Below are 138,792 nucleotides of genomic sequence, written 5' to 3'. Positions count from 1 at the left end.
TGGGTGCAGAAGGGGTGAGAGGTTGGGCTCTGGAGGGAGTTTGGGGGCTGGGGGGTGTGGAGAGGGGATACAGGGTCTGGGAAGGGATCGGGGGGGTGCAGTGCTTACCTGGGGCTCCAAGGTGGGGTGGGCCAGGGGGCCTCCATGCACTGCTTCCCCCAGGCACCACCCCTGCAGCTTCCCATTGGCCACAGGGGTGTTTGGGGCACTGGAGCCCCACGGGCCACATTGGGGCAGTTCTCAGACCGCAGATGAACTGCGGGCTGGGACTTTGAGACCCCTGATCTATGCTAATACACACATGAATTGGTCCAGAGCTTTGGTGTGAGCCGGCACCAGGTCTGCCAGCATCACAATGATCATCATTTCACACACGGGGAAACAGGTCCAGAGAAGTTGTGACTCTTCCAAGGCCCTAGAGCAGATGACTGGAAGAGAACAGAGACCACATCTTGCCTCCCAGGCTAGTTCCCTGGCACTAGGGCCATGCAAGCTCAGAAGCTAATGATTCTGTGCCATCTGTGATGCGTTTTGAGCTCTAAGGCATTAAGGTTACAAGTGTGTGCAATCATGCCTTTGTGGGCCACAACTGAGGATGCCAAATTCAGGACAAACTGCAGAGAAATAGGGCTGATACACTGCAAGACAGGTGGCTAGTCCCCCCCATAGGCTAAACTAAGCCAGCAGGGATAGCTCAATGGTTTGAGCGTTGGCCTGCTTAAACCCAGGGTTGTGAGCTCAATCCTTGAGGGGGCCACCTAGGGATCTGGGGCAAAAATTAGTACTTGGTCCTGCTAGTGGAGGCAGGGGGCTGGACTCAATGACCTTGCAAGGTCCCTTCCAGCTCCAGAAGATAGGATCTCTCAATGAATGTAAAAGTAAATTTCTGTTTCACCACACTGGCTAACAAGAAGTCATAAAAGCAGTTTCCTGAGGCATTTCAGTTCTTATCACCACCAAAACCTCTAGATTTAAGGTGAGTGGTTTTTTACAACCAGTATCATTAAATAGAAGCTTCTCCTGATCCCAAAGGACCAGCCACATATCCAGGTCAATATATAACTCAAATCTTACCCAAAAATCATGATGATGCCAGTCCTTTAGTATTGAAAATCTAAATGTTTAAGGAAGAAAGAGAAAGAAAAAAAGATGAGAGCTTAAATTGGTTAAAGGAATCAGTTACATCCAGTAATAACAAAGTTCTTGGTTCAGGCTTGTAGAAGTGATGGAATAAACGACTGGCTTACGTCAAGTCTCTGGTTGCTTCCAAATCATTGGAAGGTCCTCAGTCCATTGGTTATAATGCTCCCATTAGTACAGTCCAGAGTTTTGGGCAGGAAAGAGGCAAAATGGAGGTGTTTCCAGTGCCTTTTATAGCTCCTGCCATGTGGAGAGAATCCCATTGTTCTTACTGTGGAAAATTACAGGGGCCATCAGGGGCTCGTTCATCTGCACATCTACCAATGTGATATATGCCATCATGTGCCAGCAATGCCCCTCTGCCATGTACATTAGCCAAACCGGACAGTCTCTACACAAAAGAATAAACGGACACAAATCTGACATCAGAAATCATAACATTCAAAAACCAGTGGTAGAACACTTCAACCTCTCTAACTACTCAGTGACAGACTTGAAGGTGGCAATTTTGCAACAAAAAACTTCAAAAACAGACTCCAAAGACAGACTGCTGAACTTGAATTAATATGCAAATTAGATACAATTAAATCAGGCCTAAACAGAGACTGGGAATGGTTGGGTCATTACACTAATTGAATCTAATTCCCTATGTTAAGTTCTCCTCACACCTTCTATGGGTCATCTTAATTATCACTTCAAAAGGTTTTTTTTCTCCTGCTGATGATAGCTCATCTCAATTGATTAGACTCTTCCTGTTGGTAGGCATACTTCCACCTTTTCACGTTCTCTATGTATAAATATCTCCTGTCTGTGTGTTCCATTCTATGCATCCGAAGAAGTGAGCTGTAGCTCACGAAAGCTCATGCTGAAATAAAATGTGTTAGTCTCTAAGGTTCCACAAGTACTCCTGTTCTAGTAACAAGATGGTGGTTGGAGTCACATGTCCATGCATTTTGACTAGTCACAGCAGGAAATTCCATAAAGTGTAATAGGCGTCTCTCATGGTTCATTGTCAGTTAAATGGTCTTTTGATGGGCCACTCAGTCTGAATAGTCCCCAAGGGCAGCTCTAGGTATTTTGCCACCCCAAGCACGGACCCTCCACAGGCATGCAGCCAAAGGCAACCTGCCTGCCACCCTCACAGCGACCGGCAGAGCGCCCCCTGTGGCTTGCCGCCCCAGGCATGCGCTTGGCATGCTGGTGCCTGGAGCCGCCCCTAATAGTCCCTCCAAGGTGTGCTGGCCAACCACCTTGTGGGCGCTACCCCAGGAGCAAACATTTAAGATCGAGGTATAGAGCCAATATTCATAACTTCAAATACAGAAATGATACATGCATACAGATAGCATAATCATAACCAGCAAATCATAACCTTTTCATAGACATCTTACATCCCACATTTTATACAAGATTTGTTCCAAATATATAACAGTGGCTGCAACAGTGATCTATATGAACATGTTTTAATCAGATAACATCAGTGGAGTTCAGCAAACACCCGCACGCTGGCTTTCACCTTTACAACGGTTATACATCCTGAAACACTAAGGAGTCTGGGAAGGATTCTGGGCCAAATGCCAATGACGCCTTCATCACTCACCATTGTCCTCCTAGCTCACTGCTCTCCCACCTTAATTCTGACCCTCACAATTTGCAAAAATACACATGGATGTCAAAATACATTCCTAGGAAATGATGAGCTCTGCTTCCTCCTAGAGAGCAGATAACACATGCATCCTATGGTTGGAAAAACATATCTGGGCCAGATACTTGTGGGGCCTTGTGGGGATACCTCAAATAAACATTACCCAGCAACTTTCCTTCTCACTGATAGATCAGATCACCAAATAAAGTCCTGGCCACAGATGTGGCAAGATCCCAAATAAATAGAGCACTCAGGCAGGAAGCTCTGATGGGGACCAGACCAGATATTCAGAAGCAACAGCCTGTTCTCTGAAAGTGCACAGGAAAAAAATATTACAGGGCTCAGCAATCTGGCATCCTTCCTACTGCAGCTGTCACTGCACAAGCACACAGAATGGGACCTAGGACAGGCCTGCTGCTCTGAGCACAGCTCCAAGGAGGCTGTGGGGACGAGTCCCACATAAGGGGCGACACAGACGGAGCTCTGAGTTGGCTGGAGAAAGTCTTAGTGGAGATTCTGGTCCAGCTCTGGATAGGGATTTCGGTGCCCAAATCCTGGGTGGTGGCTGAAAGCCACACAGTCCCTGCTTGGTTGCTCAGAGCACACCTGCCAGATTGGACCCTGCTCCAAATCCAGCCAGATGAGAAGGCAAATAAATAAATAACCCTTGGAGCAGGGGACTGGACGCTGGGTCCGCCGTCTCCTAGGCGAGTGCCCCAACCACTAGCCCCAGCAGTGTTCTTACACTGTTAGCGGTATCTCCCATTGGCTGGCTTAGGCAGCTCCCTACCGAGCGTACTGGCTGTGTGAATCCCATTCACAGGTGTCCATCTCTCTCCATGCATTCTACAGGGAACCTGGGTGGCTTTAGCAGGGTCCTGGCCCTTTAAGGGAGGGTGAGAGCCCAGTTCCAGGGGTTGGGAAGAACCGACGCAGGCATTGGGTAAGAGGAAGATGGTCCAGGGGAGTAGTCAGTGTCTGGGAGAAGAATGGCATAGGGCCATCCTGGGCCGCTGTTTCTTTAAGGGCCAGGACTAGGTGTTTTGTAGGGGTGGGAGTGGGGGGTACAAGGTTCTGCTCTTTCAGCCAGTGCACACAGGGGGCTGGTGGTGCTTAATAAACCAGATCCCAAGAGAGAGGGAATATTACTTTAAATACATTTTGCTGTAAGTCATTTCTGGGGCCTGAGAGAGAAACTGAGGCAGAGTGTGTAGGGCATGAAGGGGTGCCCTGGGATGGCACAAGTGTACAGTGCCTAACTCAGGCTTTCTGATCCCACTGATTTTCAAAGTGCCTAATGTTGGCATTGTGATGCTCAGTGCTGCCTGGTATGGCTCACAACCAAGACTGCCAACCTCAGATGGTGTGTTCTAGCACTAGATTTCACCAAGCCAGCAACAAATGTGAACTCCGTAAGTCTCCCCATGGAGTCACAGACAGTCCCCTTAGCCTGTCCAGCCTATCTTGCCGCACAGGGAAACTGGACTTTGTAATAAAACATCACTTACACCAAAAATCACACCACAGTCAGGTTGCTTCCAATCCCAAGAGACCAGTCACTTATCCCAGATCAATTGGTATCCTATCCTACACCAAAGAGAACACCTGTAGCAAACTATATAAAGGGTTAATCATCTGGAAAAAGAAATGCGAGTTATTTACAGGTAAAGCAAAGATAGCCACACCAATGAGTTACCATCTAAATCCTATGAGTGACAGAGCTGTAGTGACCCATCGATTCAAAGTGTCTTTCAGGGCTGCCCCAGGAGGCTCTGTGGCTTCGGCTTAACATCTCTGGCCCTTCAGAGTTCAAACAGCCCAAAAGATGCAGTTTTTTCTTGGCAGGAATTTTTATTCCCTTCCCCCAGAGTTCAGGATAATGGGGCGAGTTCACATGCACGTCTCCTCTTCATGGAGTGGGGGGGATGCTCACAGTAGAGCTTGTATGGAGCAGCTCCCCCAAGTTTGCCATCTCTGGGCTGCGAGCAAGAAGTCCAGTCCCAACTCAGTACCTGATGGGATTTTCAAAAAGGATAGTAGACAACATCTCTAGCCCGCATTGCAGGTCTGAGTTAATGATGACTCAAGATTGTGGAGTACCAGGTTCAGTTGGAATTATTCAATCAATGATTATCAGTTGGAGATTAGTACAACATTATACAGAAAGAATAGATACATGACCACCCTTTGATGCGATGATAAAGGGCTGGCTACATATCTCCTTCACTATATGTGGAGGCATGCGGTAGATTTCATTCCCCAACCAAGTCCCCATACCAGTGTCATTATATAGGGGTTCCAAATGAAGAAAATCTCTTTGCCAAAAGAAACCATGTTTTGATATCATTTCTATATGATTTCACACCCAAATCGGGTAAACTGTGAATGTAATTATTTACACCTGTGACAAAGTTCCTCCTCTACCTTGGTGGGTCCTGCGCTTATTGGCAGGTTTGCTCACCTCAGTGATCTTCCCCACAGTCTGGATCAACTCCTCCTGTGTCTGATCAGGAGTTGGGAGGTTTGGGGGGAACCCGGGCCCGCTCTCTACTCTGGGTTCCAGCCTAGGGCCCTGTGGACTGCAGCTGTCTACAGTGCCTCTTGTAACAGCTGCATGACAGCTACACCTCCTTGGGCTACTTCCCCATGGCCTCCTCCAAACACCTTCTTTATCCTCACCACAGGACCTTCCTCCTGGTGTCTGATAAGGCTTGTACTCCTTAGTCCTCCAGCAGCACACCCTCTCACTCTCAGCTCCTTGTGCCTCTTGCTCCCAGCTCCTCACACGCACTTCCTTTCTTCTAGCTCCTCCCTACCTGACTGGAGAGACCTCCTTTTTAAACCCAGGTGCCCTGATTAGCCTGCCTTGATTGGCTGCAGGTGTTCTAATCAGCCTGTCTGCCTTAATTGATTCTAGCAAGTTCCTGATTACTCTAGTGCAGCCCCTGCTCTGGTCACTCAGGGAACAGAAAACTACTCACCCAGTGACCAGTATATTTGCCCTCTACCAGACTCCTGCACACCCCAGGCACCGTGGACATTTTTATCGGGCCCCTGCCCCGTGGACCCAATCGGCCCCCTCACCCTTTCTCTGCCAGCCGGCTGCATGATCTGCAGCCGGTTTTGTTCCAGACCGCGCCACGGAAACATCTGTACTCGCTCGTGCTCCATACCCTTCACTACCTCACCCTCGCATCCCGCCCCGATACCAAATGGCGGGACCTCCTGCCGCCTCTCGAGGGTGAGGAGCCCCGGTGGGCCAGCTTGTACTCTGCCCTGGTCCCGAGGCCCGCCGGGGATATCAGTTGGAGGCTCCTTCACGGAGCTGTGAGCACGGGCGTGTACTTGGCGCGGTTCACATCTGTCCCTAGCACCTGCCCTTTCTGTGGGGAGAAGGAGACCTTGGCGCACGTTTATTTGGAGTGCGCCAGGCTGCAGCCCCTGTTCCGGCTCCTCCTGAATATTTTCCTGCGTTTTTGGTTGCACTTTTCCCCTCACCTTTTTATCTACACGCTCCCCATCCGTGGCCCCACGAAGTCGCGGGATCTCCTTCTCAACCTCCTCTTGGCCCTGGCCAAACTGGCCATCTACAACACCAGGGAGAGGAGGTTGGCCGACGGGATTTCCTGCGACTGTAAGGCCTATTTCCGTTCCTCCGTCTGCTCACGCATCCGGGCTGAGTTCCTCTGGGCGGCGTCCACTGGCTCCCTTGACGCCTTCGAGGAGCAGTGGGCGTTGTCCGGGGTTCTCTGCTCGGTGTCCCCATCGGGTTCCCTTCGTTTAGCCCTATGACCTCACTCCCGAACCTGTTTTTTTTTTCATTAGTTGTCCCCCGTAATTATTTGGTGTCCCAGACCTGTGGGTCCTCCCCTTAGGCTGGGGGAGGCCCTTTAGAAGTGGGCGGGCTTCGCCCACCCACCCCCGCTGGATGCCAATAGGACCAGTATATTTGCCCTCTACCAGACTCCTGCACACCCCAGGCACCGTGGACATTTTTATCGGGCCCCTGCCCCGTGGACCCAATCGGCCCCCTCACCCTTTCACTGCCAGCCGGCTGCATGATCTGCAGCCGGTTTTGTTCCAGACCGCGCCACGGAAACATCTGTACTCGCTCGTGCTCCATACCCTTCACTACCTCACCCTCGCATCCCGCCCCGATACCAAATGGCGGGACCTCCTGCCGCCTCTCGAGGGTGAGGAGCCCCGGTGGGCCAGCTTGTACTCTGCCCTGGTCCCGAGGCCCGCCGGGGATATCAGTTGGAGGCTCCTTCACGGAGCTGTGAGCACGGGCGTGTACTTGGCGCGGTTCACATCTGTCCCTAGCACCTGCCCTTTCTGTGGGGAGAAGGAGACCTTGGCGCACATTTATTTGGAGTGCGCCAGGTTGCAGCCCCTGTTCCGGCTCCTCCTGAATATTTTCCTGCGTTTTTGGTTGCACTTTTCCCCTCACCTTTTTATCTACACGCTCCCCATCCGTGGCCCCACGAAGTCGCGGGATCTCCTTCTCAACCTCCTCTTGGCCCTGGCCAAACTGGCCATCTACAACACCAGGGAGAGGAGGTTGGCCGACGGGATTTCCTGCGACTGTAAGGCCTATTTCCGTTCCTCCGTCTGCTCATGCATCCGGGCAGAGTTCCTCTGGGCGGCGTCCACTGGCTCCCTTGACGCCTTCGAGGAGCAGTGGGCGTTGTCCGGGGTTCTCTGCTCGGTGTCCCCATCAGGTTCCCTTCGTTTAGCCCTATGACCTCACTCCCGATCCTGTTTTTTCATTAGTTGTCCCCCGTAATTACTTGGTGTCCCAGACCTGTGGGTCCTCCCCTTAGGTTGGGGGGAGGCCCTTTAGCAGTGGGCGGGCTTTGCCCGCCCACCCCCGCTGGATGCCAATAGGACCAGACTCCTGCACACCCCAGGCACCGTGGACATTTTTATCGGGCCCCTGCCCCGTGGACCTAATCGGCCCCCTCACCCTTTCACTGCCAGCCGGCTGCATGATCTGCAGCCGGTTTTGTTCCAGACCGCGCCATGGAAACATCTGTACTCGCTCGTGCTCCATACCCTTCACTACCTCACCCTCGCGTCCCGCCCCGATACCAAATGGCGGGACCTCCTGCCGCCTCTCGAGGGTGAGGAGCCCCGGTGGGCCAGCTTGTACTCTGCCCTGGTCCCGAGGCCCGCCGGGGATATCAGTTGGCGGCTCTCCCTTGAAGCTGGGGTCACCAGTTTTTCCTCAGACTGTGGACTCGGGCTTGGTCCCTCTGGAAGCGATGTAGGTGATGGGATTGTTTCCGTTGCTGGTGAACCGTTCCCCGCTGGTGCACCTGAGGTTCTTTCAGGCTCTGGCTGAGCCTTTTGGGTATGGCTGTCTGTTGCTTCTGCCAGTTCTGGCTCGTTGGTGCCCTCTGGCGTTGAGTTTGAAGATGTGGTTGCAATTGCTGGTGCTGGTTGCTGTTCCAGTTCCGGGCCTGGGACTGGAGGTGCTGTGGCTGTTTCAGTGGTTGGCATGGTATCCGGGTCCACTACCTCTGTCTGGGTCTCTGGTAACACAGACGGGGCCTCTGTGGACGGCTCAGGAACAGGAATGGGTCTGGAACCTTGCCTGGTTTGGCTACGTGTAACCATTCCCACTCTCTTGGCCCGCTTCACCTGGTTGGCCAAGTCTTCCCCCAGTAGCATGAGGATAGGATAATTGTCATAGACTGCAAAAGTCCACATTCCTGACCAGCCTTTGTACTGGACAGGCAGTTCAGCTGTAGACAAGTCTACAGCTTGTGACATGAAGGTGTAAATTGTCACTTTGGCCTTTGGGTTGATGAATTTGGGGTCTACGAAGGATTGGTGGATAGCTGACACTTGTGCCCCCGTGTCTCTCCACGCAGTAACCTTCTTTCCGCCCACTCTCAAATTTTCCCTTCGCTCCAAGGGTATCTGAGAGGCATCTGGGCCTGGGGATCTTTGGTGTGATGGTGGTGTAATGAACTGCACTCGGATGGCGTTCTTTGGACAGTTGGCCTTGATATGTCCCAGTTCATTACACTTAAAGCATCTTCCATCTGATGGGTCACTGGGCCGAGGTGAGTTACTGGAGACTGGTGAGGTGGAAGAATAGGGCGTCTGTGGCTTTACTTGGGTTGTATGTGGGGTCTTTGGCTGTCCTCGGTTGTAGGGTTTATGGTCGGTGTGCCCCCTGGGGTATTCGTTCCCCTTGACCGTAGCTTTCTTGCTTTCTGCCACTTCCATCCATCTGGCTCCAATCTCCCCCGCCTCAGCGAGATTTTTGGGTTTTCCATCTTGTATGTACCGTGTGATGTCCTCAGGAACACCATCCAAGAACTGCTCCATTTGTATGAGGAGGTGCAGTTCTTCCAAGGTTTTAACATTGTGTCCTGATATCCAGGCCTCATAATTTTTCCCAATGTAGTAGGCGTGTTTGGGAAATGACACATCTGGTTTCCACTTTTGGGTTCTGAAATGCCAACGGGCATGATCTGGGGTTATTCCCATTCTGTATCTGGCCTTGGTTTGAAAAAGTTTATAGTCGTTCATGTTCTCCTTAGGCATTTCAGCTGCCACCTCTGCTAAAGGTCCACTGAGCTGTGGCCTCAATTCTACCATGTACTGGTCTTCAGGGATGCTGTACCCAAGACAGGCTCTTTCAAAATTTTCCAAGAAGGCCTCGGTGTCATCACCTGCCTTGTAGGTGGGAAATTTCCTGTGATGTGGAACCATAATGGGCGAAGGGTTGTTAGGATTGGCTGGCGCATGCAGCCCAACTTGCGCTAAGTCCAGTTCATGTTTTCTCTGTTTTTCCATCTCTTCACTTTCTTTTTGTTGTTTTTCCATTTCTCGGCGGTGGGCCATGTCTTCTTCTTCTTGTTTCCTTCTGTGGGCCAGCTCTTCTTCTTCTAGTTTTCTTTTGTGGGCTGCCTCTTTGGCTGCTTGTTCTCTTTTGTAGGCTGCCAGTTTGATGCTTTCTTCCTTTTCTTTCAGCTCCACCTCTTTTTGCCTTTTTTCCAGTTGTCGCCTGTGTTCAGCTTCTTTGATTTGTTCTTCGGCCTCCATTTTTGTATTGGAAGGCATGGTTCCTGTTTTCTTGTGTTGGGGTGCCCTCCGGTGTTTGTTGTCTGAACTGCAGGTTCTCTGTTGCCTCCTGGGGTCTGCCTAGCAACAGTGCCTTTTTCCCTTTCTTCCTAGCTAATTTTTTTTCAATGTAAAGTAAACCAGAAAAAAACACTTTATTTGCATGTATATAGTGCTGGTAATGACTCTCAATGGGAGTGCTATTGTCACAAAAGACCTGTTTGTCACAGCTTAATGGTTCCTTGCTTAATATGCAAGCCAAGAACTGCCAGAGAGAGCAGAAAAAAAAAATCTCTCTGGTTCCCTTTTAAAACCAAACTCTCTCTGCTAAAAAGCCCCTAGCAGAGAAAAGAAAAATATAATATTCCTACTGGCTTCTGGATTCTGTCTATCCCAACGCTGCACACCATGTCATATAACCTAGTCCCAGATTTGGACCTTAGCGTCCAAAATATGGGGGTTAGCATGAAAACCTCCAAGCTTAGTTACCAGCTTGGACCTGGTACTGCTGCTACCACCCAAAAAATTTGGGTGTTTTGGGGCACTCTGGTCCCCCCGAAACCCTTCCCTGGAAACCCCAAGACCCAACCCTTGAGTCTCAAAACCAAGGGAAATTAATCTTTTCCCTTCCCCCCTCCAGGTGCTCCTGGAGAGATACACAGAAGCAACCTCCGTGAATCTAAGCGGAGGGAGTCCACCCTCTGTAATTCCAGTCCTGGAAACAAAAGCACTTTCCTCTTCACCCAGAGGGAATGCAAAGTCAGACTAGTAAATCTAACACACACAGACCTCTCCCTGATTTCTTCCTCCCACCAATTCCCTGGTGAGCTGCAGACCCAATTTCCTGAAGTTCCCCACTAAAGAAAAACTCCAACAGGTCTTAAAAAGAAAGCTTTATATAAAAAGAAAGAAAAATACATACAAATGGTCTCTCTGTATTAAGGTGACAAATACAGGGTCAATTGCTTAAAAGAATATTGAATAAACAGCCTTATTCAAAAAGAATACAATTCAAAGCACTCCAGCAACTATAAACATGTAAATACAAAAGAACATATAAATCCTTATCTGATCTTTGGTACTCACAACTGGGAAACCGAAGATTAGAAAGCAGGAAATAGAAAAACTTCTCATCCGAGAGAGATTACAGGCAGAAGACAAAGAACTCAGACACACAATTCCCTCCACCCAGAGTTGAAAAAAATCCTGTTTCCTGATTGGTCCTCTGGTCAGGTGGTTCAGATTACTTCTTTCCAGGTGAAAGAGACGTTAACCCTTAGCTATCTGTTTATGACAGGCTCCTTCATGGAGCCGTGAGCACGGGTGTGTACTTGGCGTGGTTCACGTCTGTCCCTAGCACCTGCCCTTTCTGTGGGGAGAAGGAGACCATGGCGCACGTTTATTTGGAGTGCGCCAGGTTGCAGCCTCTGTTCCGGCTCCTCCTGAATATTTTCCTGCGTTTTTGGTTGCACTTTTCCCTCACCTTTTTATCTACACGCTCCCAATCCGTGGCCCCACGAAGTCGCGGGATCTCCTTCTCAACCTCCTCTTGGCCCTGGCCACACTGGCCATCTACAACACCAGGGAGAGGAGGTTGGCCGACGGGATTTCCTGCAACTGTAGGGCCTATTTCCGTTCTTCTGTCTGCTCACGCATCCGGGCAGAGTTCCTCTGGGCGGCGTCCACTGGCTCCCTTGACGCCTTCGAGGAGCAGTGGGCATTGTCCGGGGTTCTCTGCTCGGTGTCCCCATCAGGTTCCCTTCGTTTAGCCCTATGACCTCACTCCAGATCCTGTTTTTTCATTAGTTGTCCCCCGTAATTACTTGGTGTCCCAGACCTATGTGTCCTCCCCTTAGGCTGGGGGGAGGCCCTTTAGAAGTGGGCGGGCTTTGCCTGCCCAGCCCCGCTGGATGCCAATAGGACCAGACTCCTGCACACCCCGGGCACCGTGGATATTTTTATCGGGCCCCTGCCCCGTGGACCCAATCGGCCCCTTCACCCTTTCACTGCCAGCCAGCTGCATGTTCTGCAGCCGGTTTTGTTCCAGACCGCGCCACGGAAACATCTGTACTCGCTTGTGCTCCATACCCTTCACTACCTCACCCTCACGTCCCGCCCCGATACCAAATGGCGGGACCTCCTGCCGCCTCTCAACGGTGAGGAGCCCCGGTGGGCCAGTTTGTATTCTGCCTTGGTCCCGAGGCCCGCTGGGGATATCAGTTGGCGGCTCCTTCACGGAGCCGTGAGCACGGGCGTGTACTTGGCGCAGTTCACGTCTGTCCCTAGCACCTGCCCTTTCTGCGGTGAGAAGGAGACCTTGGCGCACGTTTATTTGCAGTGCGCCAGGTTGCAGCCCCTGTTCCGGCTTCTCCTGAATATTTTCCTGCGTTTTTGGTTGCACTTTTCCCCTCACCTTTTTATCTACACGCTCCCCATCCGTGGCCCCACGAAGTCACGGGATCTCCTTCTCAACCTCCTCTTGGCCCTGGCCAAACTGGCCATCTACAACACCAGGGAGAGGAGGTTGGCCGACGGGATTTCCTGCGACAGTAGGGCCTATTTCCGTTCCTCCGTCTGTTCACGCATCCGGGCAGAGTTCGTCTGGGCGGCATCCACTGGCTCCCTTACGCCTTCGAGGAGCAGTGGGCCTTGTCCGGGGTTCTCTGCTCGGTGTCCCCATCTGGTTCCCTTTGTTTAGCCCTTTGACCTCACTCCCGATTCCGTTTTTTCATTAGTTGTCCCCCGTAATTACTTGGTGTCCCAGTCCTGTGGGTCCTCCCCTTAGGCTGGGGTTAGGCCCTTTAGAAGTGGGCGGGCTTTGCCTGCCCAGCCCAGCTGGATGCCAATAGGACCAGACTCCTGCACCCCACTGGTTTGGGTCTGTCGCATGATGTAACGTGCTTAGACTTCTGTAAAGCATTTGATTTGAATGGTAAGACATTTTAATTAAAAAACTAAGTAATACAGAATCAACATGGCATGCATAAATGGATTAAAGACTGTCTAACTGCTTAGTCTCAAAATGTAACTATAAACGGGGAATCATCAAGTGGGTGTGTTTCTTGTGAGGTCTCACAGGGCTTCGTTCTTGGCCCTATCATATGTGACCTTTTTTGTCAATAGCCTGGAAGAAAATAAGCTCATCACTGATAGAATTTGCAAATGATACGAAAATTGGGGGAGTGAAATGTTAAGGACAGGTCAATCATACAGAGCAACCTGGATGTCTTAGTGAGCTGGGTGCAATCAATATGCATTTTAATATGGCTAACTGTCATTGTATATATCTAGGAAGAAAGAATGTCAGTGACGCTTACAGGATGGGGGACTCTCTTCTGGGAAGCAGCGACTCCAAAAAAGATTTGAGGGTTATGGTAAATAATCAGCCAAACTTGAACTCCCAGTGCAACTCTGTGGCTAAACCTTGGATGCACTCCCTCCCACACCCCGCACTCCCTCCCGCACCCCAGCCTCCTGCCCCGGCCCTGCATACAATTTCCCCACCCCGATGTGGCCCTCAGCCCAAAAAGTTTGTCCACCTCTGCCCTAATGTCTCAAAAAAAAAGTGGCTTTGCATTTTAATTTAATCGCATGATATGCTCTTTTAGTTTTGAAGTATGGATTGTTGTATTATGCAATAAGCAGCAAATTGCATAATATAGATATTGTAGAAATGTATAGGGGTGGGCTTGGCTGGAAAGTTTTTATTACAGAGCTGGGGATTTTCTTTTTTGAAAAGCACCATTACCACTAGGCTCCATAGAACAGATAATTATATATTTATGAACAGCAGTAATTAGAAAAGAGAATTTAATCTTTTTGGCTACTTAGAGAATTACAAAAGATGATAGCATCATTTTATGGTTCATGTGTTCTGACCTGTAGCTGTTTCAGACTCTCCTAGTGCGAGGAGAGAAATAACAGAACTGATTTCAATTGCATAGATTACAGGACAGTTGTGAAGGAGATTGAGAAATGCTGTTCAGCTCTGCAGGAAAAAGCACTGAAAACATGGAAGTACAGGATTGGAGCCTTTGGAATGGACCCTGAGAACAGAGTGCAGGAGTGTGGACCAAAAGCTTAGAGCCTTAGATCCTTGAAGGTATTTAGGGGCCGAACCCCCACTGAAATCAATGGGAATTAGGCCCCTACATACCTTTTGAGGATCTGGACCTAGATTAGCAAAGTCAAACACTGTTTTCCTATACAAAGGCCATGTTAATGGGCCATGTGCAAGGGACCTCCCTGACACCGGGGACCAGAATCCTCTCCCCAAGCCTGGCAATGACAGGGAAGGACATCCATGCTACATCTACTGTGGTGAGGTCTGGCCAATGGAACCATGCAGTATGTAGTCCCCAACCCTGCTGCGGAGAGGGGCACTGAGGAGCAGGGTGGTATTAGTGAAGCTCACGTTGCAAATGTTGTGCTAGTCCAGGGTGGGAAAACTACGGTCCACGGGCTGACCATCCTGCCCAGGCTCCTGGACCAGGAGGCTAGCCCCTGGCCCCTCCCCCGCAGCAACTCACTTGCTCCACCGCCGGCACAATGCTCTCGGTGGCGGGGCTATGAGCTCCTGGGGCAGCACAGCTGCAAAGCCCGGTCTGACCCGGTCTCTGTGCTGCGTGGTGGTGGCAATGGCATGGCCTGGCTCCAGCTGGGTGGTGCGGCTGTAGCACCCCCAGCCACCAGTGCTCCAGGCAGCATGGTGAGGGGGCATGGAGCATGGGGGATTGGATAAAGAGCAGGGGAGTTCGGGGTGGTAGTCAGGAGGCGGGGGTGTGGATAGGATTCAGGGTGGTCGGGGGGAACAGGGGGTTGAATGGGGGCAGGGGTCCCTGGGGTGCAGTCAGGGAGGAGCGGGGATTAGATGGGGCGGTAAGGGGCAGTCAGGGGACAGGGGTGTGTGGATGGGGCAGAGGTCCCGGGGCAGCTATCAGGAATGAAAGAAGGGGTTGGATGGTTGGGGGGGGGGTGGCGGTGATCAGGGGACAGGGAGCAGGAGTGTGTGGATGGGGCAGGAGTCCCTGGGGGACCATCAAGGAATGGGTGGGTTGGATGGGGCAGGAGTCCTGGCAGGGGAGTAGCTAGGAGGTCGGGGCTGGGCCACGACCCCCTCCCCTAACCAGCCCTCCATACAATTACGAAACTCAATGGACCCTCAGGCCAAAAGTTTTGCCACACGTGCTAGTCTGTAATCCCATTCAGCACCCTGTGCTGTGTGTCCCAAAGAGAGGGTACCCATGTGGCGCTGGGGCTGACATCGCACTTGGAAGAACACACAAAAATTATATTACGTCAGCCCCTCACTCCATTGGGCGGCATCCCTGGCAGGAGGTAGAACACAACTGCTGCCTTGAGCTCTGCGTTAGAGGAGAGAAAGAGCCTCAGCTTTCTTCCAGCCAGCCAATTAGACGAAAGTAAGCTGGTACACCCCAGTACAGAGTACTGGCAAGAGCCAGTACATAGGATCTGCCCAGCAATTTAAAAAGTCTGGGGCTTCCAGCAGCGGCTGGAGCCCTGGGCCCTTTAAATTGCCACCAGAGGCCCACTACCGGAGCCAGCGGAGATTTAAAGGGCTCAGGGCACTAGCGGCAGCTGGGAGCCCGGGCCCTTTAAATCATCACTGGAGCCCCCACCACCGCTGCTACCCCAGGGCTCCGGAAGCAGGGACTCAAGCAGCGATTAAAGGGCCCTGAGCTCCGCCATGGTAGCAGCGGCCGGAGCCCCAGGCTCCCAGCTGCCTCTGCAGCTGTAGCTTTGGCAGTGATTTGAAGAGTCCAGGGCTCCCAGCCACTACTACCGCAGCCGGAGCCTGGCTCTAAAGACCCCACCTCTTCCAGCTGAGGCTCCACCCCCTGCTCAGGACTCTGGAGTCCGGTAAGTCCTTTGGTAAGTCCTACCAGTAAGTTACTTTCACCCCCGGTTGCTACACTACTTGTTTAAACCGATTTTAGCAGCGTTTAAACCGATTAACGCTGCACCGTCCACACTACGAGGCCCTTTATATGATATAAAGGGCTCTTTAAACCGGTTTCTGTACTCCTCCCCGATAAGGAGTAGCGCTAAAATCGGTATTGCCATATCGGATTAGGGTTAGTGTGGCTGCAAATCGACGGTATTGGCCTCTGGGCAGTATCCTACAGTGCACCATTGTGACCACTCTGGAAAGCAATCTGAACTCGGATGCAGTGGCCAGGTAAACAGGAAAAGCCCTGTGAACTTTTGAATTTCATTTCCTGTTTGCCCAGCGTGGAGCTCTGATCAGCACAGGTGGCCATGCAGTCCCAAATCCAAAAAGAGCTCCAGCATGGACCGTACGGGAGATACTGGATCTGATCGCTGTATGGGGAAACAAATCTGTTCTATCAGAGCTCTGTTACAGAAGACGAAATGCCAAAGCGTTTGAAAAAAATCTACAGGCTACACAGTGCTGCGTGACAAGCATAACGGAAAGCCAAAGAATCAAATGGACGCTCATGGAGGGAGGGAGGGGGTACTGAGGACTCCAGCTATCCCACAGTCCACAGCAGTCTCCAAAAAGTATTAGCATTCTTGGCTGAGCTCCCAATGCCTGTAGGTTCAAACACATTGTCCAGCGTGGTTCAGGGTATAGCTTTTCAATGTACCTCCTCCTCCCCCACATGAAAGAAAAGGGAAAAAAATCGTTTCTTGACTTTTTTTAATGTCACCCTATGTGTACTGAATGCTGCTGGTAGACGCGATGCTGCGGCAGTAAAGAGCAGTATCCGCTCCTCTTCCCTCTCCGGTGGCAGACGGTACCAATATGCTTGATAGCTGCTGAATACCCCTGGCTGGCCTCAGGTGAGGCCAGCCGAGGGGGGGGGGCGCCTAGGTAAAAATAGGAATGATTCCTGGTCATTCCCAGTAGATGGTACAAAACGGCTGGTAACCGTCTTCATCATAGCAATTGGGGGCTGAGCTTCAATCAGCCTCCTCCCTTTCACATGTAAGGAGAAGATTCTGTACTGCCTGGACTATCATAGCAGTAGGATGCTGAGCTCCTCTCCCCCACATGGCTTAATGTCCTGCCTGGACTGTCATAGCAGCGGGATGCTGGGCTCCTCTCCCCGACACCGCTTAATGTTCTGCCTGGACTATCCTAGCAGCTGGAGGCTGCCTCCCCCTCATTTTATCTCACTAACAAGTCACTGTTTCTTATTCCTGCATTCTTTATTACTTCATCACACAAATGGGGGGGAAACTGCCACGGTAGTCCAGGAAGGTTGGGGAGGAGTGAAGCAACAGGTGGGGTTGTTGCAGGGGCACCCCCCGTGAATGGCATGCAGCTCATCATTTCTGCGGGATCTGACACAGAGCAGCTGTGCTCTCTCGTTCTCTGATACACTGGTTCTCTAGTACACTTGCCCCATATTCTAGGCAGGACTGACTATTTTTAGATACCATAAAGGAGGGATTGACTGGGGGAGTCATTCCCATTTTTGCCTTTGCGCCCCCGGCCGACCTCAGCCAGGGGCACTCATGATAGCAGCAGACGGTACAGAATGACAGATAGCCGTCATCTCATTGCCAATTTACAATGGCAGCAGACGGTACAGAACGACTGATAACCATCTCTGCTATCATGCAAAAGCAAATAAATGCTGCTGTGTAGCGCTGCAGTATCGCCTCTGTCAGCAGCATACAGTGACAGTAAAAAAAAGCTGAATGAGTTCCATGGTTGCTGTGCTATGGCATCTGCCAGGGCAATCCAGGGAAAAAGGGCGCGAAATGATTGTCTGCCGTTGCTTTCCCGAAGGAAGGAATGAGTGACGACATTTACCCAGACCCACCCGCAACAATGACTTTTGCCCCATCAGGCACTGGGATCTCAACCCAGAATTCCAAGGGGCGGGGGAGACTGCGGGAACTATGGGATAGCTACAGAATAGCTACCCACAGTGCAACGCTCCGGAAATCGACGCTAGCCTCGGACCATGGACGCACACCGCTGAATTAATGTGCTTAGTGTGGCCGCAAGCACTCGACTTTATACAGTCTGTTTTACAAAACCGGTTTATGTAAAATCAGAATAATCCCATAGCATAGACATACTGATTCTCTGCTCCAACCCTGAGAAATAATCAAAGCAGCTCAGATGTAATAGGTGCATGTGATATTTGCAACAACAGAGTTAGCTATTTACATGGCCAAGTTGGTAGGGCACAGCTGAGGCTGCCTGGATCCTCTCCCCTTCACAGATCCAGAATGAGGTTAGTATGTGTACTGCTTAACAGACTCACTTTGATCACCCCTATTCCAAATACCCTAAATAGCACCAGACATGATTTGACAGACTACATCTAATAGGGACAGCATTTTATTTAGCATTTAATGGTTCTGTACACTTTTAAGAAGTTCAGCCTTGTCAGTAAAGAACAATTCAACCCTCCTGTCTAGGCAGATCTCCTAGCAAACAGTCCCAGCTTGTTTTTGTCTCAATTGCTACCATGGTCAGAAAGCAGAGAAATTTCAGCACACAGGAGAGAGTCATTTACCACCTGGAATCTTGAATTTAGGCTCAGTTGCAACAAGATAATTTTTGGAGTTTACCCCTTTGACTGGACAAGAAGCTGCTGACTAGGAAAGGGTAGGAGTTGAAAATAAACTAACAGTTTGACACTGAGCTTCCAAAACTACACCAAAAATTTAAGAGAGTGATTCTTTTTAGGACGTCCGTTCAGAAGTCTGTTTCTGTGAAACCTCATCTTTATTGGCAGAAGTTGCTTTCAGTCTCCTCCCACTCTTGAAGGCATGGCATAAGCCCTCGCTGTGATACTACACTACCAGAGGCAGAGAAAAGGAACTACAGGGCTTTGCCCAAGCATTACTCTGATAAAGCCACTCTTGGAACAAGCCTAATAGCAATGGCATTTGTAGCTGCTGGGCAGGTCTCTCCTCCGCTCCCTTTCATCAGCACAAGCACAGCTATCTTTCCCCTCCCTTCTTCACCGGTTGCTTTACCCCAGATCACCTTTTTCTGACTCCCTTGTGAGTCCTAGGGCAGCACCGAGTTATGGCTGAATCCATGCAGTCTGTGAGTTATGAGCATAATAGAACCTGTTATGCGGGATGAAAGCATGCTGCAAGATTGGCTCAGAAGCTCCCAGCACAGGCATGGCATGCACAGCCAAGGGGGATGTCATGTGTTACAAGAGTTGGTTTCTTCCTACGGTTAGTACCATCCCCTCCCAGTCCACCCCAGGTAAAGTGCAGCAGGCTCTAGACAGGATTTTACTGTAGCCTGAAGTGCGTGTGGGCAGAACTGGTGCTGCCGGTCTGGTTCCGGTTCTGTGGCCCCAGAAAGTGGCTGCTTTAGAGAATTCTGCAATGGGCACTATCGCTCTTCCTGAAGCTCCTTCTTCTGTAAGGCTTGGAGTCTCTTCCCCACTGTTTGGTGGATGATTTCCAGGCCCTCTGTGTCCAGCTCTTTCATGAGCAGCAGGATAGCACTGAGGATGTTGTTCTGTCAAGACAGGACGGACATTGTTTCTACTGCAGAGGTACAGACTCTGACCCAGAAAGCTGATGGGTCATTTAGGGGCTGATTTTCAACAGTTACTAGATTGTTTTTTGCACCCTTCTAAATTCTCTGCTCCTCTGTCTGTAGGAAGACAGTGCCCTTCTACTGAGAAGGCCACTGCCTTTGGGTGCCAAATCCAAGGCCTGCGGAATAGACATCTGCAGCTCTGTGGACAAGTACCACTGCAGAGATAGAAACAAAATAGACCAAGACCGGTCTAGAACACATTCTGACCTTCCTTTATTCCCTGAGGTGACGGCAATGAGCCCAAGCCACACTCTTGAGTCCCATCCAGGCCAGATACGTGCTCTGTGAAACTTACTCCCATAGAGTAGCATTGCCACCCACTGGCGAGGAAAATCAAGGCCATTATTTTCTATACGAAAGATGGTTATTAAATTGACAGTAGAGATTAACCTATGGTTATCCAACAGGATCAGTCCTGACCCCTTTTCTTATTAATGGCATAACAGTATCATAGATTCACAGGCTAATCTCCAGTGTATGCTCCCCCCAACACCTAAGGATGGATCTCAGGGACTAGCTAGCCACAGCTCAACAGCACTTCTGCCACAAATCAACAGCCTGCAAGACACTTATCCCAAAGATATGTGACCAGCACCCACTTCCCACCCGGGAAGTTCTATGCAGCTTTGGGTGCACCCAAATCTGGTAGTACAAAGTTGTGCATTTTCTGGATCCAGAGATTTATTCTTTAAATTTGCCTGACACATTAGAAAGCAGCAACTTTAGTCTTTAAATACACTCACCCTCTTCTTCCTGCTGCCATCAGTCTCCCTGGGCGAAAGGAGGAAAATTTATCTCTGGGAACAGGCTTCATGCCAAGTTGCTCCCGAATCTTGCTGTGGGGGGAAAAAAAGGCAGTACACAAAATATGAGAGCACCCAGGGCCAGAAAGAGCCTGCCCCCCAGCACTGTCTGGAATGACAGAAACCAATTCCTAATGCTGGAACTAGAGGAGTGATGCTAACTGGGACCACAGACCTGAGTCTACACTGCACATTTGGATAACAGGTGGCACATTTAAAAAGGGTAAGTGAGATAGACCATAATTCACAATTCAATATGAAGATCCCTCCCCTTTCATACATACACATAGCTGATGTACTGCAAAATAGGAAGCAGCCTCTGGAAGGACCTACTCCATATGCACAAGGCCAGGTTCTCAGCTAGTGTACAATCAGCACAGCTCGATTGTCTTCAGCAGTGCTATGTGGATTTGACCAGCTGTGGCCCATGGTATGTTGGGGTTGGTTGTCAGGAGTATTTTTTATAGGATCTCCCATGTGACATACAAGTTTAGCAAAGGAATCCCAACAATTAATAACCGAACCCTCACTTTGTCTCCTCCAGGGTGAAATTCAGATGTTCACTCTTTGGCTCCGTTGTGCACGCAGTGGTACTTGATTCATTGGCCTCTGGGCAGCCATTCTCCAGAACTCGCTTAGCTGGGGGTGCAATGATCTCCTCTCCATCTACCAGGGCCTGTGACAATTCTTCTTCTGTCACAGCTTCCAAAAACATACAAGCACATGTTAGAAGCCCAGTTTGATGCTCTAGGGAATTCTATGACCATGGAAAACAGACCATCGTTCTAATTTGGAATGTATTACTGCAACAAGTAGTATAACAAACTACACACGTGACAGCCTGTACAGTCAGCTTGTATGAGAGCAGGGATATAAGGGATAACCCCCTATCTATCAGCCTGTCTTCATTTCCTCTTTTCTTCTGCAGCAAAGCCTAAGGGGGAAGTCTCTGGCAGTCCTACCTCCTCCATATAAAAAGAGATACTGAAGGAGAGGTTTCACAGGCGTCTCTTGGAGCCCTCCCCTTTTTCCCAGCAGTAAGATCTGCAGATAGAGACTGTGGGATGGATAAGGTCTTGTTTTGACAGCAGAAAATCCCTTTACCAAACAGAACAACATGTCCTACTTTCTTTGACAGTGGGAGCAGAGCCAGTTACAGCATCTGTGTTTTGGAAGAGCAAACGAGAGTCCTGTAACAAACTAGCTGGTGGCACAGTATCTGAGATGATGACTGTGAAGACATTGATCACAAATTCCCTGTGTGGTATTGTTAACTATGCTCTGCAGAGAGCGTAAAGGATAGGACAGTTTGAAAACACTGGCTGAAAACATAGGTAGAGCTACCTGCGCCATTCTGCACAGAGCACTGCTGAGGGAATTACTGTTGTGCTGTCCTTTCCCACACAAGAGCCAACAGAGAGAGTTTCATTACGTAAAGTACTCAGCTGTTCCAGGGTGTGTACACTGAATTTCCAGCAAACGCAACCAAGATTCTCCCTAAGGGTCAGGGCAGTTCAGAACCCTGGTATTTCTGAAGCTTTCCACCACTGACTCTATTCTGAGATTCCCACCTTGGTTGTCAAGCTTCTGAAGGTTGGGGAGGTTTCGCAGCACAGTCATTCTGTAGTGGTGGGGGTCTGGACCACAGCAGGGATTCTCAGACAACCACAGGACCCTCAGCCGGGGCAGGCTTTTCAGATGGAAGAGCTCATTCAGACTCAGGATGCTGTTCTTCCTCAGATAGAGCTCACTCAGGTTCTGGCACTGACTCATTGGTTCCAGGCTGGAGATACTGTTCACACTGGAGAGAAATTACACAGACCTCAGAAATGAGTCTCTGGTTTCCAGCCTTAAAAATTACCAGCTCCACCCTCAATATAATTTTCAGGCAGAAGCAGGACCTCTGCAACACTGCAGCTCTTCAGTCCCCGTTTCTGCATCATCCCTACTTGGAGGAGGCTTTCAGGCTCCCACTGATGGTGCAGTGCATTCTGGGTGCCTAGTTGCCAAACACAAATAGGTTGAGATAACATTTGTTAACAAAAAATAGTTTGCCAACCAGAGAGAGGCCAATTGTGCTACTTTTAGGGCCTTAAAAATACTATCCAGTAGTCAGCTAGCAGAAGCCACATAAACATAGCCAGATTGCTTTCCCCTTCTGAATGCTCCACTTCATCACACTGCTTCTGGAACTCCTCCCCTCCTCTCCCTCCAGTATTTTCCTTTTAATGTTAGCACCATCGCTCATCTCTTGGTCTTGAAAAGACACTTTTGCTGAGCCAGCACTCCTGAGCATGGAGGCTGAGATGGGCTCCACAGGCTCCAGCTTCCAAGGGATAGGTCAGTGGGAAAGAGAAAAGCAGTTTTCAAGAAGGAACTATGTTCATCCTGCTCTTATTTCTCTTTACAGCTTCTCCCCGAGCCATGGCAGCAGGCATCTTCAATGCATGGAATGCTTCAGGACCCAAGCACTGAGTGGGGTGGCTGTGGAGCTATGTAGACATTCCAAGGCAGTGGTGAGCAACTTGTGATCCATCAGGGTAATCCATTGGCAGGCTGCGAGACAGTTTGTTTACACTGAACGTCTGCTGGCATGGCCGCACACAGCTCCCAGTGGCCACGGTTCACCATTCCTGGCCAATGGCAGCTGCAGGACGTGCTGGCCGCTGCCACTTCCCACAGCTCCCATTGCCTGGGAATGGCGCACTATGGCCACTGGGAGCTGTGGGCAACCGTGCCTGCGGATGGTCAATGTAAACAAACTGTCTCGCAGCCCACCAGTGGATTACCCTGATAGGCCACATGTGGTCCGCAGGCCGCAGATTGCCCACCACTGTTCCAAGGTATGGCTGAGACCCAAAGGCAGGGGCTAATTTGGCAGGAGCCAGAGACCTGTTTTGAAGAAGGTAGCAGGTATGTCAGTGGGAGAGCAGGAAAGCAGCAATAAGCAGCTAATGTTAACGAGGCACTTTGAATTAAAATGCCAAGAGGTTTTTCTTTTTGAAAAAGGGAAAGGGGCATAGGGTTACAGAGATGAGCAGACTCCTGGCTCCTCGCTTAATTCTGTAAACACTCTTGCTCACTACAACCATTTATTGGTTGTTATACCCTCTTTCTGCAGAAGTTCCTCATACACACCCAAGAGCAGTTCATGCATGCTCCACACACCAAACGGCTTTAAGGTTAAGATTTTAAAAGCTTCACAGATTTTTCAGTATAGTTTTGCAAGATCTATATTCCAAGGTGCCACAAGAAGCTGAGAGAGAATCCAGAAGAATTTCAACACAAACCTTCTCCAGCCTGGTACAAGTTTCATGACACCGTGTGGGGCCAGCAGACCTACAGAACCCAGTCAGGAACATGGAATAGGATTTAGGTATAAGGGAAAATGTGATGTTGCACTCCATGTTTATGGAAATATGCTTATGAGTGTGACTATAATGTAACTGGAATATGCTTTATACAAAAGGTCTCTTGTAAGATATCATTACAGTGCTTATAATCTACTGAGTGTGTTCAACCTATTTGTATGAATGTATCATTCCTCTGTCTGAAGCTAGAAATATGAAGTATTACTCTGAAGTCCTATTGTAATCATGCAAAGTGTGGGCCATTAATGGTGGCTTTGAATCTTGAGGGCTCCCATTGACTAGGAGATTTGGTTGTGAATGGCTTTGTTTACTTGCAAACCTTCCAAGGGCTGTGCAGGCCAGCCCTGGAAGAATGAAGGCTAGGGTCTCACAAGACATGTGACCACGTCACATAATCCTAGAATCCATCTTAAACCTGGTGCTTTTCCATTTAGAACAGGCCTGCACAACTCGTAAAGCAGTGAGGGCCATATTACTTCAAACGGGCTGAACCCCCCCCGGCCCTGCCAACCCCACCCCCACCGCCACCCAGCCCCCCTGAAACAACACCCCCCAGTGTCACCTGCCCCATGGAAACAAACCCTCCTTCCTCAGTGCTGCCCCACCGAAACAGTGGTATTGAACCTTGGTAATATGTTATAGCGGGCCCCTAAGGTAGTATAATTAAGGTAAAAGAAAACTGTCTTTTTGCTAGAAGTAGAATAAGATCTTCCCCCAACTTTGTAATCAATTGCCCTGTTGAATGAATGAGGTGTGAATGTGGAAGGCGTGGAAGGCAGCACCTCCAGACAGCTGCAACCCTTGGAGAGGTGCTGGGAGCCAGATCAGATCAGAAGAACAGGTCAGCCACTGACTCCTTGCTCACCTCCTCAGCCTCCCTCCCCCGCCACCGGCTCACCTGCCCCCCCACCACTGCCCACCCTCTCGCCTCCTCACCTCCTCAGCCGCCTCCTCCCCCGCCACTATCTCACCTACCTCCCCGCCACTGCCTGCCCACTCACCTCCTCAGCCGCTGGCTCACCTGCCCCCCGCCACTACCTGCCCGCTCACCTCCTCATCCACTGGCTCACCTGCCCCCCGCCACTGCCTGCCCGTTCACCTCCTCAGCTGCTGGCTCACCTGCCCCCATGCCACTGCCTGCCCACTGGGGAAAGGATTGGGCCCAGACTAGGAAGGAGTCTAGTCTGGGAAAGAAGCTTATTGGAACATCTCCGAGGGTGAGATTTACCTGTATTCAGTTTTTTAAATGTATTAGGCTTAGACTTGCATGTTTTTTCTTTATTTTACTTGATGACTTATTTTGTTCTGTCTGTTATTACTTGAAACCACTTAAATCCTACTTTTTATACTTAATAAATTAATTAACCCAGGGTAAGTGATTAATACCTGGGGGAGCAAACAGCTGGGCATCTCTCACTATCAGTGTTATAGAGGGTGGACAATGCAGGAGTTTACCCTGTATAAGCTTTATACAGAGTAAAACAGATTTATTTGGGGTTTGGATCCCAGTGGGAGCTGGCTGTCTGGGTGCTGGAGATAGGTGACTTGCTAAGCAGTTTTTGATTAAAGTCTGCAGCTTTGGAGGCATGGACCAGACCTGGGTCTGTGTTGCAGCCAGCTAGTGTGTCTGGTTCAACAAGGCAGGGGTCTGGAGTCCAAAGCTGGCAGGAAAAACAGGCTCAGAGATAATCTCAGCACATCAGGTGACAGCCCCAAGATGATCTCTGCGACTGAACCCATCCCAGAGACTATGAAGCTTTACACTGCACCTCAAGAGTTATTTCCCCCCAAAATGAATCCTCGCTTCCCACTCCCTCAATACAGAATGCAGGTTTACAGGAAAGACTCAGATAGCCTTGGAAATAAATGCACTCTGCACCTCTGTCCCCGAGGGAACACAGCCTGACTCAGTACTGGAGATCAGGCAGGCAGAGGCATGGTCACAAGGTCAATAAGGAGTACCAAAGTACCAAAGGCAGAATGCTAGATTGTTGTCATCTGCATGACACCGGATTTCCTCTGTTCTATCAGCTGCTGCTCTCAGGCTGGTAGTTTGACACCCACCTGAATGTGATCACTTCAATGTTTGGTAGTTCACGGCATATTGAAATCTAGACAGAGAAAGACACAATAAAGAACTGTACTTTTTCTGAAGATGTCAGTCTATAATCAGGTGCTTATTCATATAGTTCCACTAATGTGCTAGTTGATTTGATACTCTAATGGGTTTAAGTCAATATCAGTCTAACTTGATTGTACACAGGGAGTTTTTTCTGGACCCAACCACTCCGCTTTTTCAGTCCCCAAGCACAATGTAGCCAGTATCTATTCCATCTTCTCCCACCATGCCCAGAAACACAGATAATCAGACGCTCGTATTGTGCATGGAAAATAAGACATGGTTCTGTTCCTCTCCTCCAAATGCTCAGAACATGTGACAAGTATTCACTGTACTGATATGCTTTTGGTGCTGTCAGATCCCCCACCAATACACACACAAAGGGCTCAGCTGTTCTCGCACATGACCTTCCCAACTAAGAGGATCTGTACCCTCAGGGTATGTCAGGTGGGAGGGTGCTTCTGAGTGTGGGTAGACAGACACGCACTAGCTCTAGCATGCTAAAAATAGCAATGTGGCTGTGGTGGCCTGGGCTAGCCACCCAATGGTGACCCAGCATGTTGGAAGGGTTTGTACTTGGGCCAGCAGCTTGAGTCACCATGGCCACACTGCTATTTTTAGTGAGATAGCTCGAGCAGAGCTAGCACGTGGGTCTACCCATTCTAGGAAGCATGCTCCCATTGCAGTGTAGATGTACCCTAAATTAGTCCTCAAGCTCTCACAGCTGTAGAGAGGTGTAAGACTAGCAAGCTCTCTTACTCCCAAGCACATCAAAGGGATACTTGGCTCCCTCCATTCCCAAGTGAGGCAGCAGAGCCCACCCCAACACTTGGCAGCAATTTGCTATGCACTGTATCAATGGCCAGTGCTCTACCAACAAAAAAGAGCCTAGATCTCAAGGAATGTGTCTTAATCACACCTGACTTTACGGAAGTGTTAGAGATTTGTTTGGGGAAGGGGTGATTTTAAGAACTGCAAGAATAGTACTTACATCTGTGAGGCAGCTGCCCCTGCAAGAGAAAAATAAACCATTTTGAATAGTGACAAGAAAGCAGAGAATTAATTTAGAAATATTTTAAACAGAGGCCTTACCGAGTGAAAAGATGCAATGTATGGAAAAAGCCATGGCTGAGTCCAAGAGTGTGTTTTTAAAATGTACGTTATCTTAAAGAACTGGATTCTCAGAGGTGTCTTTTCATTTTTTTGAGCAACAGGGGATACCAGGTATCACAACATTTCCTGTCCCTCCTCCCAATTCTGACCCTTAAGGAACCTCTGCCACCCCAACCATCCTTCAACCACATGGGATGCAAGCTCAAATGGTGCTTTATTCCATAAGGCACTAAATAAAGATTCTGCAAAAGCCCAAATGGGGCACGACAGTTTTATTGCTTCCACTCTCCCCTGTAGTCTCAACTGCATAAAACTATGCTTCCACACACTCAGTAGCTACTCCTTATGAGCATAACATGTGGCTGGAAGGTAAATACATTCCTTCCAGACTGCCAAGACAATTCAGAACCATCTGTCATGTCAGCAAGTGTGAATCCTGCCAGCTCTGACCATACAGCCATGTTTAAACTGTTTTCTGTAGATCATTTTATAATACAGTTTGATCAGCTGATGTGGATAGGACCAAGCTGCGTTCATCATGATTTGGTCCTATCCTCAGCAGCTGGCCAAAGAGTTCAGCGGGGGTTGTGTTTAATTACTCTTAGGAAATCCATGTAGGAGGCACTTTTCCCCTCCTTCCCCACATACAATATTTGGGCAGTATGCATTGAACTGAGTATGAGTTTCATTTCATGTGTGGGATAATTGCACCAGCTAAGGCAACACTAAACACAGATATAGAAACCCAAGAATTCTAAATGCTAAAGGCCATGTTCAACTCTTAATCTTTAAATTGTATTAAATACCCAAAGTCAGGAACATTTAAAGTTAAGGTTCAATTCTCTCAGCAACATCGATTCAGCCACATTGTCAGCCAAAGGAAGCATTTCTTGATTACTCATTGTGCTGTTATGCTGGGAATTTAATACATTTAAAAACCTCAAAGGCAATTTGTCCAAGGAAAATCTGAATCTCAGATTAGAGAGTCTGACAAACTATGACTATCCAAAATAAGACCTGCCCTCATATGTAATTCTGCACTTTCAGGAGAGCACATGCACTCTCTCCACAGTACAAAATAGGATGCAATTGATCTAGTGTAGCCAGAGGAGAATTTTCACTGTCCAGCTCACATTTTGCTAAAGCTTCATTTTTCTGTCATTGATTGAATTTAAACAAAAACAAGCAAGACACACCTCAGCCTCTGTTTTAATCTACCAGGCTGTCAATGCACCTAGGATTATTTAATTACAGAGCAGCAGTTAGTTTCACTGACAGTAAATCCTTTCATTTCACATATCTGATTTGGGCTTTTGCTTATCCTGCACTGGTAAGCAACAGTTTCCCTCAACTGACTTTGTGTGTCTCTTTAGATAGCATGGAAACATGGCCAACATTGCTATGGAATTTTTTTTTAAATTCATATCTTCCTAATTCCAAGGCCAGAAGTGATCATTGTGATCAGCTACTCTGACCTCCTGTATAACACAGGCCACTGAACTTCACCCCAAAAATTTCTAGACCACAATTATTTTACTTGTAAGCAATTATATACTCAAGCTTAACACTGAACATATATAATTTATGATGCATTTATTGAACTATTCTATTGAAGATAGATAAGAATGTCAGTGTGAGTGAAGGAAATGTGTATATCCTCCTGGGTTTGCATTCTGTGAGGAAATAATTGCCAAATTAGGATCAGTAACTACTGATAGCCAGCCAAACAAGTGCGATCATTCCCATAATGCCAATTGTATTACACATGTTTATCCTCAATATGTTTTACAAACATTGCTGGGTAAACTTTATCCTCTTGGGTGCAAAGTAGCCCTGGGGAGAGGGGCTGGCTGATGGGAAGGGTTTGACAGCACTGGCAAGCGTGGGTTCAGAATGAGACCCCATTTGGTCAGGACACTGAATCATCCCCACTCTGGCAGAGAGCATGAACGGTTGGGATTGCTGCTGGGCCTCTCCAGCAATGCCCCAGAATAACCAGCCAGCCACCCTGCTAGTGGAGTCTGCTGGCTTCAGGGTCAGCCAACACACCAGGAGGGGCAATGAATGACCCTTCAGCCCATGGGCCTGTGCCTTCCCCCACCCTGTGTGCCCCTCCCCAGCCCACGGGCCCCCTCTCCCGAATTATCCCACCCACCGCTCAGCCCACCGTCCCCAGCCCATGGGCCTGTGCCTTCCCCCACGCTGTGTGCCCCTCCCCAGCCCACAGGCCCCCTCTCCCGAGTTTCCTCACCCACCGCTCAGCCCACCGTCCCCAGCCCATACTCCGAGTTACCTCATCCCCCCGCTCAGCCCATGGGCCCATACCCCGAGTTACCTCATCCCCCCGCTCAGCCCATGGGCCCATACCCCGAGTTACCCCATCCCCCCGCTCAGCCCATGGGCCCATACCCCGAGTTACCCCATCCCCCCGCTCAGCCCATGGGCCCCCACCCCGAGTTACCCCATCCCCCCGCTCAGCCCATGGGCCCCCACCCCGAGTTACCCCATCCCCCCGCTCAGCCCATGGGCCCCCACCCCGAGTTACCCCATCACCCCCGCTCAGCCCATGGGCCCCCGCCCCGAGTTACCCCATCCCCCCGCTCAGCCCATGGGCCCCCGCCCCGAGTTACCCCATCCCCCCGCTCAGCCCATGGGCCCCCGCCCCGGGTTACCCCATCGCCCCCGCTCAGCCCATGGGCCCCCGCCCCGGGTTACCCCATCGCCCCGCTCAGCCCATGGGCCCATACCCCGAGCTACCCCATCCCCCCGCTCAGCCCATGGGCCCATACCCCGAGTTACCCCATCGCCCCGCTCAGCCCATGGGCCCCCGCCCCGAGTTACCCCATCCCCCCGCTCAGCCCATGGGCCCCCGCCCCGAGTTACCCCATCCCCCCGCTCAGCCCATGGGCCCCCGCCCCGAGTTACCCCATCCCCCCGCTCAGCCCATGGGCCCCCGCCCCGAGTTACCCCATCCCCCCGCTCAGCCCATGGGCCCCCGCCCCGAGTTACCCCATCCCCCCGCTCAGCCCATGGGCCCCCGCCCCGAGTTACCCCACCCCACCGCTCAGCCCACTGTCCCTAGTCCACGGGCCCCCACCCCGCCGGGGGGGGGGGGAGAGGAGAGGCGGGGCCGAGCCGGTCCCTCACCAGCAGTTGAGTTTGCGGACACTGTCCAGCTCAGCAGCCTTGGCGCGGGCCAGCACCGCCTTACGCGTCAGCTTCATAGCCCCGGCCCGGCCGCGCCGCGTCTCCAGGGGCGGGGGCAACGCGGCGGACGCGTCTCCAGGGGCGGGGCCGGGCGCGGCCGCCATCCCAACGCCTCCCCGCTTCCGGCTCCGGGCTGGCAGCGGCTGCGCGGCCTCTGATGTCCCGCCCACTGCCGGGACGGAGGCCGCAGAGGGTCATCCGCAACGCGGGCCAGAACCAGTGTATTCAGGGGCGGGACCAACGCTGCTAATCTCTAGGGGCGGGGCTACTGCCGCCTCCATGGGTGGGTGGGGCTGCTGCGAGGCGGGGATAGCGGTGTGTGGGTGTCCCCTAGTGTAACAGGGAGGGGCTGCCTGGTGCAGGGAGTGGGAGGGTTTGGGATGCCCCCATTATCTGGAGGAGGGGCTGTCTGGTGCAGGGGATGTTGGGGTGCCCCTGTGACCTTCTCTTGGTGTTAGCTGGATGGGTGATCTGCTAGGTCAGGCCAATCCTTGACTCTGGGAGCCAATCTTGTCCTGCTCTGCTGTGAGAACCCCCTCTCCTGGGCTGTTCACCACAGCCTCTGGCATGGCAGCTGCTCCCAGCTACTTGCAAGTGCAAGACAGTAGCCAATATCTCCCGTGCCAGACACAACGCTAGGCACCTCCATCTTGCAGTGTCCAGTTATGCCCACTGGATGCTGCAAGCTTATACGAGTTTGTCAATTTAACAGAGAAATTGACATGTACCAGGCTTGTTATTCCAAGGGGAGTCTCTGACACGCTTCAAACCAAAAGCACTGCTTCAGGTAGAATAAACAAACATCTGTATTAACTATGAAAGATAGATTTTAAGTGGTTATAAGTCAAAGCATAACAAGTTGGATTTGGTTAAATGAAATAAAAGCAAAACACATTCTAAGGTGATCTTAACACCTTCAATGCCCTTACAAACTTAGACGCATTTCACTGCAGGCTGGCTGGTTGCCCTTCAGCCAGGCTCCCCCTGTGATTAGTGCTTCAGTTCCTTGGTGGTGATGTGTGTAGATGGTGGTGGAAAAGAGAGAACATAGCGAACATCTCTCCTTTTTATCATGTTCTTTCTTTCCTCTTGGCTTTGCCCCCTGCCCTTCAGAGTCAGGTGAGCATTACCTCACTGTAGTCCCAAACTGACCAAGGGAAGGGGGGTGACTCACTCGAGAGTCCAACAGATCCTTTGTTCTGCCTGGGCCAGTGTCCTTTGTTCCTATGAGGCTGGGCTGGGCTTGTCCCATCCATGCCCTGATGAGGGGTGAAAGTGTCACACTCCCTTTAAAGGGGGAGAGGCTGTCTGGTGCAGGGGATGGTGGTTTTGGGGTGCTTCCAGTTACAGGGGTGAGGGGCTGCCCGGTGCAGGGGATGGGGGTGTTTGGGTGCCATTAGTAAAGCAGGAAGGGGTTGCCCAGTGAAGAGGTGGTAGTGTATGGGGTTCCCCCATTATAGGGGGAGAGGAGCTGGATGGGGGTGTTGGGGTACTCCCAATATAGGGGAAAAGTGCTGCCCGAGGCAGGGGTGGTGGTGAATGGGGTGCCCCCAGTACAGTATGGAGGGAATGCCTAGTTCAGCACCTCCAATATGTCCCTCCCCTTCTCCCTTCCCCCCTCCCCCCCCCTCGCTGTAAGGGGTGCTCCCCAGAAGCCTCAAGTTTGGACAAATGAAGGTCATTGCTCAGTTCTGTATGAGAGTTTAGCTAAGGCAATTGTCAAATGTGAGTGCAATTCTCACTGCTGTCAGTTGGCATAAACTATGCTTACTGCAGGGCCTCACATCATATCTAGGCACTTAGCTAACTTCTGCTTCGTTTAACAGGGTGTAAGTGGATGTCACAATTAAAGGATAAGCTGTAGCAGCAGTAGATGAATCTAATGATCTGGGATCACATATCTCCAGCCAAGGAGGCTGTTCAAAGGAAATTGGAAGAAAACTAGGGATTGCTAACTCAGCTGTGACCTTCTTTAAGAAGTTTGGGAAAACTGTGGCATCTTGTAATGTATGAAGGTGTGACTGATGCAAAGCCTAGTTTTTTCCATAGCTATTTATGGATGTGAATCACAGGAAGTTAGAGCTGCTGACAAACAAAACTTGGAGCTTTTGAAATACGGTGCTGGTGAAGATATTGCATATTTCCTGGATGGAAAAAAAGGCCAATGCCTATGTTGGAATATTACTGGAGAGAAGCAGCCCTTGATTTCAGAAATCAACAGATGCAAATTTACATACTTTAGTCACATTATGCCTATAGCTGGAAATAATCTTAAAACAGTTATTACTGACAGAATGGTGAAGGGACTTCATAGTAGAGGACAACCAGCAAGGAGATGGATGGACAGTGTGCAGCAAGATCATTGCAAAGTTAGCTGCTGAACACTTGAAGTTAGCGATGGCTAACAAAGTCTTCAGAAAATTGTGTTATGGTGTTACTAATATTCAGTCATGAATAAATGGATTTCCCTGCTTGCCTAGTATATGATGTGTAAACTATAAAATAGTTATATTTCTCATATCTTAACTGCAATTCTTATTTTACCGTCCCTTGCAAATTTAATAATTTGTACATATTGCATTTGTTTATAAGGCACTGATCAACATCATTTAAAATACCACTCCCAGCAGAGAGCCCCAAGACACTCCACTCATTAGCTGCCATGAATAGCACCTACCCTAACTCCAACCCTCTTCTTTCTACCTATGAGCCCTTTTATTTGTCCATCTTAATTTACTACCTAAAACATACTGAGAGAGTTTGTCATAACTCCATAAAGCTGTCAGCTTCACACAGAATTGGGGGCTGGCTTAACAGTCATGTAGGCTGAAGTTTTCTGTTGATCCATAGAACAGTGACAGCACAAGGAGCAGCATCATTGCAAGCTTCACACAGAATGGTAAGGGAAAGCTGATCAGAGGAAAATCCTGCTGGTAGCAGCGTACAGAGAGTTCTGACGGGTGGGAGAAGGTTTCTTTGGGAGCACAGGAAAAGCCAGCAAATTCAATTCAACTTTTCCCTTCAAAAAATGCAAGAACTTTTGGAATCTGCATATTCCCGTTTATTGAAGCAGAGCAGTCGCATGACCTCGCAGCTCAGCCTGGAGGAGATAACTAGACCAGACACTCACTGCTAGCCGTGATAAAAGAAGATAATTAATAGAAGACTCAGACATAAGTAAGATTTGCCTAAGTGATCATTTTCCAAATGCTCTGTACAGATGATGAGCTGAGCTGAGGGCTGTTCCTCCCAACTTTGTGCCTGACACCAAAATTCTTCGTGTTGCTTCCTTTCATTAGAACCCTGGATAATGCCCTTTCAAGTCTGGTATCTCTCATAATAGCCAACAGAGGCAGACTCCTGATCACTTTGACCTCGGCTCTGTGTGACTTAGGTGTTTAGGAATAATGTACTTTCCATTTTTTCTAAAGTATGTTAAAAATAATTACACTTAGATTTTCCTTTCCCTGAGCTGTAACAACGTCTCAAAACAATCTTATTGATGTTCACATAGGGTCTGATCCACAGTTAATTAAAGTCAGCGGAAAAACTCCCACAGGTATCAGTGAGGTTTGGATCAAAGCTGCGGTGTTTCTGTTGTAGCTATTTTCTACATTTGGGGAGTGGGTTGACAACATGAGCAGACAAGTTCCTAGTTGTTCCTATTTTCTGCTAGTTTTTTCTTCAGGAACACTCCAGGACTTCGCTTCCCTGGGGTGAAGGAGACCTGTAGGCTAGTTTAGGACTGGGATGCCTCTTGTCAGAGAGCGAGACTATCAGATTTTGGTGCGGGAGTTTGGGCTGAGCACTCTCAAACCCAGTGGTTCCCTTTAGATTAGGTTTGATGGTTTTAATGAGCACCCTTGTACGCCCTGCCCGCTTGTTTGTGGCTGTTAATTGCACTGCTCTTCTGTTACTGTTAATCTTATAAAATATTTACATGATGCAATATACCAGAACTTCAGTCAGAGATGACTCCCATGCCATTGGTGACCACACAAAACAGAGTGGTGCCAGGGAAAGGGCCTTTAAATGGGAGAATGCGACGGAGCGTTGTGGAGGACAGAGCCCATTCTAAGCAAATTGAAATCTTTGAAGAAATTAAATGCTAGCCTGTAGCTCTCAGCCACTGAGAAGAATGGAAAAACACAGAAAAGAATGGAAAGTTTTCTATCCTGCAGAAAAGTAGGACAGAGTCTATAAGTGGGCAGGGTCTCTCTCTGATACTGGTTTCAGAGTAGCAGCCATATTAGTCTGTATCAGCAAAAAGAACAGGAGTACTTGTGGCACCTTTGAGACTAACAAATTTATTTGAACATAAGCTTTCATGGGCTAAAACCCACTTCATTGGACGCATGCAGTGGAAAATACAGTAGGAAGATATATATATGTATACACAGAGGACATGAAAAAATGACTGTTGCCATGCTAACTATAACGAGAGTAATCCGTTAAGGTGGGCTATTATCAGCAGGAGAAAAAAAACACAAACTTTTGTAGTGATAATCAGGATGGCCCATTTCCAACAGCTGACAAGAAGGTGTGAGTAACAGCAGGGGAAAAAAACAATTAACGTGGGGAAATAGTTTTACTTTCTGTAACGACCCATCCACTCCCAGTCTTTATTCAAGCCTAATTTAATGGTGTCCAGTTTGCAAATTAATTCCAGTTCTGCAGTTTCTTGTTGGAGTCATTCAATTACAGACCTCAAAGTCACAATACTCCAACAAAAAACTTCAAAACCAGACTCTCACAAAAGCCACAGATTCCCATGAAACAGGAAGGGTGAAGGCATAGATCTCTGCAGGATTCCCCCACAGGGCCCCAAGGTAGGAGAGCAATTGCTTCAAACTCCCCTCTGCTAGGAAATGTTGGACACACATAGCACAGAGCTCTCCTCTTACTCTGCTCTGAACTTATGTGTTCTCACACCTCTCTCCAGGCTTCCTTTGAACTAGTTTAATGACACAGGAATATGAACGGCCCCACTGGGTCAGACTATGGTCCATCTAGTCAGTATCCTGTTTTCTGACAGTGGTCAGTACCAGATGCTTCATAGGGAATGTACAGAATAGAGCAATTATTGAGTGATCCATCCCCACCATCCAGTCCCAGCTTCTGGCATTTGGAAGTTCAGGGACACCCAGAGCATGGGGTTTCATCCCTTGACCATCTTAGCTGAAAGCCATTGATGGATCTATCCACCATGAATTTATCTAATTCTTTTTTTAATCCAGTTATACTTTTGGCCATCACAACATCCCCTGGCAACGAGTTAATTGTTGCTTTGTATGAAAAATATTTCCTTTTGTTTTTATTAAACCTGCTGCCTCTTAATTTCACTGGGTAACTCCTGGTTCTTGTACTGTCGGAAAAGGTAATAACACTTTTTCCTACACCATTCATGATTTTATAGATCTCTAGCATATCCCTCTTAATCATCTCTTTTCTAAGCTCAACAGTCCTAATCTTTTTAGTATCTCCTTGTGTGGAAGCCATTCCATACCCTTGATCATGTTTGTTGCCCTTCTCTGAGCCTTTTCTAGTTCCGCTATTTCCTTTTTGAGATGGGGCAATGAGACCTGTAAAAAGTATTCCAGGTGTGGGCGTGTCATGGATTTATATAGTGGCATTATGATATTTTTTGTCTTATTATCAATCACTTTCCTAACGATTCCTAACATTCGTTAGCTTTTTTGACTGCAGCTGTGCATTGAGCTGAAGTCATGGTGACTCCAAGATCTCTTTCTTGGTGGTAACAGCTAATTTAAACCCCATCATTTTGTATGTATTATTTTGAGAGATCCCTTTGTAACTCTTCACGGTCAGCTTTGGATTTAACTATCTTGAATAATTTTGTAACATCTGCAAACTTCACTTTACAGTTCACCTGCTTTTCCAGGTGATTAATGAACAGCACGGGTTCCAGTTCAGATTTTTGGAGGACCCCACTGTTTACCTCCCTCCATTGTGAAAACGAACCATTTACTCCTGCCCTTTGTTTCCTATATTTTAATCTGTTACTGATCCATGAGAATCCAACTACTCTATATCTTCTGAAGCACCCTTGTCCACGTGCTTGTTGACACCCTGAAAGAAATTGAATAGATTGGTGAGGCATGACTTCCTTTTGTAAAAGCTGTGCTGACCCTTCCCCAGCAACATGTGCATCTACATGTCTGACAATTCTGTTCTTTTCTATAATTTCAACCGATTTGCCAGGTACTGAAGTTAGGGTCACCAGCCTGTAATTGCCAGGATCACCTTTAGAGCCCTTTTTAAAAATTAATGTTACATTAGCTATCATCCAGTAACCTGGTACAGAGTCTAGTTTCAGTAATAGGTTACATACAACACATAGTAGTTTTGCAGTTTCATATCTGAGTTCCTTCAGAACTCTTGGGAGAATACCATCTGGCCCTGGTGACTTATTACTGTTTAATTTATCAGTTTATTCTAAAACCTCCTCTACTGGCACATCAATGTGGGAGAATACTTGGGATTTGTCACCTGAAGAGAATAGCTCTGATGTGGGGACCTCCCCCACATCCTCTGTCGTGAAGATTGATGCAAAGAATTAATTTAGTTTCTCTGCTATGTCTTTACCTTCCCTGGGTGCTTCTTTGGCACCTTTGTCATCTAGTGCCCCCACAGCTTGTTTGGCAGACTTCCTGCTTCTAATGTATTTTAAAAATTCTTACTGTTAGTTTTTGCATCTTTAGCAAGTTGCTTCCTAAATTCTTTCTTGGCCTGCCTTATTATACTTTATCACTTAACCTGCCAGAGTTTGTGCTCCTTGCTATTAGCCTCACTAGGTTTTGACTTCCAGTATCTTTCTGGTAAGGATTATTATTGATATTATTGTTTTATTAAGTCAGGGGTCTCACATTTCCTAGCTTGTGTAGCTGAGCCCAGTGCACATACCAGGGGCTTCTTGCATCCCTCCTTTTCCTCCACCCTCTCTGCAACTCCCCCCAACCTTCCTCTTGCCTGGGGGTCTAGTGTTGCCAACTTTCTAATTTCTGAAAACTGGACACTGCAGCAGGAATGCTGGAACCTCCCCCTGCCCTGCCTCTTATCTGGATGCCCGGCCCCCTGCTCGCTCTTCTCCACCCCTCCCCTGACACTTGCTGCTCCCTCCTCTCCACCTCTCTCCCACCACCACGGGAACTGCAGCTGCTGGCACGAAGCCTGCCTGCTCATGAGATGCAGGTAGGAGGTGGTCCTGGCTGAGCAGGGACAGGTGTGGGTTGATGATCCATACCTCCTCCTACCCCCACCCTCCCTACAGTAACCGGACTTTTGGTGTCTGGTCAGTACATCTGACTGGACACTGTACAGGTTCCTGTTTGACTGGACTTTCTGATCAAAAACTGAACACCTGGCAACCCTAGTCTGTGTGTCTCCTCATTTTCTCCTCCCCCCACCCCCCCATACTGAGGTCCTGCATTCTCCCTCCCTGCCTAGGCCAGGGGCTGTGTGCCCAGCTCCATTCCTCACCTTGCTCCCCCATCATCTTCTTTCCACCTGGGTGATAAATCATTCAGAGTATCAATGTAATAAATGCTATTGGGGGGATGAAACTCTATTGGGAATAGTGTTATGCTGGAAGGTGTCAATTGGTGCCATTAGTTTATCTATAGACAATTGCACAGGTATTTGCAGCTGTGGCTATGCTAATCAGATGGCAGGGGCACCATTTCTCCCCCTTTTGTTTTTCTAATTTCCCCAAAAATCAGTTGAGCTCTGCCCAATTATGCCTAGAGCATTCTCTGAAATTTTGGCATTGATTGGATGTGGTGTTCCAAAGTTACCACGTTATAGACAGACGTTCGGATAGAGAAATGCCATCAAGCTGGGAGTAAGACCTTCACCAGATCAGCCAGAGAGGTGCATAGAACCATGATAACAATAAACTCTCAATTCTTATGCTTCATGAGAGCTAAGAACAGAACTGAATATTCCCAATGCAGTTGCACCAGAACCGTTTACAGCCAGAGCTAATGTTTATTGGACTCAGTGGAAAGATTCCACATAGAAGAACTATTTCTCCCCTGCTCTGTGATGTGACGCTTCTCCACAAACTCAGCCCTTAACTATTGGCTGTACATACTGTATTGCCAACATATGGTTGTTTTGTTGTCCACTGTCACCCATCTGTCTCCTTTGGCAGTACTGGCTCAGCTTTCTCTCTTGCAGCGCGTAGCTGTGTTTCGGAGTGTGCAGGTGTCCAAGGTGAATTGCTGCATTATGTCTCAGTTCTCTCTGGTCAGGAGGAGGAATGGGCAGGCTGGGGAGGGGCTATGATGCCATGGGCAGCGTAGAGGCAAAGGTGGCTCTAACTTCCAAGGGAACCTCCAGGCTTGGGCCCAGGCTTCGGTAGGGCGGCAGGCGAAAAACCTCACCAATGGACAAAACAATCCATTGCTGGTGGAGATTGTCAGCACCTCCCGCCAGAGGAGGAGAGCAGCTGTCCTAAGGAACTGCTGGGATCACCTGCCTAAGAACCACATCTGTGCTGACCGAGCTGATCTCCTTGCCCTGCGGCTCCCTGTGCTGGCGTACTGTCATAGGCTGCAGTATCGTGGGGAAGGGAGGGAGGCAGTACACTTGATAGGTCTGAACCACACCCTGGCACCCCAATCCCTAACCCTGCTCTGCCCCAAATGCCCCTGAAAGGAGGCAGACTCTGAAGCCTGCCAGGATGGGCAGCTATCGGGGCAGGGGGCGGGGGGGGGGGAAGGGCTCTGAGAGGCCAAGGGAAACAAGCTCTGGGGTCACAGATGCAGACATGACCCACGCTCAACAACTTTTTCCCACAACTCACCAACATCCCCCCATTCCTCTAGAGTGGGCCATAAACCACTTGCTTGCACCAATGCCCCAGCCTTGTACCGTCCCTGGCTAATTACTGCCCCAGCACCAGCTGAGTCTGACATGAGCAGGATGTCAGGATGCTGAGTACCCTGCACTTTCAGCTCAGCACTAGCTCTCACAAAAGCTGGATCATTACACAGATTGAATCTATTCCCTCCCCCATGTTAAGTATTCTCAAACCTTTTTGTCAACTGTCTGAAATTGGCCATCTTGATTATCACTACAAAAGTTTTTTTTCTTCTGCTGATTATAGCTCATAATTAATTAGCCTCTTAGAGTTGGTATGACAACTTCCACCTTGTCACGTTCTTTATATGTATATATATCTTCTTACTATATGTTCCATTCTATGCATCTGATGAAGTGGGCTGTAGCCCACGAAAGCTTATGATCAAATAAATTTGTTAGTCTCTAAGGTGCCACAAGTACTCCTGTTCTTTTTGCGGATATAGACTAACGCGGCTGCTACTCCCATGAAACAGGAAAGATGAAGGCATAGATCTCTTCAGGATTCCCCCAGAGGGCCCCAGCGTAGGAGAGCAATTGCTTCAAACTCTCCTCTGCTAGGAAGGATTGGACATACTTATGAGCAGTTCAGTGTCCCCTGCTAATGATGATTGAACTGCTGCCAACAAATTCTGTGTTCATCGCCTTAAGCTGGGTAAAGGCCTTTTGACACTCATCAGTCCACTTAACGGCATTTGGCTGGGTCTTTTTGGTCAGGTCGGTCAACGGGGCAGTGATTTGGCTGTAGTGTGGTACAAATCGCCTGTAGTATCCGGCCAAGCCTAAGAAGGATTGGACCTGTTTCTTTGACCTTGGGACAGGCCACTTTTGGATAGCATCCACCTTGGCCTGTAGGGGGTTTATGGTTCCTCGACCCACCTGGTGCCCCAGGTAAGTCACTCTGTTTTGGCCTATTTGACACTTTTTGGCCTTAACAGTTAGTCCTGCCTGCCTGATGCGCTGAAAGACCTTTTCCAGGTGTAGTAGGTGTTCGGGCCAGGAGTCTGAAAAAATGGCCACATCATCGAGGTAGGCAACTGCAAATTCTCCCAGTCCAGCTAGTAGACCATCTACCAGCCTCTGGAAGGTGGCGGGTGCATTTCGAAGGCCGAAAGGAAGGACATTGAATTCATACACCCCCGCATGGGTGACGAATGCTGACCTCTCCTTGGCAGGTTCATCTAGCGGTACTTGCCAGTACCCCTTGGTTAAGTCTATTGTAGAGATGAACTGGGCACATCCCAACTTCTCCAATAGCTCATCGGTGCGTGGCATTGGATAGTTGTCCGGACGAGTTACCGCATTTAGCTTACGGTAGTCCACGCAAAAGCGTATTTCCCCATCTGGTACCAGAACCACTGGAGATGCCCATGCACTGGTAGATGAGTGGATTATACCCATCTGTAGCATGTTCTGGATCTCCCGTTCTATAGCAGCTTGGGCATGAGGAGACACCCGGTAGGGTGGGGTTCTGATTGGGTGAGCATTACCTGTATCAATGGAGTGGTATGCCCGTTCAGTCCGTCCTGGGGTGGCTGAGAACAATGGGGCGAAGCTAGTGCACAGCTCCTTAATTTGTTGCCGCTGCAGACGTTCCAGGGTGGTTGAGAGGTTCACCTCTTCCACGCCACCGTCTTTTTTTCCGTTGTAGTAGACACCGTCAGGCCACTCAGCATCATCTCCCTGGACTGTAAACTGACAAACCTGTAAGTCTCTGAAATAGAAAGGCTTGAGAGAATTAACATGGTACACTTTAGGCTTTAGTGAGGAACTGGGAAATGCTATGAGGTAGTTTACAGCTCCCAGGCGCTCTTGGACCGTGAATGGCCCTTCCCATGATGCTTCCATCTTATAGGCCTGTTGCGCCTTCAAGACCATAACCTGGTCTCCTACCTGGAAAGAACGTTCTCTGGCATGTCTGTCATACCAGGCCTTTTGCTCTTCCTGAGCATCCTTTAGGTTCTCTCTAGCAAGGGCTAAAGAGTGTCGGAGGGTGCTTTGTAGGTTGCTTACAAAGTCCAGAATGTTAGTTCCGGGAGAAGGCGTAAACCCCTCCCTTTGCTGCTTCACCAACTGTAATGGCCCCTTAACTTCGTGACCATACACAAGTTCAAATGGTGAAAACCCTAAACTGGGATGTGGTACAGCCCTGTAGGCAAACAGCAACTGCTGCAACACTAGGTCCCAATTATTGGAGAATTCGTTGATGAATTTTCGTATCATGGCCCCCAAAGTTCCATTGAACCTTTCCACCAGGCCATTGGTTTGATGGTGGTACGGGGTGGCAACCAAGTGATTCACCCCATGAGTTTCCCACAGTTTTTCCATGGTCCCTGCCAGGAAATTAGACCCTGAATCTGTAAGGATGTCAGAGGGCCAACCTACCCTGGCAAAGATGTCTGTTAGGGCCAGGCACACAGTGTTAGCCCTGATGTTGCCTGGAGCTACTGCTTCTGGCCATCGGGTAGCAAAGTCCACTAAAGTCAGTACGTACTGCTTTCCTCTGGGCGTCTTTTTTGGGAAAGGGCCCAGAATATCCACAGCTACTCGCTGAAATGGGACCTCAATTATGGGGAGTGGCTGGAGAGGGGCCTTGACCTGGTCTTGAGGCTTTCCCACTCTTTGGCATACCTCACAAGACCGGACATACTTGGCAACATCCTTGCCCATCCCCTCCCAGTGGAAGGACTTCCCCAACCGGTCCTTGGTTCTGTTCACCCCAGCATGGCCACTGGGATGATCATGGGCTAAGCTTAAGAGCTTCCCCCGGTACTTAGTTAGAACTACCAACTGTTTTTGCGGCTGCCATTCTTCCCGGTGTCCACCAGAAAGAATTTCCTTGTATAAAAGTCCTTGGTCTATAACAAACCGGGATCGATTAGAAGAGCTGAGAGGTGGTGGGGTGCTCCGTGCCGCCGCCCACGCTTTCTGAAGGCTGTCATCTGCTTCCTGCTCAGTCTGGAACTGTTCCCTTGAGGCTGGGGTCACCAGTTCTTCCTCAGACTGTGGACTTGGGCTTGGTCCCTCTGGAAGCGATGTAGGTGATGGGGTTGTTTCCGTTGCTGGTGAACCACTCTCCGCTGGTGCACCTGAGAGTATTTCAGGCTCTGGCTGAGCCTTTTGGGTATGGCTGTCTGTTGCTTCTGCCAGTTCTGGCTCGCTGGCGTCCACTGGCGTTGAGTTTGAAGATGGGGTTGCAATCGCTGGTGCTGGTTGCTGTTCCAGTTCCGGGCCTGGGACTGGAGATGCTGTGGCTGTTTCAGTGGTAAGCATGGAATCCGGGTCCACTACCTCTGTCTGGGTCTCTGGTAACACAGACGGGGCCTCTGTGGACGGCTCAGGAACAGGAATGGGTCTGGAAGCTTGCCTGGTTTGGCTACGGGTAACCATTCCCACTCTCTTGGCCCGCCTCACCTGGTTGGCCAAGTCTTCCCCCAGTAGCATGGGGATAGGATAATTGTCATAGACTGCAAAAGTCCACATTCCTGACCAGCCTTTGTACTGGACAGGCAGTTGAGCTGTAGGCAAGTCTACAGCTTGTGACATGAAGGGGTAAATTGTCACTTTGGCCTTTGGGTTGATGAATTTGGGGTCAACGAAGGATTGGTGGATAGCTGACACTTGTGCCCCCGTGTCTCTCCACGCAGTAACCTTCTTTCCGCCCACTCTCAAATTTTCCCTTCGCTCCAAGGGTATTTGAGAGGCATCCGGGCCTGGGGATCTTTGGTGTGATGGTGGTGTAATGAATTGCACTCGCATGGTGTTCGTGGGACAGTTGGCCTTGATATGTCCCAGTTCATTACACTTAAAGCATCTTCCATCTGATGGGTCACTGGGCTGAGGTGAGTTACTGGAGACTGGTGAGGTGGAAGGGTAGGGTGTCTGTGGCTTTACTTGGGTGGTATGTGGGGTCTTTGGCTGTCCTCGGTTGTAGGGTTTATGCCCCCTGGGGTAATCGTTCCCCTTGACAGTAGCTTTCTTGCTTTCTGCCAGTTCCATCCATTTGGCTCCAATCTCCCCCGCCTCAGCGATATCTTTGGGTTTTCCATCTTGTATGTACCGTGTGATGTCTTCAGGAACACCATCCAAGAACTGCTCCATTTGTATGAGGAGGTTCAGTTCTTCCAAGGTTTGAATGTTGTTTTCTGTTATCCAGGCCTCATAGTTTTTTGCAATGTAGTAGGCGTGTTTGGGAAATGACACCTCTGGTTTCCACTTTTGGGTTCTAAAGCGCCGACGGGCATGATCTGGGGTTATCCCCATCCTGTATCTGGCCTTGGTTTGAAAAAGTTTATAGTCATTCATTTGCTGCTTAGGCATTTCAGCTGCCACCTCTGCTAAAGGTCCACTGAGTTGTGGCCTTAATTCTACCATGTACTGGTCTTCGGGGATGCTGTACCCAAGACAGGCTCTTTCAAAATTTTCCAAGAAGGCCTCGGTGTCATCACCTGCCTTGTAGGTGGGAAATTTCCTGTGCTGTGGAGCAATAATTGGCGCCGGGTTGTTAGGGTTGGCTGGCACATGCAGCCCAGCTTTTGCCAAGTCCAGTTCATGTTTTCTCTGTTTTTCCTTCTCTTCATTCTCTTTTTGTTGTTTTTCCATTTCTTTTTGTTGTTTTTCCATTTCTCGGCGGTGGGCCACCTCTTCTTCTTCTAGTTTTCTTTTGTGTGCTGCCTCTTTGGCCGCCTGTTCTCTTTGGAAGGCTGCCAGTTTGATGCTTTCTTCCTTTTCTTTCAGCTCCATCTCTTTTTGTTTTATTTCTAGTTCCTGTTTGTGTTTTTCCATCTCTCGCCTGTGTTCAGCTTCTTTGAAATGCCCTTCAGCCTCCATTTTTGTCTTGGTAGACATGGTTCCTGTTTTCTTGTGTTGGGGTGCCCTCCGGTGTTTCTCTTCTGAACTGCAGGCTCTCTGTTGCCTCCTGAAGTCTGCCTAGCAACAGTGCCTTTAGCTAATCTTCAATGTTAAGTAAACCTGAAAAACCACTTTATTTGCATTTATATAGTGCTGGTATGACTCTCAATGGGAGTGCTATTGTGTGACAAAAGACTCGTGATAGCCCTTAACGACTTCTTGCTTAACATGCAAGCCACAAACTGCCAGAGAGAGCAGAAAAAAAAATTCTCTCTGGTTCCCTTTTAAAACCAAACTGCTTCTCTCTGCTAAAAAGCCCTTAGCAGAGAAAAGAAAAATATAATATTCCTACTGGCTTCTGGATTCTGTCTATTTCACACCACTGCTACACCATATCATAACCTTAGTCCCAGATTTGGACCTTAGCGTCCAAAATATGGGGGTTAGCATGAAAACCTCCAAGCTTAGTCACCAGCTTGGACCTGGTACTTGCTGCCACCACCCAAAAAATTAGAGTGTTTTGGGGCACTCTGGTCCCCCCGAAAAACCTTCCCTGGGGACCCCAAGACCCAAATCCCTTGAGTCTCACAACAAAGGGAAATAATCCTTTTTCCCTTCCCCCCTCCAGGTGCTCCTGGAGAGATACACAGACACAAGCTCTGTGAATCCCAACAGAGTGACTCCCTGAAGTAAAGAAAAACTCCAACAGGTCTTAAAAGAAAGCTTTATATAAAAAAGAAAGAAAAAATACAAATGGTCTCTCTGTATTAAGATGATACAATACAGGGTCAATTGCTTAAAAGAATATTGAATAAACAGCCTTATTCAAAAAGAATACAAATCAAAGCACTCCAGCACTTATATTCATGCAAATACCAAAGAAAAGAAACCATATAACTTACTATCTGATCTCTTTGTCCTTACACTTAGAAACAGAAGATTAGAAAACAGAACTACTTCTCCAAAGCTCAGAGAAAGCAGCCAGCCAGAAAACAATGACCTCAGACACACAATTCCCTCTACCCAAGTTGAAAAAATCTGGTTTCCTGATTGGTCCTCTGGTCAGGTGCTTCAGGTGAAAGAGACATTAACCCTTAGCTATCTGTTTATGACTGTTGGATGCAGCTGATGGATCTAAAAAAAACAGCACGGATGCTTTGTGGGAGAAGATTGGGCTAGCAGGATCAGCATGGTGTTTTCCCCGCACCCATGCGTACAGCCTCGCTGACAGGCAGGAAGGAAATTCATGTCTGCGGTTATAAAGGTGACTAAGGAGAGGTGTATTAACAACACCATTGTCACCCTGAGTGCCAGGGGCAGGCTGGAGAGGACCCTGAAGGCTGCCATCCACTCGCTGTACGTGGAAACCCAGAAGTGTAAACTGGACCAGGGTAAAGCCTGGTTGACCAGCAAGTGGGATGCCAGCAACCACTTCCTCTCCAGGGGCAACTTCACCCATTTCACCAACTGGTGGTTCATCCACCGTGCCCAGCTCAACTGTGTCCCGCTCAACGGAGCTATCTGCCATGGGAACTGCGACAAGCGTTGCAGGAAGTGCAGCTACTCCAATGAGACACTGCCCCTTGTCCTGTGCAGCTGCAAGCCCCACTCTAGAGCCTGGCAGTTGCACCACAACACCATCCAGAACTGCCTGGTGAAAGCCATCGCACCGCACCTGGGGGAGGTGTGCCATCCCCGGGTACCGACAGCCAGCTATGACCTGACATCGTCGTCACCAATGAGGCCCAGAAAAAGATCATCCTTGTCAATGTCACGGTCTCCTTTGAGAACAGGACCCTGGCCTTTCGCGAAGCCCAAGCTCATAAGCTGGAAAAGTATGCTTCCCTGGCCAACACCCTGAGAGCGAAGGGCTACAAGGTGCAGATGGATGCCCTGATTGTCTGAGTCCTGGACGCCTGGGACCCCTGCAACGAGAGTGTGCTGCGGACCTGCAGGATCGGTTGATGTTACACATGGCTCATGCATCACCTCATGGTCTCAGACACCATCCAACGGTCCAGGAACATCTACACCGAACACATCACCAGCCACTGGCAGTACCAGGAGGCATGAGCTGCAGTGACATTGTGCATTGACTACAAGAAAAGGACCAAGAGACTTTATCCGTTGGACAATATGAACTGGAACCATAAACTCACTGAACTAGGGTGACCAGACAGCAAGTGTGAAAAATCGGAACCAAGTGGGAGGTAATAGGAGCCTATATAAGAAAAAGACCCAAGAATCGGGACTATCTGGTCACCCTACACTGAACGTTAAATCTCACCAAATGAGGGTCAATCCATCCTCATCATTGTATCCACTCATTATACTCCACACCTGAACATAGCCATTCTATGAACAACATACCCTCATATCTCAATGTCTGTACTTTGACTCATTAACCATTTACCCCCAGTCCGGGATATTGCAGATTATGTATTCCTTACGCCATCTGATCTTAAACCAAACTTTGCACCCCTTGATAGTCTGTATGTTATTCCCTGATAACCAGAAACTTCTACCCTTAAACTCTGTACCGTTCATCGGTCAGCAGCACTGAATGTCTTTTAGGGCTAATCTAGTATGACCATGGGAATCTCTGCTTTCTGTTTCCTAGCTCCAGCCCTGAGAGTCTGAACAGAAAAGAGATGAATAATTTTCTTGTCAGCTATTTTTATATCTTTCTTTCAAAATTCAAGGTGATGCGATGAGCCCTTTTACACACTCTTCCTGGGTGTGAAGGGGCAATTAACAAAGTCTTTGTCCTGTATTGTGATGTCCCACAATGGCCCATTTAGTTTTGATAACCATCCTGATGAGCAGGAGACAATCCCTCCCGACAGGTTCATAGTTCCTGACCAAACTTTTGTTACAGTTGCAAAGCAACTATTATCTTATAGCAGATGATAAAGATATTATAAGTGAGATTAACGCATGCAGCAACATACAAGCATTTCATAAAGGCTAACCCCATTGTTAGAAGTCCAATACCCATCTTAGTCATACTGCAGAGGTGAGCTAGTATGGTTTCCAGCAATGAATTTGTCTGTGCTCAGCTGAGGCCTAAAGCCTTGGCAAGAGCTGGCCCCTTCCATCACACATGGAAGTACTGGGGGTTTAGGGAGGGGACAGAGGAGAAAGGAACAGTTTGGACTGCTACACTGTGCATGGGAGGGTAGGGTAGAAGGGACAGCAGGCTCTGAACTGTTGGGCTTTTCACATTCTGGGGGCTTCACTCCCTCCTCCCTGCTTCCTGCTGCAGAACGTGCACTGGCCCAGCCCCAGGATCTACCCATTGCCCATGTGTTATGCGCTCCCCCTGCCCCCACACCCTGCACGGGAGAGAAGTGCTATTGTACCCTCAGTACCTAGGTGCAGAGGGCCTGATCCTCCACTGAGGTCTTATCCCCAACAGAAATGTAAATGAATTGCCTCATGGTATTTAAGTCCCAGAGCAAGGCCATGTCATCCTATGCTCTGTAGCTAGAGATGTTTCTCTTCCCAGCTCTGTTCTGTAGGGACACATGATCTTTCACCAGACATCTTTGCTAGGGTTGCCAGATGTCCGGTTTTTGACTGGAAAGCCTGGTCGAAAAGGGACCCTGGCAGCTCCAGTCAGCACCACTGACTGGGCCATTAAAAGTCTGGTTGGCGGTGCTGCGGGTCTAAGGCAGGCTAGTTCCTAGCTCTCCTGGCTCTGTGCTGTGCCCCTGACGTGGGGAGCAGGTCCAGCTCCTAGGTGGGGGGGCCACAGGGCTCCGTGCGCTGCCCCGAGCATTGGCTCTGCACTCCCATTGGCCAGGAACCAGGCCAATGGGAGCTGCGGAGGCAGAGCCTGTGGGTGAGAGCAGCGCATGGAGTGTCCTGGCCCCCCTGCCTACGAGCCAGACCTGCTGGCTGCTTCTGGGGCGCAGCATGGTGCCAGGTCAGGCAGGGAACCTGCCTTAGACCCACAGCACTGCCAACTGGGAGCCGCCCAAGGTAAGCTCTGCCTCAACCATGAGCTCTGACTCCCTGCTCCAGCCCTAAGGCCCCCCCAAACCTGGAGCCCCCTCCTGCAACTCAAGCCCTTCATCCCTGGCTCCACCCCAGAGCCCGCAACTCTACTCCAGAGCCCTCACTCCCCCCACCCAAACCCCAGCTCAGAGCCCCCCCACATCCTGAACCCCTCGGCCCCACCCCCAGCCCAGAGCCCCTCCTGCTCCCCAAACCCCTCATCCCCAGCCCAACCCCAGAGCCTTTACCACCAGCCCAGAACCCATACCCTCTCCTGCACTTCAACCCACTGCCTCAACCCACAGCTCCCCCCTGCACTTCGAATCCCTCAGCCCCACCCCCTAGACTAGAGTCCCTTCCTGCACCTCAAACCCCTCATCCCCAACCCCACCCCAGAGTCTGCACCCCCAGCCAAAGCCCTTACCCTCTCCTGCACCCCAACTCCCTGCCTCAGCCTGGAGCTCCCTCTTGCACCCTGCACCCCTCATTTCTGGCCCCGCTCTGAAGTCTGCACCCCCAGTTAGAGCCCTCCCCACCTCCCGCCCCAGCCTAGTGAAAGTGAGTGAGGGTGGGGGACAGCAAGCCACTGAGAGAGGGGCAATGTAGTAAGTGGAGCCTGGACTTCGGGGAAGGGGCAGGGCAGGGGGTGGGGCCTCAGGAAGGGGTGGGGTTAGGGTGTTCATTTCTGTGCAATTAGAAAGTTGGCAGTCCTAAGCTTTGCCTTGTGCATTAGGAAGCTACAACGATGTCTGGAAAAAAAATCATCTTCCCCTTTTGAAAATAAGGAGCATGGCGCTGCGATGGGACTGCTGAGACCTCCCGGTGTGGCATGTTGAGCTGCAATATAGGGGCAGCTAGAGCCTGGCTATTCTGTGCCTCTTTCTCAGAGCAGGAGCTCAGTCCGGAGACCCATCTGGCTGCTACACAGTGCCATTTGCTGGCTCAGCTTTGCTTTATGGCATGGCCATTAAAGGGAGGAAATCAGAAAGGAAACTAAATGGAAGTTTAGTTAATTCGGGAGAGAACCCAAAAGATTAACCTAGTGCAGAACACAGTGTAGACACCTCATTTAGAGCACAACTGCATAATAGGAGAGGGAATGTATGTTTAATGGGACTTTATTGCCATGAACAGTAATTCAAGAGTAGAGTGTTTACTGAATATAATGCTAAGTATAGTGAGATTGGTTATGTACTCAGGAATTGCCAGGCTTGGAAATAAATGGACCCAAGTCTCCATCTAAGCAGTGGATATGCTATTCTTTTCAGCTAGTATTCTTGCAAATGGGGCCCTTGTATATAACAAAGAAGCCACTGATTAAGAGTTGTGAAGAGTGGTTCAGATTTTGGAGTATCATTTGCATTGCTAAGCTGAAGCTACTCAGGAGAAAGAAAGTGCCTTGTCAGGCTGTGGAATGGAAAGGGTTCCTCTGCAGTTTACAAAGGGTGCGTGACTCACCAAGGTCTAGCAAACTCTGAATTTGTCCTTATGCCTAAAGCTCCCTAGCAGGTCTAGGGACTGCTTCTGCAGTCTGATTTGCTGGAAGGCTGCCAGCAGCAACCCTGTCTCCTCCTCCTAACTGCAGTCAGTCAGTTCAGAGATGCCTCAGCTGATTCTTCTCTCATCACCTGGATCTCAACTAGTCAAATGACCTGCCTGGAGGGTGAGCTGAAGGGACCTTCCCCATGCCTGGCACTGAAGAACGTCTGAGCAGGAGATGCAGGAGGAGGATGCACAGCAGGTGCAGGCAGGTACATTGTTTGGCATGTACAGTTTCTGTGTCGGGTCTTAGCAGATTTTCAAGAACTTAAGCCAGGGCCTAGAAGCTGCAAAGGCTGGGAATTGCTGTCCTAGACAATGTCAATAGCACCCAGTGCCCGGCAGAAGGACAGAATCTGACAGAAATGCTGCTGAGGGCTGTCCAAAATTGCTCAGGAATCATGCTACCTGCAACTATTTTGTAGGGCAAGACTGCAAGAACCCTTTCATGCATTCAAAACCACGTTGGGGTCCTCACCATGCCCTGTGCATGTATGCATGTGACACATGAGCGCTCCCATGTACGTGTGATCCCAGTAAGATAGGCTGTGTGCATGTCCACTTCGGAAGATGCACCTGTGCTTTCTCTTTGTAGGTTCCTGTGTATATGGTGCCCATTGGAGGGCTCTGTGTGAATGCCCTTCAGCGAGCGCTGTGCATGCTAGGCACTGCTGGCTAGTTTAGGGTTTGTCGCAAGCCTAAGTTTTATCCTGGCCTCGCTTTTCAGACCCACAATTTTGTAGGAGCAACCAATGATGGGCACATTTGATGACATCATTTAGCCCTCCGCGTAACACGTAGCTAGGCTTATAAAGGGTAGCACTGATGCCCACAAATAATTGCAAGCACAGAAGGAAGGCCAGGCTGGCAAAATCTGGCCCTTCAAGTCAATGGGACTGGTGCACCACAGTTCCCTAGGGGCTTTTGTAAGCCTGACCTGCATGGTGATCTCCTCACCATGATGACCTGGGCATTTCCATACTGTATGCATTGTTTCCATGGCCCTTCCTGCTGCTGACTCCAGCCTATTCCTAGAACACCACTGCTCCTCATTTCACAAGGCCACTGTGCACATAACCCTCGAGTCTTGGAACATTCTGCACAAAGAGAGCCAATGGTGAACTATGGAGAGGGGAGTGGTCCCAGGGTGAGATGGGGCAAGAGGCAGCCACTCCAAGAGAACTCTGCTGCGCTCTGGGGACAGAGACAGACTTGGGAGCCCTCTGAAGGCATGGAGGGTGTTTTTTGCCTGGAGCTGGATAAGGGGTGATATGGTGGGGAGCCATTGAAAACAGACCGACTGAACAGGTACCTTTATTTAGTGGGAACCAGTGTTCCCTCTAATTTTTTCCACTCATGTGCGTAATGAATTTTGTTATGTGCACCAGTATGGAGGTGATGTGTGACCGAGGGGTTTGGAGTGTGGGAGGGGGCTCAGGGCTGGGGCAGAGGGTTGGGGTCTAGGGGTATGAGGGCTCTGGCTAGAGTGCAGGCTCTGTGGTGGGGCCAGGGATGAGGGACTGAGGGCTGGGGTAAAGAGTTGGTATGCAGGGGGTGAGGACTCTGGCTGGGGGTGCGGGCTCTGAGGTGGGGCTGGGGATGAGGGGCTCACGACTGGGGCAGAGGGTTGGGGTGAGGTCTCTGCCTGGGGGTGCGGGCTCTGAGGTGGGGCTGGGGATGAGGGGCTCAGGACTGGGGCAGAGGGTTGGGGTGAGGTCTCTAGCTGGGGGTGCGGGCTCTGAGGTAGGGCTGGGGATGAGGGGCTCAGGACTGGGGCAGAGGGTTGGGGTGAGGTCTCTGGCTGGGGGTGCGGGCTCTGAGGTGGGGCTGGGGATGAGGGGCTCAGGACTGGGGCAGAGGGTTGGGCTGAGGTCTCTTGCTGGGGGTGAGGGCTCTGGGGTGGGGCCAGGGATGAGAGGTTTGGGGCACAGGCTGCCCCAGGGCTACAGTGGGGACTGCCCCCAGCCCTCTCTCCCTGGAGCAGCACCTGGGATCATGGGATAGGCACCTCTCCCCTGGCTACAGCAGGTCCGGATCGGGTTGGGGCCATGGGAGAGGTGCCTCTCCTCAAGCCATGGCAGGTCTGGGGCTGGGGGAGAGACATCTCTCCTCGCTGCAGCTGGAGTGCGCTTAATAGGTTACTGCGTGGCTGTGCAGCTTAGAGGGAACTTAGGTAGGAGCAGCCCAGTCTGAAGGCTGCCTTGGGGCTCTTGACATTATACTGAGTGGTGCTCTACTTGCAGTGTAATGGCGTTCCCTGGCTGACTAGGGACCTCTCTGCAACGGTTCATGTTCCCCCCGTATTGTACTGTACCAGCCATATCCTCAGCAGCTAGATTCTCCAGCCTGGTCACCCAGGCTCTGGCAGCTATGAACACTCTCACAGCCCCTGGCTGGCAGCTCAGCACTCCCACCCTCCACCCCCATGGCTGCATTAACCCTCACTTGGCAATTCAGTGAACAGCACAAGGAAGAGGGACCCAGGTCAGGGTCCAGGCTGATAGCTGTTGTGCCCTACACATGCTGGGAAATGGCTTAATATGAAAGGTGTTCCACTCCCACTGTGCTTATAACTCATTTGCTCCATGCATGGGCCATCACCGCTGCTAAGCTGGAGTCTGAGGAACACATGCTTCCCAGCCAGGGTAAAAGAGAAGTGGCCAAGGGTCAGGGGGCTACATGGCCACAGCTAACCGTTATCAGGGCAGAGCCTGGCCCTACCCACATCGACACATGCTGGCTGTAGCACTTTAAATGATGGTGATCCTTCCCCGTGGATGGGATTACTGAATACAGTCCCCAGGCTAGCCAGAACTCGGCCGGAACAGCTAACGGAGGGTTCCGTCGTGAGATCAGGCACAGATGGGGAGCTCCCACAGATAACCAGCCAGCCCAGCCGCACAGAGCGAGTCCTTGGAGAGCAGAATCTTCCTTGCAGCCAGCGGGCTCCTGATCCGTAAGCAATGAGGGGTGCCTCACAAATACCAGTCCAAATTGCTGGACATTACACCAGTAACAAACAGGCACCCAGCAAACCAGGCAAAGGGAAACTTGGATCTTTTATTGTCCCAGGGCATATAAGGCTGTAGAACTAGAGTGCAAGTCCTGGAGCAGTGGATAGGAGATGGGGGAGATGGATACAAATGGCTTTAGAAACTGATTCTTATCATATAGTGTCTTTTGCAGGGAATTGGTATGGCTGTTGTGGATAAACCTGCCTGGAGAGCAAACAGGTCTCTCCTAGTGCTGGTGGACTATGCCACTGGGGCCCCTAAAGCAGTGACCCACTTCTCCACCCAGTGCAAGCAGAGCCTTGATTACTTGCAGGGAATCTTCAGCAGAGGGAGTTTTCCTTGGGAGGTTTTTTCTGGCCTGGAGACCAAATTTTTGTCAGCCCTGCTCCCCTGGGTAGTGGGAAATTGTGAAGCTAGTGTGGCTGAGGTACTTTGTGTGATATGCAGGGATGGTAGCAGCTGGAGCTGTGCTGAGCCTGATGAAGTGAAGGACATGGAAATGGGACACCTTTTTAAAGAGTCAGGGACAATCCTGGACCTTTTGTGAGTTACTATACTCCCTTTCAGCACCACGCTACCCCTTTTTCCAACATCTATACAAGTAGATACCTGAGAGGATGAGATGGGATTGCCTTCTGCTGTTTGATGGAGGCACTGAGCAAAATATTAACTAACTGTGATTATGTTCAACCATCTCTAGTGCATGCTCAGGATTTCTTTGATGTAGGCCAAGGCCCTCTTTAGCTAATATACTGTTTCTCCCCCCTAAAATGTCCGTGCCTCATTCCATGCAGCGGGTGGCTAGTACGCTGGGAATGAGGCAGCTTCTCAATATTTCTCTCTCTCCACTCATCATTCAGTGTGTAACCCTCAGGCCTTATTTACTGCAAACCAACCCAAATAGGCACTAAATACAGAATTATCAGATTCTGGGCCTGCTTATTACTACAGTACCTGAGTGCTTCATTCCAAATATTAGTGACTTTGTCTTTATGACTCCCTGTGAGATAGCAGTTTTTGAAAATGTTACCTATGGGAGCCTAGCTTGAGACACCCATCAGTGAGGTCCTCAAAAGGCAGTGTACATTTTTTCCTGCTTTTGATCTTGGCAGTCCCATTGGACACCTGGGAATAATAATACGCAGCTAAGTGACTTAGGAGCCTATGTTCCATTTTCTAAAGAATGCTAGGCACACAGGGCTCAGATGCTCAAAGGCACTTAGGTATCTAGCTCCCATTGACATCCATGGGAGAAATGGGAGTTAGGTACCTAAAAGCCTTTGAGGATCTGGGCCGAAGAAGCCCAAGTCTCTCTGCAAGTCAATGGTATTTCAGCTCCTGCATGCCCCTAAGTCACTTTTGAAAGTGGGATGTAAGTTGCTAAATTATTTCAATGGTTTTGAAAATTTTATCTCAAGTGGCTGATTTTTCATAGGGGCCAATCACCCACAGAACCCATTGACTTCAGTCCCACGTGTGAACGCTCAGCCCTTAAATGATGTATCTCTGGTTAAACGGGCAGAAAATGAGAAGTAGAGAACTGGCGGCTACTTGTGGAAACGTTTGGTGTGATGATCTAGCCAACATCTGCATGGAGGAGAGCAAAGGCCAGAACCTAGGTCTCCTTAGTGGCAATCAGCTGCCTTAACCACATGCCCATTCTCATTCCTCCTGTAGTTTTCTGCCTCATTCCTGACACACTTTCCAACTTTTGCAGTGAAAAAGCAAGGGGTTCTACTGACTGTAGCTTCATTTACCGCTTAACTCCAATGCATTCAGGGAGCACCATCCAGCCCGTGCACTGAATGAGGCAATGTTTCGGGGGGAGGGAAATAGCATGTGATCATTAAAGACAGCATCCTCAGGCACAAGAGACCTGAACTAAGTTTGCATGGATTTTTCTTCGTTTTGGTGTTTCCTAATTTTTCAGTGCTTGATTTTGTAAGCTGATTAGAAGAATGTTAATCTAGTTTATTGTATGTCATTTCCTAGGTTATTTTAAAAGAAAGATGCACAATCTATCAATTTCAACAGTGAGAAAACCACCAGGCATCAACAGGGCTATCAGTCCATAGTCTTCACCCCCATAACACAGCCCTCCACCACTTGAGCTAAGGGCTAACTCCATTAGTTACCGGTGACAGAAGGGTGTGAGCTCTTCTGCGGACCGGCCACTGGAGAGGGGAATGCAAGACATATGCCTAGATCCTAAATACCTTTTAAAATCTGGGCTATAGAAACTATGGGCAACCTATGCAGGCGTAGCCCCATTTCACAGGCATATAGCCAAGTAGAGGTGGCACCTTTCCCTTCCTTCTTCTGCCTGAGAAGCTGTGGAGCTAAGCAGCTGAGAACTAGGGTAAATTTTCATAGATTCATAGACTCTAGTACTGGAAGAGACCTCGAGAGGTCATCGAGTCCAGTCCCCTGTCTTCATGGCAGGACCAAATACTGTCTAGACCATCCCTGATAGACATGTATCTAACCTACTCTTAAATATCTCCAGAGATGGAGATTCCACAACCTCCCTAGGCAATTTATTCCAGTGTTTAACCACTCTGACAGTTAGGAACTTTTTCCCAATGTCCAACCTAAATATCCCTTGCTGCAGTTTAAGCCCATTGCTTCTTGTTCTATCATTAGAGGCTAAGGTGAACAAGTTTTCTCCGTCCTCCTGATGACACCCTTTTAGATATCTGAAAACTGCTATCATGTCCCCTCTCAGTCTTCTCTTTTCCAAACTAAACAAACCCAATTCTTTCAGCTTTCCTTCGTAGGTCATGTCTCAAAACCTTTAATCATTCTTGTTGCTCTTCTCTGGACCCTGTCCAATTTCTCCACATCTTTCTTGAAATGTGGTGCCCAGAACGGGACACAATACTCCAGTTGAGGCCTAACCAGCGCAGAGTAGAGCGGAAGAATGACTTCTCGTGGCTTGCTCACAACTCACCTGTTAATGCATCCTAGAATCATGTTTGCTTTTTTTGCAACAGCATCACACTGTTGACTCATATTTAGCTTGTGGTCCACTATAACCCCTAGATCCCTTTCTGCTGTACTCCTTCCTAGACAGTCTCTTCCCATTCTGTATGTGTGAAACTAATTGTTCCTTCCTAAGTGGACCACTTTGCATTTGTCTTTATTAAACTTCATCCGGTTTACCTCAGACCATTTCTCCAATTTGTCCAGATCATTTTTAATTATGACCCTGTCCTCCAAAGCAGTTGCAATTCCTCCCAGTTTGGTATCATCTGCAAACTTATTAAGCGTACTTTCTATGCCAACATCTAAATCGTTGATGAAGATATTGAACAAAGCTGGTCCCAAAACAGACCCCTGTGGAACCCCACTTGTTATACCTTTCCAGCAGGATTGGGAGCCATTAATAACTACTCTCTGAGTACGGTTATCCAGCCAGTTATGCACCCACCTTATAGTAGCCCCATCTAAATTATATTTGCCTAGTTTATCAATAAGAATATCATGTGAGACTGTATCAAATACCTTACTAAAGTCTAGGTATACCACATCCACCACTTCTCCCTTATCCACAAGACTCGTTAGGATAGCAGAGACCTGGATTCTATTCCCAACTGTGGCAGAAATGACTGAACTCTTCCAAAAGAAAATTCAGCCTGAGGCAGAGAGCAAGCATAGAAAATTGCAGTCTGAACACCTGGCAAAGCAATCCAGCCTGGGGTTATAATTAGAAATGTTAGGCAAGCTTAGCAGTAGGAGTTGCTACTGTTAAGGTATAATACCATCAAGGATTAACTATTGTTGCCTTCTTAGTCTTTGCCTCTCAATGTCCAGCCTATTTCCTTTGAGATTATCAAACACAACCACAGAGGACTCACTTCCCCCGGGATGCATTGCAGCTACCTCTGGGGTGGAATACTGCACCTGTACAACTGTTCACAACAAGGCTAGGCACCACTTTAGGATACAAGATGCAGTCTGGAAATGCACGGGGAGTGTAAGTACAATAGGCAGAAAGCAGTGTGACTAGGACTCAGAGGTTAATAAAGTAGCTATTCTACACAAAGACTGGGGGAGTGGTAAATAAAGAGGGCAGGTCACTGATACAGAGCAACCTAGGCACAAGCAAACATGCATTTTAATACAACCAAATATAAAGCCATACATCTAGGTCCAAAGAATGGAGGACACGCAGGACGAGGGACTATCCTGGGGAGCACTGAGTCTGAAAAAGAATAGGCAGTCATGGTATATAGTCAGCTGTACCCAAGCTCCCAATGCAACTCTCTGACCAAAAGGGCTAATGCAACCCTTCATGAACAGGGGAATCTCAAGTGGGAGTGGAGAAGTTATTTTACTTCTGTATTTGGCACTGGTGCAACTGTTACCAGCGTCCAGTTCTGGTGCCCACAATTCAAGAAGGATGTTGATAAGTTGGAGAGGGTTCAATAAAGAACCATGAGAATGATTAAAGGATTAAAAAACATGCCTTATAGTGATAGGCTGTCAGGACTCTAACCAGGGTAGTCAGGACCAAAGGTCAGAGCTGGGTCAAACCTGAGGCTGAGAGTAGCAGAGGAGTCTGTAGTTAGGTTCCAGGCTAGGGTCAATACCAAAGGTCAAGTGTCAAGGTCTGGGTAAGGAGGCAAGGCCCAAATCAAGCCAAAGCCAGGAGTTCAGAAGTAGGAATGGTAATAGTAGTTATAGGAGATCCACACTGCTAGCTAGAGACTTCCTGGAATATCCCTGGGGTTTATATATGGCAGGGAGCCAGTCAGGAGCTATGAGGTTGCTGCCTGTCTGTTCCCTTGAGATGGGACTTCCCAGGGGCTGTGTCCACAGCTGGTTGTGGGTAGTGCAGCTGGAGCTGGTTACAGCTTCTGCTGGGTGGTAGCATGGTGCTGTTTGCTGCCTAGCAACTCTGCCGGGCTAGGTTTAAGACCCACTGGGCTTTACATAAACTCAAGGAACTCAATATATTTCACTTAACCAAGAGAAGGTTGTGGGGTGACTTGTTCACAGTCTGCAAGTGCCTCTATGAGGAGCAGAAATCAGATAATCAGAAGCTCTTGAGTCTAGAGACACAGTTGTAACAAGATCCAAAAGCTGGAAGCTAGGTAAATTCAGGCTAGAAAAAAGGCATGCATTTGTAACAGTGAAGGTAGGTAACCATTAGCACAGTTTCCCCACAGTTGTGGTAGATACTCCATCACTGGCCATTTTTAAATCAAGATTGGATGGTTATTTGTTTTTCTAGAAGATCTGCTCTAGTTCAAACAGGAGTAAATTCAGGGCAGTCCTATGACTTGTGTTACACAGGAGGTCATACTAGATGATCACAGTGGTCCCTTCTGGTCTGAAATCTATGGAAAGTGCCAGAGAGCAAAAGAGGACAGGAACTTATTTTTACAACAATATTTCATGTGAAACATGGCATTTGCAGCACAGTTACACCAGCTAGTGCCATACTGAGGCACTGGTCCCATATTGTGCCACCTACTGAATTAGCAATAGCATCTGGTAGCATCTCAGAGGCCTTAATGAGGGAGACAAAAAAAATTAGCACATCTAAGAAAACAATTATACATCAAGACTACAACATTTGATCTTATCCCTTTGTTGGAAAACTGGCTTATTTGCTCATGACCCAGACAGACTGTGATGTGGTGGAGGCTGAATCGTTCTACCAGGTGAATGAATAAATAATAATCATAACACTTTGCTCTTTTATAGCATATTCCATCTGAGGATCTTAAAGTGCTCCACAGACATGAATGAAATTAGCCTCTTAGCACTGAGGGCGCAATTGTGGCTTTAGACCACAGCTACAGGTGGAGTCTGTCAGTCCAGCAGGGCTCCCATGAGCAGCGTGCCTACATCTCACCCCGGGGGATCTGGGAGTCAGGGTGAGCTTGGAGGATGCTACAGGAGGGATCATGCACTCTGGCTACCTGACATTCTAAAGACAGAACAAGTAACATACTAGCTGGGTGTGGTGCAGGGTAACTAAGGGTTTCATCTGTATGTGGAGAGCGAACTGGATGAAGGTGGATAGCTGGTGGGTAGCTGGAAGGTGCTTGACCCACCCCCGCAGGGTGAATAGAGAAGACATGGGATTTCTAATCTATAGAGAGAGGGTGGCTCAGATAGAGTGGGTATTTTCCCATTTGGTGGAATAATGGCTTGGGGTGAGCAAGGTATCATTTCTGGGCTGTGTGTGGGAGATATGAGGTGTTGAGCTGAGTGAGGAGTTGAATCTCTGCTCTGTGTATGGAGAATAACAAAGAAGATGGCAGTATCTATGGTTAATAATGAATGTCTGACTTGGAGAATGGTCTGTGGTTGTGTCTCTGGGTCATATGCCATGGGTGATAGATAAAAAATTAACAACTCAGCTGTTGATGATATAGATATAAGCCCACAACTAGGCATACATATTGATACAAACACTTACATTTAGATGCAGTGTATGTTGCTGTTTTGTTTTTTTAATTAAAATCTTCCCTATCTCATAATTTAATTGGCTTAATTTGCAGCAAGGGAGATTTAGTTTAGATATTAGGAAGAACTTTCTAATTATAAGAATAGTTAAACACTGGACCAAGTTACGTGGGGAGGTTGTGGAATCCCCCTCATTGGAGGTTTTAAAAAACAGGTTGGACAAACACCTCTCAGGAGTGGTCTAGGTTTATTTGGTCAGTGGATGGACTAGATGGCTGCTTGAGGTCCTGTCCAGCCCTACATTTCTATGATTCTGTGATCATTCAGGGCCTGAATGAATAGGAAAACAATAGATGAATTTAGAAGTCTGTGCTGCGTGACATGCATAGCTGGTCTAGTTCACATCTGAAACAAAGCCCAAAGCATGCTGGGATTGGAGGGAGAGGATTCATGGTAAGGGGTGTTCTCCTAGCAGCAAGCACCAGCTCAAGTGTCCTCGTGTTTCTGATGCATGTTTAGTATTTTCTGTTTCATTGCATTTCAGTACTTCTCGGCATAACAAACTCAAGAGGCTGCGTTGAGGGTGACGAGAGACCTGCCTGTAGCTGGGAGTGGCATGCAAATCAGAATGCTACGCCCAGAGCTGAATGGAGTCTGCCCTGATGAGGGAGACAGCTGCGTTGTGCATCCTAAGATTTGTGACCTCGAAATGGTTCCCAACCTCAGACGCAGCAATAGTGCCTTCTGTAAGAGCAAGGGGAAGGCTCACTTTGCCACTGGCAATAATGAAAAGGCAAGTTTAGACCAAGCCAAGGTTAGGGGGAGGCCAGCAAATACACTGACCATGTGTAAGAGTCAGAGGCATAACCAGGAGATGCTCTGAGCCCAGACGTGGGTTGGTGGGAGTAGGCTAAAAGGGCTTCTCAGTCCAGGAACAGAGTATCATTTGGAGGAGGTAGTAGTTAGAGTCATTACCTGCTTTTCTCCAATAGCCAGGGAGACAGACAAAGTGCCCTGGGAGACGTGGACACATGGAGGGGAACCGTTCTGCCAATCCAATTCACACAAGGTGAAAACAAACCCCCTAACGGCATCACTCTCAGTCCCAGAGCTGTTCTGATGCTTCTGGAATGAGAAAGGGCAGGGCATTCACATTCCTTAACCTTTGTCTGCAGGGATCAGTGGCTCACCTGAGCCCCTCTGGCCAACCCCAGCTCAGGTGATGCCCCATCCCTCTACCCACCTTCCAACCCTAAGGAGTGGGGATTCCTTAAAGGAGCCACAACTCCTTTCTTCCTGCTTGACCAGACAAAGCCCCCACCAATCAGGGCTGGCTCAGGCTTTTTTGCTGCCCCAAGTGGCGAAGGAAAAGAAAAAAAAAAGCCGTGATTGGTGGCACTTCAGCAGCAGCTCTACTGTGCTGCTTCATTCCTCAGCGGCAATTTTGCAGCAGATCCTTCACTCCGAGAGGGGCTGAATGACCCGCCGCCGAATTGCCGTCAAAGACCTGGACACGCCGCCCCTTCCCATTGGCCGCCCTAAGCACCTGCTTCATTAGCTGGTGCCTGGAGCCGGCCCTGCCACCAATTTAACATGAAATAACTCAAGTTAACCCGCAACACATTCAAAGTGTGAATAAGCTATTAGACTCAGCCCTCACTGCTCCTTCGTGTCTCGCCATCCTCAGTTTTGGGCACACATTTGTCTGTCTGGTACACAGTGTGCTGGCAGAGTCTTCACTCTGCTATCTGTCTAATTGAAATTGTCAAATTCCCCTTGGGTTTTTTGCTGTTATGACCTTTGTTTCTCTATGTACTGGCTGCGAGGCATTGCACGCTGAATCTGTGATGTGCCCCTTTTTCTGTGGATCAGTTGTAGGAACCTATGTAATCTGGTCTTTGTCTGAAACCGTTTAGGTCTGCTGTTTCCCTTATTCTCTCCACCCATTAGGAGAATCTCAGCTCGTGGATTCCTGAAAACATCAAGAAGAAGGAGTGTGTGTACTTTGTTGAAAGTTCCCAAATGTCAGATACTGGGTAAGTCAAATGCACTGATGTTTTCCCCCTTCCATCTGCTTCTTGCTTTCCACCCACGTTGCAGGAAAGTAGAGTCAACATCCAGTGTTAAGCCCATTTCTGCTACAAGGAGAGGAGTGCAATGATGGTCTGGGAGCTGCACAAAGAGAATACAGAGAAAGATTTCCTGGAGAAGAAATGTTGTGTTTCTTCAGCTTATTCTACAATGCTAAGCGCAGCTGGTTGAAAAATGTTGTTCTTATTCCTGTGGAAAACTTTGATGGAAACAGAAATAAAAAATGTAGTTTTTGTTTAAATTTTCTACAGAAAATTGGGATTTTTTGGTGGAAATCTGAAAACGGATATATTTTGATTTGCAAATACAGCCATGATGCCTCATGGGAGTTGTAGTTCTGGTGCCTCCCATCAGGCAGGCCATTCAGCTGAGTGTAAGGTCACACCAGTGGGAGTGGAGTGGCATACTCTTCCAAATGATGTCCTCCAAGTGGTGTGACCTTACACTCACCATGAGTGCAAGGTCATGTCAGCAGTGGTGGGTCCATCCCATTCCCAGAAGTACCATGTTTTCTGGGAATGCATGAATGGCTACCCTCGCTCTCTTTCTTTAAACTGACAATGTATACTTATACGTATGAGTTACCACCCTTTGAAAAGTGCTTTGAGATCTTCTGATGGCAAGCACTATATAAACAGCTAAGCATTATAGGAATTATTATTATTTATAGGCTGAGCTGTCTGGTTGGATATTTCCCATGACACACCACAGTCTCCTTTCTTGGAGAGGGAAGCTGGTGCAGCATGAGAGTACCTGGTGATGGTGCACCATGGGAGGTGTAGTCCAGCTGGGGAGCTCCACACGTACAAGTGAATGGAGATATAAAGAAACTGAACTATAACTCCAATAAGGCTCTGCAGCAGTATTTCCAGATAAAAATTTGGGCGGGGGGTAGCCAAAACATTTCAGTTTTTTGTGTGTTCTGTGTTTGAACAGAAAACTGAATTTTTCTGCAGAAGGCAGATGCTTTCACAAAAACATTATTTTAGTCAAAAATCCAACAAAATTGTTGAGCAGCTCTAATATAATGTCAGCATCAAAATCTGGGCAGCTGCTCTCCCAGGCAACAGGAGATGGAGGAGACGGCTTCTAAACATGGGGCTAAGGGGAAAGGCTTGAATCCTAGCTAATGAATACAGTAGGACTGTGCTAAGTGTCACTGTACAAAGTTGCAAACATAGGTAATCCTCATAAAATCTCCAGTGTTCCCACTGCACATTGCTGATCACTGTAGTGAGGTTGCATTTACTTCAGGAAAATATATTATAGTAATGTATTACTATTGTAACATTTAAAGGTCCCACTGAGATCAGGGCGCCATTGTGCTAGGCGCTGTGCATAGTAAGAGACAGCCCCTGCCACAAAGAGCTGACAAACCAAATAGACAGAGACTGGAAAAACCGTTATCCCCTTTTAGTAGTTCTGGAGCTGAGATCCACAGAGCTGAGGCTTGAGCTCGCACAGCGAATCGGTCCAGTGCTTAGCCACAAGCCTTGGCTTGTTACATTGTTATGAAGCATTGTCAGCTATAATAATAGGAAACCTTGGGTTCCTTCTGCAATGCAGGTGTGACTCCTGATTATGGTTGTTCACCTACTGACTAGTTCACAGCACTGAGCAGTGTGCATCAAGTCTCCTGGACCACTGTGCAGATTAGTGAGCTTCTACCACACTTAACAAGTCAGTGGTGCAAAGCACTCTGCACTACAACTGGTTGGGAATTTTCAATCAAAACGAATTTTTGATGGAAAATGCAGTTTCCACAAAGTTAAAATTTTCTATGAGAAAATTTCTATTTTGCCTAAATTTTTCAATATCCTAATGGAAAAATATTTCATGAATTATTTCATTTTGGGTCCATTCACCATTGGACTTCTTTTCCCTTTAGTGGTGCATTGCCTCATGGGAGGTGTAGTTCCAGTGATTCTCCCCCTATGATCTGAGCTCTAGGGCTGGACTACATGTCTCATGGTGCAGCATGTGGCATCCCCTCAGACTGACCTGTGTGGTGCATCATGGGAGCTGACTACAGTGCATTAAAGGAGATGTAATCTTGCCATGGAGACCTGCTACTGGGGACATTAGGACATGAAGCACCCAGAACTACACCTCCCAAGAAACAATGCAAAGCACTACCAGGATGTGTAGCTTAACATTGAACTATCTCAGAACAAAATGATTCGCTATTTCTGAATCAATATTTTCCAGAACTTTTTGTTCCACGATTTTTAAAATATATTTTGGCTTAATTTGGGGTGAAAACAATGTCCAGATATCAGAATGTCCTGCAGGATGGAAATGCTGATTTTTGCTGCACTCTACCATGCACAATGATCTCTTCCTCACAGTGATTTTGTCTCCATAGCCAATGGCCGATGAGCAAGCTGGGCAGGAGATTTAACCTCCCTAGGGACTGGTATTGGGCATTTTCAAAGTAAGCCACTGCCACTGCTTCCAGTCTGAGATTGCCAAGGGACTCATCTGCCTGTAACTGCCAGAGACTCCCCTTCTGAGTTCAGGGGGTTGCTGATGCTGTTTTCTTGCAGGAGGGTCATGTGTGAATGTGGTTACCCCAGGGAACAGCACCTGGAAGAGGCTACAAAGTCATCTGTTTTCCTGGGGAAAGAATGGGACCCCAAGAGGCACATCCAAGAAATGCCGACGGACGCATTTGGTGATATCAGCTTTGCGGGTCTGGGACCAAAGGTGGGAAAGGTGGGTCAGTCCCTAGTGTCTAGGGGACAGGGATCCCATATTGAAACCCTGCTGCTCAGCACTTACGGCTGATGGAATGGGCGCATTGCCTACCTTTGATGCTAGATGGGGAGAGGCCCCAAAGGCAGCCCTGGTCCCAGCAGAGAAAGGGAGGGGGCAGATGGGGTCACCTCGTTCACCCTACCAACAGCTGGAGCAGCTCTGGGGAGAGGGGAGGAGGACCAGGACCAGGACAAGTAAATCTGAGGCCTCCTCTGAAGCCATTTGGTGGATCAAGATTCAGTGTGCAACCTCCTCCACTTCTCCTGCCTCAGACTCCTGGGGGTCTGAATCTCATGGAAGTGGGAGGGAACAGGTACAGCATCCAGCTCTGAGTCAACCTCACACTCCCCAGGACCTGGCACTAGAATAGCAGTAGCATACGTCGTGCTGTCATCTCAGCCTCTCCTTGGAAGGGGGAATCTGTCGCCTCGGGGATACTGTGCGGTGACAGAGTCAGCTGCCAGGCTGGACTGGCCCTGAGGTGATGCATGGGGCAGTGGAGGGAGATGTTCCTCTACACGCAGGCCTAGTCCTTTACAGGAAGGTGAGGAACTGGGGTGGGGAGAGAAGGGAGCTGCCTAGAGGAAAGAAGTTTGATTCTTCCCATGTTGGCTAGGATGAGTCCCTGGCTGGCTTTGCTCTCTGGGTAGGTGCAGTGGGTTTTACTCCCTCCCTTCCCTGTGTTTTGCACCACCCACCACCCACAGTATGTGCGCGTCTCAGCGGACACCCCTCCATGCATTATCTACCAGCTGATGACTCAGCATTGGGGCCTCGACGTGCCCAACCTGCTCATCTCTGTGACTGGGGGAGCTAAGAACTTCAACATGATGCCAAGGCTGAAGAACATCTTCCGACGGGGGCTGGTCAAGGTGGCCCAGACAACAGGTAACACCCACCAGTGGTATATAGTCCCTGAGGGTGGGCAGAGCATTCCTGGGGCTGTGCTGGAGGAGAGCCCTGTTTATATCCCTGAGGGAAAAGCGCTGGGGTGTTCTCACTGGGGGATAATGTGTTAGGGAAGGAGCTCAGCTAATACGGTGGTGAGAGTGGTGTCAGAATTGGAATGGAATAGAATAGAAGGTGCCAGATCCTTGTGGAACAGCATCCCTGGCCTATGAGATCATCAGAGCCTGGATGATGGGCAGTGACGTTGGCTAGAAACCACAGCTCTCCAGACAACGAGCCGATAGATCAGCCTCTGCAGGGGCTCTGGAGACAGGCAGGTTCAGATAGTTACCAGAGCTCTGCAGAGCCAGTGAGCAGCTTTGGTAAGTGACCCTCCATGAGTCCTTGGACTCCTGCTTCCTTGGGGCCAGTATTTTCCTCCTCCCCACTCATGCCTCCCTGCTTCTGCTTATATACCACGTGCTCTGGGGGAAAAGCCTTTAGCTTTCCTGCCAGATCTGCTGTACAGTCTCATAGTGATTGAGGTGGCATGCAGGGGCCCAGAGTGCCCATTTCTGGGTGGGGCCTATGGAGCTGAAATGTTGCTTTCAGGCTGAGGAACCTCTTGCGCTGTCATCTTAGCTCATTGCAGCCCTGTGAATCTTTCTCCCTTCTACCAGCCTCTCTTCTCCACCACCCGCACACTGGTCTCTCATATACATACCACAGGGCACTAACCCCTTCCTGTGTTCCAGCCCCAGCATTGCCCTGTATCTCACCAGGACCCTTGCACCAGCCTTTCCTAGTAAACGCTTCCATTGCTGAGCAGCTGCCAGTCACTCACTGTCCTCTTTCAGCAATGCTGACGCCGTGAGCCTCTCATTAGCACGCTGACTGGCTCGGCATCTCTGGGAATACAGTGCCAGTTGCACACCAGCAGAGATGCCTCAGACAGAAAATTAATGCAATCCCAGGAATCACCTGGTGGGCCATAGAGTCCAATGCTAAGGTGAGAAGGGGCCATTATGATCCTCTAATGCAGGCCAACATGACTTCTGCATGGAGCCTGTCCCGCCTCTTTGAGCAACAGTGCATTATTTACAAAGACATCCAGTCATGATGTACTGACTTCAAGGAGTGAAGAATCTACCATTTTGCTCAGTAAGCTGATCCAATGGTTCATCACCCTCGATATTAAAAATGGGCACATTGTTTCTAGCCTGAATTTATCTACCTTCAGCTTCCAACCATTGGATCTTCAGATGGTATAAATCTTTTGCCCCCTCTGCTTCCCCTCTGCCCCTTTTTTTTGGAGGGGGGAAAGATAGCTCAGTGGTTTGTGTATTGGCCTGCTAAACCCAGGGTTGTGAATTCAGTCCTTAAGGGGGCCATTTAGGGAACTGGGGTAAAAATCCATCTGGGGATTGGTCCTGCTTTGAGCAGCAGGTTGGACTAGATGACCTCCTGAGGTCCCTTCCAGCCCTGATGTTCTCTGATCTTGTTCTAGATTAGAGTCTAGTTTATAGACCCCTATGTCATCAGAAGTCTTCTCTCTAGGTACTTATAGACTCTAATCAAATCACCTCTTAGCCTTCTCTGAACCACAAACAAAAATATCCTGAGCCAAATTCTGCCCTTACTGATATTATTCAAGGGGTCTTTATGGGAAGTAACACTGCGCTAGGGTCCAGGCACGGTCCTTGCTTCAGATAGCTCATACTCTGTGAGCCTGGTGTTCTCCCACATGGTGGGGAAAGGCCGGCCCAAATGTTGACTGCTGCAGGAGACCACAAGATCTTTGTTGGGATTCTGCCACAAGAAGTGACAAATAAAAGCTTCAGCAGAGGCTATTCATACAGCCATTTCAATAAACTACAGCAAAAGGAACCAATCCATGAGTCCTTATTTCAAAGAGCTAGTGCTGGGAAAGGGATAGCCGGAGTAAATACTGAGCAAAGAATCTGGATTCTGAACATCTGAATCAGATGGGAGTAGAGCTGGGAGAATGAGTGATTTTTTTCTTTTTCAGGTTGTTGGCAGTTCCAGGAAAAAAAAAATTAAAATAGTTTCAGGTTGACCCAAAGCAAAATTTTCAGGGACTCAAAAAGTAGTAAAAAACAAAATTATTTTCAGTTGGATGCAATGTTGAGTTTGACCCAAAACAAAATGTTTCAATTTTGAACTTTAAAAAAAAAAATTAATGAAGCTGCAGGAATTTCTAAATGACTTTTTATCTTGAATCAAAAAATTGAAACATTCTGGTTGGAAAATGTTACTACAAAACAATTAGATGTTTCCAGAGTTTTTGTTTTGTTTTTTTTCCAGTGGAAACAATTTGGTGAATTCCTAAAATGTATCTGTCAACCCAAATGTGCCTTTTTTTTTGGGCAACAAAGAGTTTTGGCCAAAAAACGTCACCCACCTCTAGATGGGAATGAATCCAGACCTCATGCCAGAATTCCTCAGACTTTGGAAAAGTTCAGATCAGGATCCAAACTTTGTGTTTCAGGCCCATCTCAGACAAAGAGAAAGAAGACAATCTGGACGGACCCATTGGCCCTTTAGAACTCTACAGGTCTCACATGACACTTGGGCACTGGGGCTGATTCCTCACTGCCTTGCCCCTGGTGCAGTTGTTATTGTCTGTATTAGGGTAGATTCTAGAAACCTTGGCCCCATTCTACTTGATGCTGTACACACACACAGGCCTTGTCTAGACTAGGATTTAAAGTGTGATGTTAGAGCAAATTAGCTGACACATGGTAACTAACACATTATAAAAGCCAGGCTAAGTACTAGAAATCATTGCAGAGGACAAAAAGCTGTTGGGATCAAGCAGATTACACAATGCATGGTCACCACGTTGGGCATTTGAATAACTAGACAGACAATGGGAGGAGGTTGACCAAACACAAGCAAGCCTTCTAAAGCTGACAAATACAGGAGAATAAGCAGACGTGGGGCAGGGCAAATGATTCCCTATTGATCAGCTGGTTTGACTGTCGTGGATCCACAGGATTGGTGTGACACCCTCAGTTTGGAACAGTCTCCATGAGGCGCCCCTTCAATGTGCCAGACCCCCACAGAGTCTCACTTTTCCTCCAGAGTAAGCCATGCTACCTCACTGCCTCCATGACTGAACCTCTGGGGCTCCAGCTCTCCTACTTCACACCATTAGCGCTGCTCAGAGAGTCCAAATGAGCTAGACTCTTGGTAGAGACTTGTCCCCTCTTCACGGATTCATGCACCCAGCATGCACAGTGACACTCCCACAGCACTGTCAAAACAGTTGGGGTTATTGGTCAACTGGACACAGCATAGGAAATCCTTAGATTAGCACAGAGAAATGAAGGTTAGTGCAGAGACCATGCTGGTTAGCTCAGAGCACAGCCAAGTGGTAGTGAACCCCCATGTTCAGGCTCTGTCCGGGTTCTCAGTCTGACCTCTAAGGTCGCTTTCCAGTCAGAGCCCTGACTCTTTCCAGCAGCCAGCACTTATCCCCACCACACACCTCCCCAGTCCTTTGTTCTCAACTGGGGGATTGTGCTCAGCGTCCCTGCTGGGGTGGGACGGGGGAGAAATCCATCTCCGTCTGGGTCGCTGTCAATGTCCTAGTGGTTGGCTTTGCCATTGTCTTCTTGGCTCCTCGATTGATATGGGATTGGCCTTGGCCAGTCCTTTTTTTATGACCCATCCAGGCTCAGATGGCTGGTCAGCATTCATACCTATGTCTCCCAGCCTTCCCTAAGAGCAAACAGTCCTTCTCTCACCTCATCTATAGGGGAAACTGAGGCACAAATAGGCATCATAAAAATACTACAGAAAATACCATTTTCTCTCCAAGGAAAAGCAATAGAAGGGGGGGGGGGAATATCTGGAGGTTGGAAAAACTTTTGGTGGACTTGTGCTGTGGGCTATAAACTAGACTTTCTAAACAAGTATCAGTGTTGTCACTATCCCAAAACTCTTTTGATTCTTTGCAGACTAAATAGGGTGGCATCAGGAGGTGATATATGTGGCTATTTATAAAATTGGAAGGATGAGATTTCATACGTTCATATGTGTTAATAATGTCTATGTTTTTTTTAAAAGGTCTCCAGACAAGTGTGTGCCTTTTAACCTTTAACCGGAGCCCTTTACCATGTGTTAAAGGCAGTGTGCCTTGCCCAGACTAGACTTTTAAAAGGTGTTTGTTAACACATTAGCCTCACGCTTTTAAATCTTCAACTGTGTCTTCATTGCCAAAACAGGTATGTTTCTACAGCAAAAGAATTAATGCAAATTAGCTCTCTCGCTGCAAAATCCTAGTGGAGACAAGGCACAGGCAGTTTCTAGCTAGACATGTCTGCCCTTTACCCCACAGCTGCAGTTAACTTCACTAATTCCAGCAAAAGCTACAAAGCCTTGTCTCCGCTAGGATTTTACAAACAGATGGTTGCTGTATGACAGTGTAAAACTGCTGTAAAACACACCTTTTTGGCAGTGAAGACATGGCTATTAAGGCCATGGTGAGAGACAGTCCCCTGCCTTGAAGAGTTCACAGTCTGAACAGCCCAATGGTGGAAAGAAGAAGGGTTATTATCCCCATGTTATAGAGGCACACAGGTCCATAAGCTCAGAGAGGAAGTCTGCGGGAGAACAGGGAACCAAATCCAGATCTTCTGCATCCCAGCCTGACCCATGTGAAAGACACCCACAAGACAATCTGTCTGCCCCCGCACAGAACACAGTCTGCTCACAATAGCAGCATTCTCCTCACCTAGGGCCCACACAAAGTGCAGGTCAGGGGGGCATGAAGCCCAGAGAGGTCCCAGACCTCTGTGTCAAAGAAGGTGGGCTCAGTTCACAGAGGGCTTTGACACTGCAAGGTACTGATGGGGCAGAATGGAGGATGGGCACCCCACAGGCCTCAGAATCTCCAAAACCTGAGTGGAAGGGGGACTTCTGCAGGTCTCTGATAGGCCAGGATATCAGCCACTGTGCGTGGCACATTCACTTTGCCAATCCCTGCTCTGTCTGCCAGGTGCCTGGATCATAACAGGTGGGTCCCATGCTGGCGTGATGAAGCAGGTGGGAGAAGCTGTGAGAGACTTCAGCATGAGCAGCAGCTGCAAAGAGGGTGAAATTGTCACCATTGGCATAGCCACCTGGGGAACCGTGTACAATCGTGGTAGCCTCATCTGCCCCATGGTAAGCGTCCAGCCTTTGCGGGGGGTGGGGGCTCTGTGTTTGATTGCTCCGATGCCTGCAGGGTTGGGGTGGGGGACTGTGTTTGTAGACATGCCCTGAATCTCACACACCCTGAGAGGATTAGAGAGGTAAAGGCCAGCACTTATCCCCCAACCTCTTTGAAAATCTTGCATCAGAAAGGAACAAGGAGAAGGAATTCGAAGAAGGAATTCATGATTGTTGGTTAATACCACGTATTTAAAAAAAAAAGCATGCAAATGGAACTCCTGACCTTGCCCATTTCATGTTAGATATTTTCACACAATCTCAGAAGTGATAAGAGAAAAATAGACAGCCAAGGAAGTTAGAAGGGGCCATATTATGACAAGGGTGAGGCAAATACGTCGTACCCCTTGCAAACACATTTTAGGGTGCTTTTGGTTCTAAAATAATGTAGATTCCCCCCAAACCTCTCAGAATTTAACCAAATCTGTGACACATTTGCTTTTGTCTCAGGGAAATACACTGGAGAATGCCTGCCATAGCTGCAGAACTCCAGCTAGAGTCTGTAGTTAAAGTGATGGGCCCTTCAGGAATACCTAAGGCAGACACATTCGAGTCTAATGAGGCAGTGGGAAGATATTAGGTGCCTAGATAAGTAGCCTGCCTTTCAGAAGGGCTGAGCATCCACCACTCCCATTGATTTCACTGAGAGCTCTTGGGAACTTCACACTTTGGAAAATCAGATAATTTATTTTGGGACTTGGGAGCCTAACTCCAGGCACCCTTGTCTGAGATTCTTGGCCTCTGGGCTGTGCAGTGTCCATCTCCGAATCACTGAGCTAACTGAGCTGATAGCAATTTCAAATCCCTCCTTTGTGTATTTTTGAGCAAACAATTCTCCCCTCTCAAATCCGTAAAGCATCAGGAGGGCCCCGGAAGAGGGAGACACAGCCAGGCGGTGCAGGAAGTGCTGCACGACCTGCTGCGCTGAGGGGATTAGGTAACAGTCACTGTGAGAAACAGCTTGGGAGGGGTCGGGATGGCTATTTGTCAAAGATTGCTGCCCAGTCCAGATCCCACCCCCTTTTGTTTTCTGGCTCCGCCTCTGTCACTACACTGGGCCATCTTGTCCATCATTCATTGACCCATGTCAGTACTGTCCTCTGTCTCTCCTCTCCCACCCCAAGTGCAGACTCCCCTTTGCACTTCTGCTCTTTTCACCACACCTGCCAGCCACCACCTGTGCTCTTGTCTGCTTCCCTGGGGCTGTTCCTCTGGTGTTCAGCCAGGGGACAGCCGCCTGCTCTGCTAATGGAGCTGTCCATGCAAGAAGGGCCCAGAGAAATCCCCCTATTGGTCTGTCTCTCTTTCCTCTGGCCATTTGCAGGGCAGCTTCCCGGCTGAGTATGTGCTGGATGAGGACAGCCAGGGGAACCTGTCCTGCCTGGACAGCAACCACTCCCACTTCATCCTGGTGGATGATGGGACCCATGGCAGATATGGTGTGGAGATCTCCCTGAGGACCAGACTGGAGAAGTTCATTTCCGAGCAGACTAAGGTGAAAGAAGGTAATGGCAGCACAGGTCAGCCTTCCCTGGAGCAGAGGGAGTGAAAGACGTGAGACCCGACAGACACTGCCACCAGGGCATGGGCAAGCACCTAGATCTCTCTGGCGTCTGGTGAGGAGGGGGTCATGTGTTAGCATCAGTGCATTCACCATTGGTGTGTGGTGTCAGGAAGTCCAGGGAGCAGAGGCTTTGGAGAAGGAGCTCCATTAGTGGATAACGTTTCTCCTGACAGGCTTTGCCAGTGGCATGGGAGGAGAATATCATAGGCTGGAGGAGGCTGTGCCTCCCCAAACAGCCAGGCATGGCCCCGCCCATGCTCTGCCCCCAAGCCCACCCCCCTCTCCAGTTTCCAGCTCCCCCTATGCAGTTCTCTGGGGCTGCATCACCCGCCCTCCCAGCACTGGGGGCGCTAGCATGGGGTGGGGGTTGGCGGTTGCGGTGGGGGGCTCTGGACTGGAGGGGGCCGGGCCTTGGGCAGAAGGGGCGGGTCTGGGGGGCTAGCATCCCCCAGCCAGCGGTTCATGTGCCACCCATTGTCAGCGGCAGAAGTCAAGGCAATATTTTTGCTGGTGAAGTGACTGCAAACCATTCCTGCCCTTCTGGCCAGTGCTTCCTGCTAGCTGATCTCTGGGAGCTGCTCTGCAAGCTGCCATGGGTTGGAAATACCTGTGGCTTGTCTTCTACTTGTAGCTATTTGTGGGAGATCCCCGCTGACCTGTCTTAGCAGGGCAGCTGATCTGTGAGAGGTCTGCATCCAAATGGAACTGACTTGAGTCCCTGCTTCCTTGCAGGAGTCACCATCAAGATCCCAATCGTCTGTGTAGTGTTGGAAGGAGGACCCGGGACACTTGATGTAAGTACATGGGAGAGAAGGGAAAAAGCGCAGCTTCCTCCTCCCAGACAGGTCAGGCAGGAAATCAGAACTGCTAGGGCGTGGGGAAGCTAAAGCCATGACTGTACCCCGTGACTTCCAAATAACAACGGAGCAAACACTGTGGGGATGACTCCCCCTGGAAATCCCCAGTGCAGAGACAAGCTGAGAGAGCCATGTGCTTCCCTTAGCCTGAGTGGAGGAGGACCACAGGGGGTGCTCGAAGCCCATCAGTGGTGGGAGATGCAGAGAAGCCACCAATGGGGGTCTGTGTGTAAGTATGGGTGCCTTGGGCCTGATCCAAAACTCACTGGAGTTAACACAAAGGCTCCCATTGATTGAAGTGGATTTGGGTCAGCCCTTTTAGCCCTGAATCTCTGTGTTGCAGACAATCTACAATGCAATTACCAATGGCACCCCATGCGTGATAGTGGAGGGGTCCGGGCGTGTGGCCGACGTCATTGCGCAGGTGGCCAATCGGCCTGTTCCAGAGATAACCATCTCCTTGATCCAGAAGAAACTGAGCATCCTCTTCCGGGACACCTACGAGCTCTTCACCGAGGGCAAGATTGTAGAGTGGACCAAAAAGGTGAGATGCTCACACCCTATCTGCTACGCTGGCTGACATCCCCCAGAGCACTCAGATACCAGGGGAGGGCAATGTGTCACCCCTCTTGGGATCTGCAGTTACCACACAGCCACTGAGGAGTGGGACCCCATGTATGATGCTGGGGAAGCATTCCAGACCTTAGCTATGCACCCCACTGCTGGGAGAGAGGGAGCCTGTGTCTCATACTCACCACTCACCCTGGGTGCACCTGCAAAACCACATTGTTTGTGTGTGCAAGTGGACATCTGTGTGAGCAAAGTGACTAGGTGCACTGTGCAAATTGTCCACAGGATGAAAGATGAGTGTGCCTAGAGGGGGCAGGAGAGTTGCTGGGGACAAGAACACATGGGGTGAAATCCTGGTCCCACTGCAGCCAGGGAGAGTTTTGCCATTAACTCCAATGGGGCCACAATTTAACCCACAGTGTTCTAGCAAGCAGCGGGCTGTCTGTGCATTCCAAGGACAGGGATTCAGCCTGCAGTTTGGTGGCTGGGATGGAAGTCATAGAATTAACCTCCAATGGGCTGGGAGGGGTAACAGGTGTCCATGGCGGATGGGGATTTAACATCAAATGGGCTACAAGGGGCCGCAGATCCCAAGGCAGGAGCAAGGTATTAACTGCACTGGGCGGTCCAGCCAGAATCGTCAGGAAGAGCATTAACCCCACATGAGCTGGGTGGCATGGCAGGGGATGTTGCTGCTGCAGGACATCTGATCCTCTACCATTCCTTGCAGATCCAAGACATAGTGCGGAGCAGGCAGCTCCTGACCATTTTCCGGGAGGGCAAAGATGGCCAGCAAGATGTGGATGTGGCCATTCTTCAGGCACTGCTCAAAGGTGAGGGGCAGAGCAGGCATTACCTGGCTCTGCTCTGGAGACAGGCAGTCACATGCCTGCCGCCAGGCATCAGGATGCTGCCAGTTCACACCAGAGTTGGCCATGGGCTCACCAGTGCATGAGCTGCTCCTTAGTGGCCATGGTGCTGAGTGCTCCGGCTGTCACTCCCTGGTGCAGTGTCTCTGGGCAGCGTGGGGGAGTGTGAGGTATATGCAGAGAAAAGGGAGGTGTGGACAGATGTTGGCTGCGTGTGTGTTCTCCCTGTGTGCAGTCCGAGCTCTGCGCAGAAAGTTGGCACAGCAGACCTCGAGCGAACCGCCCAATGACCACAAGATCTGTCAAGGTTTGAAGGCACCAGGCCAAGTTTATTGTCAACAAAGCACAGTACTAGTATCCCCAAACTCTACAGGACCACTAATACATGTATGCCTGTAACAATGGACCAGCTCAGTGAACAGCAGGATTTTCCGTTCCTTCCTGGGCTAAACAAAAACACTCCCTCTAAAATACATCTTTATACCCTAATACAAACAAGTCACATACTGCTCCTCTAACATAGTTAGTTACTTCCCCCTAACGCAGCTAGTTATCAGCAGGGCCGGTGCAATCATTTAGGCGGACTAGGCGGTTGCCTAGGGCGCCAAGATTTGGAGGCGCCAAAAAGCGCCCCCAAATTTTTTTTAAATGGTTGAGCAGCCGCTGTTGCTGGGACAGAGAGGGAGTGTGAGCTGCCAGTGGCAGCCCACAGTCCAGGGTGTCCCCTGGGTCAGGGCACCGCCGTGGCAGCTCGCAGTCCAGGGTGTCCCCTGGGTCAGGGTGCTACCGCAGCAGCCGGCAGCCCAGGGTGTCCCCTGGCCCAGGGAAACCCCGGGCTGCCGGCTGCCGCGGAGGCGCACTGACCCTGGGTCAGGACACCGCCGCGGCAGCCGGCAGTCCAGGGTGTTCCCTGGGTCAGGGCGCCGCCGGAGGGGGCGGCAGGCAGCTCCCGTGGAGCGGTCACAGTGGTGCCTGCGGGTGGTCCGGTGGTCCACGGCTCGGGTGGAGCTGCCGCAGTCGTGCCTGCGGACGGTCGGCTGCTCGCGTAGCTCCGGTGGACCTCCTGCAGGCACCACTGCGGCAGCTCCACCGGAGCAGCGGGACCAGCGCACAGGGCGGCGAAATTGCTGTCCGCCTAGGGCGCTCAAAACCCTAGCGCCGGTCCTGGTTATCAGCCATCACACTTTTACATGTTGCTTCAATCAAAACATCTCTAGTATGTACTGTCATCCTGACCATATCTTTTAAAAGGGATCAGTGTGTTCCCATTAGCTTTGGAGAATGTTTTTGTAGCATCCTTAATATCTGGATGTTCTGGTACCACCCTTCTGGAATGTGTTTGCGTGAGTGCTCTGTGCCTAGCACCTCTTAGGAATTTGTGTTTTTGCAATATCAGCCCTGTTCTTGCCAAATTCTGTGAGCAGGGCCTGCCTCTAGCTCACAGTCTAATTTTTGCTTTTTATCAGCAAAGTTTTGATCACTACTTTAGCCCAGGCCTCATACCAGGCCTCTAATACAAGGGCTTGTGTCTCAGGCTCTCTTACGACTACAGGGTGGAGCAGGGATGTTGTCAATTCATTTCCCAAGTGATTTCACTGAGCATGACCAAAGAGCATCTGTCCCTGTGGGGTGCTGTTGCATCTCGCCCCATATGAGGCGCTCTTTCACCATTTCGCCACAGGAAGGCTGTGAGGTGCTTTGGCACTGTCTGAATGGAAGACATTTGCCCAGTCATTATCTAGTGCCGTGCACAGATCATCCAGTCCTCTCTCTTGTTACACTAATCCATGCCTCTCTGCCTTTCGCTCACGCAGGCTCAGGGGAACGTGTGACCCTGCTTTTGGAGGGATCGCTGTTAAAACAACCACTGATCTCTCATGAGACAATCGACACTCTTTCATGCTCTTCTGTTGGTCAGAAGCGTCCCCCCTGTGTATCCCACATCAGGGCAGAGTCACCTGATGTCCCTGCCTTTCCCCTTTTGGCTCATCGTCATTGGTTACTTCACTGGTGGGGGACATCCTGCTCCAGTGTCTGTGGGGATCCAAGCAGCTCCTTCTCAGGCCAGTTCCCATAATGCTCTTCCAGCTGCTCTCTACTGTTTCTTAGGCTGACAGCTCTTCAGGGCAGGGATAAGGAGAGAACTCCTGGCACATAGTTCTGTACCAGTCCCCGCTTCTCAGAACAAAGCGACTGCGCTGTTTCTCCTCTGCACATGCACTGGATTCCCATCAAGAAATCCCACACCCATAGGATGTGTGAGGCAGTCAGAGAGACGTAGCGGCCTGGCGAATGGCTCACAACAGACCAAGAGGGCAGGACCCCAGGAGCCATGGCAATAGAAGGGCCAATATGGGATGTCTTCTGGTGTCTTTCGCCCAGGGTTCTTTGGCCTCCCTTGCTCCTGGCCTGTTGTGCTCACTGCGATGTGCTATGGGCAGGCTGCTCTGTCAGTTGGCTGGTTCTCCATCAAGGGGCCTGGCTCTGGATGTTGCTTTTCTGGGAGAGGTAAGAATGATGTGGCCATCTCAGCCCAGCCTTGGAGTTCACTCTGTTGTATGTGTCTTTGGCTGCAGCTTCCCGAAACCACGACCACTTTGGCCACGAGAACTGGGACCACCAGCTGAAGCTGGCCGTGGCCTGGAACAGGGTGGACATTGCTCGCAGCGAAATCTTCACAGATGACCATGAATGGAAGGTGAGACGCACTTGGCTATGCCTGTCATTCAGCAGCAGGTGGGGAGAAGAGGGTCTGATTTTCAGGTATTCTCCTAGACTTTAAGGCTAGAAGGGATCATCATGACCATCTAGTCGGACCTCCTGCACATTGCAGGCCACACCACATCTCCCCCCCCCACTCCTGTAGTAGGCCCCGAACCTCTGGCTGAGTTATCGACGTCCTCAAATCTTCATTTAAAGGCTTCAAGTTACAGAGAATCCCCCATTTACACTAGTTCAAACCAGCAAGTGACTCATGCCCCAGGCTGCAGAAGGCAAAAAGCCCCCAAGGTCTCTGCCCAGGTGCTTGGGGCAGGGATGAAGGGGTGGGATCTAAGGGGGGCTTTATGCCACTTTGGCTCCTTCCTATTCCAGAGTCATGCCAAGGCTAGTCAGGATGCTGGTGCAGGGCTGCCTGCTCTAATGTACACTCTGCTTTTCCTATCTCCTGATTGCCTTGAGGAGCAGAGACAAGCCGTAGTTCAATGTGTGCCAGCCTGGGTCCAGCACACCTCCAGAGTACCTCCAACCTGTCCCCTATGCTGGGGGTCAGCAGCAGGGCTACTACAGGGCCTTCTATACTGGCCAAGGAGCCCCCTGCATAGGGAGCATTCTAAGGGGTCAATTTCCGCCCACTTTAAGGCCCTCTGTTGCCAGAAGCAGCTACTCTGTTCAAACCTTGTAGATGTGAGTCTGAACTACTGGTGGGGAACACAGGATTCAGTGCTTTGTAATGCCCTGTTTTTCCAAAGATAAGCCCCTTCGTTTTCAGTTTAAACCAATTTTTACAGAAAAAATCCTGGGTCTTACAAAAAGTAATGTTTTTTCTGGTTTTCACCCTACTTTTGTATCTTCAAATATATAAAAAATAACTTGTTTTATTAGGGAAAATACAGTACATTGCATGAGGTATCTGTATTACGAGAATACATTATTCTGTGCATATATGCAAAGCTGCCTGCTGAAGTAAGGCTATTAGTCTAGAAGACGCACATAAGAAATGGGCACACACCAGCTTTGCAGTGCGTGAATGCATCTGAACATACTGGGATGAGACTCATGCCCACCACATACACATGTCAAGCTGTTAGCAGATAATGGTTTAAAGGTCTGATACACTAAAATGGGAAAAAAACGAAAATCTGTATCAGAATACGTTTCAGAACACAAGGAAGGATTCAAAAGTTTTAAAAAAAACAAAAACAGGAGAAAAGGAGGAAGTTGAGCGCATAAGCCGCAAATGGTGTGGCTCAATTATTAAATGTAACTATTTATAGGCTAATAATTCTAAGTCTACAACAATAAACTGTTTATTCAAATGAAAAGTGTATTTGGGGATTATAGATAAGGCTAAGATTTTGTGATGGAAATTTTTACTAAAAGTCAGGGACAGGTCATGGGCAACAAAGAAAAATTCACAGAAGTCTGTGACCTATCCCTGACTTTTACTAAAAATATCCATGATAAAATGGGAAGGGTCTGGGCAGCTGTGGGGTGGCTGGGAGCTGTGGGCCCCACCCCCACCAGTGGGGACTCAGAGCTCCAGGGTCCCCCTGCCACCAGCAGTAGAGGGAAGCTCCAGGGTCCCCCTTCCCCCTCCCCAGCAGTGGGGAGCTGTGGCAATCCCCCTGCCCTGCCATGGCAGCCAGGGAGCAGCCGGGGTCCCCCTGCTCCGCAGCGGCAATGGGGTGCTGTAGGGGTCCCTATGCCCCATGGCGGTGGTCGGGAGCTGCAGGGTACCCCCGCTGTCCATGGCAGCTGAGAGCTTGGGGGCCCCGCTGCCTCAGGCGGTAAGGGTACCTCACAGCTTCCTGCCGCTGCGGGAGGCAGCAGTACCCTGCAGCTCCCAGCTGCCAGGGCTGAAGTCACGGAGGTCTTTGGAAGTCACGGATTCCATGACTTCTACGAACTCCGTGACAAAACCATAGCCTTAATTAGAGAGAGATCGTTTTCTTAAACTCAGAGGTAACATTGTGTTTTGAGTTCTCTTTTAGTTGTGCAGCAAGCCACATTGAATTCCATTCATCAAAGCATTATTCTACAGAATATTTTTCTCCCCTGTCCTTCCATCCACCAAATAAACCCCAATATTTACCCAGAAAAATTATTAATAGTTTTTTCCACTGATTTTCACCTGTTTTTGCTGTTTTAGTAATAACCACTGATAAATTCCCAGGAAAATTAAATAAGATAAAAAAAGAAAATGAAGGGCCCTATCCATAGATCTAATAGCAACCTGCTCAGGCCAAAAATGTGACTGGCCTTTAAATGCTGACTGAGGGGGAATGTATTCTAAAGTCTGAATAGCTGTCTTTTACAAATGATTTACCTCTCCACTGCCAAGAAATCTGTCGCAGATGCCGCCGTCCTGTTGCGCACTCAGTTATGTGCATTGCAAGTCTGCTGGATGCATGGCTCAGCTCTCTGAGCTGTGCATTTTCCCGCTGACATACTCAGCAATGTCACAACATTCATGTGGAGAGAAGTGGAGGGGAAAAGCAAAGCCAGCTCCACTCTCACACATCTGGTTTGCAATCTTATTGCTCAAAAGCTAGAGGTGGGCAAAATTGGGTCTTCCCTTTAATTTTTCTGATTCTACTGGAACTTGGAAGTAGTTTACAGAGGTTGACGTGTTGGCAAATATTTTGTCGGAAGGCTTCAGCTGCCCAGTGGGACCCAAGAGATGGGAGGGGGGCTGGCCAGGAATTCAGAATTCCATTCTGCAAAAATGTTGAGGTTTTGAAATCTGTTTTCATTCCACATTGGAACAAACCTGAGACCTTTCACCATTTTTCATGAAAAAACGTGAGACAGAGAGCAACCAAGTGCCCAGAATAGTTAAGACATGAGATATTGGAGACCCAGGTTCAAGTCCCTCTCTGAATAAGGCAGAGAGGGACTTAAATTTGGATCTTCTACATCCCAGGTGAGTGCCCTACTCACCAGGCTCTCTGTGTTGGACCAGAAATTCCATCCTAGCTGTGAGGAACCTTCCTTAGGCAAGTTCCGTCAAAACCCATACGTTCCTGCACAAAAATTCAATTTTGATGCTTTGGCATTTCCTGGTGAGAAACCCATCAAACTGAGATATTCCTGTACATGCCACTCCATGTGGTCTAGAGACAAGCAGTGGTTAAACAAAGGACACACACACATACCTGAAAACAAAACGTGAGGGTGGCATGAGTTTCTCTATGGAAACGTCTGAAGTTGCATGACAAGAAGCATCAGAGAATTACAGGGGCTTCCATCTCAGCCACTGAAGAACCAAAAGCAATAAAGCAGATTTCCAGAGTGCCAAACCTTCTGACCACGGAAGCATGGCCATTCGTAGGTCTAATGTCTTGCCAGGGATGGATGGCCACTGCAGAGCCCTTATAGCTAGAGGATTCCATACCCTACCAAAATCACCACAGCCTGCAACCCCTGTGCACACTATGGCATAGCACTTACTCACCTGAGGAGTCCCACTGAATTTGGCGGGTTTGCACATTGGAGGGGTATTACTCAGCGTGAATAAGCTTGAAAGAATCTGGCCCCGAGGATGGGAAATACCTGGCCAACTGTAACAGCTCCCCCAGTACAGATGGGATCCGGGCTGGGTTACACAGGCAGCTGATCCTGCCAGGGCCCCAGGCCAGGAGAGAGAGGCAGAAAGAAAGTGTTTATCTCCTGGGGGGAGGGGAGGAAGGCCAGAGGGAGCTGGTCAGCCCCACACCACTGGATTGTGGGTAGGGAAGGGGATGAGCGCACTGCCTAGCTGCTGTCCAGGTGGGGCTGAGTAGCCCCTGAACCACGGTGCCTCTGAGAGGAGAGGATAGGGGCAGGTGGCCAGTGGCTCAGGGGCAGAGGAGGAGTGAAACTCTGCCCAAGGGGGCAGAACTACGTTGCTTTACTATGGGCAGTGGAGAAGTGTGCTATGCATGGCTTGCGTCGACCTCTCCATGCCCTTCCCATCTCGCTGCCTCCCCCTGCTGGCTGCTTCCTCTGCTCCAGTGACCCCTACCCGGGCTTGCTGTGGTGCCCCATGCCTGCTACCTGCTTCAGCACCCTGCCCTGGGACCGATCGGCAGGGCGGCGTCACGTCACTCAATGACAGCACTGTCTCTGGCTTGCCAGCCTGCAGATCTGCACCCTGTGATGGCCGCCGCCCTGATTGCCAACAAGCCGGACTTCGTGAAGCTGTTCTTGGAGCAGGGCGTGCGCCTGAAGGAGTTTGTCACCTGGGACACCCTGATCTACCTCTACGAGAACATAGCGCCCTCCAGCCTCTTCCACAGCAAACTGCAGAAGGTGCTGGTGGAGGAGAAGGAGTGCTCGGCCTTCTCCAAGGTGCCGGGGATCCAACTGCACCATGTGTCCCAGGTGCTGAGGGAGCTACTGGGTGACTCTACACAGCCGCTGTACCCGAAGCCCAAGCATGCTGAGCGTCACCGGCTCTCCATCACCGTCCCGCACATCAAGCTCAACGTATGAGTCTCCCTGTGCCAGGGCGGGGAGCTGAGGGGGCAGGCAGCTGAGGGGGCGGGGAGCTGAGAGGGTAGACCTGCTGGGAGAGGACTCCAGCTGGCGAGGCCAGGACTGTGGGCAGGTTTCAAACCGGGCACTTGAGCAATCTCTGCACTGGCCAGCACCTGAGAAACCCTGGCCTTGGGACAGCCAACTGAAGGCTCTGGGGAGATCTGCACTGGTGGGAGTGTATCAATGTGCCTCCAACCAGGGCTGACTCCTAATGCCACACTGGTGCAAAGGAGGTCTCTTCAATCCATTATCAGGTTGGCATGGTGTAACTATGCCTGCCTGGACCCGGGGCCATGTGTGGACCACAGGAGCTGGCCCTGGGGTAGGTACATTGGGGTAGCTCCACTGGTGTAAACTATCCTGCTCTAGACAAGCCCTTGTATTTGTTTGGCTGTTCCTCTCCAGCTAAAGACAGGTTTAAATTCCTGTAAAAGTTCAACCCCTCCTCAGCTCAAGTGGGTTCCTCTGAGTCCCCACGGAAATCACCTGAAAGCCAAACATGGCCATTGTAGGCAGATCATTGCCTGGCCCATTCCTGGGGCCTGATTCCCATGGCCTTCCTCCTTGCACAGCGGGTTAGTTGTGGCACACCCTTCTGCAGCAGTAGCATGTCCCACCCACATGGCACTGCTGTCCCTGTCCCAACAAGGGGCATGGCAGGGGAGACCCCTTAGGTCAGGTGCTCCTGGCTCCATGCACTGGGGAAACCCCAAGTGTTTCCAGGACAAGTCCACGGGGCCAGGGAGGGGAGATCCTGGTAGCTGCAGAGGAAACTCGTGTGATTTTCCCGGATGCCTGGCTCCCCTGCTTCTGCATTTGTTAGTGCAGGGTCTCACGCTGGGAGCTGGGAGCTGCATGGAGCAGCTGCCACAAGCTGAGAGAGCAAGTTAGCTAGCTGCATCTGCACTGACACCAGGTCGCTGGTCCCCTGTCACTGGGTCTCTCCTTTCTCCATGGCCTGCAGCTTTCCTGCCCCCTTACAAGGGCTCCAGTTTGCTGTGCCAGCAGGGTGCCCCTGAGCGAGCATCAGTTCTTTGCAAAGTCTTGGTCTAACTCTGCCGTCCTCCCCAGGTACAGGGAGTGAGTCTCCGCTCCCTCTACAAGCGCTCAGCCGGTCGGGTTACCTTCACAATGGACCCAGTCAGGGACCTCCTCATTTGGGCTATTGTCCAGAGTCGCAAGGAGCTGGCAGAAATCATCTGGGCCCAGGTACAAGGATCCTTCCCAATAACTCCCCAAGGTCACTGTTAACAATGATAGCGTTGAACCCAGGTCCGCCAGTGCTGACCACCTGTGTCTGCCACGAGCCCACAGACTCCCAGCTCCAGCAACGCGGCTTCCCTCCTGTGCAAGTTTGGGGCCCACTGCTATCATCCCACATTGTCATCACCACCCTGAGCTTGTGACCTAGTGCGGAAGGGGCGGGGTTTGTAGGGGAGGGCAGAATCAGCTGGGCTCAGGCCTCCTTGTAAGAGCAAGGGCAAAAGGCTGTTTCTGAACCCACCACCATCTGTAGCTTCAGCAGAGGCACACCAGAAACACACTGCTTCCATCAAACCAAGCAGCAGTCGGTCCCCATTAGGACAAGAGGGACCCCTATCTTCCAGCACTGGTTGGTTACAGCTCATCAGCTCGGGTCTGGTCAGGAAATGAATGGCCTGGGCCTAGACCTTTTGCACCCACAATCCCCAAGAGGGACAGCCAGGCCGTCCCACAATGCCCCATGAAAGTGGGCACAGAGCAGCACAGTGAGTTGTGGTGCTGGGACCCACAGGATATGTGATCTCGAGTAGGGCCTGTGCCAGTGCAGGCACAGGGAGTAATGGCAGCAAGTGGCCACACCTGCTGCTCGGACTGTGCCCAGGCTCTTGAGCTAGGCTAAGGCACATGATTGCTTAGCTCGAGACCCCACAGCAGTGGAGGTCCTTACTTGAGAACCGTAGCGAGCGCAAGTCTCTTACCAGTAGCAGCCACTACAAGGGGACAGAGAGTCCCCCTCTCCCAGCCTGTGTTGTGTTGCTAGTGCAGCCGCTGCATGTAGAACTGGCCAAGACCATAGGCAACAGCGAGCCGTAGGCCTTAGGGAGAGATCCCTTCCCAGCAGGTTGTGTGGGTGGTGGTGACATGTCCTGGGCCAGCTCAGGGTGCTCCCAGTTCCCTGGGCAGGAAGGGAGGAGGTGCTGGGATGCCCATGGACAGGGTGAGGGGCACATGGAGGGTTTCCTGTGCTGAAGGAGCTCTGGGCAGGAAAGAGCATCTCTTTAAATGACAAACCACTGCAGCATTCCCCAGCAATGGTCCAAAGACCTGGGCAGCCCCAGGGCACAGCAGTGCCTGGCCCTGGTCTGAGGGAACCTGGGCAGGGGCTGGAATTACTTGCCTAGTCAGAAGCCCCATTTGCCGTCACTAACAGCCTTACTTTGTAATGCTGGCCTTTCTCTGTGGCACTCAGCCTGGAATGCCCTGCTCCTCTCCCTTCAGCAGACACATGGGGCTCTGCTGGCTTCCCAGGATGGGAGTTCCCTGTTCTGGCTAATCTGTGCCTTGCTCTCTCAGAGCCAGGACTGCATTGCGGGGGCTCTGGCCTGCAGCAAGATCCTGAAGGAGCTGTCCAAGGAGGAGGATGACACGGACAGCATGGAGGAAATGCTGACCCTGGCAGAGGAGTATGAGCACCGAGCCATCAGTGAGCATTGTTCCCATAGGCCGTGCCCTCTCAGTGTAGTGCTCTGTCCACCGCTGGGGTGCGGGTCCTTTAGCTCAGGCAGCCGCAGCTCATGTATCTAGCTCCAGAGATCCCAGGGTCAACCTCTGCTCCCAACAGCTCACCAGAAACAGCAGCGTCACACTATCGGCCGTTTCTTCTATCTGGAGTCACTGCTCTCTTCCTGAGTTCGTTCCTGGTCCCTCCCTGGTTCCACTGGTGTCAGGCACCTCCCCTCCCTCTGGCCGGGGACAATGTCTGGTGATTTCTGATGATGAATGTTGCTCCACAGTCCAGCTGCCAGGCTGAGCAAGGGGGGATCCTGTGGGCTTTGACTATTCCAGTGCTATGTACCGGTGCTGGATACCCCAGGCTAAGAGCGTTGGTACACAGAGGTGGATAGTTGTCTTCTGAGCATCTGTGAGACAAAGCTGGCTGGCCTTAGGGATGCGGGGAGTGCTGTACCTGGACCAGGGTATTTGACAGACACATCTGGGCTCAGGCCATTTGTTTGGAAAGTTCTTGCTTGGGGGCCGGGAAATGTGTCTGGTACCAGGTAGGAGAGGCTGGAGCAGAAGCCACAGTGCAGCATAATGGCTGGACCTGTGAAGAGTGCTGGGCTCAGAGGTTGGCAGGAATCGGTTCAGAGCACAGCTGGACATGCCATGACAGAGTAGCCTAACTCCAGAGACAGATCTCCAGCCTAGCAGGTGCACAAATCCTGCGCCTGAAGCTTGGGCCAACGCAAGGCCCTGCAAAGGACAGGAAGCTCTCTGGGGCTGGGCTGAACCGCGCTGCCTCTGGCCCCATCCCCAGGAACGGTCTGTCTCCTCCACGGCGTAGGGCTCTCTGAGTGGTGTCCTAGAGCCACACTGGGCACTAGCCTCTCTTCAGCCCATTGCCCATGTTTGGCTCTGCTCTCTGCCCTGCTAGGCGTGTTCACAGAGTGTTACCGCAAGGACGAGGAGAGAGCCCAGAAGCTTCTCATCCGTGTCTCGGAGGCCTGGGGCAAAACCACCTGCTTACAGCTGGCGCTGGAGGCCAAGAACATGAATTTTGTGTCCCACGGAGGTATCCAGGTGTGTTTCCAGGCTGGGAGGAAGCACTCACCTCTTCCCTGCCCCATGCTAGGGCCCAGTATCTCGCTTCCTAGCTGTGGGGCTCACAGGAGGATGCCCCACTGCCAGGGCCTTGTGTCGGCTCCCCCAGCACTGTCTCCCACTGCCTGAGCTCGGCCATGGGAGCATGTCTGGCAGCTCGGGCTCCACCAGGTGCTCTGAGAGTGCCTGCACCCATTACCTGCATAGATCCCGTGCCATGCTGCCTGGGAAGGGCAGAGCCCATGTACCTGCTGTCTGAGAGAGGGGACATGCTGTGGCATGCAGGCTCCCTGGACACTTGTGCTTTCCTCACAGGAGATCGCACACACTGTTGGAATGCCCTGAATGCCCCACCCCAGCACTCACTGGCTGCCCACATTGTGTCATTGCCCGCAGTCCATTTCCTCTACTCTTTGGTGGCCACTTGCTGATCCTTGGCCACGCGGGGTCCCTGTGCATCATCCAGACTAGTGAACTACTCAACGAGCCAGTCTCTGCCAGCTTCCATCTAGCACAGCTGTGGGCAGGCCCTGGGTTACTCACTGAGCCCTCCATGCGAGGGGCGTGGATCTGGCCGGGGATGAGGTGGGCCATGGCAACATTTCTGTTTGGGATCAGTGATGCAGGAGCTAGAGGTGAAGGGGGCCAGCTCTGGGCTCCATGTGAGCTTGATTTCCTTCCTTCCTCTCCCACACCCAGGCCTTCCTGACCAAAGTCTGGTGGGGGAAGCTGTGCGTGGACAACGGCCTCTGGAGGGTGATCCTGTGCATGGTGTTCTTCCCCCTCATCTACACCAGCTTTGTCACCTTCAGGTACCGCCAGGGCTCCTGGGATGGAGCTGGCATGTGGCCCCGGCCCTAGCTGCTGGGAGTCGGACTGTAGGACTCGCATTCCCTGACTGCAGAGTGCTTGCATCTCTCCTCTGCCTCTCCCTGTGCTACTGCTGCATCCCTAGACTAGCCAGTGGTGTAACTAGTTCTCCCACTGCCATTGGCGGTGCTTGAACCGCCCGTTCAGGGAGGCTAGCCCTGGCCCTGCCCCTTCTGCCCGCGGTCCTCCCTCCACCACACCCTTCCCCCTGTGAGAGCTCCCCACCACGGCCACTGGCCCCCCCACCCCAGCTCAAGGCTGCCTGAGCGCCCCCAGCCCCAGAGAGCCAGGTGGGCTGGCCCAGCACAGAGCCTCAGAGCGCCGCTCAGGCAGGCCCAGTGCCCCCAGCCCCAGAGTGCCGGGCTGGCTGGCCCAGCACACACAGCCTCAGAGCGCCGCTCAGGCAGGCCCAGTGCCCCCAGCCCCAGAGTGCCGGGCTGGCTGGCCCAGCACACACAGCCTCAGAGCGCCGCTCAGGCAGGCCCAGTGCCCCCAGCCCCAGAGTGCCGGGCTGGCTGGCCCAGCACACACAGCCTCGGAGTACCACGCAAGCAGCCCCAGTGCCCCCAGCCCCAGAGTGCTGGGTGGGATGGCTCATCACCAGGTGGCCTGAGCACTGGCCCCAGCTGCCCTGAGTCCTGGGCCTCAGGCTGGTCCACCCTAGCCCCAGCCCAGGCCAGGGAGAAGAGCGGGAAACAGGAGGGGGGCTCAGGGCAGAGCATGGACAAGGTCATGCCTGGCTGTTTGGGGAGGCTCAGCCTCCTGTGGCCTGCAATACCCACCGCCCATGCCCACTACCATCCCACACTGCACTGCTCATGCCCCGGCAGCTTGACTGATCTACTCCCTCCCTCCCTGGGAGAAAAAGCCCAGGCCACTTAGCTCGCTGAACGCTGTTGTGCCAGCTAGCGGCAGCCTTCCCGTTCTGCCATTAGCTTCAGCCAGCTTACCGGGAACGTGCTCCTAGCCAGCCAGCACAGGCCTGTGGGCACTGGCAAGCCTTGGGGGAAGCCAGGACACTGTCAGAGCTGGTCTCTATCTTTCACAAGATGCCGGCCTAGCAGCAGCTGCCCCAACATCTTCCTGGGCAGGGCACAACTTGGCCTAGCAAGCTGCAATGGGAAAAGATGAGAGGTCTTATAGCACAGTATAATGAGAGTAACAGCAGTCCCGGGCCAAGCAAATCTGCCCATCCCCAAGGGGCTGGGGAGAGTCCCAGGGTTCCCTAGCTGCACTATATCTGCTCAGAGCAAGGCCTCTCCCAGTTAGCCCATATGTTCTGCTCAGCTGTGTCCAGCTCCCCTCTGACAGCTGAGTCAGCTGTTCCTTCCTGCTTCCTTTCCCCATGCAGGGAGAAGAGGCTGCAGCCTATGAGCTGCCTGACACGCACCCGCGCCTTCTTCACGGCCCCCGTTGTCATCTTCCACCTGAACATCCTCTCCTACTTCAGCTTCCTCTGGCTTTTCGCCTATGTCCTGATGATCGACTTCCAGGCGACACCGTCCTGGCGGGAGTACTTCATCTATTTTTGGCTCTTCTCCCTGGTGTGCGAGGAGACCCGCCAGGTACTCGGTGGGCTCAACAAAGGCATGGGGGGCAGGGGAGATGGTGGTGATGGTGAAATCCAGGCTCTGCAAGGCATCTCTCTCAGTCAGCGAGGGCTGCCTGCCCCAGGGTCTCTCAGAAGGGCAGCAGCTGTTCCTGTTTTCGCACTGCTGCGTGTGCTCCCACAACAATCCCATCACGTACTCCAGCCAAATGGTGATGTCGCACCCATCAGTCGGCTGCACACTCTCACACGTCACACTTACGGGGTTCTCGCCAGACGGGCCCTTCAGACCATGTAGTCTGGCAGGGCCGGCCTTAGGGAAAATGGCGCCCTGGGTGAACTTGTATTTTGGCACCTCTGGCCCCTGTGGGTGCAGAGCCCCCTAACCCCTCTGGCTCTCATGGGTGCCCCCACATTGCTCCTGGCCTTCGCAGGCTCTCCAGACTACCCAGTCCCCTGCGCTCCTAACCCCTGCGCCCACATCGGGAAACGGACCTGGATGCACAGAGCGGCTGGTATTGCTGCTCACTCCCCCTTGAATGCTGCTCCTCTGTACACCCCTCGGGGGCTGTGATGGGGGGAGCGACGTCAGGGCTCCCAGCATCCATGTCACTTTCCCCGCCTGGGCTATGTAAAGGGAGGGCAGGACAGCAGCAGCCCCTGATGCCTCACAGCACACCTCGGGTGTGGAAAGTTACTTGGATGCAGGGAGCCCTGGCGTTGCTCCTCACTCCCCCACTCACAGCCCCCTGGGGGGCACAGAGGAGCATGGGGAGCCAAGCAGTATGTGTGTCATTGCTCCCACACATGTTCCTCTGATGGAAGGAAGCAGGGAGACATCTGGGCACCTCCCCAAAATGATGCTCCCTGCCAGCCAGGAGCAGTTTCTGACACTACACCAGCAGTGCGCACCTCTGCACTGCCGCATGGCACCCTCTTGCCCATGGCGCCCCTGGGAGGTCACCCGAATGACCCACCCTTAAGGCTGGCCCTGTAGTCTGGCCTGCTGTACGTCATATACCAGAGAATTTCACCCAGCCATGCCAGTATCGAGCTCAGTCACTTGTGTCCACGCGCCTTTCAGGAAGATGTGCTTTAGTCAATCCAAGACAGCGAATCCACCACTTCCCATGGTATTTTGTTCCCGCATGGCCCTCTGGTGTTCTCCAGACATCATTCCACCCCGGCGATCAATCTTCATTTAAAGTTACAGAGGCGTAGCCCTCCCACTTTTAGCCCCCCCGATGACAGTAACAGCAGCCCTGGGCCAGGAAAAGCTGCCCATCCCTGAGGGGCTGAGGAGAGTTCCCAGGGTTGGTACTGCAGCCCTAGCAATCACCAGTGGCCACAGGTCTGCTCTGGCTGGCCAGGAGCACATACCTAGGTAAGCTGGCTGAAGATGGCATGGGATCACCCTCTTTGTTCAAAACATGGACCTTAGTTCCAATATGAATCTGTCTGGCTTCCTCTTCCTGCCATTGGTTCTTGTTCTGCCTTTCCCCCAAGATTAAAGAGCTCTTTAGCACCAAGTATTTTCTCCCATGCTTACTAGAAAGGATTGACGGCATAGGCCTAACCCAAGTCAGGGGAGAAAACTTTGGTATCTCCGGCGTTTCATAGTCCACTTGTCAGCCCGACTTACCCTTCCAAATCCATGACATAGTGTGAGGGACTAGCAGGGGTCCTTTGGTGATTTGTAACGATTACAGAGAGAGTCACTGATATGCTGGGGTGACTGAACTGGAGGGATAGTGCAGGAGACCCCGGTACCCACAGAGCAAGTTGATGGCATTCATAAATTCTGACCAGGGATGGATGGGTGCTGAATGGGCAGGGGAAAGCATGAGAACTTCTTTCCCTCCCATGGTTTTGTTTCAACTGCTCTTGTGGATACTGCTGGGCTGAGTCAGGGGCAGGAAGAGAAGTGCCCAAGATATCGAGACCTTCCTAAATGAAGGCACTAAGGCTCAGTACTGAAATAAGGAACTGGAAACTTTATAGGTATCTCCCAGCAGCCTGTGCCACCATGCTTTGAGCCCCCTGTAAAACCAAATGTGGATATATTGGGGTGGTTCCAGGAGACCTGGTCAGGAGCCTGGAGGGGATCTTCTCAGCATGTGTGGATGGAATATCTGCAACTTCCCACAAAAACTGTCCCATAACTGTAGTATAGATAAGAAGATGGGAAGTCAGGGATTATTTCTGTGGGAAGCGTTGTCCTTGTGTGTTTGTCCCAGAGCTGAGGCGAACTCAAGATCTGTTCTGTAACCCCGCAGGATGACAAAGAGCCATCGTCACCAGCAACGATTCATAACTCATTGAGATGGAATCACAGAAAATGCCAGGTACTTAGCTGGTGTCAATAGCACAAGTGCCCCTGACTTCTAGGCAGGTGGTCTACATGACTTGAGTGGAGCTATGCACCAGCTGAGAATCTGGCCCACTTCTCACAGCTAAGCAGTCAGGCCACGTTAGAACATGGGTTAGGAGAGCTCCAACGTGCTCCAAGATGTGATACTGCAGATTCATTGCCCTTTTGTTACTCAGATCACTGAGAAATGACCTCAGGGTTTGGCCAAAAGGAAAATGATAAGAATGAATCAGCCGTGGGGGTGTATGCAAGGATCCTACTGGTCTCTTTGGAAATAACTGTGGTCAGATTCCCAGCCTCGCTCCATTATGCAAAAGAAGAGTTCTAGGTCAGCCTCTTAAATGTGCTAGCAAATATTTTACAGGACATCTAAGAACAGGACCTGCTACCTTCTTCAGAGGTTTAGGCCAGGACGTAAAACAGCTGAGTGCTGCCAACACCAAGAGCCTCTGTAGTTTAACTGAAGATTGGTCGCCAGGGCAGAATGACGTCTGAAGAACACCACAGGGCCAAGTCTCAGGGATTGTTGAGGATTCTCCTGGCACCAAAATCACCATGGCTGGGAAATTCATTATCAATTGAAGCCCACTCCCCCACTTCCTCCCACCCCCTCCAAATCCAGCTCAGATTCCTGTTGGGGACCCAGTGCCACAATTGCTGTCTCCAGTGCATAGAAGCAGCCTATGTTTTGTTTATTGAAATACCGAAACCACTTCTTTTCCTAACAGCTGTTCTATGACCCCGATGGCTTTGGTTTACTGAAAATGGCTTCCTTGTACTTCAGTGATTTCTGGAACAAACTGGATGTTTGTGCCATCTTGATCTTTATAGCAGGGCTGACCTGCCGGTGAGTACAAGGGATTCTGTAGGACAGTATCAAACTGCTCTTTGCTGGAGTTGCTGGAAAACCATGGAGGGGGATCTGCAAGAGAGGTTGTTGGCATTTTTTCAATGTAATATCTACATACAAAATTCAGATGAAACTTTTTATCGAATCATTCTGCCCAGCTCTGCGCAGTCCCCAGCTGCTGTGTCACTCCATCGGATAGGTTTTGTGCTGTATCCCTCTCTCAGATGGGACTCTAGGGATAGATTTATTTGTTCCCCAGGAAAGCAGGCTGTAAATTTTTCTGTTTTAAAAAGGCAGTAACATTGGTTTAAACAATGCACTGATGTGTCTTCCTTTCCCCTGTCTGTGTCAGATGGATCCCATCCACTTTGTATCCAGGACGGATCATATTGTCTCTGGCTTTTATTATTTTCTGCTTGCGGCTGATGCACATTTTCACAGTCAGTAAAACTCTGGGGCCCAAGATCATCATAGTGAAGAGAATGGTAAGAGCTACTCCTCCCTGCAGATGGCATGATGTCACTAGGAGCAGAGTGGGGTCTGCATGTGAAATGTGATTTGGGTATAGGAGTTGTGCATGCATTTGTTCTGGGAGAGGATGTAATTCTCTGCATCTGATCTGTTGAGGGGAACCTTTTCACTCCTGCTTTGTCTCATGGCTTTGCAGATGAAGGACGTCTTCTTCTTCCTCTTTCTCTTGGCTGTCTGGGTTGTGTCCTTCGGCGTAGCCAAGCAAGCTATCCTGATCCATAATGAGGAGCGTGTGGACTGGATCTTCCGAGGCGTCGTCTACCATTCCTACCTGACGATTTTTGGGCAGATCCCTTCCTACATTGACGGTACGGAACCCAGGGTTTCTCGCAGGCTCCTGGCTGGGCCAAGACAGAGCTTGGCATGAGATTTCCGTAGCTGAATGTCTTTGTTACAGTGCAGAGGCATCCCTGTGCTCAGACGGCCAGTCTAGTCCTGCCAGCGTGCAGGGGCTCCACACAGCTCAGCCCCTTCCCAGCAGGGGTCCAGTAGCAGCTCGGCTTCCAGATTTTGACACAGACCAGCAGGAAATGAGGCTCAGAGTGAAAGAATGAAACTGAAATAAAACATGAAAGACAGAGAGAGTGAGAAGGGCAGAGAGGAGTGAATCTGGGGCTGGGCCCAGAGCTGGTTTGCCGTGTCCTTTGCCATGCACACCCTAGCTCAGACCAGCGTCACAGAAGCATGTGAGCTCCTGCCTTGCTTTCATGCCACTGTGAGGAAGGTGTAGAACTAATACACAACGGGCCAGCACATCGCTTCTGGGACACCTGCTTCATGCAGAGGCAACTCCCTCGAAGTCAATGGGCCAGATCACAAGCTGGTGTCAATTGGTCTGGGCCCACTGAAGCCAGTGGAGTATTACACCCATCAAATTGGTGTCCATGGAGTGGAGACTTGAGCTCAGTGCTTGTGTAGGAGAGGGCAGCATGAGATGTCAGCAGAGACAGGAGAACTAAAACTAAAGTGACCCAGAGAGCCTGATCCTGTGAGGGGCTGAGCTCCCTCAGCTCTTGTTGCTGTTAGAGCATTGAGGATGCTCAGCACCTTTAATGATCAGGACCAAGAGCAGCAGGGACCCTTGCCTGACTGTTTCTCTCCCAGCATTCTCCACTTCCTTCACAAATGCATCCCAAATAGTGTCTCAATCCCACTGCTCTGCTGGTGTGGGTGGGGTGGTGCCTGCCATTCATTAGTCATGCACAGTCACATGACCGTCACTGGTTTCCATGGAAATATTCTGACTCCTGAAGGGGTTGCACATTTGCAGGGGAAGTGCTAGGTTTGCTATTAGTCATTTCTCCCCTCTTAAAGAGGTACCCTGACCCAATCAGGCAGCAGAAACACCACCACGTGGCCAATCACATGCTGTAAATGACAGAATAAAGCAGTGGGAGCCATCCTGAGGGTGGGAACTATGACAAATGCAAAGGCCAGGCTCCAGAATTGGGAATGCAGCGTGAATGACACCCTTCTAAGAGAGGCCTGAATTCCGCTCATCGGTGGGTCAGGTAACACTGTTCTACCAAGTCTACAGGGTAACTCATCACTGATTAGCGACTGCACTTGGCAGCCTCGGGGTGGAGCAGAGAAAAAAGCTCCAGCCGCTCTCCTACCTGTGAGTTACTGCTAAGAAACGACCAGTCAGTTACAAGCATCTATTGCTCCATTGTCCTAGAGGCAGCTGGGGGCAGATGCGCCATGCAGGGACTGAGTCTGAGGACCTCACAGAACTCCCTGGCCTGGAAGGGCAGGAACAAAGTAGTGTTACAGACTGAAGAGAGCTGCTGTTAAACTGGTCTGTTTAAGGTGGGCTGCTGGGTCCATGCAGAGCCGCCCAGATCAGCAGCATGTAAACACAGCCGGGGCAATGACAGAGCCTGCCACTGTGAAACCCTGGTCTCTTCTCTCGCAGGAGTGAACTTCAATCTGGATCAGTGCAGCCCGAATGGGACAGACCCCTACAAGCCCAAGTGCCCTGAGAGCAATAAGGACAAGCGGCCCGTCTTCCCCGAATGGCTGACAGTCATCTTGCTCTGCCTGTATCTGCTGTTCACAAACATCCTCCTCCTCAACCTACTCATCGCCATGTTCAAGTGAGTCAGACCCAGCTCCCCACCCCTGCTCAGTGCACCTGTGGGGGGCCATTGCTATTGTAAATGGGGGAAGGGGCTGCTCAGTGCTGGAGCGTACCAAACTAGGGGGAGGTAGGGCAACAGCGTGCCAGGCATACTGCTGCTCGGGGGCAGGCAGTGAAGGGTGTAGGGGCTTCAGCAGCGAGGCGTTGCAGGCACTAGCCTGAGTGGGTCCCAGGAACCGCTCAGACACGGGGCTCAGGGCAAGGCCTTTCCTAGGGCTGGCAGGAAAAGGGAAGGTTGCACCCCAGAGACAGAGGCTTCAATTCAGCTCAGCATGAGCCAAAGTGGCTCCTATGTGGTCCTGGGACACTCCAGCTGAGAGTCTGGCTTTTTGGGCCTCGTGCCTGGGATCCCCTCTCCAGGCCTGGCTCTAGCCAAACAAATAAGCATTGCGAGTTTCCAGGCCAGGCTCGGTTAATATCTCTCATTGGGGCCCCTCTGCACTGCTCACTGCCTAGCTGCTGCTGCTCCCCGATAAGCCCTGCATGGACCTGAACCTGGCTGTCACAGCCTGTTCCACAGGGCTCTCCGCATGGTTCCTGGGGCTTCTTCTCTGCAACTCCCGGCTTGCCATAAAAAGTCCCTGCTTCCTGATCATGGCCCCTCCTCCTGCCTGGTCCAGGGCAGGGATGAGCAGCGGGGAGGGGCTGCAGGGAGTTGTAGTGTCTTGCTTAGCTGATCCATCCCGCTGTCCTGTACTTGAGGGGAGCAGGTGCCCTGACCTGCATGTGTATGGAGGGATTTGGAGGCCGCAGGCTCACTGACTTCTATGTGTGGGCCCTTGGTGCACTGACCTGCATGAGGGGCAGATTGGGGGGCCCCAGGTGCACTGATGTGTAGGGAAAGAGGTTGTGGGGCCCCCAGGTGCACTGACCTATGTGTGTAAGAAGGTGGACTGGGGGGGACCCCAGAAGTACTTGTCTATATGTCAGGGGAGTTGAACTGGGGACCGTGGGTGCATTGACCTGTGTGTGAGGAGATGGACTGGGGCCCCCAGATACACTTGTCTATGTGGAGGGGGGTGGATTGAGGGCCCCAGCTGCCCTGACCTGTCTGGGGGCTGGATGGACAGTCCCAGCTTCACTGGCATGCCTGGGAAGGTGGACTGGGGAGTCCCAGGTGCCTTGACCTGCTTGGGGGTGGGGATTGGGGATCCTGGGTGTCCTGACCAGCTTGAGGGGTGGATGTGGGGTCCCAGCTGCACTGGCTGGCATGCAGGCTAGTTCCTGGGCACGCTGGCTCAGATGTGAGATGACCTGCTCTAGATGCAAGCCTGAGATACCAGCCAAAAGTGCTGAGGAACCTCGTGAGCTGATTGGGTGCTGTGGTGCAGGCGCATTGTCAGGCACTCAGGCTAGGTCCACCTGCCCCTCCTTTGAGAGCCCATCCACCCCTCTGTGCCAGGGCCAGCCCCTGTGCTCTGCAAGGCACCAGGAAGGGAGACCAGGAATGAAAGAAAAGTCAAGGCTGGAAGCCAGCGAGAAGGGCAGAGTGCAGTGCCTGGGGTGGTGCCCAGTGCTGGCTTGCAGACCCCCTGCCTGGCACCCACTGGCATGACCGTAGCTAATCCCTTGCCCCTGGGCCCTCCTCCCAGCTACACGTTTCAGCAGGTGCAGGAGCACACCGACCAGATCTGGAAGTTCCAGCGGCACGACCTGATTGAGGAGTATCACGGCCGGCCTGCTGCTCCCCCGCCCTTCATCCTCTTCAACCATCTGCAGCTCTTTGTCAAGAGGGTCCTGCTCCGGCAACCAGCAAAGCGGCACAAACAGCTCAGTAAGGAATTCCTTCCCAGGCCAGGCCAGTTGTGATGCGATGGGGCCTCGCCTCCGTTAGGCTGGCTCGAAGGGCTATGGGGAGGTGCTGATGTTCTCCAGGCCAGACTGGGATCTGGAGGAGACATAGTGCCACTAGTGTGTGAGTGGCATGGAATAGGGCCTGGGTCTGAGGGACCTGGGGGTTCTCCTTTGGGTCTCAGCTCTTCGGTTTCTTCTGCAGAAGAAAAGCTGGAGAAGAACGAGGAGGCGGCCCTTCTCTCCTGGGAGACGTACCTGAAGGAGAACTACCTGCAGCACCAGCAGTGCCAGGAGAAGCAGAACATGGAGCAAAAGATCCGAGATGTCGCGCAGAGGTACCGGCTGTTCTCGCCCCGTGTTCCCCTGGAAAAGACCTGTGAGTGTCAGTGCTCTCTTATGTCACGAAGGGAGCTCTGAGGGGGGACTTTGGGCAGCTGTCCCCAGGGCCCTCTTCCTAGTCCCCCTGAAGCCAGTGAGAAAAAAGGCTTTTAAAACAATCTCGTCTACATGCATGTCTCACATACTTCAAGCCCCGGCATTCCCTGATGGGAACCCAGGTTGGCCTGGCTTCTTCACATGCCCCAGTCTGGTTCCCCCAAACAGCTATTCCTCTTTCTTGAGGGAGAGGCCCCATTTTTAAACCCCACTGTAGTTCTTTGGCGCTCCAGTGTTCCTGGGCCTTCCCCATCCTGGCATTGTCTCTTAACAGCCCTCAAGTGTTTGTGGAGAAGTGGCTTATCCTTTTCTTCTTGTTTCTCCTGACAGCCCCCTTTAAACTAAACTCAAGCAGTTTGCACAGTAACATGCCAATAACCAGGTCGACACAGACTATTACCAACCCATCATACCCTGCCCCCAGCTCATGGAGCTGGGATAGCCCTGGGACAGTCCCATCCAGTGCGTCCGGCTCAGGTGTGACAGTCTGTGGGAGGACTCATCACACTGCTGGGACAATAGATCAGTGGTCTTCATTCGCCTTTCGCAGCCTCTTTCCTTATAAACCAGCTGTTTTGCTCCCATTTCCATCGCCCCCAGCGCGTTAACAGGCTGCTGGGGCTCCCTCCAGAACCTGTCTCCTCAATCGGGGGCCACTGCAGAGTGAGACACGCTTCTCTTTTCCCTTGGGGCTGCATGTGTGGCTCTGCAGCTCCAAGCACTAGACCAAGGGATCAATGACTAGTGGCTTTGGGGCATACAGTGCAAACTCAACCCAAGGTAAGCCAAGCACTTGGTGTATCCGCCACTGGAATGGACATTGAGCCCTACCGAGGGTGCACTGCAATGCACGAGGCTTCTCTCCCTGGGTCCCTGGCTGGCACTGGCTGGGGATGCTGCAGGGGCAGTGCACTCAGTGGTTTGAGAAGGCGAGCATCCCTCTGGAGTGACTCCTCCTGTAGACTCAATGGGCTCGGAGTGAAGTCCGGAGCAGAGGGTTAGGTCAGTGGAGGAGAGCAGTCTGATTATTAGGGCTCAGGTGCACTGGAGACAAGCCGTTAGTTCTCTGGCCTTGGCCACAGGGGGCCCGGCGAGGCCAATGGAAGCCCCTCTCCAGCAGCAGCGGAGCCATAGGGTGGATGTGTGGGAGTGATTTGAGCTCTTGCACATCCAGAGGGTACGTCTGGGGTGTGAGGCAGCAGCTTGGACCTGAGGCTCCGTGAAGAGCCCTGTTCACACTCTAGCACAGGCCTGCACAACTTGCAGCCCGGGAGCCGCACGCAGCCTGCGTGGGCTCACTGTGCAGCCCGCGGGGGGTGAGTGGGCAACCAGCAGGTGAGGGAGAGGGGCTGAGGAGGCAAGCGGGCAGGCAGTGGCTGGGGGTGAGGAGGCGAACGGGGGGCGGGCTGAGGAGGTGAACGGGCAGGCAGTTGCAGGGGGGCAGGTGAGCCAGCGGCTGAGGAGGTGAGCGGGCAGGCAGTGGCGGGGGGCAGGTGAGCCAGCAGCTGAGGAGGTGAGTGAGCAGGCAGTGGCAGGGGGTAAGTGAGCCAGTGGCTGAGGAGGTGAGCGGGCAGGCAGTGGCAGGGGGCAGGTGAGCCAGTGGCTGAGGAGGTGAATGGGCAGGCAGTGGCAGGGGGCAGGTGAGCCAGTGGCTGAGGAGGTGAATGGGCAGGCAGTGGCGGGGGGGCAGGTGAGCCAGCGGCTGAGGAGGTGAGCGGGCAGGCAGTGGCAGGGGGCAGGTGAGCCAGTGGCTGAGGAGGTGAATGGGCAGGCAGTGGCAGGGGGCAGGTGAGCCAGTGGCTGAGGAGGTGAGTGAGCAGGCAGTGGCGGGGGGGCAGGTGAGCCAGCGGCTGAGGAGGTGAGCGGGCAGGCAGTGGCAGGGGGCAGGTGAGCCAGCGGCTGAGGAGGTGAATGGGCAGGCAGTGGCGGGGGGGCAGGTGAGCCAGCGGCTGAGGAGGTGAGTGAGCAGGCAGTGGCAGGGGGTAAGTGAGCCAGCGGCTGAGGAGGTGAACGGGCAGGCAGTGGCGGGGGGGCAGGTGAGCCAGCGGCTGAGGAGGTGAGTGAGCAGGCAGTGGCGGGGGGCAGGTGAGCCAGCAGCTGAGGAGGTGAGTGAGCAGGCAGTGGCGGGGGGTAAGTGAGCCAGTGGCTGAGGAGGTGAATGGGCAGGCAGTGGCAGGGGGTAAGTGAGCCAGTGGCTGAGGAGGTGAATGGGCAGGCAGTGGCGGGGGGCAGGTGAGCCAGCGGCTGAGGAGGTGAATGGGCAGGCAGTGGCGGGGGGGCAGGTGAGCCAGCGGCTGAGGAGGTGAGTGAGCAGGCAGTGGCGGGGGGTAGGTGAGCCAGTGGCTGAGGAGGTGAGCGGGCAGGCAGTGGCGGGGGGCAGGTGAGCCAGCGGCTGAGGAGGTGAGTGAGCAGGCAGTGGCGGGGGGTAGGTGAGCCAGCGGCTGAGGAGGTGAGTGAGCAGGCAGTGGCAGGGGGTAAGTGAGCCAGTGGCTGAGGAGGTGAGCGGGCAGGCAGTGGCGGGGGGCAGGTGAGACGGCGGCGGGGGAGGAGGCAGCTGAGGAGGCGAGCTGGGGTGGGGGAGCTGAGGAGACGAGAGGGCAGGCAGTGGGGTGGGGGGGCAGGTGAGCCGGTGGCGGGGGAGGGAGGCTGAGGAGGTGAGCGAGGAGTCAGTGGCTGACCTGTTCTTCTGATCTGATCTGGCTCCCAGCCCCTCTCCAAGGGTTGCAGCTGTCTGGAGGTGCTGCCTTCCACGCCTTCCACATTCACACCTCATTCATTCAACAGGGCAATTGATTACAAAGTTGGGGGAAGATCTTATTCTACTTCTAGCAAAAAGACAGTTTTCTTTTACCTTAATTATACTACCTTAGGGACCCACTATAACATATTACCAAGGTTCAATACCGCTGTTTCGGTGGGGCAGCACTGAGGAAGGAGGGTTTGTTTCCACAGGGCGGGTGGCACTGGGGGGGAGGGGTTTGTTTCAGGGGGCTGGGCAGAACTGGGGGTGGGGGGGTTCCATGGGCCAGGTGGCGCTGGAGGGGTTGTGTTTCAGGGGGGCTGGGTGGCACTGGGGGGTGTTCCGTGGGCCAAGTGGCGCTGGGGGAGTTGTGTTTCAGGGGGGCTGGGTGGCACTGGAGGGTGTTCCGTGGGCCAGGTGGCACTGGGGGGGTTGTGTTTCAGGGGGGCTGGATGGCACTGGGGGGGTTCCGGCGGCGCTGGGGGGGGGTGTTCGGCCCTCAACTGTTTTCTTTGAAGTAATATGGCCCTCGCTGCTTTACGAGTTGTGCAGGCCTGTTCTAGCAGTTACTCCTGGCACAGTGGCTCCCAGACACTCCTGGGCTGGCACAGGTGTCAATGAGAGCAGGATGTGGCCCACTCTCTGCAGGCCTATAGAGCCGCGATAAACCTGCTGTCTGCCGTGGCAGAGCTGCTGGTGGGGGAGATGGTGGGTTGTTGCATGTGGGCTTGTGAGGGGATTTAGTGCACACAAAAGGTGCCTGGTAGCATTGGGCAGAGCCAAGCAGAAGGCAGGTGGGTGTATGCCAGCCCTCGCCCAGCCCACATCGCACCTCGGGGTGAGCTTGCAGCATCCTGCCTCTTGCACTGTGGCCTCCGCTGTCTATGTGATCTGCAGAAATGGGACTCGGCGGCAAACCAAAGGCTACAGCACTAGCCAGATGCAGCAGCAAGCGAGCTCCTGAGCAGCAGTTCTGCATGGCTAGTGCGTGTGATCCGCGTGTGCTGCACCTCTCAGTATGGACCAGACTGGCCCTGCTGCCAGCGCAGAGAGGGCAAGGAGCTTGCCCTACTTCCATGCATCCTGCACCACTGTGTGCACACAGGGGCAGGGAGGAGCAGTCCCCCAGCACGGCTGCTGCGGTGCGGGCCTCTCTCAGATAGGACGTGCTGCTGCGCCAAGGGATGTGCTGCGTGCACACTCAGCTGTGCTCCAGGGAGCAGGGGACACTGAGGCACAACTCTCTGCAGAAGTGCCCCGGGGCAATTCCACCCTGCCTCCTCATCAGCAGCACCCACCAGGGATGACAAACAGTGGGGGGCGCTGGGAAGGCAAAGGCAGGAATTTGGCACTTTGAGCTGGCAGGCGGCTCGAGGGGCAGGGTGTCTGTGGGTAGCGCTGCGTGAAGGTATGCAGGCTACCCTGACCCCAGAGCAGCACCTCGCTGGCTGTATGCCACTGCATGGGACGCCTGGTCGGTGTCTCATCCCCCAAGGCTCCTGTCTCCTCTCGCCTGCTTGCAGGGTAGACGTGTTGGTGGAGTTGCTGGATTTGGATCGGGTGAAGAGGACCGGACTGGTGGAGCAGAGGCTGGCTGGTCTGGAAGAGCAGGTGAGACAGAGCTCGAGGCGCATCGAGAGGACAGATGTTGTCATGGATGGGCTTGCGTAGAGAGGGTGGCATTTGGGATTGGGGGCTATATAAGAGGCACTTGGGATTGGGAGAGGGGACTGGTCTGGGGCCTGGGCAGCCAGCCATGTTCAGGATGAGGGGGTCATGGGGGGGGCAGGGAGTGGGTCAGAGACCAGAGAGTGGATCACGGTGAGGATCGAGCAGGCAAAACATCTCATCCAACTGCTCTGGGAAGACTTGCACTACTGGGGGGCGATATAGTCCCATCCCACCCCCGAGCCTCAGCTCCTCTTCCATTAGACCCCTGCAGCAGAGGAAGCCCAGCAGAACTGGGCACTGATTTCAGTCCCAAGGTCAGAGGAATTACCTGGAGGGTTACGCTCCCTGAGACAGTCTCCTGCCGGGGGGAGGGAGGTGCTCCAACCACTGTCCTGACAAAGCGGGGCCATGCCCCTTCTGGCTCTCACAATCATGGTAAAATTGAGCTAAACCAAAATCCAAACACATCCCTACGCCTGGAAACGGGGCATCCATGCACCCACCCCCATGTCCAAGCTGAGCCCTGGGCAGGAGCTGCTGGAAGGTGGCTTTCCCTGATGGTTTGCCCTGCTTTGGATAGATGTCGCAGACAGCCAAGACCCTGGCCTGGATCGTGCGGGCCCTGCGTGGGAATGGATTTGGTTCAGAGGAGGATGCCCCCACCATGGGTAAGTCCAGCCAGTCTCTGGCTGCCAGCGTGTCAGACAAAAGACCAGCCTTTGTCTTCTAGGACCCGTTTCTCCTCTCACTTCTCCAGGGTTCCCACCTGCGTCACTCCGCTGGCTCCAGCACAGGCCTGATTGGTGCCAGTGCAGCTGCCAGGGCTGAGAGCAGGATGGGGCAAGAGGCTCCTGGGTGAGCTGGGTAGCAGGCCCTGCCCCACTGCAGAAGGAGCACAGAGAGTCCTGGATGCCCTGAGCTGGGGGAAGAGAGGAGGAGTTTTTCTTAAAGGGCCTGCTCTTGTTCCCAGGGCAGGCAGCAGGCATTGCGCCCAGGCTGGGAGGCTCGCTGCCAGCTTCTGCATACCCTGTGTGGTGTGCCGTGGCAGCTGGGTGCTACACAGTGCAGCAGACTCCTACTAATTCCCCTTCTCATCTCCAGCCCCACTGTATTGGAGATCATCCTTCTCACCCCTTCCCCAGCAGCTCCCCACCTCCACTTGCCTCAGCTCCCTCCCATGCTGGATTCCTTCTCCAGGTCCTCAGGGTCTGTGCAGGGGGAGCAGGGCTGCGGGATGGGGAGAGGGCAGGGGCGAATGTGTGACTGTGCTGGGGAAGGGAGGAGAGGCAGACCCACTTCTATGGGGGCAGTGCAACAAATTGCAAGTTCTAGGCTCAAATCTTCAGCACCCAATGTCCTGTGCAGACAGTGTCTGCCACTGAGGGGGTGGCCAGGGGCACAGGGTCTGAAGCCTACTGGCCCCAGCAGGAGACTTTCCAGTGTTCCCAGGCCCAGAGAATCTGGGTCAGGCCCAGAGAGTGGGGAAGCAAAGCCGTTCTCATGGGGAAACCCAGCTAACCCTGGCAGCAGGTGGCACGAACCCCATTGCTTTCACCCCAAATCTTCTCAGAAGTCACGTTCCTCTGCTCCATGGAGTCTCGGCTCTTTGCATTTGTCTCCCAGTCCCCAGCAAAGCCCCAGAGCTGAAGGAGTACGACTCAGAGGAGAAGCCCGAGGAGACGACGGCTCCATACCATGTGAGCTCCCGCAACCTCCTGTATCCCAGCTCCTCCACAGTGCGTTTCCCAGTGCCGGACGAGAAGGTGCCCTGGGAGGTAGGAGAGCGCCACTGTAGGGAGCAGGGCCTGTGGATGGGAGACCTGCCCGGAGGAGAGGGGCTGTAGTCTATGACGCTTGGGGTGTGTTGATGGAAGCATGCATGTCCAGTGGGCAGAGCACAGAGCTGGGAGCCAGGAACCCCTGTGCCTGGCTCTGATGCTGCCTCATTCGGTGACCCTAAGCCTAAGATGTCAAGCGAGGGGGCCACCAGCCATCGTTCGGCCACGTGGTCTGGGGAGGGAGCTCAGCAGCTTGGCACAGCAGGCCAAGGGGAGTACAGACCTACCTGCGGAATTAAACGCCACACTTTGCGCACTTCTCATGGAGGATGCAGGGCTCCCCCTTGCCGTGCCCATGTCTGTGCTGTCTTGAGTCCCGTTTCCAGCAGTGAGTCGGGTACTCATTGGAGGTCCCACCCCCATGCCAGCATCCCTCCTGGAGACAGGTGAGACTCCTGCAGCACTGGGTGCACTTGTGGATGTTCCCTAGAGGGCGCTGTCCGGGCTGCACTGCCTTAGTGGTGCTGGGCCTGGGGCTGCCCCGTCCCACTGGGAGGCCGGCCCACTCCCTGGGGATCCTAGAGGAGGCTGAACTAAACTCGGAGCTCAGGGACCAGCTGTGCCAAGAACAGACGCCCATGTGAGGCTCAGTGAAATGGGGAGGGCGGAGAGGAGCTCAGGGGAGTCTTGGCTTCGGCAGCCCAGGATCAGGCCTTCAATGAATCCTCTCCTCTGAGAGCCCCGCTTTCACTTTGGAGTGTGGTTCTCCCCACCCTCGTCAATTTCAGCAGAATTCCTCAGCGTCAGTGCTCCAGGGCTGGGCTCCGATAGGATACCAAGGAGACCAGTCTTTATCTTGCTCGGAGGGTAGTTCCTCTGGGCCACCTTGGGGTTTGCCAGCTCTCTGGAGGGAGGGGGCTGTGCCATCCTGGAGCCACTGGCAGGAGGGCTGTGCCGCTGGGCCTGCAGGACGTGTGTGAAGTGGTTTGTGTGCTCTGCAGGTGGAGTTCCAGATCTACGACCCTCCCTTCTACACGGCAGACAGGAAGGAGGTGGCTGCGTGCGATCTTCTCAGAGAGTGAGTGTGGGACCAGGTAGTCTCAGTCTCTCTCTCTCTCTCTCTCTCTCTCTCTCTTTCTCTATCTGTCTCATTCTCTTAACCCCTGACCTCAATTCCAGCCCCCTGCCTTTGTGTATCCATCTCCCCCACTGGCTGGCACTCTCCTGCTCTCTGCCCAGCCCCGGTTCTCTCCCAGGCTGGCCGGCTGGCTCCGTTGGTGTTTGCAGCTGCTCCCCAGTGCCGTGTGCTGAAGAGGACAGGGGCTCTGTTCTGTCTTCTAGCTCCCTGGAGTCTCTTTTGAAGATAAACTACAATGCGATGGACGGACTGATCAACCGGCAGAGCTTCCATTGCACGTACGCCATCCAGAACAGGCTGCCGCTGTGAGTGAAATGGGGAGTGGAGGGGTGGGCTTCTCACACAAACGCTGCCAAAGCAAACTGGCTCTGGTGCCTTGGTGCTCTGGCTCTGGCTCAGTAATACCATTTTCCCAGGAAGGGTGGCTCCAGGCACCAGCGCAGCAAGCGTGTGCAGGGGCTTTCGGCATTGCACCTATGGGAGGTCCGCCAGCCCCATGGCTTTGCTGGCAATTCGCCGGTGGGGATGCCAATGGCGCGGCACCGGCAGACCTCCCGCAGGCATGCCACCGAATCCACGTGACCAGCGCACCGCCCACAGGCGTGCCGCCGAATCTGCATGACCAGCACGCCGCCCGCAGGCGCACCACCGAATCCCCGTGACCAGCGCACTGCCTGCAGGCGCGCCGCTGAAAGCCGCTTGCCTACCGTGCTTGGGGCGGCAAAAACCTTAGAGCCGCCTCTGCTCCCAGGGGTAGGGAGGAAGAGGGCAGCCCAACTTCAGACCAGTCACAAGCCACATGTGCCTCCTGTGGTCTCACAGTGCAGTGCACAGTCACTCAGATCTCATGGGCGGCATGTGAACACCCCCACTGGGGAGGCTAGTCCAGGGCCACCCAGAGGGGGCAGCAAGTGGGGCAATTTGCCCCAGGCCCTGTGAGCCCTGGCCGAGAATCCCTTCCCTGGCTAGAGGCGCCTTTTTAATTTTTACTCAACCGGCGGCGGTCCGGGTCTTCAGCGGTGGGCCCTTCACTCGCTCCGAGTCTTCGGCGGCACTTTGGCAGCGGGTCTTTCAGTGCTGCCGAAGACACGGAGCAAGTGAAGGTCCTGCCGCCGCTGAAGACTCAGAGCGCCACCCAGTGAGTACAAGCGCCACAGCAGGTGGTGCCTTTTTTTATGTTCACTCCCCCGTTTTGCCCCAGGCCCCATGAATCCTCTGGGTGGCCCTGGTAGCCCCCGGCCCTGCCCCTTCTGCCCAAGGCCACGCCCCCTCCCCCGCCAGAGCCCTGAGCTCCCTTCCCCCTGTGGCCAGAGGAGCCCTGGCTAAACCACCCAAAATCCCAAGCTGCGGCTGGCCCAAGCACCAGCCCAACCCCTGGGCCGCCGGCCAGCCCAATCCGTCCCTGGCCATTGGCCGGCTTAAGCTATTCCTGGCCGCTGGCCACCCTGGTTCACCAGCCAGCCCAAGCCGTCAGCTGGTTGAGGTGTGGGGAAAGTCCAGGGAAAGAAACCCTAATGTGTCAAAGCAGGTTCTACAGGAGCAAACATTTCTACCCATTGTCACTCTGTAAACTTCTCTCCATGGATGGGGACCAGACCATGTGTCTGATGGTGCCTCTGACACTGCGGAAAATAGTGCTCTTGATCCTAAACCAACCAAAGCTCCATGCAATTGTCCCCTAGAAGCCTCATGACAAAGTGAAATGGAAACAGCCAATGGCTCCCAGGGAAACGGGATGGTGAACATGAACCAAGAGTCATGGCCCTTTCTATCCTGGTGGAAGCATTCCCACCTTCCAGTGCGCTCCCCACTGCTCTAGGTAACGCCACTGTGCACTCATAACTAGAAGCCACCGTGACTTCTCCCATCCTGGTGAAGGCATCTGGAATGTTCGTTTATGTTCATTTCCTGAAATTGGGTCGAGCAATTATCCTTTGATGGTTGGAATTTTCCAAAGCTCCAAGAAGCGAAAACGGGAGTGGAAATGTGTCTTCCTCCAGGGCTGTGCTGAAACATTTCCAGCGCCTTTGTTGTTTGCACAAACACAGCGTCACCCCGTGACATTGGCCATTGAGTTCCATGAGTGACAGCGTGATTGAACAAGCCAATAATCCTGGTGAAGGAATACCAATGCCTCTCTGGCTCTTTCTGTGCTAGGAATCCTATGGGCAGGACGGGGTTACGAGGCCGAGGAAGCCTACGCTTCTTTGGACCGAACCATGCACTGCACCCCATAGTGACATGGTGAGTACAATGAGTGAGATCTCGGCTTGCAGGTCTGGGCACCATTCTCCTGGCACGTGGCAGTTACTGGACTAGAGCAGCACCCTCTACTGGCTGAGCTAGGAACATTATGTCTGTAACGCACGGGGCAGAGGCCTCTGTCGTACAGAAGGAAATGTATTGCTAAAACGATTCCTGTTCTTTGTTTTAAATAAAGAGCAGCCTGTTCTTATTTCATAGACCATGGTGCTATTGTGTAGCAATTATATCTTTGATAATCGTCTGTTATTTCTTAGCACTTACAGTAAACACCACTTAATGCTTTCAATGCACTTTACAGTCATTAGCTAATTGATGCTCACTGCACTCAGATAGGAAGTATTAGATCCCTGGAGAAGGTTAATGACTAGCCCAAGGCCACGTGGTGAATTGGGAGTAGAAAAAGGATTAGACTCCAGAAGTCGCTGGTGTCTGTCTGGCCCACGACCAGGCTTAACCACTTGTCTCAGGAGCCGTGCTTTCCCCTTGTTATCCTGGAAACAGGGCTGGGGGATCTTGGGAAACTGGCTTGTTTTCTAACAGAGGTAAAGGCTAGGAGTGTGTAATCGCTGACGTTCATGAGAGCCTGGGGTCTCCAGCAAAGTCCATCATGGCCCTCCCTGAGCACTGAAACTGATCTTCGCTGCCATGTCACGGGGAGATACCGGAGGAGCCAGCTCCCAGGGCAGCATGACACATTTCTCTTTTGTAGCTGGAGAAGGAATATGGATGGATCCATTTATAGAAAGAGCCTAAAGAAAATGCTGGAGGTCTTAGTTGTCAAGTCTCCTGTGTCAGATCACTGGGCTCTGCCAGGGGTAAGTGCTAAGGAGCCCATCGACCTGACCTAGGTTTCAAAGGCTCAGAAAATGTAGGCAGAGAGATGTTATTGGCATCACAAGCTATACCCATGTTACTAAAATGTAAAACATAGACAGGCCCTGTGGGTCACTGCAGGAGGGAGATACAATCTGCCCTCAGCTGTGGATTCCGTGCGTCATATCCCCCATGCCCAGAGGTCTCATAATTCTGCCAGAACAGCCCAGTTGTCCATCTGGCCTTAGCCTGTCCAGAGCAGAATGCACCTTATAATGCAATACAATACTACAAGTGGCATTTCATCGTCCCCCAGCCTAGCAGGTGATTAATAGTCTGTATCATTTTCCTCCTTGTTAGTTTAACAGCCAGTTCTGACTCAAGAGTGTCTGCTCAAAGCCTGACCTCAGAAACATCATGTGGCAGTGAGTTCCAGAGGTGAATTAAGTTATGTGCAATATGTGCAAAACCATATTTTCAGGCACACCTAATGAGTTTCTGCCATGGGGGTCCCTTCACTCCTTGCCCAGAGCAGACCTGTGGGATGCTCCATGCTTGTTCCCCCATCTGGGACAGTGTATAGTTTGGGAACTCCTGCTTCCTTAGTAGTAAGCATGGGGCCTGCTCTCTTTGCTACAGTCAGGGAGGAGTCCCAGCTGTCTGTGCAAACAGTGCCCAGTTGTGATGGTCTGGTTCTGTGCAGGGATCACTAGAGCCAGGGGAATCGCTGCCACTGAAGCTGAAGCGAGTCCTGAGGAGGGAGTTCTGGCCACAGTTCCAGAACCTGCTAAACCAAGGTGCAGAGGTATGCTGGGCACGCCACATGGCACCGTGTTGGAAAGCAGGACAAGAGTCAGCCGCACATTCCCATGATGATAACATGCCAGTTCCTTCCACGCAGGACAGGGTGACCCCAGAATGGGCCCAGGCGGCAGTTCTGTGTACGTGATGCTGGTGTGGTCTGTGGAGGAATGGTAGAACAGGCCAGGATTGTCCTGCCGGTCACAACAACCATCGTGTGGGACTTGTTGTGATTAAGCAGAGTTCCCAGGCAATGTGCCAGAGTTCCCTTGGGACACCGCTGGCTGCAGGACCGTCCCATGACCAGGATGGTGTATGTGAAAGCAGGACTTTCCCACAGCCCCCACTCTGTCACCAAGAGTGGCAAAAGTTCCCTATGAGTGGGCGGGACCGCCAGTGCCCAAACCCTGTCCCTGTCCCCTATGCTGCCCCTTTTCCCAGAAACCCTGCCCCCACACCACCCCTACTCCTAGAGGCCCCATACTCATGCCACCCCTTCTCTGAGGCCCTGCCCCCATGCCATCTCTTTCCCCGTAACACCCCGTCTCCTGCTCACTCCTCTCCACCCCCTCCCCTTCTCTCTCACCCTAACGGGCAGGGCCGGTGCAACCATTTAGGCAAACTAGGCAGCAGCCTAGGGCACCTAGTGATTGGGGGGCGCCTAAAAGCCCGCTCAGGAGGTGGAGTGGAGGTGAGCTGGGGCAGGGGGCGGGGGTGCGGGGAGGGCCGCCCACAGTAATGGGGGGGATGCACAGGGGAACCACTCCCTGCCCTAGATCACCTCCACTCTGCCTCCTTCGCTGAGCACGCAGCCCCTGTTGTAAGTCTCCTCCAATCGGCGCCGCAAGCCTGGGAGGGGAGGAGAATTAGAGCGGTGCGGGGTTAGCTTCCATAGGGGGAATCTCCTCAGGCGAGGTTAGCTGCCACAGAGGGGCTCCCCAGGTGGGGTTAGCTTCCGCGGGGGGGGGGGGGGTAGCTGCCACAGAGGAGGGGAGGGGTCTCCCCGGGCGAGGTTAGCTGCAGAGGAGGGGTAGCTGCTGCAGGGGGTCTCCCCATATGGGGAGAGTGACGGGCTCCCTGCGGGGGGGGGGGGGGGGGCTGGGTTAGCTGCCGGGGGGGGCAGGGTGCGGGGGTGGCGCAAGGTGGAAGTTTTGGCTAGGGCATGAAACTTCCTTGCATCAGCCCTGCTAATGGGGGTAAAAGTGGGGGTGCCATGGCCCCCTGGCCCTCCTGTTCTGGCACTCCTGAGCCAGGTCACAGCTGACCTTCTGCAGCACACTGAAACCCAAAGGGAACCCTTCCCAGCTGCCCTCTCTATCCCTCAGGTATACAAAGGCTACGTCGATGACCCCAGGAACACGGACAATGCCTGGATTGAGACAGTGGCCATCAACGTGCACTTTGAAGATCAGAACGACATGCAGATGAAGCGGCTGAACTCGGTAAATGCCTTTTGCCTTCTGTCCCACAAAGCACTAACTTCCATGAGGAAAGGCCTCAGGCCTGAGACAGGGCTGAGCAGGTATCTCCGCAGGGCCTGAGCCAGCATTCACTGAAGTCAATGAAGAGCCTCATGCCAACTTCAGTGGGTGTGAGATCAAGCTGCAGAGCCCAGGGAATGGCCCAGATCTCAGCAGTGTGGTGGTGTGCTCACATGTCTTGTGGTCCCATTCCATCCTGCTTCTCTGCCTGCAGGTGGGGGGGGGACCCAGCCTGGACAATGCAGAAAAGGAGCAGGTGAGAGAGGGCTCCTGGATAGCAATGGGGGTGTTGTAGAAATGGAGCTAGGGAGAGGAGAGACAGAGTGAAAGAGGCTGCAAGAGGAGAGAAAGAGGGGAGGGAGGAGAGGCCAGGGTAGGGTTGCTAACCCTCCTGGTTTGGCTGGGAGTTTCCTGGAATCGGGCTTGATCTCCTGGAGGGTACTGAAGCCAATCCAGGAGATTTTAGGGAACTAAAAGTCCAGTGGCGCAGAGAGGCTAAGTCAGGCTACCTACCTGCCCTGGCTCCGCGCCACTCCCAAGAAGCAGTGACATGTCTGGCAGCGGTTCCTAGGAAGAGGCACAGCTGGGGGGGGGTCTCTGCGTGCTGCTCCTGTCCCAAGCGCCGACTCTGCAGCTCCCATTGGCTGGGAACGTGGAACTGTGGCCAAGGGAGCTGTGGGGGCAGTGCTTACAGGCAGGGGCAGCACACAGAACCACTTGGCTGCCCATGAGCCTAGGAGCCGCTGACGGATATACTGCTGCTTGTGGGAGCCACCCGAAATAAGCACCGCCTGGCTGGAGCCTGCACCCTGAACCCCTACCGCACCACAACCCTCTGACCCAGCCCACTCCCACACCCAAACTCCCTCCCAAAGCCCGCACCCTGAACCTCCTGACACACCTCAACCCTCTGTCCCAGCCCTGAGCCCCCTCCCACACCCAAACTCCCTCCCAGAGCTCACACTCTGAACCCCTCCTGCACCCCAGCCCTGATCTCCCTCCTGCATCCAAGCTCCCTCTCAGAGCCTGGACCCTGAAACCCCTGCTCCAGGTCAGAATCCCCTCCTACCCCCAAACTGCCTCCCAAAGCCCACACCCCCAGCCTCCTCCTGCACCCCAACCCCCTGCCCCAGATCTGAGCCCCCTCCTACACTCAAGCTCCATCCAAGAGCTCACACCTCAAATCCTCTCCTGCACCCCAACCCTCTGCCCCAGGCTCAGCCTGGAGCCCTCTCCCATACTCTGAACCCCTCGGCCCCATCCCCTAGCCCAGAGCCTGCACCCCATCCCCCTGCCCCAGCCCAGTGAAAGCAAGTGAGGGTGGGGAAGAGCGAGCAATGGAGGCAGGGGGGCTGGAGTGAGCAGGAGAGCGAGGCCTCGGAGAAGGGGTGGTGCAGGTGCAGGGCCTTGGGAAAGGGGCAGGGCAGGGGGCGGGGCTAGGGTTTTTGGGTTTGTGTGATTAGACAGCTGGCAACCCTAGGCCAGGGAGAAGCACAGCAGTGGAGCAGGGCGTGCTGTTAAGTTTAGTGTGGAAGGACTGTACATGCAACAGCAGGCACCATGAGACCAGACCCCAGGAAAATTCAATGACTTCCTTCATTCGAAATCTATTACCTGCCTGACGCTCGCCTCCGCTCAGCACTGAGGTAGAGCAGCCGGGCCATTGCTGTGTCCTGTGGGAAAGAACAGCATCTCATCGATGGGGAGGACATAGCCCCAGGAACTAGCTTTTATTCAACACCGTTGGAGTCCCCTTGTTAAAAAACCAGTAGTTAGTGCTTGTGCTAGTCTCAGGTAATCAAGGCTTGGGGAAAATAGCTCCTCCGTCCCTGAGCCATTCCGTCCCAGGCTTTGCTGTGCCAGCCGCGCGCCGAGTGCAGCTGGAAACACGCCCTCTGTGGCAATGTCAGCCTGCGTGTAACATCTTGGATTTCCACTCCCAGTTTCTCCAGGGCAGGGACCCAGAGCTGTGTGTCCGGTGGCAGCTGGTGGACAAGAGAATTCCACTGTATGCAAACCACAAGGAACTGCTGCAGAAGGTGACTACTCTTTTGGGGGCCTATTACTGATATTACGGCTGCCACCTGGGATGGATTTTCCAGAGCTGGGAGAAGCGTCATGGAGATCTGCTTGCCTGGTCCCCTTACCTCCTGTTGCTCTAGACTGGGCCTTTGGGTGTGTATCTTGGCTTAACCCTCCAGGCTCAGCGGGACCGTGAATAACATGCCATGCTACATGACTCTCCTTCTCACTCTCTTGTATCATTACTTGCGAGTGAACGTTACACTCTCGTGAGTCACAGATGGCAGCAGCTTGTGCCAGGCCCTCCTCCTTGCAGGAGCTTCCCCACACAGCTCTGCCAACGCACAACAAATTTAGCTGGCAACTTCCCCTTTTGTTGTGGCCTTGGCTTTCTCCTGGGCAGAGCCTGACACTTTGGCTGAGTTAGCAGTGGGTTTGGGATGTGCACAAGTGGGACCTGGAAAGAGACTTAACTCATGGGCCAGTTTTTCCACCCACGTCTGTACAGGTGAAAGGCTCCTGATGTGTGGCCACTTAGTACCTGGCCAGGACACCTACATTCAGTTCCTTGCTCTGCCACAGACTCCCTGGGGGAGCTTGGGCCCATCACTTAGGGAGGGACTCACAAAAGTTCAAAGTCCCATAGGTAGAGGAGCCCCTCTCTTAGGTATCAGCACCTCCCCTTGGCTGGCTTAGGCAGGTCCCACCTAGTGTGCCAGCTTTGTGAGGCACAGTCTCAGGGCCATCTCTCCCCATGCATTGTATAGGGACCCTAGGCACCGAATGCAGCTTTGTGAATCCCCGTGTGAGCTGTGATTTGGTAGGCTCCGCAACGCCCAATGTCACATCACCTAAGTCCCTTCGTGACTCTGGGCCCGAGTTTCTTTAGGCCTCAGTTTCCTGTTGGTACTGTGGCTCCTCTGGCTCACCTGTGGGGATTGTAGGCTGTACAGCAGGGGCTGTCTCTCCCTGTGTTATGTACAGCGCCTAGCGCAATGGGTGCCTCATCTTTGCTGAGGCCCCCAGTCCCCACTATCATGGTGTAAGCTAACACTAATGGGGAGGGGCAGCAGATCCCATGGCTGCCCTCACTCTGCTGCTGACGCACCTGGGTTACCGTACATCCTCTCGCTAAGTGGCATTGGTCCATTCATCACACTGGCCCCACTCCTAAGGGCACTTGAGCTTGGATTTAGCCCAGCACCTCACTCCTAGGCCAGTCCATACGGGGTCTTCCCACTGCCCCCTCCCTTTCATTACAGGTACCCTCTGTTTGTCTCTTGATGCCTACTCTGAATCTTGGCTGCTCCTGTGTATATCAGCCATGGTCATGCTCTCCTGGGGCTTGGAGAACAGCAGGGATCTTTCTCTAGGCTGGCACTGGTTCTGCTTCAAGGAATACGAAGCAGGAGATGTCACCCTTCCCCCTATCAGCCAGTTGATATGTCTCACTCTTAGCCCTGAGCTCAGACATGCTGAAGGGCATGTGCCTGGAAGACGCTCCGGAGCCCAGGCTTTCCAGAGCTCATGTCATTTCTCTACTTCTGCCAGAGGCAGACCTGGCTGTCAGACCCCTCCCTTGCACCCGATCACACTCACGTCACTCACCTTAGATCCAGAGGATGCTGAATGCTGTGGCTCCTCTACAGACTTATGTGTAAAGTGCTTTGGGATCTTCTGGACTAGAAGTGTCTATAATGTGTGTGCGAGCTACTTGGTCCTGTTGCCGTCTCACTGGGTTTGACATAAAAATGTTGACTCCCAAGTGGGGTTATGGGACAGCACGTTATAAAGGAATTAACCCCAAACTAGGCTGAGCATCCACTGCTATTATTTATTTCTTGCTCTGTTTCTTAGGTTGTGTCCCTGGCACCCCTGTTAAAGCCCAGAGTCCTCATATTTGGCCCTGAATATGCTGGGAACTATATTGTATCTGAGCTTATTCCTTGAACCAGCTCTAGTCGCCTTCCTTAGCTGCTAGCATGCCAGCGGCCTGGGCAGAAAGCACCTAGCCATCAGGGCCTAAATTGTGCCCCCAGCCATTGCCATCCCCTCCCAGGGCCGGAGCAATAAAACGTGGCTGGCGGGTGGTTCTAGAGGACAAGGGGGATGACTCGGGAAAGCCAGGTTATGGAGACAAGATGAGTGAGATTGCGTATTTGGGTTTGAATTTGAAATAGCTGCTGTTAAAGTGTCAGCGTCGTAAATAGGCACATGTCCGGACCAGGCATTGTGAGGGAAGTAGTATCATAGGAGATAGACTGCAGATCCCTTTTCCGGTCATTCTTCCTTTGGATTCCTGTGCAGCCCCCAAACATCCACCTCGGGGTTCCCATTCCTTACGAAGCCGCTGAACACAGATCCTTGATTTCCCACCCTGACACAATTCATCGCTAGAAATGAACGGCGTGGTCACAGCCTTTCGCCAGCCAGTCACACGTAGCTCCCAGGCAAGCCGACCAGGATCTCCAGATCAAAAACAGTTCAAAACAAGCTACGAAAGAGTTTGCATATAAACCTACTTAGCAAGAACATCTGTCGAGCCCCCTCAGTCCATTAGCTAGCTGTGGGGCAGGAAGAGGTCCAGACTCTAGCACTTTGGCCTCGGTTCACAAAGGGATTGAGGCATCTAAGTCCCAGCTATAGGCTCCACAAAACGCCCTCCGAAGTCTGTGGCTGCCTCAAGTCACGTTTGTTGCAGTAAAATATTCCGTGGGCACCAAAGTTTCTGCCTCTGAGCATGTGCCCGGCTGCCTCCAGCATGGTGTCCAGCTGCCTGTTTCCCACCTAAGCCCTGGCATGACTCGTGGATAAGGAGGGGATAGGCGTTTGCCCACCTAAGTTGCATGTGGGACCAAATCCAATGGGTGCGCCCTAAGCATGCTTACTGGGTCAGGTGCCACATGTGAGTTTACACAAAACAGCTGAGGGAGGAGGAGCTCCCTCCTATGTTTTAGCCCAGTGATATGGGGACTCATCTGGGATGTAGGAGACCCCCATTCGTGTCCCCCCTACATCCAATGAAAAGAAGGGATTTGAACAGGGCTCTAGCTATTCTGCAGTGACCTTCTTCCCTCAGTCTCTCCAGCTGACGCTGTTGAATTGTGGATAAATACTTAGTGTCATTGGAGCAGGGGGACTGGTGCCTGGGAGTCTCAGCTCCTGGGTAAGTGCTCTAACCAGCAGGCTATACAATCATTCTCATGTGCTCTTTCCTCACTTCTCCGCTGTAGGACAGCTTTAACCAGAGAGGCTGAGGGAACCCCACAGCCCAGCACCTGTGAGGTGACAGGTCGCTGTTCAGAACCCTCCTCCTCCTCAGGCATAGGGGAAACGTGATGCAGGGGCCCTCCCCACCCCTGATGAGTGTGGTAATACTCAGCAGCCCAGCGCCTAAGTCCCTTTGTGAAGCTAGGCCTTGATGACCGTGGCTGGTCTCAATGGGATTTTTTCCTGTCATTTAGTCAGTCTTTGCCCAATCAAACTATTCCTTCCACAATAATACACTGAGCAGTGTAGGCAGAACAACAGCATCTCGCCTGCAATGACACCAAAGTGGGCTTCAGTGTTTGCATAAGGGGACGGAATGATGTTTTATTTAATGCCTCTCTTAACTCAATTATTCTAACAATTAAGACCCATTGCATATGATGTCCTTTTAGTAAATGGTCACTACGGAACTTAACTCCCTCCGCGCTAGGGCCACATCTGTTACTGTGTGTAATTCCACACTCAGAATGTTGGAATTCATTGATTTAGACAGCTGTACCGAATAAAAACACACCGCAAGAGTTCTGGATGTTAATGGGATCCGAGATGAAGGGCTGCAGCTTCCAAGATAAACAGCTTTGCTTCACCTCCACATGGCAGTGACTAGGCCAGCATTAATGGCATGACTTGCATTAGGGCCAGTCACATTAGCTCTGCACGGTTGTTGTGCTAGAAGCTGGCTTTCCACTATAAGCCTAATTTAGTCATAAACATAAACTCCCCAATACCCAAACAATTTGTGGACAAATTCCTAGGCCACAGCCCCTAGCTTACTCCAGTACAGAAATGGTTGGGCAAGTCTGTAGCAAATCTGAGACCGTATTTAGACGAGATTAGCATTGTCAGACCACTGCATTATTTGGCTTGCTACCGATCTGGAATGGCTTTCCCTACAACCACCATTTGATCGTATTTCTTCCCTTCTGCCTGGAGCGGGGCCTTTCCACATCAGCCTGGGATTTCTTGGCATTTGAGGAGATCTCAGCACATTTAACATGGACATAGAGAATTAATTCAGTAAGTGTCCTCTCATGCCATTGATACATTTGTAATAAATACCTGTGTCCAGGGGGAAATTAGTCCTTAGTAGCCACCAGGCCACTGAGCGCTCAAGGGATGGATTTACCCATGCAATATGCTTTGGGCCAGATCCTCAGCTGGTAGAAACTGGCATAGCTAGTAGTCATTTCTGCCAGTTCAGGATCTGGCCCATTATCTGCCATGTGCAGAATGGGACTGGTTCTGCTTGCACATACACAGGTTTTGCACAGGTGTAATTCCATGGCCCTCTGTGGAGCTACTCCTGATTTACATCATTATAAGTTAGAGGGAACTCACCCCAGCATCCCTGGCATGAATTCATGCTTTGTCACATAGGCCTTGCTCATCTGCTGCCCCGTCTCCTTCTCCATGTCTGGGCTGAAGGCCTGCAGGCCATGTGGGGAGGTACACTGTCTGTACAGCATCCCCCCTAGAAGTGATGCCACCATCCTCTGCCTGACCTTTGGACTCCTCTGCCTGTATCTGGGGGTGTTGACTGGGAAATAATGTCTAGCTTAGGCTAAAAAGACAGAAATGCATGTCTGAGCCTAGAGCAGGGGTGTCCCAGATCCAGCCCAGCTGAGGCATTTGAATGCATCACAAGCCAGGTTGGCTTGTACAGAAGTTCAGCTTTTGTTTGAAACCAACAAGTCCATTTCTAGCCCTGGCACTTGTAAAGAAAAACATCTGAACATGGATCGAGTATAAACCGCTGCAGTGCTGTCTGCCTGAGTCTGCAGGGAGCCTGAAACAACAGCTCTGAGCTGTGACCTCTCCCACCCGCTAGTCATCTAATTGGAGTGAGACCCTTACAACCCAGTGATGGCACTTCCCCTGTCATTAACTACTTCATCGCTGTATCTGGTGCAAGGTGAGGAGGTGCTGCTGCAGGAAGGGAACAGCAGACGGAGGAACAGACAGGGAAGGGGGAGAGAACAGAGGCAGAATTAGTGCTGTAAACTTTATGAGCATATCTGCCACTGATTGTGACACGAAGGTACTGAACAACTAAGGGATAATAACTAGATGTTTAGTTGCTACGTAAATGCCACATTCTACCCTTGATCTTTGAGAGTTCTGCAGGTTGAGGGGAGTGTTTAGACCTAAATTAATATGCTGACCCACAGAGCATAATTAACACTGGAATTAGCCCTCTGTCCATCCCAGGGCTAGCGCATTCCCATGGCGAAGCTGTTAATATTCCCACAAGTATCAGCAGCTCCCAGTGAAGTAACTGTATTCTCTGTATCTGCCCATCACCCAGCCACCTTGCAGCTCCTGAGACAGGGCCATGGCATTGAGACTGGGGCAGGTAGTATCACAGATGCTAAGCCCGTCCTGTCCCTACAGGGAAGCTGAATGGCTGGGGGTGTCTTCGGGGGCACATGAGGACTTGGGGGGCGGGGTACAGTCACACGGCTCATTGGGCACATCAGCAATGCAGTTATTAACCCCCCAACATACCCTGCAGAGACAGTACAATGCCACGGGGACAGCAGTTGGCTGGTCCCTGTGCTTGCCCCAACCACTCAGCAACATTTCAGTACCAGGAGCCTCTGAGCAGTTGTGATGGGGACCAGTGCAGTCCCGATGGGTTCGACTCTCCACATCCCCTCAGAGGGAGCCGATGGTGCAGCTTTAAACTGATGAGCGTAATAGGCTTCTCCATCTGTGAAAGCCACAGAGCTGCTGGCAGGCCCGGGTCCCTGCTTGCAGGAGATGGTCTGGATGTGCATCCCCGAGACCTGGCCTCCTCCACTGCATGCGCCTCTGGCAGGGCTCGTGCTGGGGGGCTGAGTTTGCCCCAAGTGAGCCTGGCCTCAGCAGGGAGAGCACAAGGGCTTTGGAACGTGCTGGGCTAGTGAGGCAGTGCCGTGCAATGGCCAGCCGGGAGCCTGTCAGTACCAGGGCAGAGCTCACCCACTTTGCCATGGCTCCTGGCTGGGTGACAGCTCCAGGACTGGCCCCAGTGTGGCCACAACCCTTCCTGGGCCACACTTCCCTTGGCGAATGCTGCGCGGTTGGCACAAGTGCAAAGTGACTAGCCTGTGCAGGAAGAGGCAGGCCCAAGGCAGTGCGGATCACCCTGCTCTCGATAAAATGGTTTCCTTCATGCAAGCTACTGCAGGGCCGCCCAGAGGATTCAGGGGGCCTGGGGTCTTCGGCGGCAGTGGTCCCCCCACCGCCGAATTGCTGCTGAAGACCCAGCACTTTGGCGGCGGGTCCCAGGGCGGAAAGACCCCCCGCTGCAGAATTGCCGACAACTACTCGGAGCAGAAGCAGCTCCAGGGGCCCGGGGCCCGCAAGAGTTTTCCGGGGCCCCCAGAGTAAGTGAAGGACCCTGCTCCAGTGGCCCCAAAAACTCGTGGGGGGCCTCTGCGGGGCCTGGAGCAAATTGCCCCTCTTGCCCCCCTGGGCAGCCCTGATCTACTGGGCTGTTTGGAGCAGAGATGTCTCCCTGGCCCCTGCTCCTTGAGTGGCTGCTAGTGGGTCAGGGCTAATGGGAGACCCAGAAAACAATGTGATTATCCAGTAGGGCAGCACCTTGAGGCTCCACCCAAGCTCAGAGCCCCTGAGAGACAGCCCCTGCCCCACAGAGCCTGGAGCTGGTCGCTCAGGAGCAGGGGGACGGGGAGACACCCTGTATGCAGCCACAGGATGGGGCAGTCACAGCACAGGTTTCCCCAGGGAAGCACTGCAGGTAAGCTGAGGGCTCAGTCTGCAGGGCATGTTAGAGGGGGCGCCCGGGGTCAGATGCAGGAGAGAGCTAACCTCACCCAGCCAGTATGGCAGTTGGGGAGCTCTCCCTTTGTGGGGACAAGGGGAGGTAGGGAAGGGCGTTCTACCCACAGACAGTCCATGACTCACCCCCAGAGGTGACAGTGGGGCTGAGACTAGACGCCACATCTGCTGAGTGCCAGCCAGGGCTGGCACCACAACCCTGCCCCAACTCTCACCACACATGGAGCGAGCGTTGCCCTTCTGTGAGGCTGCTGGATTCATTTCAGTGCCGGACTCGTCCGCGCACTCCTCAGGGACAGAACCCAATGCAGCTAGCCACTGTGTCTCCAGTGGGAAGAGCTGGCTCATCCCTGGGACAAGGGAAGCCACAGCCAACGCCAGTGACTGCTAAGATCCAGCCTCTTGGGAGCAGTTTAAAACCCTCCTGTCAGCAGAAGACACTGCGCTGAAGACAGAAATTTGGAGGGAATTTGAAAGCACTCGTGAGAGAGCTGCTACTCCACCTCTCCCCATCTATTACCGATTGCCTGGTAATCATTCCCAGAACCTACTGCGACATACACACCTGCCAGCATGCATGACACAGGACATGCGGGGAAGAGATTGAGGTTGTTTATGTGGTTGAGTTATTACTAGGCTGTCCCTTTAAAAAATCCAAGGATGCGCAGCAAGGATGTCAGTGACAGGCAGATGCTGTCCAATTACAGCCCATCTGCATGGTGTGTGGCTTGTGTGTATGCTGAGGCAAAGGAAAGGACCACAGAGATGGAGACATGAGGGCTGAACAGACAGCAACAAGTGGTGGATGGGGTTTAAACCCTGCTAGCCCTGCCAGATCTCACCCAGACTCAGGCATACTGGGCTGCAGGGACAGCAGTGACTACACGCTTGGCAGCTGAAGGAGGAGAATAACAAAACCTGAATGGCAGCCAAATGGTTTTACTTCAGCTCAGGTAAGGTGCCTTTTCATTGCTGATTTAGCAAACAAGAAGTGCCATTAGCAGGTCAGGTTTCTAGTGATCTCCCACCCTACCGAAGCAGCAGTCTTGTATTCAGGGAGAGGAAAGCGGGCTGTTAGGAAATATGCCCTTTCACTAGTTATTAGCTACAAAGTACCCTGCCCAGCCTAGGTGACTGAGCATATTGCAAATGGGTCCGATTGGAAGCTGTGCCACACTGGCATTCGCTGTAATGAAAGAACTCTTGCTCCAAACATTGCCAGGCAGCTGAGGAAGATGCAGAGAGGCTGGTAGTAAAATTGTGCTTCCTAGTGAAATGAAGCTGGGCATAATCATTGTTCCCTGTTGCTTGGCATGGCCATGACCCCTCTAGATAATCAAACTTTCAGCTCAGTGTCTCGCTTCAGTTTTCGAAAGCCAGTTAAACATGGATTTATCAGGCTAAATTCTGCACTGATCTTACACCTGTGGAACCCCACTCATAGAAATGGTTTCTGGATTGAATGGAAGGAGTTGGCTTTGACCTATAAAGCCAGAAGACCTTGATTCAGCATAATACTTTAACTTCAAGCAGGTGCTTAATCCATCCCTATTCAGGAGAGTATTTAAGCACATGCTTAAGTGCTTGGCTGAATTGGGGCCTAAATGCTTTGGGACCTGCTGAGTGGAGACCCTGCCTCTCTTGCCATGCCAGGATGGCCAGATCTGGGGTCAACAGAGGAATTCCATGAGGGTCTTGCAGAGCTGAAACAAGCTCCTCCGCCAGTCTGCACACACTGCATTATGTGCTGCAGAAAGTGTGGGGTTAGATCTAGGCTGGGCAGGACAGGCTGGGGAGTTGCTGTGGTTGAGCTCAGCTGGGTCTGGACCAATGCTATTGTTTGTTCTTGTATTTTGTGGCAGGGGTGCCCATAGCCTGGGTCAGATAATCCTTCTAATTAGTGTATTAATCCAACTCACTCAGAGCCCCCCTGCGCTGAGGCAGGACCAAGTAAACCTAGACTAGCCCTGGCAGCTGTTTGTCCAAACTGTTCTTAGCAACGTCCAGTGATGGGGATTCCACAACCTCTGTTTGGAAGCCTGTTCCAGAGTTAACTACCCGGAGCACTAGGCAGCTTTTCCTAATCTCTAACCTAAACCTCCCTGGCTGCAGTTAAACCCATTACTTCTTGTTCTACCTTCAATGGACATGGAACCATTAATCACTGTCAGAGGTGGCACATGAGTCTTCCATTTGGGGCGGCTCACACATAAGTGCCAGAAGCTCCCTAGAAGTTGGGGGTGGGGGTGGGGGGTCACCTGCGCCTGTACAGTGGCCCTGCCACTGAGGCCCCGTGCCCAGTCATTCTCTTCCCCCGAGGCCCTGCCCTCATACTGGCTCTTACGCCCACTACCCTGAGGCTCCACCCGCCCACTGCTCACACCTCTCTGCTTCTTCCCCCGAGACTCCCCTCACCCACTGCTTGCTCCTCTCCACTCCCTTCCCAGAAGGGTGGGCCACCAAGGGGCCATCACTTTTTTCTGCCTTAGGTGAGTGGAGGGCGGAGGGTCCTCAGGGAAGGAGGCGGAGCAGGGACAGGAAGAGGGCAGGGCCTCAGGGGAAAAGGCCAAGCAAGGGTGGGAAGAGCCAGAGTGAGAGCAGGGAATCAGGGGAAGAGATGGAGCAGAGCGTGGGCGGGGCTCCCTAATTCTATGGGGCTTTGCTTCTGGTGCCCAAAGGCAGCAGCGAGCCAGTGCACCTCTGGAGGGGTGACCCATGCCACATTTGCGGTATTTCTCCTCCCTGCATCGCTGGCCTTTTGCGGGGGCTCAGCCTCCCCTGGCCTCTTATACATGCCATCCATGATCACCATCCTCTCTGTAACAGACCTTCGCAGATTTGAAGATGGTTCTCAGGTTCCCCCTCAGTCTCCTTTTCTCAAGACTAACCATGCCCAGATGTTTTGCCTTTCCTCTCAGGGCAGGTTTTCTAAATCATTTATCATATTTTTTGCTCTCCTCAGGACTCTCTCCAGTTTGTCCTCATCTTTCCTAATATTTGGCTTTATTTTGTTTTCAAATTAGTGTTAACTCCCATCCCCAAGTTCTATACTGATGAAATCACCATTTGTTTGGAGAACAGGCGTGTGTGTGTGTGTGTGTGTGTGTGTGTGTGTTAATTTCACTGTTGCCATCTCTCTCAATCGTAGGTGATATTTAGTGTTTTTTTCTTAAAGTTCCAGCTCCTGGAGTCATGTTATCCCATTATAATGTCAGCTTTCATTTTTTTAAAGTAACTTTCTAATTGTCCTGGTTGCAAAGAAAAGCTTGAAATTGTGACCTCCAAAGGCTCACACACTAGAGGGCAAATCAAAACAACCCTGCTTGATTATTTGTTACAATCTCATGATTTGCAAGCCAATCTCACAAATTTGAATGGTCTGGTTCACAATTTTTTTTAACGCTTGAGGTTGGCAAGATTGTCTCAGCAACAGATTATAACATCTCTCGTGCAATATCAGCTCTGTGATGGGGCTCCACCTGTCCCATTCACTACTTAGCAGCAACACCCTTGCACTTGTGCACCTGGTCCCCAGGGCCAGGAAGGCTCCACAGCGGGGCATAGAGTGGGGAATTACTTCCCTGTGCCAGTGTGTATCTGTCTCACACTCTGGCCTTCAATAACTGCCCCTTTCATTTAAAAATCTGAAAAATGCAGAGAAATAACTTTCATCTGAATTGACCCTATCAGAGAAGATGGTAGATGACCTTGTTAGGGGATGGCACACAGAGTTAGCAGATTAACCCAGTGCTTGCTTTGCTAATGTAGATCACACACTGAGAGATCTAAGTGTTTCATAGTGTCAAGAAAAATAATGTCAATTTCCCCTCCCTCTTTTTGCTGTCAGAAACGAAAGAGCGCACTTTGAAAGACAAGAGAGAACGTGACTTGCCTCCAGCTAGTCATGTTGCACACCTGGAGAGGTTAGCTGGCAAAGACTAGCATTTCCCCAGCAGCCATGCAGAAGTGTGCCCCGTTGAGACGATGATCAGAATGTTCCTGGCACACCCGGCAACCTCACTGGCACAGCTGTCCTCCACCCGCGTTTTCTTCTGCCTCCTCCTGTGCATCCCTCCTGTGTGGACCGCCTGCCCCCAGTCCTGCCAGTGCACAGACCACTCGGGAGCCATGGCTGTGCTGTGCAGCTCAAAGCATTTGGATGAAATCCCAAAGGACATTCCCAAAGATGCTGTGTTTGTGAAGCTCGATGCAAATAAAATCACCCAGATCCCCAACAATGCATTCAAACACCTGAACCACTTGGAAGAGCTGGACCTCTCCAGAAACGCCATTGAGAAGATAGACATGGCAGCTTTCAGAGGTGTGGCAGATGGGCTGCGGACACTGGATCTTTCCAATAACCTTATTCAGAGTATTCCCAAGGAAGCCTTAGTCAAACTGAATGCTAAGATCCGCCTGTCTAATAACCCGTGGCACTGTGAGTGTGCTTTGCAGGAGGTGCTCTGGGAAGTGAAGCTAGATCCTGAGTCAGTGAATGAGATCACCTGCCAAACCTCTGTGCGTGAAGAATATGTCGGGAAACCTTTGATCCAGGTCTTGGACTCTGGCGTCAATTTCTGTAACATCCATCAAAAGACCACAGATGTCGCCATGTTCATCACCATGTTCGGCTGGTTCACCATGGTCATCACCTATGTGGTGTATTACGTTCGACACAACCAGGAAGATGCCAGGAAGCACCTGGAGTACCTTAAATCACTGCCTAGCACCCAGGTCCCCAAAGAGACCATCACCACGGTCCTGTAATGCTACGCACCAAGCACCGTGTCAAGAAATGCCTCGGGGAAGCAATCCGCTTCTGACCTGCTTGCACAAGCTTTTCTATGAGGTTTTTATGTGACATTTGATAGAAACATGAAAATGTATTTTGTTATTAACTGAACCGTGGCCACAAGCTTGTAGGGGAACAGCAGTACCCCTGTTTACGTCACATCCCATGCTGTGGCAGGTTACTCATTGCTAACTTAGACACAACAGGATATGTCCTGGCCACTGCAGAAGGTTAGAGAGCAGAATCCCTAGTCCTGTCTGCCTCTGTCATTCCAGAGGGTGGTGTTCCAGAAAGTAGAATGTGCAGCCAGAGATCACAAGTCTCCAACGTCTGGAGGGATTGCGGGGATCCTAAGTTGTGCCGCTGAGCAGTCAGCGTCTGCTCAGCACCATCAGCATGAGACCAACACACAGGGCCTGTGTCTGCAACTGACACAGCCATGTGGCCCTGGAGCCTAAGACATCAGTAACTGCCCCAGGCTGCATTTCCCCTGCCCCACCCCAAGTTCCCTGGTAGAGGGAGCCCGCTGCACTAATAGAGGGGTCAGCCACCATTGCAGCGCCGGCCCCTCCTTGCCCTACCCAGGTGAGAATGCCTTGGGGGGGGCAGGCCGGGGAGCTGCCTGCTCATGCTATGTACTGGTTGGGCTCTGCACACGAGCATGTTGGGGTATATAGAAGAGCCTGGCAGCTCTGGGTGGAAGGCCCTGATCTGGGGCCCTGTGCTGGGAGCATCCACGGTCAGGTAGCTAGATGGGCGCACAAGCCAAAGCATCACATGTTGGTTCCTTCAGCTAGGGAGAACGCCCCAGAAGTGGGAGATCAGTGGGTCACCCTCAGTTTCTGTCACGCCAGAGAGACACACGCTCAGCCCTGGGGCTTCCTACCTGGGTCGCCATTCAATGGGGTCGACCCACCCCCACCTGTCCCCTTCTGGTCCTGGGCAACGTTCCCTGATGAGAGGAGAAAAACGAGCTGTTTGCCCAAGCTCTCCCCAGTACTGCCCACCCCAGTCATGAGTCAGACCTCCCCCAATCATGAAAGCAGCCCCAAAATCAGGAGGATTTTGGTTTAAAGAGTGCAAGGATGGGTTTGGGCTAGTTATGGATTTTTGAAAAAAAATTGTGTGACAATCAGTGCTGCCAGCTCTTCTGTGTGTGTGTGTGTGTGTGTGTGTGTGTCTCTGTGTGTATGTGTGCATGATAGTTACAGTGCTGCCAGCTCTCCCCAGTGTGTGTGTGTATATGTGTATCTCTATGTGTGTGCATGCATGTGCATGTGTGTGTGTCTGTGTGTGCATGTGTGTATATATCTGTGTGCGTGATAGTTACAGTGCTGCCAACTCTCCCATGTTTGTGTAGCTCTGTGTGTGGGCATGCGTGTGTGTGTGTGTGTGTGTATGTGTGCGTGATAGTTACAGTGCTGCCAGCTCTTCTGTGTGTGTGTGTGTCTGTCTGTGTGTGTGTGATAGTTACAGTGCTGCCAGCTCTCCTGTGTGTGTGTGTGTGTATCTGTGTGTGTGATAGTTACAGTGCTGCCAGCTCTCCCATGTGTGTGTGTCTGCATGTGTGTATCTGTGTGTGATAGTTACAGTGCTGCCAGCTCTCCTGTGTTTGTGTAGCTCTGTGTGTGGGTATGCGTGTATGTGTGTGTGTGTGTGTCTGCATGTATGTGTGTGTGATAGTTACAGTGCTGCCAGCTCTTCTGTGTTTGTGTATGTGTGCGTGTGTATCTGTGTGCGTGATAGTTACAGTGCTGCCAGCTCTCGTGTGTGTGTGTGGGTGCACACGCACAGGGGGAGGCAGCCCCTGCCCCAGCCCAAGACTCCTCTGGCTCCTAAGGGGAGCGGGGCAGAGCCCTGCCTGCCTCTTGCAGCAGCTTTCAGCACTGCTCCCCACCTCCTGCCCAAGCCTCTCAGGGCCCCGGCGCAGCTGCAGCCAGGGGATGCTACCAGGAAAGGGACCAGCCCCAATGCAGTGGCACAGCAACACCTGCACTCCCTGGGGATCTGCTGAGTCTGAGGGCAGGCCTGTAAAAGAGAGAGTCCCGCTCCAATGGGCAATGGGAGGAGTTCCATGAGGAGAGCCTTGTGAGAGTCCTTCTCCCAGAGCCCCCTTGTGGGGCATTGGTCACAGGAGGGGATGAGCCAGAACTGCTGGGCGATAGCTAGGTACTGGCTGGGCAGGTTAGCTAGTTGCTGACCGCCTGGCTGTGGGGATAGCAAGTTATTGACCAGCCGTCTGTCTGGACAGTTTAGCTAGTTACTGTCTGTGCCTGGGGGGAAGCTAATTACTGTCTGTCTGTTTGTCTGGGGCTGGAGGAAGGTAGTTTCTGTCTGTCTGGGGCAGGGGCAGCTCCAGGCCCCAGCACGCCAAGCGCATGCTTGGGGCGGCAAGCTGCGGGGGGCGCTCTGCCAGCGCCGCAAGGGGGGGAGGCAGGCTGCCTTCAGCAGCTTGCCTGTGGAGGGTCCGCTGGTCCCGCAGCTTCAGAGGACCTCCCGCAGGCCTGGACCAGCGGACCCTCCACAGGCAAGCTGCCAAAGGCAGCCTGCCTGTCGTGCTTGGGGCAGCAAAATGCCTAGAGCTGCCCCTGGTCTGGGGGAGTGAGTTAGTTAATGTCTGTCTGGGAGTGTTAGCTAGTTTCAGTAAGTCTGGGTGGTTTAGCTAGTTCTGTCTGTCTCAGGGGGGGGGGGTGAGGGGGTTAGCTAGTTACTTTCTGTCTGTCTGGGGGGTGGGTTAGCTAGTTACTGTCTGTACAGGCTTTCTGGACGTAAAGTACAATAGGGGACCTGTGTTGTCATTGTTTGGTTTCACTCTGGGTGTGCAAGTTCCTGTTTCCACACTTGCAGTTTTCTTTTTCCCCCAGCAGTGCTGTGCATGGGGAGCCAGTGCAGGAGGCCGGCTCATCTCCTCCCGTGGACACCATCCCAGGAGAGGCTCTGGGAGAAGGACTCTCCCCAAGGCAGCTGTGGATAATGAGAGATGGTTGGGCTACAAAGGAAATAGCCAGCCCTCACACCTGCCTACAGTTTTACTAGATTCTCAGTTACATCCCCAATGAACTAACGATGGAACGAACTAACAATGGGCGTGTGTGCTGCAGAAATAGGGTGCAACCCTGATCCCCCTCCATTGCCTTTGTTGAGGGAAAGGTGGCTGTTCTGATGGTGTTCACACTCCACTACAGCGATGGCTGGCTTTGGTTAGTGAGCAGACCATGCGGAAAAGGGGCCGTTCTCTTACATTCCCACCCAAGTGCCTCCTCTGCTCTGCATACAGCACCTCAGGCAGGCACCAAAATGCTGTTGCTTTTCTAACCTTCCCTTTCTCAATAAAGTCATACTGAACTGCTGAGCTGCTCGGGTCTCATCCTGTCACGTCATGTGTAGGAATGAGGAGGGGCCTTGTGGGACATGGAAGGGATGGGGCACAGTGGCCAAGGGTACGGTAAAAGCAAAAGAACCTGAAGTTTGCTGTGCAGTGTCTTTTAAAGTGTCTCAGACACTGGGTGTAGTTGGGTCAATGGAGCAGAGCTAAAGTGCATTTCTTCAGTCTAAGGCCCACGCTCAGCCTGGAACCGATCCCTGGGACAGGGAACCTGAAGTGCTCACTGTCATAGCAATCTTTCTCAGATCTGAACCTTAGAGTTCAGGAACTGAGATACTAGCACCTGAATTCTCTAAGCTTAATTACCAGCTTAGATCTGATAGCACTGCCACCACCCAAAAATATAGTGTTTTGGGGCACTCTGACCTCCCCAACCTTCCCTGGGGACCCCAAGAACCCAGATCCCTTGGGTTCTTAAAACAAGGAGAAATAAACCATTCCCCCACCTTTCCCTCTCCCAGAATTTCCCTCCCTGGGCTATCCTGAGACATACTGATCCAACCTCTTAAATCACCATACAGAGAAGCATCTCCCTTCCCTTCCACAAAGAGGCAAACAGATTCAAGGAAAACAAAGAGAGATTCTATCCCTCCCCCTCCCGTCTCCCCCGCCCCCATCCTGGTGAGTAATCCCAATACCCTGGACTAAAACAAGGGAAACAAAACAAAATCAATCAGGTTCTCTAAAAAGAAATCTTTTAATAAAAGAAAGGAAAAGTAAAGAATTATCTCTGTAACTTCAAGATGTAAATATTACAGGGTCCTATAGCTTACAGACACCAGAAAGAGACTTCCCCCCCAGTACCAATACAAATCAAAATATTCCCAGCAACTACACATATAAAAGTTAACCAGCCAGATCCACAATTGCAAATGGAGTAAAAACAATCAAAAAGCCTAAACCGCCTGTTTTTACTTACTATATGAAAAGAAACTTAGAGAGCCTGTAGTAATGTCTGGTCCCTCTCAGACCCTCCGAGAGAAGAACACACAATGGACAAAAAGCACACACAAAAGCATTCCTCCGCCCAAATTTAAAAGTATCTTGTCTTCTGATTGGTCTTCTGGTCAGGTGTCCCGTTCCCTGCTTGTAACCCTTTACGGGTACAAGAGACATTAACCCTTAACAATCTGTTTATGACACTCACAAAGGAGTTTTTGCTGTACAATGGTGTGCATTTGTAATGTAGGCAATGGCTGCATGTAGCCATAGTTACCACCAGGTGAGCGCGCACAGAGACCTTTCAGCATCAGGCAGCTGCTGTTCGGCTGCCGTGGTTTCAAACAGAAACAACGATAAGGTTTGTTAAATTTTATGAAGCCATGAGGAGAGAGAGAGTCTCTTGTCTCAACAAGGGCGACCCGGAAAGGCATGTAAAGAAAGAGTTGGCCTTGCCAGCCAATCTGCATGGTTGAGAGAGAGAAAAGAAGAGCTGGTGGCACAAGAGGAAGGAATAAAAGCAAGAGGAAGTGGGAACAAGAATGCAAAGCCAAGGAAAGGAACTGTGAAGAAAAATGGAAGGTAAAATAAAGGCCTTTAATAATGGGGATTAGCTGCGCAGAGCATTAGAATGTCACTAGTTTGTACGCACACTCAAGCCCCCCTTGCTTATTTGTAAATATTATTACTGCAGGAGACTCGAGTGGCCTCAGCCTGGGTCACGGCCCCTGTACAGTGCCTGACACTGTACAAACACATAGACGAGACATTCCCAGCTTCAATGAGCTTACTGGCTAAATGAGCAAAGCAACACACACAGCTAACGACTGCTGCTGCCTCACACCATTGGCTTCATTCATTCCCCAGCTGGTGTTTAGTTGTGCTGAGAACACTTCCGCACCTCCATTGTGTGTGAATAGCACTACCAGAAAAAACTAGCAGCAGCTCAACAGAGCAGCAAGCTGGTCAGGCTTTATTTTGTTACAGTGATTAAGGCTTTGTAAGCTCAGATCTCCTTATGGGGCTGATCCAAAACTCACTGGAGTCTTTCCATTCAGCTCAGTGGGCTTTGGATTTGGAGCTAAAAATCAGCCTGCTATTAAATGCTCTGTGCTGAGCAGCTGGGTGTCTACTGATTATGGAGCAGGCGAGTTACTGAAGCATGATAAAAGAAGGTTCTGTGGCAATGTAAGCAGTGCTACCAATGATTAAGGTTGCCTGACACTTCCCATTACAAGACCCTGTTTTCACTTCTTTATAACTTTGCCAACCTTCAGCGGTTAGGCCTGAAATCTTCCTTGCCAAGGCAGCCGCGTGGCTGCTTCAGGCTGAATGTCTTTGGAAAATTTCACCCAAAACAGTTCAGCCATTCCCAAGAACGAGCTTCGGGGAAAATGCATTGTTTTGTTCATATTAAAAGCAATCTGGTGATCTTTTCTTGGAATCAGTCTAGCGTTTCAAAGTGCTGACCGCACACTGCGTGCACCAGCCTCACAGAGTGACTGAGCATGCTTCAGCCTACGGCTACATGGCCAATAGGCCTTTTCCTGTCATTGCTGCTTCCAGCTACAGTAAGATGGGGCCGGGCATAGGAACTAAGGGCAGGGAGTCACTCAATGACCTCCCCGATGACCCCCATGCAATGTGGAGGAAGCCATCTGATTTGAATGCAGAAAGGACAAAAGCCGGATCAGGGGAAGGGAGAAGAGTAGCTTGGGACAAGAAGTCTGGTGAGACTGGGACTGAAGGGAGAGAGAGAAACTGGGACTGGCTGCACAAGGAGACTGGGAGTTTGAATATTAACACCCAGTCACAGCTGCTTTCCTTACTCTTACTGTATAGTAGGTGTAAAGGGGTCAGGGCTTTGAACACGGGGTCACCAAGAGGAGACAATTGAGACACACAGAGCTAGGGGCTAGTGCACTGGACGGGCCTGCTGCTGACCCAGCCGGTTCTGGGCATTGCTTTATAGCTCCAGACACATTCCCTTTCCTCTCCCCGATCCCAGCAAGCCATGGCTCAGCGCAGCACCCCCAACTGGGAATACACAAGGCAGGCCAACCACCAACCTCTCCAGCTCTCCCCACATGGCAGCAAGCCACTGACCCCACAATCGGACTATTTCTCTGGCAGCTCAGTGTTGCTAGGCAATGCTTTAGCCCCTCCTTCTTCTGGTTTGGGCCAGTGATCATCTTGGCTAGCCCCTTACTCTGTCTAGCTGCGTAGGTCCTTCTATGGCCCCTCTCCGAAGTGTGTGAGCGTCTCATACACATTGAGGGATTCATCAGCACAAACCCCCTTCTCATTTCACTGCAAGATTCAAAGGCTTGTCGAGAGGATAGTAGCATCCTGCCTTCATAAGACCATTAACCCAGGATATATGAGGGCATGGCCCTCTTGGGGGAGTTTTCAAGACAGCAAGATCAGGGGAGAAGGAACAGAATATGTTAGACTAAGAGCAGCAAGACAGCCCAAGTACTGAGCAGGACACAAATGTAGCTGATTAATCAGTTTATCAACTGTAGTTCCAGTACATTACAGCTTCTGCATTCTTCTATCTATCCGTCCATCTGAGATTTTAGTGCCCAGTGTACGAGGGGCTATAATCAATACATCCTGGATCAGGCACATTTTTCTCTGCGTGTTAAACCATATTTCCGTATCTCACTCCCAGGCCGTTACCCAGCAGTTGTCTATTTTCCTTATCTTACCTTTCCATCTACTTGGGGCCGATTTAGGGCTGTTGTTCTTGACTCGTAGTAATGGAGAGAAAATCAGATTGTCTGTTTCCACCAAGAGAAGGAAATTAAATGGAGGAATCAATGAACTCCGGCATCTGAACCCACTTTACACACCATCTACAGCTTTGCTAAGGCAATTTGTTCTCTGACATATTGCAAATGCTGTCCCCGTCAAAAAGCTTCAAGAACTGCAGCCCTGTACTAAAGAGAGGCTAAGACACATTGTTTCTGCAAGTGAGGTGGAAATGGCTTGTATTTCTAACAGAGAGGGAACTGGTGTTTTCATGGATTTCCAAAATGTCCCCCGCACACACAGTTATCACTGCGGCAGTGCCTTCCCAGGGGCTGGGAGTTTTGTAATACTCCAGCTTCATACAGAAATTGTATGAAATAGGCTTGCTGGAGAACTTGTTTTTCCTTACAGCAGTGCCTAGGTTCATTACATTTTTCATTACACCAGTGCCTTGGCTAAGATCCAGTTCCCATTGTGCTAGGGGCTGCACAGACATCTAGTGAGAGATGGTCCCAGCAGAGAGGCAGGACATGGTTTGCCCAAGGTCCACAAAGCAGATCAGAGCAGTGCCTGTAGAGTACCCTGGTGCCCTGACTGCCAGGTCAGTGCTGTATGCCCATGGGTCTGGACCATGCTGTGTGTGCCAAGTATGTACATAACCCTCAGCCCAGCAGAGAACTCCGGCTGTGTGAGTAGTCCCAGTCTGGGAAAGGAAGAACTAGTTCCCCCATGGGGGAAGGGATGGTGTCCTATGTGGGTGTGGTAATAGGGATACTAAGCTGTTTTGCCAGCAGCTGCAGGAAATATGGCACTGGATGGAGACAAAGGGTGGTCAGCTTCCCTAGGCTTCCCTTAGACTCTGCTTGGGAGAGACAGACCAGGGGGCTATGAAGTGGGGATGGAGCCATTTGGGGGTCACTCCCTGGGGTGTGCTGAGAAATGTTCCACTGGAGAGTTGCCAGTTCTGAGCAATGAGCTAAGCCTGGCCCCGCAATTGAGACAGTGAGGGTGGAGCAGCTATCCCTGGGCTCCCACCCACTACAGAGGTGCCAGGAACCCTCATGTCACCACAGCATTCGACTCAAGTGTGAAACTGGCAGAACTGTGCAATGATCCCCCTTGCACGCATCCCATGTTCGGAAGGATCATGGGACCTGCACGTCTAAGCCTAGACTACTGGCTAGTACTTAATAGCATCGCCCCATCGCACTCACAGGGCAGAACATGCCAGAGCCAGGCACATAAGACTTGCAAATCGGCTCAGGCTCAAGGCCCCTTAGACCAGTGTCCCATCTGTGCTGGTGGTCAGCGCTGGCTGCGTTTGAAGACGGCACAAGAACCTTTTCGGGGGAGGAGATAGCTCAGTGGTTTGAGCATTGGCCTGCTAAACGCAGGGTTGGGAGTTCAGTCCTTGAGGGAGCCTACCTAAAGATCTGCAGCAAAATCAGTACTTGCTCCTGCTAGTGAAGGCAGGGGCTGGACTTGATGACCTTCCAGCTCTATGAGATAGGTACATCTCCATGTATTAACCACTTTAACAGGCAACTGGGGGCAGGGCCATCCTTAGGCATAGGCAGAATAGGCAGCCGCGTAGGGCCTCACACTGCCTGGGGGCACCACTCTGCAGGCAGCCCAGACAGTGTAGAAGCAGGGCTGCTGGGTCCTAGAGAGAGCCGAATGCAGCACAGTCTGAGGGACGGGATTGGCTGCTGGGGTCTCTGGGAAGGGGAGGGGGTGGGGGTTGGGAAAGGAGCTCACCTGTGAGTGTGACTCTTTCCCCCCGGCTGAGGTCAGGTGAGGCAGGCGCTGTGGCTCTGGAACCAGTATCCTTTGTTGTCTCCCATAACATCCATTCTTCTCCCCCCTACCCCATGGAGCACCCCTCCTTTCTCCCTCCTCCCCAGGAGCACCCCTCCCTCCCCTCCCTCAGGGCTGGGTTGGGTGAGGTGCTGGGGGTAGGTGGGGGGAGGGGAGGCTGGCTGCTTGCTGAGGAATGAAAGTGAAAGTAACTCACTTCCTGGGCAGGCAGCCAGAATTGGAATGTCACACAGGGCTTGGATGGGGTTAGCCAGATGTGTGACAAATCGGGATTGGGGTAGGGTGAGCAGATATCCCTATTTTATAGGGACAGACCCAATTTTGGGGTCTTTTTCTTATATAGGCTCCTTTTACCCCCCTCCCCCCATCCCTGTCCTGATTTTACACACTTTCTGTCTGGTCACTCTAGGTGCGGGTAATTGGTGCCTATATAAGACAAAGCCCCAAATATCGGGACTGGCCCTATAAAATCAGGACATCTGGATCTGGCCACCCTAGCTGGGGAGCGCCTCTCCCCCGGGCTGGCAGCTGCCAGCTATCCATCTCATCCGGGGGGAGCTGCACAGGGCAGGATGAGCTGCTGTGGCTGCATGGGTGCCCTGTCCCTGAGATCAGATGCTGTGCTAACTTCACCATGGTCCATAAGGCTGGTGGTGGTGCCCATTGGCGTGTGATTGGACCTGAGGGTTTGCTGCTGCTGTTGCCACTTTGCATCCCAAGAGGTGGATTTTGGGGTCCTGCAGTTTTCCACCTATCTCCTCCTCTACTGCAGCTGTTGGACCAGCAGGTTGGGGGGTGAGCCAAGCATGAAAGCAGTACTGTGTTGCCATTTAGATTGTCATTTAACAACTTTGTTTGCCAAAAATTCTTGCTAACAATCCTGAATCCAATTTCAATATTATTTAAAAAAAAATCAATATCTTAGCCAAAAACAGAAAATTAAGTTGTTGACAACTATTAGTGACAGTTTTGGTTTGAGGCAGGGAGTGGGCCAGTTTTCATCAGAGAAACAAAAAATGTTGACTGACTTTCCTATAGCCTGTTACTCCTGATAAGAGCCCTCCAACAACTGTAATATGCTCATCTCCTTACTAGTGTATAAAGCAGGGGTCGGCAACCTACGGCACACGTGTCAAAGGTGGCAGGTGAGCTGATTTTTGATGGTATGCAGCAGCAGGCTGAGCGGCTCAGCCCATCACTGCTCTGGGGTTCTGGCTGCTGCCCTATTGCCAGCTGGGATACCAGCCATCGGCCCCACTCAGCACCTGCTGCTGGCCTGGGGACCCCCAAAGAACCCCAGGCTGGCAGTGGGCTGAGCAGGCCAGCTGAACCACTCAATCTGCTGTCAGCCTGGGGTTCCATTCACTCAGCTGGCAGCGGGCTGAGTGGGCTGGTGGCGGGCTGAGCAGGGCCGATGGGGGGTTGAGTGGCTCAGTCTGCTGCCAGTCTGGGGTGCCAGCAGCACTCAGCCTACTGCTACTCCAGGGTTCCGGCTGCCGGCCCCTTGCCAGTCAGGAGCTCAGCCGCCAGCCCCACTCTGCCTCCTGCCAGCCTGGGTGAGCAGAATGCCAGGCTGGTAGCGGGCTGAGGGGGGGTTGGCGGCCGGGATCCTGGCTGGCAGGAGTTGGTGGTCAGAACCCCAGACCAGCAGCGGGCTGAGCAGGGCCTGGGATCCTTGTCTAGGGTTCCAGCCACCAGCCCGCTGCCGGTTTGGGGTTTCATTTACTCAGCTGGCAGTGGCCTGAGCAGGACCGGTGGCCAAGACCTCAGATAATAACAATAGTTTATTTATATAATATAGACATAGAGAGAAACCTTCTACAAACATTAAAATGTATTACTGGCATGAGAAACCTTAAATTACAGTGAACTTGGCACACCACTTCTGAAAGGTTGCCGACCCGACCCCTGGTATAGAGTGACAATATGTTGTACTAAGATTCTCCTGCTTTTTTTTTTCCCTGTGAGTCAGTATAACTTTTGCCAGCCCAGAAGTTGGGCAGCCAATGTTTTACGTTTTCACAATGTTTTCTCCAACTTTCATAAAGTAAATACATAGTTAATATGAGTTAAAAAGGCCAGGGACACTTCTTTGTGAAGAATCTGTACAGCAGATCATGCACAGAGACGATCCAGAAAAGAAATTTGAGGTTGAATTTTTTAATGTTGTGATGGATAAAGCAGTACCTGCTGTTGATGAAAGGTTTAATACCTTGCAAGTACACCATGAACAGTTTGGATTTTTGTATGACATAACTAAATTCAATGAAATAGGAAAACAAGAGCAACTAATGACAAAGTGCAAGAACCTAGAGAGCCTCCTGAAGCACGGTGATAGTTTTGATTTAAATGGACTTGAACTGTACGAAGAATTGAGTACACTGTCATCAATGTTGCCACATGCAAAATCGGTGATGGACATTGTACAGTTTATTCATACCCGCAAACTTGTTGACATATATCCTAATGTGTACATTGCCACTCGTATTCTACTGACAATTCCTGTAACAGTAGCGTCAGGAGAACGGAGTTTCTCAAAACTAAAGCTCATTAAAAACTATCTCCGCTCTACAATGAGTCAGGAACGCTTAACTGGTCTTGCTATTCTTGCAATCGAACAAGACACGACTTTGTCTTTGTCATACGATGACATTATTACTGATTTTGCAGCCAAAAAAGCCAGAAAGATTGCTTTTAATTAAAAACAAATCTTTGTTTCAATACCTCTTCATATAAATTTCCAATAAAATTTTGATAAATTTAAAAAAAAATTGCATCATTCTGTCATCAGAATTTTTTCTATAGTGCTGCTTCTTTAGTGCTAGTCCATCAGCATTACAGTGTGCTTAATTAAGTTAAACTGGTTTTAATAACGTGAATGTGGCAAGTTTTCCAATACTGTAAGCTTATGTTTGTGTTGCTAAGAGCAGATCAGGCACAGGGGCACCAGTTTAATAATCTCGCCTAGGGCACCATAAATCCTAAGGCCGGCCCTGACTGGGGACCTACCTGAGCAGTAAGCACACATCTTGCTGAACTCAGCCAGCACAGGGCTGTTTTCTCACCTGGTACCAGGCCTGGATTAATCAATGGGCACTCACTGCCCATGCTCAGGGCTCCCATCTGATGTCCCCAGACTGCTGGGGAAAAACAGTAACCCGAGTGGTGTTGTGACCCCAGGGTGCCACTCACTACAATTTGGCCCAGTTGCCCACGAGTGGTGCGGGGCTCTGTGGGTGCAGGGCCGTGGGAGTGCGGGATGAGCAGTGGGCGCTAGTGGAGGGGGGCCAGGCAGGGGCAGCCCCAGTCTGGGACTGGAGCAGAGAGCTGAGGTGGTGGTGAATGGCCAGAAGTGGTGGTGGGGGTGAATGGGGGATATTGGGAGGCTGTAGTGTGAGGGGTTGGAGGAGTGATGGGATCGGGGCTGTGGAGTGGGAGGTTGTGGTGTGAGGGGGTGGTGGAGGCGATTGGGAGATACTGGGATGCTGTGGAGTGGGGGGTTGTTGTGTGAGGGGTGGTGGGTGCGGGTCATTGAGGGGCTGTAGAGGGTGTGGCTGGAGGTGTGAGGGGGTGGTGGAATGAGTGGGGGATGTTGGGGGGCTGTGGAGTGAGGATTGAAGGAATGGTGGGGTGGGGATGTTGGGGGCTTGTGGAGTGGGGGTTTGGAGGTGCGAGGGGGTGGTGGAGTGGTAGGGGTAAGTGGGGGATGTGGGGATTGGAGGAGTGGTGGCTGTGGGATTTTGTGGGGCTGTGGGAGGGGGGCTGGGTGAGAGAAGGTTGATGGGGTGAGTTCTGTGGGCTGTGGGGAGAATTGGGATGTTGGGGGCTGATGGAGCATTGTGAGGGCAACGGAAGAGGTTGCGGGCTGGGGTTGCAGTGTTGGGTTCCTGGGTTGGGTTGGGTTGGGTTTTGGGGCTGTCAGGGTAAATGAGGCTGAGGGATGTTGTTGGGGTATATGGGCTGGGACGGCATGCAGGAGTGCAAGAGAGGGGTGGCTGGGCCAAACCTGAGTGGTGCTGTGCCCTGGTGCTTGCCCCTTCCTCCCTGACCATAAGCACTAACCTCCAAAGGTTCACACTGGCTGGTAGAGGGCTGGCACGGGCATCCCAATGACATTCTGCCTAGATATTCCTTGTGAGGACCCCAATTTTCATAGCACACAGGGCCCCACATTTCTTTGCCCTGGGCCTGCCTGCAGCAGGAGGGGTTCTCGCTCTTATCCATTCAGCCCAAGCAATGTAGCTGTGCCGGCTCTCGGTCTACGTGGACATGCCTCCCCCCCCGCCTCCCGCATGCTACGCTCTAGGCCAAAGTACCCCCAGGCAGCACTGAGATGGCAGGAACAGCTGGTGACAGGTGCATGCCAAGGGAGTCTGGCCTAGTGCTGAGGGCACAGGACTGGAGCCTGGAGGGCTGCATTCTAGTCCCACCTGTGCCAATCCCCTGGAGCAGATCACCCCTCTGTCCATCCCTCTGCACCCGTCATCCCGGGGCCAGCTTGACCATCAGCCCCTGAGGCTGGAGGGCGTTCATGGGGGGCAGCTGCAGCTCAGGGGGTGGCTTGAGGTTCTGGATCCCATGTCATCCCATATAGATTCTGGACAGGGACTCAACCAGAAGGCTCCTATGGAGGGGGCTCAGGACTCTCCCTCCCCTGCCCTGATCCAACTCTCACCCCATACTCTCACCCAGCCCCTCCCCTCACCCTCTGACCAGCAATCTCCCCTGCCCCCAGAGCCAAAACCACTCCCCTCCTGCTGCCCCACACCCAGCTCTGAGCGCCCCCCTGCACCCAGCCCTGTGCCACGCCCAGACCTGAGCACAAGGGAAGCGGTCAGCCTGAAAAGCACCACCCCCAACAGCAGCCAGGCAGTTCTGGGAGCCCTCAACCCAGACACCTTCTGCACCTCTGCTTCCCCAGGAAGCACCAAAAGTTGGACCCACCCCTCCCAGGGGCTGGAAGGTCCTGATGCCCCCTGCCCCACTTCTCCCCAGGATCTTGGAGTTGCCACAGGTGCCAGGACTGCAAAGAGGGGTGAGGGAAGCAGGCAGAAGGGGGGGTGCAACACCACTCAATTTTGGCCCAGCTGCCCCGAGTGGCCGGCCAGATTTCCAACTCCTGTCAGCGGAGGGATCTGAGCCCTCTACCCCCTCCCCTTTGTTACACCCCTGCCTCTATAACAATTTAGCTAGTACATGTTCTGGGCAACTCATCTTCAGGACCCACTGCATCTAATTGCAATAGACTTTAAAACCTGGAGTCAGATAAATTGCTAGTTGCAGACACAGCTGCTTGTCACAGTCATAGTTTACATGTAGCAATGAAATAGCCCCATGTGGCACTATGACCCAGGAGGTGGGAAAATAACCAGTGGGAAACCAAGGGAAAACATGTCTGAGCTTTTTTTACCCTGTCTGAACAAGCCAAAAGCGTCAGGCTTTTATGGTGAGCTGAACCCAAACCATTCCCTTGGATTCAATTTGCATCTGCTAATTGAATCATCTCGTCCCTGCGGCAGGACTCTAAAATACAGTCTGCCCATTTGTCAGGGGCGGGAAGGGAAGATGAAATATAACCAGGGCACTGAGCTTTGGCGCCAGTTGAAATGGCTGCATGAGTTGTTCTGGGACGGTAATTGGAGGCAGGGGAAGGACAAGTCTGTTGAGGCAGTGTGCTGGGGAGAGCAGCGGGAGGTGGGCACAGTGGGCTGCACGCTTTGAGGACAGTGCTTTCTCAGCTGGAGCATTCAAAATGTTCTTTGCAGCTGGCTGGAAAGCACAGCTCTAAACCAGACATTACTGCTTAGGAAAGCCTGACTCAGCCACTCGGTGACACATTGGGATCCAGCCTCACCCAAAGTCCTGGACTCCCTCCTGGACACCTCTGCTCTCCTCCCTTGCCTAGGCGACACGGACATAGTTGAGGGAGAGATACAGCTCAGGGACTGAACCGGAGCGATCCCTCTCCTCATGTGGTAACCCTTGGGAGGCTGGAGTTTCCAGGCAGAGAAGCATTCCAAGGAGCAGACTGGGGAGGTATCCCAGCTTTGTCAGTGGCTGTCCGACCCCTGGGAAGAAGACAGGGTAGGATTATAGGCTAAGGCCATGTCAACACTACAGCCGCTAAGCACAGCTCTGGTGCTGACGCTGTGCTGTTATAGCACAACAGACATGTCCTATCCCCATCCATGCAGTTACTCCACCTCTCCGGAAGGCAGGAGCTAGGTCAATGGAAGAATCCTTCCATCAGCTGAACGGCGGCTAAGTCACCGGAACTACCGCACATCTCGTTTCACTGCCCTGCGCACTGTAGCTAGGGTGATCTCATTTCTAAATGTTGCCCAGCTCTAGGCAGGAGAGGGGGGAACCACCCGCTGGCTGGGCTGGGGGCATATGAAGGGGGAATGAAAAAGGATAAGTGTGAGGTCAGTTTTAGCAGGCGTGGAATCACATGTCAGCACGTGAAGGCAAGGCAGGAACTTGGCAGTGGGGCCCTAGCTAAGATGGCAGTGGGTTTCCAGGTTCTAGCAGCACAACCAGCAGCAGTGGTCCTGTCACTCATTATACAGACCCTGCGCGCCGAGCAGAATGGGTATCACAGCTATTCTGGAGCGGGCCAGGCAGCTGGGACAGGGCGGGGGCTACCAGGAGAGATCTGGAGCGGAGAGCTGGGTTAGTCAAGGCTTATTCTCTCAGCATGATTTCCCGCAGCCATTGTCGGCTGAGTGCTGCAGGCAGGACGAGGAGCTGTGAGAATATCGGGCCAAGCACAGGCAGCTGCTGCACCGGCTGCCCAGATGTAACCCTGCCAAGAGCCCTCCAGCCTCACCTGCAGTCCGGGGGTGCTGGCTGGGGGCACAGGAGAAGGCGTTTGTACTTGTGATGTGAGCAAGGCAGGGGCAGGGTCTCTGAGCCAAAAGCCGCGTTCACCTCCCCACTGTGCCCCAGCAGCATGAAATACATGCTCCGGTTTAGATTCCAAAGTGGGCAGCTAATGGGAAGGCTGGGTTTGGCTGTGAAGCACAAATGTGCACACCTGTGCATTGGTGGCCCGGGGGCCGGCACAGCCCCTTCTGCCCATTCACTGGGGGCCCAGTGTCTGGCCCAGTCTCTTCTGTTCATGTATTAGGGGTCCAGGGGCTGGCACACCCCTTCTGCCCACACACTGGGGGTTTGGGGCCTGGCACAGCCTCTTCTGCTCACGCCCTGGGGGCCGGGGCCTGGCACAGCCCCTTCTCCCCACGCACTGGGGGCCGGGGCCTGGCACAGCCCCTTCTCCCCACGAACTGGGGGCTGGGGCCTGACACAGCCCCTTCTCCCCATGCACTGGGGGCCGGGGCCTGGCACAGCCTCTTCTCCCCACACACTGGGGGCCCGGGCCTGGCACAGCCTCTTCTCCCCACGCACTGGGGGCCGGGGTCTGGCACAGCCTCTTCTCCCCACGCACTGGGGGCCGGGGTCTGGCACAGCCTCTTCTCTCCATGCCCTGGGTGCCAGGGCCTGGCACAGCCCCTTCTGCCCTGCAGTACAGGTACAGGGACCCCTTCTTATTTAGTCTTGGCCCATCTTCTCTGCAGTATTTCTCCCCTCGTCAGGACTCCTTCGTCAGAATCTCTGTTCCTGGTGCTCCCGTCACTTTAGTGGAATCCCCCCCATTGGAGCACACTGGGGATCCCCCAGAAGCACTGCCCAATGTGGGAGAGGACATTGGTCTTATGTTCATACAGAGCTTCTTCCCAAATCATCCCCAGGTGATTCCATGCAGCCCCCTCAAAGGAAACCGGCTGGCTGTTCCAGAGCCACTAGTGCCGCATGCCGCCTCTCCTGGTGCTCAGCCTCCCAGAGCTGCTGCTTGGTGCACCAGGGGAGCCGGGGCGGGTTGGCTGGGGCTGTGATTAATACTGGCGATAATTCCATGCATGCTCAGGGTTCAAAGGGGGCTCTCTCTCTGATCCAACGGTTTGGTAGGCCTCTGGTTGGCTAAGCAGAGGACCCCAAAGAAGGCCGAGAAAAACAGGACAAAATTGGAACTGGAGAATTTTGCAATGCTCCCTCTGTGACTGTGAGTGAATATATTATGAAAACAATTAAACAGATGATTCCATGGGAAAATGACTTCACCAGACTGGGGGGCGAGGGGCCAATGCTGCAAGGGTGATTTCCACCAGCTGAAGAT

General features: G+C 51.8%; 3 protein-coding genes across 7 annotated transcripts; 2 read left to right on the top strand and 1 right to left on the bottom strand.

Moving 5' to 3' along the window:
• Positions 1-18,187: 18,187 nt before the first annotated feature.
• CFAP410 (cilia and flagella associated protein 410) lies at positions 18,188-30,123 on the bottom strand. The gene is given in 8 exon segments (XM_030575823.1): positions 18,188-19,349; positions 20,177-20,211; positions 20,214-20,269; positions 20,767-20,938; positions 21,808-22,037; positions 25,672-25,718; positions 26,718-26,736; positions 29,987-30,123. Coding segments are annotated over 8 exon segments (765 nt in total). The 5' UTR covers positions 30,064-30,123; the 3' UTR covers positions 18,188-19,220.
• A 19,270-nt stretch (positions 30,124-49,393) lies between these two features.
• TRPM2 (transient receptor potential cation channel subfamily M member 2) lies at positions 49,394-110,092 on the top strand. Of its 5 annotated transcripts, none has more exons than XM_030575803.1 (33): positions 49,394-49,520; positions 59,297-59,545; positions 60,703-60,788; positions 63,390-63,558; positions 64,308-64,488; positions 69,512-69,678; positions 71,048-71,228; positions 72,020-72,081; positions 72,488-72,688; positions 73,445-73,547; positions 76,160-76,281; positions 80,421-80,771; positions 81,894-82,031; positions 83,379-83,508; positions 84,460-84,605; positions 85,326-85,438; positions 86,848-87,061; positions 90,145-90,263; positions 90,619-90,751; positions 90,934-91,105; positions 92,713-92,893; positions 94,530-94,711; positions 94,934-95,066; positions 99,430-99,517; positions 100,158-100,245; positions 101,201-101,352; positions 102,357-102,433; positions 102,697-102,798; positions 104,651-104,737; positions 105,468-105,573; positions 106,275-106,376; positions 107,698-107,814; positions 109,797-110,092. In XM_030575803.1, the coding sequence occupies exons 2-33, from the start codon at positions 59,369-59,371 to the stop codon at positions 109,920-109,922; spliced, it is 4,506 nt and encodes a 1,501-aa protein (XP_030431663.1). In that variant the 5' UTR covers positions 49,394-49,520; positions 59,297-59,368; the 3' UTR covers positions 109,923-110,092. The 5 variants fall into 5 exon arrangements, with proteins under 5 accessions (XP_030431663.1, XP_030431664.1, XP_030431662.1 ...); XM_030575804.1 differs by having other exon boundaries at positions 49,394-49,530; positions 63,420-63,558; XM_030575802.1 differs by having other exon boundaries at positions 49,394-49,530.
• A 7,592-nt stretch (positions 110,093-117,684) lies between these two features.
• LRRC3 (leucine rich repeat containing 3) lies at positions 117,685-121,864 on the top strand. Its single transcript, XM_030575822.1, has 2 exons — positions 117,685-117,881; positions 120,776-121,864. Exon 2 carries the CDS (start codon positions 120,913-120,915, stop codon positions 121,693-121,695), a length of 783 nt encoding a protein of 260 aa, XP_030431682.1. The 5' UTR covers positions 117,685-117,881; positions 120,776-120,912; the 3' UTR covers positions 121,696-121,864.
• The last annotated feature ends 16,928 nt before the right edge of the window (positions 121,865-138,792 follow it).

Source organism: Gopherus evgoodei, chromosome 9 (assembly GCF_007399415.2).
Source record: "Gopherus evgoodei ecotype Sinaloan lineage chromosome 9, rGopEvg1_v1.p, whole genome shotgun sequence".
In the NCBI taxonomy this organism is placed as follows: Eukaryota; Metazoa; Chordata; order Testudines; family Testudinidae; genus Gopherus; species Gopherus evgoodei.
The sequence above is the reverse complement of the archived record's forward strand: the minus strand, read 5'-3'. Positions and strand labels throughout refer to the sequence as shown.

Bases quoted from the DNA above. Each gene is read 5' to 3' on its own strand.
- TRPM2 (XM_030575803.1), top strand. From the start codon at position 59,369: ATGCAAATCAGAATGCTACGCCCAGAGCTGAATGGAGTCTGCCCTGAT. The intron at 59,546-60,702 runs GCAAGTTTAGAC...TCCACCCATTAG, and splicing joins CCACTGGCAATAATGAAAAG to GAGAATCTCAGCTCGTGGAT. The intron at 102,799-104,650 runs GTGAGTGAAATG...TTTCTGTGCTAG, and splicing joins ATCCAGAACAGGCTGCCGCT to GAATCCTATGGGCAGGACGG.
- LRRC3 (XM_030575822.1), top strand. From the start codon at position 120,913: ATGATCAGAATGTTCCTGGCACACCCGGCAACCTCACTGGCACAGCTG.